Genomic DNA, 138,909 nt, shown 5'->3' on the forward strand with positions numbered 1-138,909 from the left:
TTACAGCCAGCATGACAAGGAAATGCACTAGAGGCTGTTGGAGACCTGCAATGGGACTAGTTCTTTCTGTTCTCAGTACTGATTGGCTTCATTTGTCCTTTTAAAAAGTTAATCAGGCCATTGGGTTTTCCATCTTCTCCCACCCCCACCTCCATTTCTTGCCTAGGTTCACTGGATTCTTGGGGGACAGAAAATTTGCAGTATTTTAGTCCAGCGATGGATGGAAATGAGATGATTCTATTTCTAGAGTTCTACATGAAGTCTTTGCCTTTGAGAAAGTAGCTAAAGGCTTCAGTTCTTCATAGGGACTTAACTTCAAAGAAACATGGATATTTTTTTTCTATTAGAGAAAGTGGAATAATGTTCCTCTGGGCAGATGTTCTGCATTATATTTTCTATTAGGAGTAACAGTGATCGGGAGGCAGAAGAAGGGGGATCAGAAGCGCTATCTCCAGACAAAACAAACAAACAAAAGAATCTGTGGATTTACTTCAGTGACATTTGGTAAATATGATCCTTCAGGGCTCCCTGGATGTGGGTGGCTCAATCCTGAAATCCTAGCTAATAGAGATTGCAGTCTGAAACCAGCCTCGGCAGGAAAGGCTCTGAGACTCTTAACTCCAATTAACCACCAGAAAATCAGAGGTGGAGCTGTGGATCAAAGTGGTAGAGTGCTAATCTTGAGCAAAACATCACAGAGACAATGCCCAGGCCCTACGTTCAAGCTCTGGGATTGATTTTTTTTTAAATCCTCCAAACGAAGCCATATTTGTTATGTTTGCTAATTTCCCAAGTACAAATAGCCAGGATAGATGTGGACCTACCTATACATTGAAAGTGGGTTTGTGAAGTCAAGAAGATAGGGAAACAATTGCGTGGCAGAGCTAGAGTGACTTGCTCTTCTGAATCACACACTGGTGGTTAATTATATGAAAACTACGGGCCGGGTGTGGTGTTAGGGATTTTTTTTTATTGATTGGCATTTTTGGAACGAACATAAAAAGGGATATAAAATGGGATCCTGATTCATTGTTGGGAGAGCAAATGTACCATAGATGCATGGCAGACTATGGCTCGAATTCAGAGGCATAATACATTTTATGCTGCAGTCTGAGACCAAAGAGGTCAAAAGAACCACCTATTTGTCACTCAAGATGTTGAAGTAGCCAATGAGAAGAGGCCAAGTCAACCTGTCTTGGTAGTCTTCAAACTCATACTTAGGTAGAGGCTAATGCAGAAGGACCTGGGAACAGGTGTCTCACACCTCCGATCCTAGCTACTCAGGAGGCTGAGATCTAAGGATCGTGTTTCAAAAACAGCTTGGGCAGAAAAGTCTCTGCGAGATTATTCTCTTCAATTAACCAATCAAAAAACAAAAGTGGTGCTTGTGGCTCAAGAAGGAGAGTGCTAGCCTTGAGCACAAAGATGCTCAGGGACAGCACCCAGGCACTGAGTTCAAGCCCTACAATCGACATAAAATATGCAGAAGAATGTATTATATTGGGCAGACAAGAGAAGGCATCTAAATGCCTATGAAAACAATCCATTCATATAAGCTATTTTCTATAGGTTTCTGTGGCTAACATAAGTTTGTATGCAGCCAGAGCTCTTCTCCTGATAGTTGCTAGGTAGGTTTTCTTTGATGATTTCTTAAGGGTTTGCTAATAATTGGTACTGGAGAAAAAATGCGGTTATAGGGGACAGGTGTGTTGGCACATATCCATGTTCACAGCTCCTTAGGAGATAGGGTAGAAGGAGGGTGATCTGAGACTCCCCCAATAAAAGCATGAGACCCCAACTGAAGAACAAACTAAAAGCAAAAGATTGAGAGTATGGTTCAACAAATGATAGAGTGCTTGCCTACTAAATCTGAGGTTCTAGTTCCATTTCTAGTATTGAAAGAAAAAAAGGAAAAATCAACTGTATATAAATTGGGGTTGATAGAGGTCAATGGCCTTTGAGGTGAACTGAGGTAGATATCTTCCCAGTACTGGATAATGACAAGTCTTTCCTTCCCTCCCTCCCTCCCTCCCTCCCTCCCTCCCTCCCTCCCTCCCTTCCTTCCTTTATTTCTTTTTGAATATATAAATGTAAGGGAAACAGAAAAGCTAAATCATGTCATTGGTGGGCTTTCTGTGACACATGGGGCAGAGATTTTGAGGCAAGTCAGGATTCTGCTGTGTCTCCTCACTTCAGCACAGGACAAGTGTATGTCTTCCTTCTGCTCTCAGAATGAAACAAGACCTGCACTCAAGGGAATTGTAATTTAGAAATATAAAAATTGTATAGTGGCAGACTGAAGTGTCCCAAATGGTCTCTGCTCAATGGCTCTGGAAGAAGAGGATGTGGTTTGAAGTTTACAGCTGGATGAAAGCTTGCCAAGGGTAAGCAAAGCACACCAAGTGAGCCTTGAGCAATTCACGGCTTGAAAACAGGTAGAGGGGACCAGAAGCACAGACTGTGTACTGGAGTCAACAAGACAAAAGTAAGAACTGGAGGAGGGAGGAAAGAGTCACTGAAGATAACATCAGAAAAAGAATAGTTCAGACTAGATCGTGGGAAAATGTATACATGATAGATGGAATGGCTAGATTTCATGACACAGATAATGAACTAATAAAATTTTCTCTCTAAGAGAATTTCTGGATAGCACGAAGGCAAAAACATGAAATAACTAAGATTCTACTTCCCTGATCCATCCAGATAAGTAATCCAGCACTGAGCTGACTCTTTCTCAGTCAGGATATTTGTATTAAAAGATAACAATGCCAGTGTCTGGCATTGATGAAAGGGATACATGAGACCTGCAGTGCCAGCCCTGAAGTAGAAATGGACACTCTGCCAGTCCTTGGGTGACTGCCATCAGAGAAAGATTATTTGTACTTAGGCTAAATGCACAGTGGTGTAAATGAGGTAGAAATGATCAAAGGAAACCAAGCTAATGGGATTCATTTGCTGGGTTCTTCATTATTATATTTTTCTGTATAAAATGTAGCCTCTATAGAGAAGATTCTACTTTCTGTTTATCTGCCCATGAATAAAAGCTAGAAACAAATGGGATAGATTCATCAGGTTGTTGCAGCCAAGTGAAATATCAAACCCTCTAGTGCCATGCCTAGCATGTAGGAACTGCTTTGTTCAGAGGATTATTAACTATTCTATTAATATGATTCACTTGACTTTGAAACTCTTCAGGACAAAGTCCCCTGAGGCCATATGCCTGTCATACCCAGAGGTAGAGGAGAACAGGTGTTGGAGTAAAGGATCTGGAACCAGACTGTCTAGATCTATTCTTTCAGGCTCTGTTCTTTCCTCTCCTGTCACCTTATGTAAGCCCTGGGCTATCCTGTGCCTCTGTTTCCTCTTTCATAAACTGAAGTTCATAGGGACTGATCATAGAATAATGCTAGCAACACTAGCTGAATTGACATATTCACTTACATTAAAATCTAACAGATGATAAGGACTCAGTAGATATTAATCTAGGAATATCCAGAAGAGCTTGGACTCTGAGCTTTGTGCTCTCACTCAGCTTGCTGCTGTTTGTGATAAATATTCTACTACTTGATCTAGGCCTTTAGTCCAACATCTTTTCTATGTATACAAGTCCTGGGGCTTAAATTCAGATCGTTGGTGGGTGGCAGTTCTTTTGTTGCTTTGCTTAAGGCTAGAGCTGTACTACTTGAGTCACAGTTCTACTTCTGGCATTTTGGTGCTTAATTGGAAATGCACAAACTTCCCAGGGTGGTTTTGAACTACTCTCCTCAGATCTCAGCATCTTGAGTAGTTAGGCTCATAGCTGTAAATCTCTGGCTCAGTCCAACATTTCGCTGGTTACTTGAAGATAGAGTCTCACACTTTTCTACCAAAGCTGGGAAACCGAGAATGAAATACTGAGACCCTTCAAGTATAATGCTTTCTGAATAGTTGGGATTATAGATTTGATCCAGGGACACCTGACTTACTCACTTCTCTTCAGTGGAAGTGTACCTTTCCTTCAGTGGATGGAAATTTAATGTCCATTCTGACATCCAGAATGGACCAGGATATTTTTTATGTCTCTGCAACCTACCTACAGCAACATGTTCCTTGATGAAGTCCCTCTGACACATAGGGTCAAGGAAGCTTACTTTCGTTGTGAACATTCTATCTGTGATCCTTTCATGACTTTCTGGAACTAGCATGTTCCTCTGAATTTCTCTTTCCCACTCTGCCCTTTTCTCCTTCATTATTGGCCAGGCCAACAATGTCAGGGAGGGAGAAATATGAAGATAGAATGAGAATGCATTCGGCAGTGCACTATTTAACATAAGCACTAAGAATTCTTTCCTCCTGGAAGGATTTTACTTTCTTGGTCCATTTTCTACTGCTTCAAGGGAACATCAGACTTTGCTTAGCTCTTGTTACCTCTTGGTTCATGCCATGTCCCAGAATAAACCATGAACTAAGATAAAAGGGAGCAGTTGAGGTTTTAGGGAGGAGGGAGGGATTACCTGTCACATGTGTGTGTGTGAATTGGTGGGCACTAGCATGCATCCTTGTGCTTGAACCTGGTTTATTGATGGCATCCTTTACTTCAGCAACAATATTAAAGAATGAGGCTCAGTTTCCTCTTTTAGATGCACAATGACAGATTTAATTAAATAGTGTATGGTTTCGTACAGATCCATCTTCAAGATGTGTTCACGCCAGGGTACCCAGTTGAAATGAAAGTTTAACATGTGGGAACACAAATGGAGAAATCTGAATATTGTGTGGCTTTCCTCGAAAGCCTTGTTAGTTGTTGGCATTTAGCTTCCTACCATCCATATGCCTTCCAGCTTGATAGCAAAGGTACATAGGTGGACACAGGCGAGCTTTGTGAGACAGACTTCCTAAAACTGGAGTGCAGTCTCCTAGGATAACACCTTCGATTTAAGTGCCAGCCAGGGAGAGCGATACGTGCATTTTGGGGAGTGACATAGCACAAACCACATAAGAGCTGGAAATCAACCATGAAGGATACACAGAAGACATTGCCACACATGTAGCAGGACGAGGATTTAGAATAGGAAGGATCATTGGTGAATTTCCAAAGTATATCTCCCACCATTTACGACACAGGTTCGTTGCTTCCAGTACTGGCTCACATACAAGGGAGAATGGACAAGATTTCACAATGTGTTTGATTTGGAGGATGCACTCAGCCCTCTTTACAGAGGGACCCTGAAAATTGGGATTCTTGAGTGATGCTTTTCAGGTTGCAAGGATGAACTTGAGGAATAAGCTTGGAGGTAAGGGGGCAGCATTTCAATAACAAATTAGCTCACACCCAACAACCTGACTTCGCCTTCTTTTCCTAAACCCATGTGTGGAACACTGCATGTGTCTCCATTGGTTCTTAGCCTACTTTCAACAACCCACTGTATCCTCACACCAGAGTGAGACTGGCACAGGAAGTTCCTCCAATCTCAACTCCTAAGTGCTACAACTTAAATTTGATCGAGCATAGGCTCTGGCTCTGTGGACTGGATGAAAATGACTCATGTCCTCATACCATGTGTGGCTTAGAACACAGCAGTCCCCTTTTATAAAGGTAAAAAATTTTATCCATGGTTTTCTAGATTTATCGCCAGAAAATATTTATGGAAAATATCAGAAATAATTTTTGAATTCTGAGTCACACAATGAAATCTCATGTCCTTCTTTTTCATCCCACCCAGTATGTGACTAATCTTTTGGTCCAGATTTTGCTAATGTTTATACTGCTATAATGTTTATTATTAGGCATTTTTTTTGCCAGGCCTGGGCTTGAGCTCAGGGCCTGGGCACTGTCCTCCGACTTTCTCAAGGCTAAAGCTCTACCACTTGAGTCTCAGCATAAGTTCTAGCTTTTTCTATGTATGTGGTACCGAGGAATCAAACCCAGGCCTTCATGAATGCTAGGCAAGCATTCTACCACTAGGCCAAACTCCTGGTCCTATTAGGCATTTTTAATCTCTTACTGTATCTAACTTGTCATCATAGGTGTCTATGAATAATAATAGAATAACGTGGGGCTTGGCTGTGGTTTCACTCAGCCACTTGGAGATTTGGAAATTGTCTCCTGAGGTTAAAGCTGGGTTGTTGAATATTGGATAAAGGACTCAATGCTGACCTTTAAGCTGAGTTCCATACCATACACAGCTTAACAGTATTTGCTTTTCCTCCCTTCCCCAGTCCCCAGTTACTGAATGAGATCACCCTGATGCTTTCCATTCCGGCCCACAGAGAAATCCTGAAAAAGTAAACTCAGAGCTGAGCAGACAACTTCAACATTCTGTGGAGGCTGTGTGTCAGAAAGCTGGCTATGGAGGGGAGGATGAGATCAGCCAGAATGGTGAGACCAAATGACAGTTCTAGGGCATATTATAGACTACAAAAAGTAGATTTAGATTGATACCTGTCCATCAAAGCCAAGGTGATGAAGGAATGAGTTTGTAAGTGGGGGTCATCAACTTCCAGTGCAAGCACTGTTTTCTCCCTTTTCCTCCCTTCTTGAAGTTCAGGGAAAAAGTTCTAAGTGTGCCATCAGACAAAGTTTGCATCTGTATGGATAAAAATAAACTCTCTGCTCTTGGTTTCTTGTGTATGGCCTGTTTAAGCTTTGTATTTTTAAGCAATTGGGATAATTAATAAGAAGAGTCTTAGGGAGTCTCTTCTCCTGTACCTTTGGAAGACCAAGGATGTCAAGATGTGATTGATTGAACAAAGGACCAATGGCTTCTGGGGCTTCAACAGCTATAACAGTAAGTCCAAAAATGACTTTCAAGTCTCTCACTAAATTCAATTAGAATGTAAAAAAATTTAAAAGATTTTATATACTACAGTTGATATTTCACTAATACTCGTGAGCCTTTGTGTATGGTCCTGGACACGAGCATTAAATTGTTGGATTTTGACTCTAGGAGTAGGGAGAAGATGAAATTGCTTTGTTCTCTTGAGTACTAAGATGTAAGTGGGTTACAATGGCTCAAACCTGTAATGCTAGCTACTCAGGAGGCTGAGATCTGGAGTTCAAAGCCAATCCAGGCCGAAAAGTATGTAAGATTTCATCTTTAACTAACAAATAAAATACACATAAACCTGGCTAAATGCATAGCATAAGTGGTAGAGCACAAGCCTTGAATAAAAAAGCTCAGAGACAGCATCAAGGCCTTGATTTCAAGCCCTAGAACACACGTGGGCACGCGCACGCGCACACACACACACACACACACACACACACACACACACGGTTCTAAATCCTTAGAAAACATTGAAAAATTAATGCATTCCTTATGTTTTTATGGATGCACAGGTAGTGGATATAATAATGATTGAGATAAGACATGTTTAAGAACAAAAATTGGCATCATTGGCTTCATTAGGAGATACTTTTCTCCCATTCTTTTCAAATATTTTCTACTTAGAGCAAAAATGAAAACACCCAGTGATTTGCTAAAAAGCTTTCATTTCATCCCGTTTCCCCTTTGACTATCCTGGGGAGGATAGAGAGAAGCTAGTGATGTGGGTGCCACATCTGGAATAGAACTTGAAATCTCCAAGCACTTAATCTGGAAGGGCTCCATCATGCCTGATGACCAAGCCTTGGTTTCCAGTCAGTGGATCAGATTGAGCCCTTTGTCTGTGTGGACCTCAGACATGAAGTATGACCCAAGTATAAAAAGAAGGCTCTTGAGAGCCAGCTGGCTCCAGCTCTTCACGGCTTTCTTTCAAAGCAGTCAGTGTGTTCATCCATTCTTTCTTATTTTTAGATTGGCAAAGAGAGATGGAAAGTGTGTGGGGGGGTAGAGATTATGAAGATGACTGTCACTAGTTCTGTTGTGAATGTAATTAGACGCCTCTAACCCTTTCCCACCATCAAGCCTACAGCACAGTCCATTATAACTGCATCCATAGCCAGGAGCTCAATGGAGCTTAATTACCTTCCCCCCTCCTTTTTCCTTTTATTATTATTATACATGTGATATACAGAGGGAGTATAACTACATAAGTCAGGTAAAGAGTATATTATCTTTTTGGATAATGTCACTTCTTCTCTCCCAGTTTTCCCCTCCTATCCCCACCCACATGTTGGATAGGTCATTTTCAACAGTGTCCAGTGTCTTAATTACTTTTAAATGTGATAAAGGCAGGTCACATACCCCCTGGTCCCATCAGAAGTGAGAGGATCAAGTCTTCCCTTGCAGTATGGTACTTCTGAACTAGCAATCAGTGCAGGATTTTTATCAGAACAGATGGCTATGGTAAAGGACACAGATGCAAGAACATTTCCCTGGAACTCGTAATCTTTGTACCTACCCGAGCTGTCCAGAGTGGCAGAACACATACATTCCCTGCCCAGCTTGCTGCACTTGGCTTCTATAACCAAAAAGGTCCCTGATGAAAAATTCCATCACTTTGCGAACCACATTTTCCATGAAGGTCTCTCCGAGGTGAAGGAAAAGTTACCACAAGACACAGCAAGGGGCCTGGGAGTTGGTTATGACTCACTATACGGCAAGCTTGCAGACAGGTCGCCTCTGCCACGGCATAGAGCCAGGCTAGAGAGTTTTCTAATTCCTTCACACAGCTGTTCCAGCAGAAGAGGCAGAATGAAGTCCAGCCCCTGCCAGAAATTCTAAGAGAGTGACAGATGTCATCTCTCCAGCCTCTCTGAGACTGTACATGCTTCAAAATCCTCATCAATTTTAATTACCAATGATCCTTAGATGTACCAAGCACTTGCCTGACCCAAGCATCACTCAGAGAATTTCACAGTTTTATCAACTTCCTCATGTTTCTATGATGTCTTTGCTACTTCATTTTACCAATGACCATGAAACCTGTTATGAATGCTGTCAGGTGTTGGGGGCTAACACTTGTCATCCTACCTACTCAGGAGGCGAAGATCTGAGGATTGCAGCTCAGGATGCCCAGGATGGAAAGTCTATATGATTCTTATCTGTCATTAGCCACCATAAAACTGGAAGTGGAATGGAGGCTTAAGTGGTAGGACACCAACCTTGAGTTAAAAAGGCTAAGCAGCAGCCCTCGGGTCCTGAGTTCAAGCCTCCAAACATATAATTCTATCATCTCCTACAAATCCGGGTGACTCATGGAGTATCTATTTGTATGGACCAAGAAGTGGAAATATGATCAAGGTAAAAACATATTGTACGGAGAGAAGGCTGGTCATTTGACATACAAGTCATCTTGCCTATTCTTCTTTCCAGCTTCTCTTGATTTTGTCTGGTTAGTCTCTGAACTCTAGAATAAAGATGATGAGGTCATACGACATGTCCTGGGTTCAGTCTCTGAGCAGTTACTTCCAAAGCATAGTGCCTTATGACAAACACAGGCCTGATATGTCAGACTCTGGGGATTGAATAACAAAACTTTCTGTAGGACACCCAAATCCTAAAATGAAGGGTAGCCTGGTAATGTGCACCCCTCCAGCCCCTCTGAGGTCTGGTGGCACGTGTGTTGGCACTCGCTGGGTTTTGGATCACCACATGTTGAAGAGTAATCAGATCATTAACAGGGAGGAATGATTTTTTTTTCCTCCAGGAAGTGAGTTCTTGCTCAGGACAAGAGCAGGCTATCATAAAGCAAGGTTGGTATCCTCAATTTGGTCTCCTGATATCTCCCTCCATTTGGGATTTTTTCCCATTCAGGCCTCTCCCCACTTTTGCACACTCTGCCTCTGCTATGGCGCTGCTATGCTGTAATGCACCAGGCTTCACTAGAGATCAGACAGACGGAGCTGCTGGTCCTAGATGTACAGCCTCTAAATGTCTAGGCTACATAAGCCTCTACTCTTTCTAAAAGAACCCACCTCCCACATTTTATTACAACAATGGGAAAATAGTCAGACAGTAGCTCAATAGTGATCTGGAACAACAACCGAATGGGCGGATTTATATATATTGTAGGAAGCGTCTTTGAGGTAGCACAGTGCTGGCTTTTAATCTCACACCTCCAGCCACTATCTTTGTCATATCTTCTTTGAAACCACAATCCCATACTACTGCCCTGGGCTTATATCACCAACCAGAAGATTCAGGGAGGAGTTTCAAAAGATATGTGCCCTTCTAAAACTGCTTTGTTTGAGTCTCAGTCCAACATGGATCAGTTTCTATTATGTTGTCATTCAGAATGGAGGATCCTTTCTTTGTCTCATCAAGGAGTCCAGACGTGAAGTTGAAATGAGGAGTGGGGTAGGGTGTAGAGGAAGCTAAGGAGAGTGCAGGAGGTGAGCGTGGTTATTGAGGGAGGATTAGCCCAGCAGGAAGCTTGGTGGAGATTTCTAACTTGTGAGCTGGTCTGCTCTGGGAATACCAGACTGGAATATGACTGGAAGCATCAGTATTGGGACAAAAAGGGGGGTCTGGTTCCAGGGAAGTGTGCTCAATGAAAGGCTGTTGGGTAGTTTTTGTAAGAAATAAGAACTGTGGACATAAAAGAGAAGTCACTTCTATTGAAAAACTAATATGAATTCTCTGAGGGAGAGACAAATTGAGAGACTGAAGATATTTTAAGGACTTGAAGCACATAAAGTCTACTTTTTTGATGACTCAGACATAAAAAATATTTTAGACAACTATTAAAGGGCTTTTTTTTAAATATTAATGATTACCAAGTAGGGCACCAAAACTTGGAACTTCAAATAGAGTACCTTCTTAATATAGCACATACAAAAATATAATTTCTACTTCAACAAACATGAAAAAATGATATCAAATGAACAATCACCATCAAAAATGGCCCTCTTTTCTTTCCCTTTCTGTTGGAGTGGGGAGATCATAAACAAAAATGCACAAAAAAAAGAATGAACTGAACTGAAGCACCAAGGAGCTATTAATCCACTTACTTATTATGAATCTTAATATATTTTCAAAATGCTCTAGGTAGCCAAAATTTTCCGTTGAAAAATTACAGCTTTCGATTTTAAATAAGGCAGTAAAGCTAGAAAATTGGGCAACCAATTTGATATAAAAATGCAAATAGTCCCAGTCTAGAAAGCCAGATTCTGAGGCTCTATTTCATAGCTTGTAAGTCCCATTTAATGGTAAACACTTTCCATTTTGTGGCACATTGCTAAAGACTAATTTCTTCAAGCTAAAATTGTACAGTGGTAAGCGTGAATTCATTCCATGAACCCCCCCAAATCTGCTAGTAAACAGATCCTCCTAATCTGCTTGAGCCAATTTTTGTAGTTGTTAGACAAGCATTCTTGCTAATAAATGAATCAGCCCTCATTTTTTTCTTACAGCTTATTAATTGAGACATCAATTTATTTTTTGATTGCTATACCTCACCCTTCTTCCTTCTTTAACACAATCCAAAATGTGAAAGTAATATATTTTTGCACCAGAAGAGTGCCAACATAGGATATGACATAAACTATAAATCTACCAGATCACTATACTCATAAGTGTGTCTTTTTTTAAAGAGGGTTGAGTGTAGTGACTGAAATCTCAGTTACACGGGAGGTAGAAAGCAGGATTATAGTCTCAGGCAAAAGCTTGAGACCCTATCTGAAAAACAAATGAAAACAGAGTTGGGGGCATGACTTAAGTATTTTAACACTTGTCTACCATGGGAGAGCCCCCAAGTTCAATCCCCCATACTATCAAAAGAAAAGACAATGTCCTGCCACTATGTTACAAAGGTATCATTACCACCTGACATTGATGTAATTAGTCCTGTTCAGTGGTGAAGATGAAAGTAGCTGCCTTTAGGAGCTGGTGTATGCTTACAGAAGACCTGTGCAAATCAACATGAATCAAGTCATCACAGAGCTCAGCACTGGCTGAACCATGCATTTCCACTTGTTTACAATTACTAGAGAAACCATTTCTCTATCCTTGATGGACAAACCAAATGTGCTGAGAATAATCAAGTGTTGATAAATATCACAAGACAGTGTTAGTCAAACTCAGACTCCAGGTCCTGAGGCTGCTGAGTGGGGTTTGCTGAGAAGAAAGCAGTTCCTCATAGATTTTCTCAGCCCTTCAGTGGGGAGAGCCCAGAACCTTCCACCCACAACTGCAGTGCAAGCTGCACTCCCTGTTGGGTGGGCCACAAGAAACCACGATGGATTCATCCTCACTCTTCACTTGTTTCTGCAGACTGTAACGAAATGGCAAAAGCAGACTCCTGCAATGCATGTACCACTCGGAATATGTGTTTCCTAAATCCCCAATCCATTTGATCAACCCTAATTCCCAGTGAGGTTCCATTAGGATGTGGGAACTATCTCTTGGGTGATTAGACCATGGAAGGCAAGATGTGGTGATCCAGATCAGTTGTCTCAACAAAGAGAGCATCCAGTGTTCCCTCATATTCTACCATGAGATTAAAGGGAGAAAGCGGTTCAGAACCAGAAAGCCAGCCCTCACCAGACAGCAAGTGCCAGTGACTGTGAGACAGAACTTATTCTTGTTGATAAGCTCTCAGACTACAGATTACATGATAGTAATGCAACTGAATGATGACAGTGGGCTTAGATCACTCTTTACACTCACACACACATGCACATATATATAGTTATTGTAAAGGTGACATACAGAGGGGTCATAATTTTATGAGCATATTTTTCATTGACTAACATCATCACTTCCCTTACTCTGACCCAGATTTTCCCTCCCAGCCCCCACCTCTACAAGTTGCACAGCTCATTTTTGACCCAGTGTCTAGTGAATACTACTGCTGCATCAGTTCACCTCTTGTCCCACCCCTTCTGTGTCCTCCACATCCTCCCAAAGGCAGATAAACAAACAAACACCAAATTAAAAAAAAAAACAGCAACAAAGGGGAATAAAACCTCTTATCAGACAAGGACCTAATATCTAAAATAGACTTAGAGCTCATAAAATTATACCCCACCAAAATAAACCCTCAAAGAAACAACCACCCAAGTACTAAATGAACGAAAGGCTTAAAGTGCGACTTCTCGGAAGCAATAAGAATGGTCAATAGACACATGAAGAAATGTTCACTATCTCTGGTCATAAAAGAAATCCATATCCAAACAACATTGAAGCCAAGCACGGTGGCTCACACCTGTAATCCTAGCTACTCAGGAGGCTGAGATCTGAGGATTGTGGTTCAAAGCCAGCCTGGGAACTAAAGAATCTGAGACTCTTATCTCCAATTAACCACTAAGAAACAAGAAATGGTGCCTGACCTGAGAAGCTCAGGGACAGCACATAGAGTTCAAGCCCCACTACTGACAAAATAACAATAACAACAAAAAGAAAATAAAAACAAAAAGATGACATTGAGATTCCACCTCACCCCAGTTAGAAGGGCCATTATCAAGAAAACAAACAATAACAAAGGCTGGTGGGGATGTGGCCAAAAGGGAACACTTTTTCACTGTTGGTGAGAATGTAAACTTGTTCAACCACTCTGGAAATCAGTATTTAAGTTCCTTAAAAAGCCAGGCACCAGGGCTGGGAGTGTCACCTAGTGATAGAGTGTTTGCCTATCATGCATAAAGGCCTGGGTTCTATTCCTCAGTACCACATACATAGAAAAAGCTTGGAGTGGTGCTGTGGCTCAAGTGGTAGAGTTGTAGCCTTGAGAAAGTCCAAGGACAGTGCTCAGGCCCTGAGCTCAAGCCCAGGACTGGCAAAAAAAAAAAAAAAGGCAGGCACCAGTGTTTTACTCCTGTAATCCTAGATACACATGAGGCTAAGATCTGAGGACTGTGGATGGAAGCCAGGTCAGGCAAGAAAGTCCCTGCAATTCTTATCTCAAATAAACTACTCTGAAAAAGTCAGAAGTGGTGCTGTGGTTCCAGTGATAGAATGCTTGTCTTGAGCACAGAGAAGGTCAGGGACAGAGCCCTGGCCCTGAGTTTAAGCCCCAAGACCTGCAAAAAGAAAAAAAAAGACTAAACAGAGAGCTTCTCTATGACCAAGCAATTCAACTCCTGGTCATAAATCATTTTTTCCCTTCCAATTACTTAGAAATTGTTAAAGAGCTTTAGGATTTGGAAACTTTCACATTAAGTGTGAGAAATCTTTGAATTTCAAAATAATCTGAAAAGATAATGCATTTTATACCCTCTGTCAAGGTCCTGGGAGAGAAAAGGAGAATAGGACGATACACACACATGCACGCACACACACACACACACACACACACACACACACACACACACACACACACACTTATTTCCCAGACCCAAGAGCATGAGGCAATATAATGGCACTAAACAACAGTTCCTGTGTGCAGGGCACTGATAGGAGCACATCATGCAATAACTTAATTCCCATCACAACACTCTATTATGAGTACAATCATCACACAGCCATCATCGCCTCTTTATTGGCTCTGAGCTGAGGCACAGAGAGACAAAGCGGTCTCCCCAGCATCACACAGCTAGCCATACATCAATTCAGAGTTCAACCCAAAAGCCCTACCCCTTAACTCATAGCCAACAGATTCTCTTTTTACAAAAGATTCTGGTAAATATAGGGTTGGGAAGGCTTAGGAAGGTTGCCAGGTGATTTGTGGGTTGATATTTAACATATCTGGTTTTCTTAGTCACAAGTGTTTTAGGCCTGTACTGAAATTACAGCAAGTCATTACCAGGCTGTCTAAATCAGGGCAGACAGCATGATGTCCCATCACAGAAGCCTTCATTCATTTCTTGTGCAGAACTGTGAACCTCCCTTTGTCAGGTGATGGTGAGCAGGTAGGTGTAAAAGATAAGGATGAGGGAAGAACCCCACTGAGGATGAGAAATGTGAGGTTAGGAGGGTTCCATCAAGAAGGGGTGAGGCGGGAAGAGAGCATCTCCTACAGGGGGTGGCAAACATATCTTCTTCAGGAGTCAAGTTCCTAGAAGCGAAAGAAGAAAAAGCCAGGCAACTATGGCTCGGCCTGTAATCCTAGCTTCACAAGAAGCTGACATCTGAAGAACTGCAGTTCAAACCCAACCCAGACAGAAAAGTCTGTGACACCCTGGTCTCCAATTAACCAGGAAAATGCCAGGTTTGACATGGTGGCTCCAGTGGTAGAGAATCAGCCATGAAACAAGCAAGTTGAGAGATAATTCAAGGTCATGAGTTCAGGCCCTGGTTACTGGCACAAAAACAACAACAAAAGAATATCAAAGTAAGGAAAAAGGGAAAAAAGCCCTGGAAGGAAAGCTGTGCCAGAGGTGGCCGTGGTAAGGGATGAGCACCTGACAAATTGAGGAGACAGTGTGAGATTTCACCAAAATAACATTAGATCTAAAACTTAACAAATTTCATATTTCTGGATTGTTCCACTTAATATTTTAAGACTATGATCAAGAAATAAATGAAATAAAAGAAAGCAAATGAGAAGGAAAGACAGTTTTATGTAGATGAGAGAGTTTGGATGCTTGGATAAATTCAAATAGAAGGCCACAATGGAAACTTCTGACTTGAAGTTGGGTTTGGTTGTTGATGTCAGAGAAGGGGCCAGGTATGCCTCCTCATCCTGGAGTAATGGGAGAAGTAGTGGAAAGACTAAAACCCAAGTGTGCAGATAGTAGATAACACTCATAACAAGGCACAATTGAGAGCATGGTTAAAGAATAATAAAATGAGTTGTTATAGCTCTTTAATCTCACTGGCTGTAGTGTTGTTTTCAGAGCTGTAGCTCCCAGTTAATAGAGCCTGAAGTTTCCATGGCAATCCCAGAAATAACTGATCAGGATATTTTCTGTTTTGTTTTTATTTGTCAGTCCTGGGGTTTGAACTCAGGGCTTGGGCACTGTCTCTAAGCTTTAACTGAAGGCACGGGCACTTGTCCTGAGCTTCTTTTAAGGCTTGAACTCTACCACTTGAATCACAATGCCACCTTCAGCCCCTTCTGTTTATGTGATAGTGAGGAATTAAACCCAGGGTTCTGTGAATGCTAGGCAAGCACTCTCCCACTAAGCCACCTTCCCAGCTCCTGAGCTTTTTACTCAAAGCTAGTGCTCTATCACTTTTAGCCATTGCACCACATCTGATATTCTAGTAGTTAATCAGAGATAAGAATCTCAAGGGGACTTTCGTGCCCAAGCTGGTTTCTAGCCACCATCTTCAGATCCCAGCTTCCTGAGTGGCTAGGATTATAAGTGTAAACCACCAATGCCCTGCTAACTGATCAGTTTTAATTGCATGCTGAATGACAAAAAATCTTCCACTGTCTGACTCTGACAAAAATGTGATCTGTCCCATTCTCTGGCATGTCAATGCAGTGTGTGCTATCAGCCCTTTTACTCACTTAATAGATATCTGAGTTTTGAGGTCAAGTGTCACAATACCCAACTGCGTGTTCAAGTAGCACTCACTGCTCTTGATAATTGTTCTGAAGCATAACATTACTGTGATAGCTATTTGAATATGCTGAACAGAAGCTACATTGTATTTTAAGGAAAAATATACAAATATAATAAAATACCATGTCCTTATCAAAATGAACTCCAAGAAACAGTAGTGAGGTTTTATTTTTCCCTTTGTTGCTGTTTTTATGTTCTGTACCTTTTGTCTTGTATGTAAGCTTATCTGTTTGGGGGAAGGTAAGAAGAACACAGAAATAATGGGACAAATGTTGAACAAATACATTCACTAGACACTAGGTTGAAAATGAACTATACAATTGAGGGTAGGGGCATCGGGAGGAAAAAATGGAAAGAGAGGGAAGGGGTGATACTCTTCAAAAGAAATGTACACATTACCTGACTTATGTAACTGAAATTCATCTGTACATCACTTTTGCTATAACACTAATAAAATAATAAAATAAACTACAATGGGAAATCTTTAAAAAGAAAGAAAATATTGCCAGGATCCTATCAAGTTACTACTAATTTCACTAAGTCTAGAGGGCTGTAATGCATTTTCAAATAAATTGCCAAAATAAAACTTCTTTTTTTTCCAAAAGGATATTATGGGATAGAAAAAGATAACATTCTCACAACTTTTACCATGGCATACTGTTATAATTGTTCCATAAAGCTATCATAGGTGTATGTATTAAGCAATGTTTATGAGATAGCTCCGGGAGCCATGAAGGACTTAGAATACATAATCTAGGGATGAGATAGGCATTGTTTCAGAATGTGTACCCAAAGTCAAGGCTCACAGGATCTCGGAGAGAGTAAACTGCCCATTGAAATAGAGGCCTCTGATGTGTCCATAGGAGAATCAGCTGGGTCTCTAAGTGCTGAAGTGGCTCTCATTTGTTCCTGGTAAATAGCATTTGTCTGATCTCCACAGCAGCAAGAATTTAGGAAGAGCTTTTGGTTCATGGTGACATATCTGTTTTATGAAATGAAGGCCATGCACCACAGCTGGATCTGTTTTTTATACATAGTGATGTTTTGAAGCAGACTCAAGTTCAAGGCTTCTTATCAGTGCAAGGCGGGGAGAATGATGGCTTAGTAAAGACTGTAAGCTACGTGTATAATTGTGGTGCCACTGGAGTTTGTATAGATGACATTTTTATGTGAAAGGGGGTACAGCATCAAGGAAATTATGTCTTTATGGACTTTTCTGAGGTTAAGACTGGTAGTCAAATGCCTAGACTCTTCATTCATTCCAGATCTGAGTAGGTCAGAGGTCACTTGATTGAAGCATTGCCAGCAGAGCTTGTCCCAATTAGCAAACAAGCATCCAGCAGTGCAGGAGGGTGGGATTGAATGTGGTCTTTCTGGAGGGCTGGGTGGGAATGCTGGATTTGGTGTGTGTAGGAGAAGGAGAGAATAGGAAAGGTGTTTTAAATCCATATTTCCTATTTAGGTTAATAAAATCATACTAGAACTAGATCAAGGTAATGGTTTTAGAGAAACATGTTGAATATGCTTATGTTATCTACATCTATTTATGTAAACAAAATAAAAAATTATTTTGGTACCCCAGGTTGTTTGAAGTCTGGGCTATGGTTGTTTACCTGATGCTCTACAACTTAAACCAGGCTAGCCCGGCTTTTAGCTAGTTTTTTTTTGCAAATTGAATCTCATGGATTTTTCTGTCCAGACTAACTTAAAACTACAGTCCTGCAATCTCAGCCTTTTGAGGGGGGCTTCCCTGACAGACGTGAGTCACCAGTACCTGGAAGAAAAGGTTCCTTTTTTTGGATTAAAGGGAATAAAATACCATAAATCCAAACCAACGGTGTTTCTGGTAAGGGCCACAAGAAGCCAAGTCACAAAACAGCAGGCATTGTCTATTCTGGCCCTTAACCATCTTTAATTATCTCAATAAGGTGGTATTTGTGTGTTCATCAAGGGACAAGAAATATTGTCTCTGCTTCTGATTGTGTGTGCATGCTGAGCTCCCTACAGAAAGGATTCAAAAGATAAGTTTTCTACGTCTGTAATTTGCAAAAGCAGGGGACTGGTGGAGGAGGCAGGGAAACCAGAGAACAAACACTCCCAGGAAATAGCATATGTCAAGGCAAACAGTCTGTCTGGACCAGATCAAAGTAAGGGCCAGAAGTAATGGTTAGCACAGGAAAACCCAGGAATGAACAAGTTCTTTAGGGTTATATTTTTACGATTCAAGGTAGGGGGTCGTCTGTAAATTAAAAGGCCACAAATGAATGGAGTAAGATAACCCCAATTTAGAAACTGCTATTAAGAACTTTTTTTTTTCTCAAAGGGCTATTTCAGAAAAAAGAAAAGGTATAGCCTCAGGAAAGAGAATGATGTCAGGGATTGTTGGGGAGAAAAGATACACCCTTGAGATGGACAGATGCAATCATAGTGTAGAGAAAAGGCAGGTCTGCTGGCCAGCTAGCAACAACCACTTTATTGTTTTGTGTGGACTTCAGTTTTGTCTGTGTCAGGATCTCACTAAGTAGCCCAGCCTAGCCTTAAACTCATGACCCTTTTTCCTCTCGGCTTCTGAGGACTACAATTAAAAATGTGCACAATCACCATACCTGGAATTGATAATGATTAGAAAGTAAACTTTAATCACAATTTTCAGTAGCAAAGGAAATCAAGTGATTAACTTAATGGTCATTCCCTTAAAGAGGCAGAAGGCAAATAGTTATGATGTACAGGCATGCTCGTAGGTATTAACGCCACCATTTGTCGGTCCTCTTTTATTTCTCTAATGGTTTAATAAGGGAAGAAACTCGGTGGTATTTGAGTGATTTGTATAAGATTTTATCATTTGCCAGAACATCAAAATAACTTACAAGATAGTCCAGAAAGTATGGAGTTTCGTTATCTGATGGCAAGTCACCACAATAGGGAAATATGCAAGGCACTGGTATACACCTGGAATCCTTATAAGGAGGCTGATATTAGGGGGATTTCTGTTGGAGGTCCACTTGGGCCTCCAAAAAGTTCACAAGGCCCCAACTCAGGAGGAAAAAAAATCCAGATGGACTAACTCACGTTTGTCATAGAAGCTACAGTGGGGAGCATAAAGAGGAAGATCAGTCCAGGCTAAGACAGGGAAAAAGTGAGACTCTACCTCAAAAACAATCTGAGCAAAAAGGAATGGAGGTATGCTGCCTGTAGCAAAGCATCTGCCTAGCTGTATATGTGGATTCCTAAGTTCAAATCCTAGTAAAGGGAGGTAGAGGAGAGAGGGACAGGGGAGAGGAAGGGAGGGGACAAGCGGGGGTGGGGGGGAGAGGAGAGGGAGGGAAGAGAAAAGAGGACAGATTAGTGAGAATCAAATGCACCTTGCTTCTTCTTTCAAGGCAGGTGAAAGTATTCAGTGCTGTATAAGTCTAATGAATACATACTTGTATTATCCACTAGTGTGTATACATCCCTCATCTCAAGCATCGGGTGGAGAGAAATGAAAGAGGGCTGTTCATGTGGAGGACAGAATGACAGACACAGACAGATGTAGCATAGTTCTAGATGACCAGAAAACAGAGTCCAGATGGCAACAAGAAAAAAAAAAGGATGGCCAGGAGCCTAGCCTAGTGGTAGAGTGCTCACCTAGCATGCATGAAGCCCTGGGTTCAATTCCGTGGTACCACATACTCAGAAAAAACCAGAAGTGGCACTGTGGCTCAAGTGGCAGAGTGCTAGCCTTGAGCAAAATGTGTCCAAGGACAGTGCCCAGGCCCTGAGTTCAAGCCCAAAGGCTTGCCAAAAAAAAAAAAAAAAAACAAAAAAAAAACGTACATGGCCATAAACTGAAGAAGAAGCTGGAGAGAATGGAACCCAACTCAAGGAAAATAATGAGCACATCATGGGAATGACTGGAAATGAATAAGCTGTGGCCAGGCTGGAAGAGACATTGAGGGAAGAGAAATAGAACATAGACATCTTCACTCGTCAGAGACTTGCAAGCTAAGTGAAAAGCAGAGGGAGCTGATCAAATTAGATCTGCCTCCAGATTTTCTCTGTGTTCTGTCAATCCGGCTTGAGTCAATAGAATTTATCATCCTGTGGATATATAAAACATATTATTACTGACCTCATCAAACCGTGAGGCTCAAAAGTTGAGGGAGGAAAAGCTCATTATTTACGTTACATATGTATCTAGCAGGAGAGCAAGATGTGTTAAATGTGGAATCTGAACAGCTGGAAGCCATGCTGTGGTATTTTTGTAGGCAGTGAGTGAGGCAGAGGGGATAGGAAAGTTACATCTCATTTGTGCACGTGCCTCACACCTGCAATCTAGTTACTCAGGAGATTGAGATTCAGAGAATCACAGTTCAAAGCCAGCCCAAAGTAAGTCTACAATAGATTGCATCTTCAATGAAAAACAAAAGTTTGGGCTAGAGATATGTCTCAAGTGGTAGAGTACAAGCTGTGAGCAATAAGGCTGACAAGAGTTTGAGGCCCTTAGTTCAACCCCTGGTAGGAAGGAAAGCAGGGATGAATACAAAACAAACATGTTTAATAATAATTTCTGTGTGTGTGTGTGTGTGTGTGTGTGTGTGTGTGTGTGTGTGTTGGTACCAAGGCACGAACTCCGAGCCTCATGCTCTGGGATAGCTTTTTTTATTCAAGGCTGACACTTCAGCATTTGAGCCACGCCTCTATTTCTATCTTTTTGGTAGTTTTTCTGCCTAGGCTGTCCTTGGTCCTGGATCCTTAGATCTCAAACACCTGTGCAGGTAAGATACCTATAAGCCACTGGTACCCAGAATTAGATAACTCTTTAGATAAAAAAATTGATAAAACACTAAAATGTGAAAGTGTATTCCAAAGAGAAAGAAGATGGGAGCAAGAAAGGGGGGATCATGCTGCTAAGGAGACTGTTGTAAATAATTTAGCAGGGAGAATTAATGGGGTTTTTATAGCAATGTAATGTACTAATCACATGAACTTTGTTTTTTAATCTAGAAAGAAAGGGAAAAAAGTTCAGATCTAAAGTAGGATGTAAAAATGCTTTGGGGGCATCTACCCTGAACATCACAAACTAGGACACTGGAAAGATGCTTGCACATCCATGTTCATTTCTGCACTATTCACAATAGCCAAGTTGTGGAAACAGCCCAGATGCCCTACAATAGATGAACGGATCAAAAAAATGTGATACCTATATATGATGGAATTTTATACACCCATTGGAGAGAATATTGTGTCATTTGCAGGAAAATGGATGGACCTAGGACCAATCAAATTGTAAGATAAGCCAAGCTCGGAGAGACAAATGAAATAGTCCATGTTTTCTTTCACATGAAGAAGCTAGCTCTAAAATACACTGGGGCATGATAAATTATTCGGGACTCTAGGCATTCATAGCAGTATAGCCAAAGGAGGATATTCTTAGGAGACCAAGGGAAAGTTGCAATGCCTATGTGAATCTGACCAAATATGGTATTTATTGAAATGAACTCTAGGAAAAGATACAAGAGGTTTTTCCTTTATTGTTGCTTTTGTTTTCTTTTTATCCTTGCTTTTTAATCTGTCTTTTGGAGTGCAGGATTTGGGTTGAGTGGTTCTCACTAGGCATTGTGTGGAAAAATGAATTATACAACTTGTGGATGATTAGGAGAGGGAAAAACTGGGAAAGAACAGGGAAGGTGTGACATTATCCAAAAAGAAATGTACTCTTTACCTGACTTTACATCATCTTTATAATAATAAAAGAACTGAAAAAAATAAAGTGCTCTATGAAGGTCAGGTAGAAGTGTTACAGAACATATAGTCAGAGTTTCTTTTTTCTTTTTAATGACAAAGAACAATGGATCAAGTATTTGGGATGGAATTGCCTGGAAGGAGACTGAGGTTACATTATGGGGGCTTCAGTTCGTGGTAATCAAGAATCCTTGATCCTTCTCAACCGGCCCAGGAAAGGACTCTAAGGTTTCCTGCATCCTACTATCCTCTGCTCCACCAGCTGTTACAGGCTTGAAATAAAGACATCCGAGTTTAGATAAGAGATAACAGGTGGCAGTGAAATATCAGTCAGAAATAGCAGCCCAGAGGCAGACAGCCTTTCAGAAGCAGAATGCCACTTTCTGCCCCCTGTCTGGTCTGGTCAGAGTGAGAAGCGAGACACAGGAAGGCAGGTATGTTTCTGCCCAGTGGCATTTCTGGTCTTGCTGTGAACATGCTTCATCTTTCATACATCTCCCTTCAGAGCCATTTTTCCCTTCGGAAAACACTCCTGGAGAAAAGTTAAGTCTATTTGATCTGTGTCAACATCATCCTGAGGTAAAAACACAGGATTCCAAGTGCTTGTCTTAGCGTTGTAAGCCCTTGTCCATGGAGTCTTCCACAGGAAGTAAGCATCATTAAGAATGGTGGATGAGAAGAGAGGGAAGCATTTTGGGGCAGTGGGTCATGGCATATTAGCAGTGAGTGGCGACAGAAAGTGCTAGAAAGTAGGGAGACAAAGGGATACAACACTCTATCTGCAATCTGGGCAATATCTCAGGGGAGTTGAATACTCTGGCTTTACAATGAACTGACATTCATAGAGACGGAGTTTGCTAGCCTATGAACTGCAGGACTACTTCAGGTTAGCACCAAGTTAGAAATCAAATCCATTCGTGTTTCACCCAGTAGAGCTAACAATGGACCGGTCACATCCTAATCTGATCCTTGAAATACATCCAAAATAGTTAACCTAGACATTGGAGGATGAAGGACTCACAAAAGATAATGTGTCTTCATTTATTGTCACCATTGAGTGTGACAATAACACTAAGAGCATAAGCTGTGAGGCACAGAGCTATCAACAGAATACTATATTGGAAATTAACTTTAACAAAATCAGCTTATAGCCTGAAATAGACCATCATCGTCTCATATCCCACAGTGGATCCGGATATTAGAAAGCAATTTCTATTTTCAGTTTTCTTCCCTCCTGGCATAACAAAATGCCATCCTTTTGAGACCGTGTATCATGCTATACTTGTTTCACCATTTCCTCAATTCAGCTTTTCTACGTTTGCTCTGTGAACAAACAGTTTTGTCATTTCCCTGTTCATATTCTTCTCCCATATCATGGAGACTATCGCTTATTTGCAAGCAGATGGAGATATTTCAGGGATCACAAATTCTCCAGTAACACTCATGCTTTTCTGGCTAGGCTGGAAGTGTGGGCTTTGAAAGCCCCAACTCCTCAGCAAGGACAACAGGGTTCTATTTTATTTTTACATCATGCTTTGCATTGGCTGGTGTTTCATTGCCTTTCCCTATACCTGGAAACTATTACCTTCTCTCTTCCCAGATTTGACAACACTTCTGCACAAAGTTCTGGGGCTTTTAGGCTATGAGGAAAGAGGAATTTGCTTTTCCTTGCTATTTCTTAGCAACCCAGAAACACTTGTAACTAGAGTGCATCTGTGTGAGTTTTGTCATTTTACAGAAAAGGAGATATTTACTTCTCAGCACTTCGAGGTTGTCAGGTGATAAGAAATATTGACATGACCCTGTCATTCCATCAAACTGAAACTACAAGACTTCAATTTGAGAGAGCTTTAAGAAATGTTTTATTGCAATGTTATTTTTTTCCTCCTAAAGCTGACGGATCTCACACCACAGAAATGCAATTATCGGTGTGTTACAAGTTGTTCCTCTTATCTTCATTGTGAGCACGTCATTTGGTTCAACTCCCTTAACGCCCCTCATGGCAAAGTATAACATTAAATGTTGAGCTCTTTATTATGATTACCAAGAGAAGAAGAATGGCCGCCAAGACTCTTTGTGAAGCTGCCTTTGCACACACATGCTGTGTGACTAATTTACTCCATTTCTAGCCAGGAACCTCAACAAAGTCTGACACTTTGGTTGAGATGATTCTTTGTTAAGGGGGTTCATGTGTGCATCAAGGGGTGTTTAGTAGTATTCCTGAGACACCAGTGCCAACTTCAAGGCAACTTTGGGAGGTGGGAAAGCTTTCCAAGACTGTCTTGGGTGAAAAATCACCATTAATTAAACAAAACAAAACAAAAAAAATGGTTTTTATCAGTTGCTAATGGCTCATACCTGTAATCCTTGCTGCGCCAGGGGCTAAGATGAAAGGATCTGGATTCTAACCCAGCCCCAGGCAGACAAATCCATGAGACTCTTCATTTTCAACTAACCAATAAAGAGGTGAAGTGGAGGTGTGCCTCAAGTGGTAGAGTATCGGCTAGAGTGAAAAAACCAAGTGAGAGTGCAAGGCCCTGAATTCAAGCCTATCAGCCAGTGTACAAAAAAGAACTGCAGTGTTAAACTTTGGTCTCTTCATCTATATACCCCCACTCCCCACGGTGAGAGTGGAGAGCCAATCAGCTACTGTTTTGCTTGTGGGGTTTTTTTTGGGGGGGGAGGGAGGTGTCAGTACTGGAGATGAAACTCAAGAGCGCTGTGCTTGCTACACAGGGCTCTGCCATCATTCCTCCAGGACATCCAGTCTTCTTTGCCTTGGTTATTTCCAAGATAGGGTTTCTCATTAGGCTCATTTGGGCCTAGAATATGATTAAGCTATTCGTGCTTCTCCTTGTTGGTAGGAGGACCAGAGGATAGCTCTATGCCCAGCCATTCTGCTTCTTCCATCACATGTACATCCCTGACCCAAACATAGAGTGTCATTAACACCCCTCATATCTCAGACTGTCCTGAACCTCAATCCCCTGATCTCCACTTTCCAAGTACCTACACGGCTTGAACTACCCTGTCTGCTAGAGCTATTGCTAGTTTCAGGTGAAATCATGCATCTGAAAGAGCGCTCATCTATGTGCACTATTATTCCACAGAGTTATTTATTCCCATAATGCACTGGGGAATCTCTTCATGGTACTTGGTAGGTTCTTAGCCAGCAGGACACACTGCTGATATTTAGCAGAAATTTATCTTGCTGGCATCTGAAATCCCAGAAGGTAAGAACTTCAAAACACATTTATATGTTTGTAAAAACCTGTGCTCAAGTGCCAAATGGGAAATCAATCCAATAATCCAGTGGTTTATTGCCTTTGAAGGTCCTCAGAAAAGAAGGCAGTGGGAGCGTGCTTAATTTTACGAGAATAATCAATATCCATTAATATACGACATCAGAATCAAGTTAATTTGCCTCAAAAGCACTTGTCTGGAGAAAGCATGTGCTGTAGGTGCAGTCTCAGAAGCGAAGCACTTCTGGGTATTTTCCTGCAAAGACATTCTGCAGAAAGTGAGCCTGCTTGGCAGTCAACTTTGGAGAAATCAGCTTAGAGAAAGGATGGTTAAGATGTTCTGTTTAATATAAAAACCTATTATTTGGTACAGCTCATTGAATTAAAAGTAGACAAGAGGCTAAGAGCCCACTGTAAGTGGCATACTGCAGACAGAACTGGAATGTTCCTGTTCTGGGTGAAACTGAGGGCAGACCAAGCCTAGATCTTTATGTACTCTGCTGAGATTGATAACTCCACATGCTGTTAGAGGCTGTTACAAGTATGAAAGTTTTCCTGGAGGGTTCTGTATTCATTCTTCAAATAAACAAGAACAAAAATGACTGTGTGCAAGAGATCTTTTGCACTCAATTTTGTTCTTTTATTATTTCTTCCACACAAAAAGAGGAAGGTTAACTGAATGCAATTGTTAGGTGCGATTGTTTCTTTGTGCCAGGCAACTTTTGCATAATGCAAACAACCAACTGTTTACAAAAAAGTCAGAAACACAAACAAAATGAGTTCCACAATGGGGAGAGTTAAAACGAGTATCTTGCTGCTGCTGGTGAATGAATCATGGAAGTGGAAGACGGTGTACAGAATGAGAAAATTGAGGGCACAGAAATAGAGGAGTGTAACAGGAAAAGGCCACCTGATTTGGAGTCTAACTGACTCCAACAAATGAATACTAGCAAGAAACTCACAGTTTTGCAGCAATAACAACACATCTAGGAACTCAAAAGCTTGTTTTTCCTCTCTTCATCATTTCAACCCTGTGTTAGTGTTTTTCAGAAATATTTACATCCCCGACATGGCATGCAATATAAATGTACAGTGACATGGCATATTTTAAACTGACTTTCATTTCTTTTGATTGACAACATTGGAAAAGAAGGAGAATGTTATTTTGATACAATAGAGGGTCTGGTCCTTTAAATTTTGGTAGATAAAGGTTTGTGGAATAAGAAGAGGAATTTTTCTTTTGGGTTTAAACCTGCAATAAAATGTTGCTGACAGACTAATTATAAATGTTTTATATATTTTGTGCAGATGGGCTCCTCGCTAAACCAATTTAATTCCCATTAATGCTAATCTTGTTAATACCCACTCAGAGAGCAAAGGAATACTCTTAATAAAGTATTGATTTATTCAGGCCATTGAAATGGGAGGATGTGTGGGAGCTGATAGAAGAGGGAAACCTACCATTTTACCACCACTGTATGTCTTAGAATATGTTCCAAATATTAATGAATATTCAGTAGTTGGTTTGAGTAAAGGAGGGGAGGAATAACGTGGCAAAGTGACCATGCTCCACCCATGAAAAATGAAGACATTTTAAGTGAGTTGTCATTTGATAAGGTTTTAGTCCTAGCTGCAAACAAGTGCAATGTTACAATCAATATGGACATTCTTCCTTCAAAAAGTAGTTAAAGAAAGGTAATGTGCACACTTAAAGACTAATTTATTGGGCTTCTCCTTACACTTGTTTATTTTTTGTGGCTATCTTGGGGCTTGAACTCAAGGCCTTGTACTCTCACTTGTCCTTTTCATTCAAGTCTGGTGCTTTACCCTTTGAGGCACACCTCCACTTCTGGCTTTTTGGTGCTTAGTTGGTGGTAAGAGTTTCACAGATTTCGGGGGGTGGAGGGAGGAACATGGGGACCAAGACATGAAAAAGTGTATGAATGTTTGTGAAATAATGCACCTTCTATCTGGTGAATATAATGTAACCCTTCTATTAATTACAATAAAAAATATATGGGAAAGGATAGAGTTTCACAGATTTTTCTGCCCTGGCTGGTGCTTGACCATAACCCTCAGCGATCTCAGCCTCCTGACGTGTTAGGATTACAGGTGGAAGCCACAATTACCCAGCTGTGTTTCTCCTTAAAACAAGAATAAAATAATCACATTAACAAATATGGGATATTCCTGCATTCTGAGCGTGGCTGTCTATTTTGCTCTTCATGAAAGAATTCAGTAATTTTCTATTAAACATAAATCAGTGATCAATCTGGCAAATTTCCCTTTGTGTGTACTTTAACTGACCAAAAACTAAGATAGGCTCTCACAAGATGCTATGTGTAGGTGTTAATAGTTGAACATAATTCTGGAATAAGCATCAGAGCTTGGACATCAGTCACCCCCCTGTCTCTTCTCAAGTTCTGGCTTCCAAAGCCTGCATCTAAAACAGCATGAAAGAAGAAAAGAGTGGAAGATGGGGGATTTTTGTCAGGAACGACATCCGACTTTAACATATGTTACTGAATCTCCCTGAGGCTGATTTTCCTTATCTGTGAAATGGGGATAATAATCTTGTGGTCCTCTGGTAACATGAATTAGCATGAGGATCAAAAACAGAACAGAAGTCAGTGTGAAAAACGGGTGTGCAAATGTAAGTACAGTAGCAACTGGAAAATGTTTAACTTAACAACCGTGATATGGGCCAAAGGGAAAGGTAGAATTGACATGGGGATTTGACACTTTGTCAAAGTTTTGTATGTAAATAGAAAGGGGAGAGAGCAATGTTCACCTTTAAGATTCTGTTCTTGTTTTTCTGCCTCTACGAGGGCTTGAACTCAGGGCTTGGGTGTGCTCCCTTAACTTTTTTTTTTTTTTTTTTTTTTTTTGCTCAAGGCTGGCACTCTTCCACTTGAGCCATGTCTCTAATTCTGCTTTTTTTGGGGGGTGGCTAGGAGGAGATAGGAATCTCATGGCTTTCCTGCCAGGGCTGGCTTGAAACCTCTACCCTCAAATCTCAGCCTAACTGAGTAGCTAGAATTCCAGGCAGGAGCCAGGGAACCTACCCGGCTCTCTAAACTTTTTAATGATATCCATACCGAATGAAGGGGCCTAAAATAAAATCTTGACAGGCGAAAGTATGTAATCGAGTGCAATTTTCCTTTTGTTGTTCACCCAAATGTTGTATGTGGGAGACACACGAAGGAAGGCGCAAACATTCATTCTCTGAAGGAAAGAAAATACCGAAACACGCATGTTCAGCTCAAATATTAAACTGCCCTTTTCTGTACCGACTGATAAAAAAATATATTATATTTTTCGATATTTTTTTTCTTCATCTTTTTAAATTATATTTGCTATCCATCCCAGCCAAAGTCATGGCCGGTCATCTGGTAGAACTTGCGGTTGAAGGGCCGGTAGAAGTCGCGCAGCCTCTGCACCACGCCGGGGTCGATGTCGGGGTGGGTCCGGCCTTTGGTCTTGCCCAGACAGTGCGGCTTGCTGCTGCCCTCGGCCTTCTTGAGGCAGGGGAAGCCCTTGGTCTTGTTGAAGTAGAAGTGCTTGTCAGTGATGATGCGCTTCAGGCCCAGGAAGTCCTGCACGCGGCCCAGCTCTCCGGCCGGGTCTCGGATGAGGCGCTCGCCGCTCACGAACAGCATCTGGCCCAGGGGGAAGTGGCGCAGCCAGTGCTCCAGGTGCTTGGCGTAGATGCCGATCTGGATGGCGCTCCACGACGTGTCGATGAGGCCCGCGCTGCGGTTGCGGAACGTCAGGCTCTCGAAGCTGGGGATGTCGGGCCGCTTGGACAGCGTCTGCGTGTAGTCGGAGATGGCTCTGGTCACCGGGTCGCGCACCACCACGATCAGCTTCGTGGCCTTGGACATGGCCGAGATGCGCGCGGGCGCCTCGCGCGTCACGAAGTAGCTGGGCGTCTTCTCCATGGTGATCTGTCCGTCCAGGGTCCGGGGCATCAGCTCCCTGCGGGGACAGGCAGGAAAAAGGAAAGGGGGGGGGGGAAACATGAAGAAAGGTTGTGAGATCCCCCTGGCACTGACCCACAGAGAGAGGCGCAGAAGAGCCAGGAAGGCGCCCTGCAGCGGCCTCATGATGATTCCTTACTATGAACTCAGTGGCTGGGAAAGGGGGCCTGCGTGTACCCAAGTGCTATGTGAATTTCAATTTCTTTTATTATTGTTATTTTTATTCTTATCACTCTGGACTACTGTAAGAAAATAACCTGAGCAAATTCCCTTTTACAAACGAACAAACAAACAAAATCAAGTAATTGCACAAAGGGACCTCAATTCATTCTATTCGTGTATGGCCCCTCTCCAGTTGTTTGCCTTGGTCAATTATTTTGGGGTGAATCCTAAAGTTGAGAGATGATATTTAAATATCTAAGAGTCCCATGGGTCTGGGAGTTTGGCCTAGTGGTAGAGTGCTTGTCTAGCATGCACAAAGACCTGGGTTCGATTCCTCAGTACCACATACATAGAAGAAAGCTGGAAGTGATGCTGAGGCTCAAGTGGTAGAGTTCTAGCCTTGAGAAAATCCAAGGACAGTGCTCAGGCCCTGAGCTTCAACCCAGGACTGGCATATATAAGTCCTTTCTCGTGTGATCATCTGTCTTGTTCTTAACACAAGAATCGTTTCTCTCAAAGAGGTTTTTATTTTTAAATAAAAGAAATAATATGTACTTTTCTTCTTTATTTTGTGTCTGTTGGGGGAGGGGGACTGGGGTTTAAATTCAAGGACTCTTTGCATGGCTCTCTGATGCTCATTCAGCTGGTTCTCCACCACTTGAACCCTGCTTCCAGTAATGTTTTCTTCTAGTTATTTTGGAGATGGAATCTCACAAATTTTGCTGTCCTGGCTGGCCTTAAACTATCACCTTTTCAGACTCAACCTCCCGAGTAACTAGAATGACAGGCATGAGCCCCCACCTTGGAGATTATATTTAAATGGAGATAATATTTAATATAGTATCATTGTGTCCAGCTGTCCTTCCTTATCTTTGGTTTGACTCTGCCTGGTTTTAGTTACCTACTTTCAGCCATGGTCCAAAAACATTAAGCAGAATATTCTGGAAGTCCATTTGTCACTCCAAAATTACATGACATTTTGAGTAGATGCTATTTATTTATTTATTGCCAGTCCAGGTGCTTGAACTCAGGACCTGAGCACTGTCCTTGGGCTTTCCATAGGAGAGTGCTCTGCCTCTTGAGCCACAGCACCACTTCTGGCTTTTCAATATATGTGCTACCCAGAAATTGAACCCAGGACTTTATGCATGCTAGGAAAGCATTATGCCATTAAGCCACTCTCTGGCCCTGAGTAGATGAATTTTTATACTACGCCAATTCTTCCTGTTCAATGTCAATCATTTTTCCTCCAATGCATTCATATGGTATATGCTACCCATCCTCTTCCCTCCAAGGAATCTACACTGAATACACTACCTGCCTGTTAGTAACTTGTCTTCATAATTTCTGAGGAAAGCTTTTTCATGTGATAAACAGAATATTAAATAATCTACCTTTTATCTGATTATTGCAAATGGCCACATTATCATATTCTTAATATTGTAGTTCCTTTCTCCATTGGCCTTCTTATAAATTATTACCACACTGCAATACACTATTTCTACATCTGATGATTGATTTGTTTCAATAAACTCTGCAGTTAGTTTTTCTTTTGTATTTGTAATAAAAGCCATATGTTGTTGCATGAAATTGCCTCTGTTGATATATTCAAGTTTTGTCATTCAAGTTTTGTTTACTTATATATATATATGTTATATAGTGTCAAACATGAGAGGAAAGATTGCAAAAATGAATCTTAAGTTCTCATATCCACTTAAAAAACTTATAGCTGGCCAGGAACTGGTACATCACACTTGTATTTCTAGCTTTTCAATAGGATGTGGTCTGAGGATCATGATTCAAAGCCAGCCTGGGCAGGAAAGTCCATAAGACTCTTATCTCTGATTAGCTACCAAAAAGCTAGAAGTGGAGGTGTTGCTCAAGTGGCAGGGTGCCAGTCTTGACCAAGAAAGCTAAGTAAGTGTGAGGTTCTGACTTCAAATCCTTATACCAGAATACAATCCATATCTGATGAACAATTTCATTCATAAATCCCCTTTTCTTTTTTGTTTTTTCCCATATGTTTATTATTGCAATTAATGGAAGGTTACATGATATTTGCCAGATAGATGGTGCATTAATTCCCATACATTGATACCCCTTTCACATGTCTTGGTCCCCATTTCCCTCCCCCTCACCCCCACCCCTCATCTTGTTTTCCCTCGTTCCCTATCCAATTTCAAATAACCAAATACAAATATATCCGCTATATCAGGTAACAAAGTGAGATACTGTAACAATATGAGATAACCAAGGGACAGCAAAAGAGATGAGAGATAACATAGTACATTAAGGACAACAATCATTCATTATATGGCTTATGTTTCTATATCCTAGAGGTCCTTTCATTTAGCGTCATATGGCCTTTTGCATCAAGGTTTTGCTCTATTGCAAATCTCTGCTAGGAGAGCCCAAGGTTTCTACTGATTATTACAAATGAGGGAAACCATTGAGCCTAAGTTCCTTTGAGGCTGGCTTACTTCACTTAATAGGATTTTTTCTAAGTCTTTCCATTTCCTAAAAAAAGGGGGGGATGTCCCTCTTTTCTTTTTTATCATATATTTTTATTGTAATTAATAGAAAGGTTACATTATATTAGCCAGATAGAACGTTCATTAATTCACATACATTGATACCCTTTCTCATGTCTTGGTCCCCATATCACTCCTCCCCACCCCCACCCCTCATCTTGTTTTCCCCCCTTTCCTATCCAATTTCAAATAACCAAATATAAATATATCCAATATATCAGATAACAAAGTGAGATACTGTAACATCCCCCCATGCCAACTGAATTAACTCAAAGTTAATCACAGGCATCTTGTGGACTAGTTGGCAGGTTAAATATTGGACATATATTCCCACCCAATGAGGTATTTTTGTGGTACTATTGTATTCTAATTTAATGATGGAGGTCTTACCCTAGTTTTGTTTTCTGTGATCATTTCAACCAGAGTCTTATTACTTCTGTTATTTTTAGAAGGGAGAATAAAAAATTATACATATGATTTCTGATGCTGTATTTTTTATTTTGAAAGAAATTTTGAATCTGTGTTTGAAAAAAATTTCTAATGTAACTCAGTAAAACTAAGCCTTTACATATATACCTTAGAGTTCCAGGTATAACCAACCAAGCAAAGACAAGGGCTCAATGAGATATCAAAGAGACGCATAGCCTTCTGCACAACTTCACAGTGTCAATTTCACAGAGCAACTCCCTTCAGAGAACTGAGAACAACAAGCTCTGAGAGCTCAAGTTAGTTATCCGTGTAGGAGATAAGCTGAGAGATCTACTGAGAGATGGTTCGAGTTTCTCAGTGAAAGAAATTTGATCAAATGTGTGAGAATGTTTTGGTCTGTAAAAGCAAACACCAAATGCACCACAGTGATAAGAAAAAAAAAAAGTATTTGTTGATTTAAATACAAAAGGTCAACATCCCTGTCTCCTTTCCTGTAATCTTTGGCTTTTAACTACTTTAGGTTTAGGCCCGCATCTCATGCACAGATATCAGACTTCACTGGGGAGCTCCTGGTTTGGCTTGCAGGGGCAGGAGAGACACCCAAGAGCCTTTCCATTAGACTGAAGCTGTAGATTGTGAAAACAATACTACGACAACTGAAAAAGAAACTGTGTCTTAAATTGCTTGAATAGAGTGAGGAAAAGAACCAGCCAAAAAAGGAGCTTAAGAAGGAAATTGCTGAAATAGGATTTCAAAAGAAAAAGACACATTAATTGCAGACGGTGGTCAGCAAAATCAAAACTGGGTGGCATGAAGGAAGGGCATCAGGCTTAACCATAGAAGCTCCTCTTTACTTGGCTTTCTTTGCAAAAAAGAAAAAAGTGATAGTCTACATAAATTGTAATTTAAGTTAGGATTGTAAAGAACAGTGATTTTGTGTTTTGTTTTTTGTTTTTTAAGGACTCACCTAGGACACTAACTTAAAATATCCTTTTTGATTTTTCAAGTCATTTTCCTCTTGCGGACTGGCCTTGAATATTCAAAATGGTGCTGACAGAAAGAGTGGGACAGGGGGAACCAATTCAGCAGTGAAACCCAGTGCACACTATGTTGGAAATAGACTATACTACTTTGAGGGGAGGAAAGTTGGGAGGGGAAAAGCTGGGAGAGAATGCAGGAAGGAGGGTGACACTGTTCAAAATGTACTCATTACCTGAATCATATAACTGTAACCCCTCTGTATATCACCTTTGCAATTAAAATTTAAACAAAAACATGATGCTGAGCTTTTTGTGAAATGAAATACACCTATAAGGCAGAATACTGAATTTTCAGGGTTTGAGAGAACCAGGGAAGTATCCTTTCTTACCCTTGTAAGACATGTGCTGGGACTTTACTCTATGTAAACAGTGAAATTCCCAACATCATGGAAGGTTTGAAGAAATTCCAGCCAGATTATGGGAAACCCAGGTGATTTCCCTAAAGATGGAGCCCAATGGTAGTTGATGGGAATATATTCAATTGAATGGTGGAAGGGGAAAGGTCCCAGATTTTATTGTCAGGCTATGCAGTGTGCACTGTTCCAATTTTTCTTTTTCTTTACCAGACCTGGGGCACTGTCCTTGGGCTTTCTCAAGGTTAGGGCTCTACCACTTAAGCCACAGCACCACTTCTGCCTTTTTCTATATGTGTGGTACAGAGAATTAAATCCTGGTCTTCATGCATGCGAGGCAAGCACTCTACCACTAGGCCAAACTCCCGGCCCACCCTGTTTCAATTTCATCTCTACATTGTGAATAAGATTTGAAAACTTTTCTAGTGGGTATGGAGAATAGAGCAGAGACCAAATGATAAGGAGAAATTAGACAGTCCTCAAGGATACAAAGGTAAGAAAGGATTTCAAGAGCCAATTATTAGTACCAGAGTGATATAAGCCTTTCATTCCTCCTCTAAAAGACTCAGTAAAAATTCACAACAACTAAAAAGTGGAGACAATTCATCTGATTACCAATAAAGGGGATGCAAAAAAGAAAAGAAATTCTCTCATGCGATACAGCAGGACATTATACTAAGTGATATAATCCAATCCCGAAAGACTACTGCTTGATCCCACTTTAGTGAGGTTATCTCAAATAGCCACATCATAAAGACAGAAAGCAGACTGGTTTCCTAGGGCTGGAGAGAGTGTATGCAGAGTTAGAGTTTTCCAAGATTTAGAGTTTTAGATGCTGATTTCATAGCCATGCATAACTGTCCTAAATCTATAGACAGGTAGGACGGTAAACTTGGTTACAACGATTCCTTTGTATAGAAGCACACAGGAGAGTACAAACGCATGAATGGTTGGGAAAGCATTTAGTTGGACAAAGTAGTCAGTTGGCTTTGCAATTAATTAAGTATTGAAGCCAAGTATTGAAAGAGCTGTGGTTTTGTTTTCCTCTTACTGGACCAAAGGGGAATGAAATAATTTATGACCTTCTGTGGAGCTGATCTGAAAGAAGGAAAATGATCTCTTCTCACTGCTGGCTGGCTGACCTCAAGCCAAGTCACTTAATTTCACTAAGCTCAGTTTCTTCATCTCACCAAGAAAAGCAGTCCAAACATTCAGGCAGTCTGGCCCAAAAATGAGTATCAGTCAGCGTGGCCATTGTATGCAGTGGCTACTACTTGTTTTATTTTCTTAGCCGTACTGCAATTTGAACTCAGGGCTTTGCACTTGCCAGGCAGGTGCTCTATTACTTGAGCTACAACTTTAGTCATGCTTGCTTTTGCCAAGTTTTAGATGGCGTCTTATACTTTTTTCCCTTAGGATAGCTCTAATAGTGATCTTTCTACTAACATGTCTAGTGTAGCTGGGATTACAGGGATTCTCTATCATGTCTGGCCCCCCAATTATTGATTTCAAGAAAGCAAAGCCCAGTGTTCTGACTTCCAAACTTCCAAGTGAACCTCATTCAATCCAGGTAAGAGGTATTCAGAGAAGACCAGAGATAGGCCTCTCTGTCATGCTTTTCCAACATCCAATCATCTGACCATTGGATGCTGAGACAGTGAAGATACATGCTTTGAAGACCATGAGAGAACTGCTGGCTTCCAAAGTACAGAAGCTGACAAGTTATGGTATGAGAATGGAACTTGGGGCTTAAGGGGATCCCCGCTTCTTCCATGGTATGTGAGGAATTATGACCAAAACAAAGAGCTTCTAGACAACCCTTCATCGCATCCAGACATTGTGCCAGCCCACAACTGTTGAGGGTGAATGTTTCCTGCTGTCACTCTGGCTGGGCCTTAGTGACAATCAGAGAAGCAGAGAACCCCTCTGAGAAAACAGCCTGCCATGACATTCTGTGTGCATGTAGTATGTGCAAGGAAAGGACAAATGAGGAATCACCTCTGTGCTCCACCTTTCTTCTCAGCTTAGGCCACTGCCTCCCAGCCTCACAGTCTTTTTTTTTTTTTTTTTTTTTTTGTAGTGCTGACTTCTTTTAGCCCTGATACTGGAAGTAGCTCTTCCTAATGAATCTGTAAATAGACTTGCCCCAGGATGTTCTGAATCATTCTTTGGTTAGTTATTCACAAGGAAAGCTTAATCTTGACTCTTGCCTCTGACTCTACCTAAAACCAATTACAGGTTGCTTGCAGATATAAACAAGAAGGGTAAAACAAATGAAGCATTTTAAAAGAACCTGAGGAGAGCATCCTAATGATTTTGAAGGAGGCCAAGATTTTGAAACTGTATTAAAGGAATGATGATAAGAAAATATTGAATTAAACTAAGCTAAAGAACAATAAGGAATGTTTTTCATCAAATGAGACCATTAAGTGAGTAAAATGTCAAACACCAGAATGGGAAAGAATACTTAAAATATATACATCTGATAAAGAAAAAAATTGTCCTATCTGTCATATATAAAAAGCCATTATGAATCAATAGATGGAAGAAAAAACTAACAGCCTAGGAGAAAATGAGCAAAAAAGCTTGGATCACCAAGATATACTTAAGACAGTATTTAAGTGTTTAATGTATTTATGGAAGTTATCAGAATTCTTTCGTCATCAGAAAAAAATCATTTAAACACAAAAGAGCTCATACCTGTAATTCTAACAAGTCAAGAGTTTGAAATCTAGAGGACTGAGGTTTGAAGCCAGCCCAGGCAGAGGAGACGCCAACAAGCCAGGGTATAGGTATAGTTCAAATGGAGTGCCAGCTGAGCAAACAAGCTGAGCAAGTAATAGGCTATGAGTTCAAAACCTGGTGCTAGCAAATAAAATTTAAAAAGAAGGAAAGGAAGGAAGGAAGAAATAGGGAAAGGAAGGGGGAGAAACAAGATGATTGGGGGGGTGGGAAACGGGGACAAAATCAATTGCAAGAAGTAATGCACCTACTACCTGGTGAATCTAACTGTGACCCCTCCACACATTATCCCGACAATAATATAAAAGAAAGGGAGGAAGGAAGGAAGGAAGGAAGGAAGGAAGGAAGGAAGGAAGGAAGGAAGGAAAGAAGGAAGGAAGGAAAAGGGAAAGGAAAAGGAGGAGAAGGGAAGGAAGAACAAAGGGTAGGGAGAAAAGGAGTGAAGAAGGAAGGAAAAAAAGGAAAAGAAAGGAAGGAAAAGAAAATATCAATCTCATGCTATGAAACATGTAATTGCTTCCCTGATGAGTGACTAGCCCATTCTAAGAACGTTCCATGAATTTATACACCAACTAGAATCAAAATCATTAAGAATTCTGGATGTGGGTGAGAATAAGGGATCTCTGGCATGCCCTAGGTTGGAAAGGATCCTGTACAATGAATCTAGGAACCTGCTTGGCACCCTCCACTAAAGCTGAGTGTGTGTGCACGCACGTGCGTGTGCACACACACACACACACACACACACACACACATTGTTCCCCTCCACTTCACAGGTGGTACTTCACTCAGTACACATCCCAGATATACTCCAGAATGCATGATTACCAAAGTTCATAGTCAACCATCATAGTCCTGAATTTAAAGTTCCCAATGTCACATAAAACAGAAGTGAACACCAATACACACACACACACACACACACACACACACACACACACACTATACCATGTAGCCATCAAAATGGAAGATTGCTGTCATTTATGCCTGTCAGTGTAGATTAAGCTTACAATGTTAAAACAGAGCTAATGTGCAGGAATAGTTATGCATTAGTTTATCAAAAGGTCAAAGATAGATAAATGCACCTGTTGACTATTGCATTCAATGACTAAAAGTGCTTTCCCTTCAGGGGAGTCAGTAACTGGGGAAGGGTATGAGAGGCTCTGGGAATGGGGGAGAAGATGGTCATTGCTTGTTATGTAAATACATGCTCTTTGTGAAAGCTCACTAGGCTATACCCTGAGTTATGTGTCCTTTATTTGTAGACTGAAGTTATGCACGAATAAATATTTTACTATGCTTTTAAAAAATAGATGGGCCAATTTTCCCTAAGATAACATGCATTTGGTAAAACCCGAACAAAATAAGACAGCTCCAAAAGGCATTTGCTAAACCAGTTGTATCTCCAGTCAGTAACAAAGCAATCACAAAAGCAGAAGCCTGGAACTGACACCCACACACTGGACTAAGGGAATCCTGTCTGTGCCCTCCCCAGGAGCTGCTAAAACACCTGGCCACCCATCCTTCCTGTACAGCGCACCACTGTATCACAGGGGATCTTAAAATGTGGCACAAATAGGTTACCTGACCAGCAAACTGTATTTGCAAACCTTTCAGCAACTACTTTTTAAGTTAATCTTCACAGGGCTGTAAGATAAATAAAGTAGGTAATAGGATTGCACCCAATTTTCTTTTTCTTCATGAAAATGCTGACATTCAAAGATGCCCAAGTATCAGTTTTTAAAACCTGAAGGAAATGGGGAGAAAAGTATGAAGTGGGGGGGGGGGACATCCTCCCGAAGTTACCATTTGATGAGTTCAAGTGAAAAAAAAAAAACATATTTACTCTCTAACTTCCCAGCCAACACACCAAAGAGTACCGAATGTTCAGAACAGCTAAACAACCTTTGTACTTCATCTGGCAAGAGAAACATTTAGGAATTGGGCTGGGAGTTTGGCCTAGTGGTAGAGTGCTTGCCTAGCATGCATGAAGACCCACATTCAATTCCTCGGTAGCACATACACAGAAGGCAGAAGCAGTACTGTGGTTCAAGTGGGAGAGCTCTAACCTTAAGAATGCCCAAGGACAGTACCCAGATCCTGAGCTCAAGATACGGGACTGGCAAAATAAAATCATTTAGGCATGACATGAACATAGGTAAAGATGACAGGCGAGTTCGTTAGAAGAAAAATATGACAGAGAAAGAGAGCAGGTGGCATAGGCCATGGGAACAGTAATATCTCGTTATCTCAACCATCTTGGGTCACCTTCCTCCTTATGGAGGTAGGCCCTCAGTTCAATAGGGAGAATTGAATGGCTTTCTGATTGGTGTGTCTCTTTTCTGTTTATTGTAATGTTGAAATAACAAAATTATTCTGTCCAGTCTTCATTTCTTTCTCATTCCTTTATCCTCTGTCTTTAGTGACTTCCGCAGTCTTTAGTGATCCTCTAGCCTCCCTATATAACTGTCAGGAAGGTTTTATGCTGAAGTTCCCTGACAGCTTTTTATCTAACATTTTAGCACACACCTGGTACACAGTGCCTTGCATGGTGGCAGATAAGAAGCAGCTTTGCCTCTAACCCTAGCTACTCAGGAGGCTGAGATCTGAGGATCTTGGTTCAAAGCCAAGAAAACTGCTGTGCTTCTTGTCTCCAATTAATGACCAAAATTTTAGGAAGCAGAGATGCAACTCAAGGGGCAGAACAGCAATGGCCTTAAACAACAACAACAAAAGTGGAAAGACAGTGCTCAGACCCTGAGTCCAAGCCTCAGAACCAGCACACTCACACCACATACACACCCTTACACACACATACGTACACACACACAGACTAATGAGATTAGAACAAAGACGGGGGTGGGGGGAGGGTAATGGGTACCAAGACATGTGAAAGGGTATCAATGTATGTGAATTAATGCACCTTCTATCTGGCAAATATCATGTAACCCTTTTATTAATTACAATAAAAAATTTTAAAAAAAGAATACATCAACATCAGCTTGGGTAGGCAAACTCAACAGATGTTAACTATGAAGATCTGAGCTATTCAGAAGGTACTTCGGAGATCTTAAAAGACAGGATTCAGAACTGAATGCTGTTAAGATAAAGGAATTGGTCTGCTGGAATTGGGAGCTGGGTCTAACCACACTGAAATATCACAGTATGATTGATGCCCTGCATGTAAGAAACGGAAGCCCGTGTGCCGGAAAACAATCCAAGTGTCTACAAACTCTGAAAGGCTCTTTGAACATAATCCAAATTAGAGAAAATAAAGCCCTTGATTAGGTGCTGATAGTGGAAAGCTGAAATGGGGGCTATATATTTAGGAGAGAGATGTATTTAGGGGAGAACCAAGGATACCAGACAGCTGTGTGTAAACTGCAGAGATTTCAGAGTTGTAAAGGTGGAGATATCAAGAGGATTGAGGTTCAAAAGCACCTTGGGAAGGAAAGCCTGTGAGGCTCTATCTCCAATTAGCAATGCTAGATGTGTAGCTCAAATTGGTACTTGGCACCAGCCAAATATAAGAGAGGACTTCAATTCAAACCCCAGTACCAAGAAAAATGAAACAAAAAGTGCTTTCTCCACTGCCGGTTAGAAATAAATATGTACTTTCCACTTGATTAAAGTTGAAACCACTTTTTTAAAGTTGGTCTGCTTCTTCACCCTAATAGAGACAGAAACTTCTTGGTCATATATTAAAAGAAGCTCCGATGAATCCCATACCTCATGAGGACAGGGTGGTTTTATGGAGAACTCAGAACTGGGAAAAGACATGTGATTTCAGAATTTCCTTGCTGTGAATAGGTTGTGAGATTTTAAGTGCATTGCTCCCATTTCCTGGGCTTCAGTCTCTTCACAAGTGAAGCAAAGTTATACTTTTCAACATCTTTATGGTGTTTTACGTCAGAAATTCCATTGCATGGCCTGGGTTCTTCAATTTATTATCAACTTGTTTTAATATAAAGCTCTGGTTCATTTATGACTCCGTACTGCAGTTTGACTTGGGCCACCAAATCAAGAGATTTGTGTAACAAATTAGCCAGAGAAATTCTGCATCAACAGGACTGATTTCAAAATCAACGAAGCCTCAAAGACTAAAAGTCAAGCAATTGATGCTCAGAGAAGATGCTGAGGTTGGAATGCTCGGGAAAGCTAAGCTTGTGTTTCTCTGGTGCTTTGGTACAGCAGAGAGACCTGAGACTTCATAAGCCAGTGGTCTTACTGCATTCAATAGGACTGGGACCAAAGGGCTCCATACCTGTCTCTTTCTTCCTTTGTGTCTGAAACATCAAACCAAAATATCTCAACCAGGAAATGATAGAAGTTCAGGAACTGAGCTACATTAAACTAACAGATCTGGGGCTGCGAGGATGGCAGTTAAGATATCTACGCAAGAACAAGACAAAAGAAAATGAACACTCAAGACAGATTTACCATAGTCCAAGTTCTGACACATTGTTCCCCAAGTCTTGCAACAAAGAAAAGCTAGAATTATTAGCCTAATTTCACAGATGAGAACATAGTCTCAGAGAGATAATGTGGCTTGTCCAAAGACAAATAGCTACGACTAAAAGGGACCGAATGAAATCCCAGCCTCTGTCTAGTTTTGAAGTATGTGTTCTTTCAGGTTTCCCAAACACAAGATCTGTCTCTGGCATCCTAAAAAAAAGTATGTGAATACAAATGCATTCCCTTTCTATTCATCTTGGAGTGCAACTCAAACCTTATCTAAGGAGAATATTCAGATACACTGAATCTTGCAAATAGGCAATACATAAGACATATTATTCAAAAGCCATCTTCTAGGATATTCTGCAAGGGGAAGCCTCGAGTTGTCAAGAAAAGGCGATTTACCTTGAGGAATAAATAAATCTAGCCCTTCTATGTTTTGTTTGTTTTAGGTCTGTATAATCAAATCGGATCTGTGTTTGCAAAGCTCCAGAAGCAGAAAATTCTAGAAAGAACATGTCATTTTCATGGCCACGGAGTGAGAATAGTTCTTCCAGGTCCCTTCTGGCGTGTGCCTGTGAGTACAGAAAACAGCTGTAAACGTGGAGCTTGTCAAGGGGCTGCCTCACAGGCCAATTCCAGATTACATTCATAATTCTTTCCCTGCTGCTGCTACAAGGAACCTTGCTCAAAACGTGACTTGTATGTCTGGAAAGGAGACTCCCTTTAGATAATGTTTGAGTTGGCTTCTGAGAGAGCAAGGCTGATGTTTCCGCTTTGCCTCCCCCACTGACCCAATCTGGATATGTAATTCTAAGCAATCAAACCATCAGTGAAATGTAGGAAATATCAGGCTTCGAAGCTGGGATAACGTTCTCATCTTTGTGAATCACAGCCTCCTTCCTCTAAACCTCAGAATGTTGAAGTCACAGAAGAGAGCACAAACCATTCCACTGCTTCTCGGGACTTATGATACAATGGGTCCCAACATTTATTTTGAAGCCAAATGCCATTCCTTGAACTTCAGGTGAGGACAGAAAAGTCCAGGATTCTCCATTGCTATTGTGGGGAATCTACCAAAAGGGCAGAAGATACATTTGTGGTCAGGACAGATGGATGAGCCATTCTTAAAGGGAAGGAGGCAGAGTTTTCTTGGATCACAGATGCAAGGTGTGTGTGTGTGTGTGTGTGTGTGTGTGTGTGTGTGTGTGTGCCTTTATATGCATCAAAGTTAGATTTGGTATGAAGTAGTATCAGAATGACATTTCCAGATATGCAACAGTTAGAAGAATAACACCTGTGTAAACTTTGGAGATGAACAAACATACTTGTATGTCCATTTTTAGCTACAAGGGAGTAAAAAAATGCAAAGTTCCAAGATGAAGGAAGTCTGTGTATTTTATAGCAAAGGAGAGGCCATGTAAAACCAGTAAGTACAGAGGTAAGACTTAAAGAATGATTCTCAGTGTAGCTAGGAAATGACAACCAACTATAGAAACAAAACCTAACTGCAATCTAGAATCCAAGGCTGATAGTGATAAGCTCTTAGAAGTGTGTGTGTGTGTGTGTGTGTGTGTGTGTGTGTGTGTGTGTGTGTGTGTGTGTGTGATTGAGGAGTGGGGAGAGGGAGAAGGAAAGGAAGAAAAAGAGGGAGATGAACAGAATGAGGTAGACAGAGACAGAGGAACTGAGCAATCACAGGCAGATAGTAAAGAGATCAAGAGGCAGGACTAAAAAGAGAAGAATGAGAGGCAGAAAAGCTTGCAAACTGTAAGCAGCTGCCCTGGATGTAACAACTGGAAAGGAACCTTAGCCACGCCCTCCACCAGCCCAGGCATTCATTCACAAGTTCTTAACTCATACAGCCAGACAGAAGGCTGGGCTTATAGTCTGTGCTTCCTGGCCCTTGGGTAGTGCTTCTTTCTATAGTACCTCCTCATTCTGTCTTAATTCTAAAAATATAATGCACCACAACCTTTACCATCATCAGTCTCTGTGACAAGGGAAATGTGCATGTGTGTGCCTATGTGCAGAAGTGTGGCATAATGCTTCTAAACCCAGACAGTTTGATTACACAGGGGTGTAATGGGTTTTCTTCAGCCGATCTGGTACCTTCAAACACCAACCTTATAGTCAGTCATCTAGAAGAGGAATGTAGAATTCGTAATGAGTGTGCAGAGACTCCAGACCAGTGGGGAGGGGTGTGGGTGTTCCTGCAATGGCTGCCACACCACTCCCCCCTCCCCCCCACTTTCTAGGCTCATCATGGCTCCCTGACAGGAGTTTATAAATGATGAGTTTGAGAGCCCTGCTATCAGCTTTTCCCGTTACTGTGGACAGCTGCTTCAGAACAGCACTCTCTCATCAGCCCGGAATTATCAGGTCTTTGCATATGGGTGGTTGCAGATAAGAGGGGAGACGTGCTTGCTTGGCTTGGCTTAGAAATCAACAATCAAAGGACACTGGGGTTGGAAGGCTGAGAGAGGAGGCATATGAGGACCCCAGGAGGATAAATATGCACTTTCAAAAACGTTCTTTGTTATACTTTGGCAATGGGGCTGGGGAGGGGGAGTGGGGATGGCTGAGGAGTGGCTTTGGTTTGTTCACACCTCCTCTACCTTCTTTTCTTTTTCCTGTTTGTTTTAGAGTCTAATTATTAAGTTCTGGATAAACAGCAGAGAGTAAATACATAGATCTTTTCCATTTAGAATGGGAAAAGTAGCAGAGGCTCAGATGTTGGCAACTACCAAAAGCTGAGAGACTGCCTGAATATTCTGTCTAAAGTAAGTCATCAGCACATTGAATGAATGAGTATCTTGCTTCCTTGATTTTATATATGTCCAATGAAAAGGGACATATATTTTGTCACAATGGATCAGAGCAGAAGCATCATCTCACACACACAATATAAAAGGCACTTGCAAAATAATGCTATCGTTGTGTCAGAAAAGGTAAGCTGACCAAATAATCTGTTCTGAAGCCAGTGAGGGCTTGTCATGTATTGACAGTGTGGGAACCATCCCAGAAGCCACCAGAAAACTTCACAGCATTTAAACACACACAAAAAGACAGACTCTGGCTTTGAAAGATGTTCCCCACTCCACACATACACACACACAATAGTCACAAGTATGTGACAGAAACTGTCTTAGAAAAAATTTGTGTGTGTGTGTGTGTGTGTGTGTGTGTGTGTGTGTGTGTGTGTGTGTGTGCTGGTATTTGGACTTGAACTCAGGGATTGGTCATTGCCATTAGCTTTTTTTCCACTCAAAGCTAGAATTGTATCCCTGGAGCCACAGCTCCACTTCTGGCTTTCAGGTGGTTAACTGGAGATAAGAGTCTCACAGACTTTCTGGCCTGACCTGTCTCTGAACCAGGATCTTCAGATGTCAGCTTCCTAAGCAGCTTAGATTACAGACATGAGCCAGAATCTGTCACACAAGCATTGGCACCTCTGAATTTGTACCTCTGAATCTCAGGCGCACACTGGGGGGGGTCTCTGTTCTATAACAGTTAACTCTATTTTTCTTTCATTTTCTGGCTCTACTTACATGAAATATTTGGCATAAGCAAGCCCCTACTGACACTCTTGCCAGAGTGAGAAGAAAAGAGGGATTAGGGAAGAGATGCTTAACTCCTTTCTTTGGAAATGATAAGAACATTTTAACATTAGGTAATGTTGATGATATGTTTATCAATAAAGTTTTATTGAAACAAAGTCATACTTGTTTGTTTACATTCTATGTGGCTTTGGAACAGCAGTTGGAGCAGCAGCAGCAGCAGGGCTAAGGGGTTGTGACAGAAAACATACTGCCGCCAGAGTCTAAAATATTTATTTTCTGAATCTATGCAGAAAAGAATTCTCCACCCCTCATGTAGATCATTACTGTCAAGCTTAAAATGAACATGAACGTCTTGACTGTCACATCATCAGTTATTTTGCTGAAACTAAGAAATGAAAAATAAATTGCATTGTGTAAGTATATTATAGATGATGATTTGTGTACATCTTTATGACTCATCCAAACAACCCTAGCCCATCAGCAGATTCCCCAAATGACCAATAATAATTAAATTGAGTCATCTTTGGGATTTTTGCCAACTTCTAGACATATAAGAACAATAGACTTAAACTTTTTTTTTCTGTTTTGTGGTTACAAAAGAGTATATGTCAAAAGAGGAGACTGGAACATATTTCACTTAATAGTTTATTAGCTTGATTTATAACTTTTTAAATGTTTAGACATATGGTATGCAAGCCCTCATTTGTATTCTTGTCTAGGGACTTGGAAATACTCAGGGTATGTCTGAAAAAAGTGCACCAGGATTCAGCAACATCATTATAAAGAAAAGCAAGGCAGGCAGGCAGGCAGGCAGGCAGGCGGGACTCTTGGTTCTAAATAAGCCTGGGGGCTGTTAGCATCTGAACCTTCCATAAAAGCAATTCTCATGTACTACATGTTTCCCCCACAGTGGAGATCCACTGCCTTCTCACATCTGTGTAACTGAACAAGGTTCTCCTTTCAACACAAGAAAATAAGGCATTCTAGGTTCTAGGTGACTCTATTTGGTGTATAAAACTGCTTTCCTGATGGGCTGGCTATATTATCTATCTGTCTGTCTATCTATCATCTATCTGTTATTCTATCTGTCTCTCTATGGACCTATATATCTGTCTGTCTATCTGAGGATCTATGAATCTCTTTACTTATCCATCCATTCATCCATCCATCCATCCATCCATCTATCCATCTAATTCACAGTACTGGGGATTGAACTCAGGTTTGCTACTAGCTGATGCTCTGCCATTAGAAATATGCCTCTAGCCCAGATTTTACCTGGTTCATTAGCAACAGAGTCTTATAGTCTTTTCTGTCCAGGCTAGCTTTGAACTTTGATCTTCCAGATCTCAATATCTTGAATAACTAGGATTACAGGCATGGACCATTAGTACGTAGCTAATTATTGAAAAAAAATAAAGCAAAAAATATTAGTTGTTGTAATATAAGAGAATGTGGAAATCCTCTTGTTCCCTCCTGGTCAGTCTGTGGTAATAAAGTCTGAACAAACCTTTTGGAGAGTGAAAGATGAAGCAAAAGTGTCTCACCACTGTGTCATCCCAGCAAAAGCAGACCTGCTTTCAGTAGCAGATTCCCCAGACAATCAAGCAACTCAGCCAAGATGAACAGACAACTGGTTGATCCATAGCTGTGTACATAACTCAGAGCAGCCTATCGAGTTCAACCCTGCAGACTTACAAAACAAGTCACTGTTGAAAGTCTGTGAGGTTTTCTGATAATGTTATAAAGCATTCTTTAAGGGAGGAGGTGAGGGGAGGAAAATGGGGATAAAAACATGAGAAGGGGTACCAATGTGTGAGAAGTAATGCACCTACTATCTAGCAAATGTAACCATAACCCCTCTATACAATAAAAAATTCAAAAATAAAGCCTTCCTTTAGTCATCAATAATGGATGCCTGTATGATATCCATATGATGTAGACAGCTGAAGACGTAGACAGCTGAATGCCAGGCTATTAACAATGGTTATCTATAGGGAATAACATTGCTACCCAACATAACATGCATAAGGAGAGAATTGATGTACTCCAAGAAAGAGAACCATTACTTCTGATTGATTCATTTTCTTTCCTTAACTTATTTTAAAATGCCAAAAAAGATAGATTTGATAAGATAAGAAAGCCATTATCTTGGTAGCTCCCTAGGGCTTTAAGAACATTTGAATGAACAGAGTTCTGACATTGTCCAATGTTTTAGAATAATCACCTTTTGTTTCTGTTTACAACGTGCATAGATGGAATGGCAGTGAGTGAGCCCCATAGACTCTCTTTTAGCCCATTTGTCCTTACAGGGAGGAGGAGGAAAAGAAGAAGGAGGAAGAGGAGGAGGAGGAGGAGGAGGAGGAGGAGGAGGAGGAGGAGGAGGAGGAGGAGGAAGGGAAAAACAACAACAACAACTATAACGAAGTTACAAAGCATTATTGACTTGCCTGGGTTGTTCACCTACATTAAATTTCAACAAATACTGTTAACTACCTAAAAGGCATGGAAAATAATGGTAGATGCTAAAATACTGGAGAATCATCTCCTTGTGTGAATTACGGCATCCAAGAGACAGGGCCGGGGGGAGGACAGAAAGAGAGAGAGACAGAAGGGAATGTGAAGGAGAGAGAATGCAGAATGTGAAGGAAAATGGCATAAAAGTAGCTCTGGTTGACCAACATGGGATAGTCAGAGTGTTGAAAAAACTGATGGCTGAAAGTCACAGATTGGATGTTGATAAAGAATCCCTCTGGACTGTGCCACACAATGAGTCTTGCTGGTCACAGTCCCTGGTGCCCACAGAAAATAATAGCCCCAGTCTGATCATCTAATACCAAAAACTCTCCCTACCTGACCTGTGCCCAAGAGTTATGACACATCGCAAAAGCTCTGGAAGCTAATAACACATGACCCAGTTTTCTGGGACTACGCATCACTATGCACGTAGGCCCCAATAAAAGCTTGAGCTATTAGAGCCTCCAGTACAGTGTTACCCCTGGAATATGCCATTCTCCTATCCAGAGGGTTTGTTTTCCTTTGTATTATTCAACATGTTCCTCCTATAGTCTTCTCTGTGTCTGGTCTTAAATTCTTTCTCCTACAGAAATAAAAAAATAAATATTTACTGGTCTTGACACCTAGAAATCATATCCAGCTCTTACATTTTTTTTGTCAAGACAAACCAAGAAACCTGAGGAGGCAACTACTCAGCTATAGGTGACTGGCTCTCTCTGGCTCTGATAAGCCTACTGAGCCCTTAGGAAGAAAAGGGGGACATTTTTAGTATTGCTATCTCATTCTGGATTTTGATGCTGAAAAATGTGCACAGTAGAACAAATTAATTCTTCCACTTTCCTACGTCTAAAGAGACCCAACAATTTCCCCCTCATATTGCCTTTTGAGTCTTACATTGTAACTACAGGGTTAACATGCAAAGATTGCGAGCTCTCTGTATTTCCTCTCCCTTACACTGAGACAGTGTCACTGTTCAAGGTCATTTGGCAAAATGATATAGTAGCCAGCCCTACAATGTAACATTTAGTAACTCTAAAGTCTCAGGTAAGAACAAGAGGGATGAGGAAGAGTGTTTTAAAGGATATTTTAGAAACTTTGCATAGACTGTGCAGCCACTGTGCAGTCAGTGGGTAGGACAAAAGAGATCTAGTACACAGGAGATAAAAGATGTTAAGAAAAGAAAAATGTGAAGAGAGTGTTTTTGGAATAAAAAATTAATTTTTACATATAAATTCATTTTTTGTCTACAAGCAAAGGATTATTCCAAAAGAACAATAAGCAGGTAAGAGCAGAACTCGAAGGCTCACAGTGAATCACAGAATGATAAAATTGTGGGGCCGGGAGTTTGGTCTAGTGGTAAAGTGCCTGCCTAGCATTCCCAAAGACCTGGGATCGAATCCACAGTACCACCTATACAAAAAAGCAGGAAGTTGTGATGTGGCTCAAGTGGTAGAGCTCTAACCTTGAGAAAGCCCAAGGACGATGCTCGGGCCGAGTTCAATGCCAGGACTGGCAATAAAAAGAATAAAATTGCTACTACTCAATGCTGTCTTGATAAACTGATGAAAAACTTTCTCTCAAAACTCCCTTACTCCCCCCCCCATTCAAGTTGTAGCATTCTTAGTCTTAATAAACTTTGCTGCTGCTTTTATTATAATTCACATCTTGCTTTAAATCTCTCCAAGGAATAAAAGGACTGGGGATCCTAACCAAAACTTCTAGTCACAAGTTTTAGGGATCACAAATATCTCACATAATAGCTCTATGGCCCATAGTGTCTTAGTTTCTCTGTGTCTAACTGTCCTTAGTTATTTAATGGACATAAAGAAAATACTTTTGCTATAGAAATCGAATTCAGTCACATTCCCCCTTCTTCCTAGTGCTTCACACAAGTTAGTTAATAATCTGGCAACAGACATTTGCTGTGAATACTGTTGACCCAGAAATTATGACTCACTATTAATTTCCTTCTCCCAAACTCACTTTTGTTCTTTCCTGAAATCTACCCAAGTGGTGATATAAAATGAGATTTACTTTATTTGGAAATTCCATTACCAGCCAGTCTTCTTTAATCTGTAATACGTTTGAGGGCAAATGAACTTTTAGCAATTATATCAGACCTACCACAAATATATTAAAAAACAAAACAAAACCTTGTCTAGGAAAAGTGAAGTAACTTACCCTTGATGACACCAATCAAATAGGAACAACAACAACAAAACTAAGACCTTTCCTTCTAGGACAATTCAATGTCTAAAGTTTTCCCCAACCAGTATATGACAGAAGAGTAAAGTCATCCATGGTGATTTTTTGAGACAATGCCGAAAAAATGTGCAGATATTTCTATTTAGATTCTAAAGACATAAACACTGCCTTCCCATAAGAAAACTAGAATAGCATCCCATCCTATTAAATTTGGTTTGCACTTTCTAGGGCAACCGCACATCTTCCAACTTCATCTACACCATATCCCAAGTTCCTCTTCCTTTATGAGGGTTTTCTATTGGGTATCCTGGACTCTCTGTGGGCTTTCCGTCCTGAATGGCACAGCTGTCTCTTATGGCCCACATCCTGGGCTCCTGTTTCTCTGCTTTGGTCATCACTTGTCTCTTGGCCGGGCTTATTGCCTCTTGGTCACATGTGAAGTCCCTTCACTCTGTGTTCTGCTTGTAGACTTTATTTTTGCCAACAACCCATTTCTTTTAAGGGACACAAAAACTGCCTGAACTTTGCTGCCCCAATAAGCAGGATGTTCTTTTCAGATGTCTCAGCCCTTCCCAATATAGTCTTGATCTTGGGAAAAGAAGTAATTAGCCTGATGGGGAATAAATGGCCATTTCAGGAGTTTTCTCACCACTGGGTTTTGAAGTCACAGAGGCCCACGAGGTCAGAAAGAAGTTGAGTGCTCTCAAGTCTCAATGCCCCACTAAGCTCAAATACCAAATACTGGCGCTGGGAGCTCATTAGCTCTAACCCGGCACAGCTAATCATCCAAGTGATAAATCAGCTTTCATGGACATTTAGAGAAGCATTCACTGATGTTTTAACCTCCAACTGCCCCGGATGGCCTGAAAGACCTCAGCCTCACACGTTGGCATAATCTTGAAGAAAGTATAACAAACACTGGGATAAAGGAAAATGGGCTACCTGGTGAGGTCCTCAGAAAGAAAGACAGAAAGAAATAATAATGATTTACCTTGGAAGAACCTTGACCTTGACATGCTCTGATGGACAGGCAGTGTCTTTCTTCTTGGTAATGCTAGGCATTGAGGGAACCATTGAGGTCCATGCAATCCATCCTTTAGATCTAAGATTCTCAATCTTAACTCTGCTGGCCTTGTTGGATGGCTATGAGATTGTCCTGGGCACTATAGGATTTGAGCATGCCTGGATTTGCTAAATAGATGCCAACCCCCAACCATCCCCCACGTTCCCTCTATGGAAAAAAGAAGAACCAGAAATGTCTCCAGTCATGGCAGAATGCCTCCCAGGGGGAGGGGAAATTGTGCCTTTAGTTGACAAGCACCACTTTAAAAGGTTGCAACAAGCTGGGCATTAGTAGCCCATGCCTGTAATCCTAGCTACTCAGGAGGATGAGATCTGAGGATCGTGGTTCAAAGCCAGCCTGGGCACAAAAGTCTCTGAGACTCTTATCTTCACTTAACTATCAGAAAACCAGAGGCTGTGTTGTGGCTCAAGGGGTAGGGTGTTAGCCTTTAGCTGAAGAGCCCAGGCCCAGAATTCAAACCCCACGAATGACAAAAAACTAAACTAAAATACAACAAACAAACAAAAGCACAAAAGATTGCAACAAACATGAAACATAGCATAAAACTGCTAGGAATCCGGTGGCTCACAGCTAGCTGTAACCTAATTACTCAGGGGCTGAGATCTGAGAACTGCCATCCTTGGCAGGAAAGTTCCTGAGACTCTTATCTCCCATTAATTGATGAAGGGGAGAATTGGATCAAGTGGTAAAATGCTATCTTTGATTGGAAAAAACTCAGGGATAGCACCTAGGCCCTAATTTCAAGCCTCAGGACTGGTACAGAAGGAAAAATAGGATAAAACAAAATATGATAAGATAAAACATACTAGATATATTATAAAAGAAAAGAAAACAATCCGGGGCTGGGAGTTTGGCCTAGTGGTAGGGTGCTTGCCTAGCATGCACAAAGACCCAGGTTCGATTCCTTGGTACCCCACATACATAGGAAAAAGCCGGAAGTGGTGCTGAGGTTCAAGTGATAGAGTGCTAGCCTTGAGAAAGTCCAAGGACAGTGCTCAAGCTCTGAGCTCAAGCCCAGCACTGGCAAAAAAAAAAAGAAAGAAAGAAAGAAAGAAAACAATCCTTCCTAAACATAAACTTTGTATCTATCTGAATATACTTTCATAGAAGTAATATGGATCATAGAAGAAAAAAAAACAAAGATCAGAGTGCTGATGAGAGTATCTTGAGTTCCCAAAAGCCAACTATTTATCTGTGCTATTTTCTAAGAGTTAGGTTTGTTTCTTTTCCTTTCTTTTCTCTTGTTTTTCTCATCCTAGAGCTTGAATTCTGGGTCTGAATGGTGTGCCTGAACTTTTTTGTGTGCTTCCAGGTTAGTGATCTGTCCATTGCGTGATAATGCCACTTCTGGCTGTCTCTGAGTAGTTTATTGGAGATAAAAGTCTCATGGACTTTCCTACAAAGGCTGACTTCAAACTTCATTTCTCAGAACTTAGCTTCCTGAGTAGCTATGATTGCAGGTGTCAGCCATCAGTACCCCACTTTGGTGGTAGATTTGATATTCCACTTAGAAATTTCACTTTGCCCTCAGTAATAATGTATGAGAATTTATTTCCTGGTTGTTTATAATTACATGTAGTTTTCTTTTAATACATTCAGCAAATGAACACTTTGGTTTTTTTAATCTTAGTAAGACAAGTTTAGGATTTATTTCTATTTCAATAATAATCATCATCATAATTATCATCATCATCATCAAGCAAAGCATTATAAGTCACGCAGGAGACTGTTGAGTGATTACTACATGATGAGAAAAAGAACAGAAATGTGTGAAGCTACCCTACCTTACCATCCCAGGACTTCCTATCTACTAGACATTAAGAGTCCACTAGACAATGTCTACTGACATTTTATTTTGTGGGCCAAAGACACGGGTCAGTTGAATATCAAGTCTAATTACATGAGAGATGGCATCTATAATCCACTGAGAACATATGACATGAGCTCGGAAAAACTCAACCAGATAACTACAAACAAGTGAGTTAGCTTTCTATCACTGTGACAAATGACTTAGGACAGTAAAAATTCAGGGGAGAAAAGCTTCTTTTATAAAGCTTACCATCTCGGAGGTGTCAAGCGCTCATCTCTCACCCTATCCCTTTGGGGTCAAGGTCTAGATGGACCAACCATGATGGTGCAGCCACACCATCAGTCTCGTGGTGGCCAGGAAGTGAGAACAAAAGCATGGAAAGACTGGATTCCAATCTCTCCTGAATATTCCCACCCCTAATAAACTAACTTCCTCCCTCGGGGCCTACTTCCTGAAGGTTCTACTACCTCCCCCATCGCCTTAGCACCGTGTTAAATAATAACCAAAGTCATTTCAGACCACACTTTATAAACAAGCCCAGACAACAACGAAGAGGCAAGTACAGGAGAAGAGAAGGCTCTTAGTTTGGGTCTACACTACCCTAAGTTTTGGGTTATACATCTACTGCATGGTGGCTGGTAATCTTGGCACCACAATGTAAGTTCGTACGGTGTGACAGAGCAGATACACAAGCTAACATAGACAACCACAGTGATTCAGGCATGCTACAAAATGGGTTAAGATCAGACCCAACAGCAGGGGGTATAATCAAGAGCAAGAAGCCATAGAAGCCAGAAAATTCACGAGAGAGAGAAAAGAAAACAGATCTCAAGAGTTCACTATCCAAGGTTCAAAAATCCATCAAAAGATCAGGGGAGGTTGTGTTCACTATCTTCTTACCTATTTCCTTTCTAGAAATAATGTAAAGGTGAGCTGTCTTCTCATGTGATCTAGTGGAACACGGGTGAAAGTGAAAAGTAGACAGAGAATGTGATGGGTGAAGCTCATTTCTTCTGAAAGAAATTGGATCAGTTAAGAAATGCAAATGACACAACACTAGGAGTGGGGGGAAAGCCATAGCTTTGGGGACTCTCACTGGAGAAAATCTTAGAAAGAAAAGGCAGGGAAGAAATAGAAATACTGTGGCAATAACCAAATGCATTCGAGGAATGATTTTAAGAAATGCTAGAATTACAGGCATGAACCACTATCGCCTGATCATATTCCTTCTTTTCATTCATTCATGGTTGGACACCTAGCAGCTAATTGCCAGGATTGAAAATTTTTCTTTTCTTTTTTTTTTTTTAAATGCTACTGGATTTTTTTTTATTGTAATTAGTAAAAGGGTTACATGATATTTGCCAGATAGAAGGTGCATTAATTCACATACATTGATACCCTTTCACATGTCTTGGTACCCGTTTCCCTCCCCCCCCACACCCCCCACCCGTCTTGGTTTTCCCCCCTTCCCTATCAAATTTCGAATATCCAAATACAAATAAATTCAATATATCAGATAACAAAGTGAGATACTATACCAATATGAGATAACCAAGGGACAGCAAAGGAGATGAGAGACAACATAGTACATTAAGGACAACAATCATTCATTATATGGCTTTTGTTTCAGTCAGGATTGAGAATTTTTCTTGTTTGGGGATTTTTTTTGTTAATGTACATACACACACATACATAGACATACACATATGTTTATGAAATAAGGATACTTTCAGGGTATTTGCATCATTTTTTTCCATGAGACTCGTTGAACCTTTTAAAACTTTAGGCTGAAATCTTGATGAAAACAATGTATTTCTTCAAATTTTCTCCCATTTTACGCTGGAGCTGCATATTACAGAGGATGGGGAAGGAGGACATTCACTCTGCTTCGCTCATTTGGCTCTGTGTTCTCTTAACTAACTCAGATTTGTGCTTGACCATGTTTCTCCCTGACAACCTGAGATACAACACCAGAGGTGAATTTTTATCTGTCCATATTTACGCCTGAAACAAATTTTTTAATTCATGTGGAAATCTATCAGGAATAGGAAAGAGAAAAGAGAAGTGTGACCTCTTTTTCCCCCCACCTACTATGATTTCCTTTGTCAAATTAAAAGTCAAATAAATAGCCATAGAAGGGGAAAGTAGAAGATGTACAGAGGGACCTTACACCCAAGTGAAGATGAGACAGACTGTCCTCTGTCCCTCACATGACCTCTGATGGCATGGGGGAGGGTTGGGGGAAGATGCTCAAGGTCAGGTCATAGGCCCTGACCTTGCCATCTATGGGCTGGACTAACCTCATCCTGGCTCTCCAGGGAGGCCTCCGGCCTTGATGTCTGAGTTTCTGCTGGGCCCTTCACCATCCTCCCCAAGATTCTCCCTTCCTGATGGCTGGCTCAAGAGCTCACCCCTTCACTCATACCTCCCTTGCGTGCTATCTTAGAGAAACCTATGGCTTTTCGAGCAAAGTGCTTGCTGGCATTCTATGACTATGTCTTTGACAGCATTCACAAAAATTCACATGATCAGATGGATCTATGATGTACCTTGAAATTTCTTATTTCTCTCTTATTTCTCTTCTTTCTCGGTTGGCCTGTGCTTGGTTTGGAGGGAGTTTGCTCCAAGAGTGTAGGAGCTGGAGGCTTGGACCTGCAGGTGGTGGGCTCTGTAAGAGGTGTGGTGTGGTGACAGGTTGTAAAGCCAGTGGACTAGCCCTGGTCTCATGGAATAGGCTAGCTCTGGCAGGAGTGAATTAATTGTCCTAATAGAAGTTAACATAAAGCAAAGCCACATCACATACTAGGTTCCTCCAACATGGGACAATTTCTCTTCCTCCTCCCCTGCCATTCTGTAAAGAAGCCAGGCTGCCATGGTGCTTGGATCATTGGACCACTAGAATCTTCTGTTTACATCCAGTCTGGGGAATTTGGTTAGAGCAACACAAAAGCAGGCAACCTAGCCTACACGATCGATTTCTCTAGTTCATTCCCTAGGGCATAAAAAGAACATTATGTTCTTCCCCATCTAAAAGTACCACACAGATGATTAGGGAAACACACACACACCAACAAAAATGCGGGAGAATCTTGCAGCAGACATTTGCCTTGGGAAGTGAACTATACAAACACTGCAGCCTGGATTCGTTCTGGGAGTGGAAACCTTGTACCAGAGACCCTAAGGCTAATGATCTCCCCTCAACTGCAGGCCCAGCCTCAAATAACCTCCATCCTGCCCCCTCCAAGCCTGGGAGTTGACACAATCAGAATATCAGAAACAGCAAGCCCCAGGATGGAGGCCAGACAGGCTGAGTCTGCGCTTACCTTCTACTCAAGTTCATCCTTTCAAATTGACTCCCCTGCACACCGCCCCCCCCCCCTTCCTGCTTAGGCTTTAAAGAAACAGAACAGAGGCCTGCTGTAGCCACCAAATGATACTTTAGGGAAAGAGGAGGGAGGACATGGAGCATAAAGAAGAAAAAGAGATAGAAAGCTCAAGGGACACAGAGTTGATTCTGTCTAATTATACTTTTCAAATTCCCCTAATTGCTCTGTTTAATTATTGATGTGGAAAGTGTTTCCTTTTAGGGAGGGAGTGGAGTGATCAAGAGCCCTCAGGACCAAGCAGACAGACATCACCTGCTTTAGGTTTGGTAATTAGGGCAATATCAGTGCTAGCTGCAATGGTACAGACTCCTGAGGGAGGGGAGTTCGGGGAGTGGAGCCTATACCCATCCACCCATCCGAGCCCTGCCTGCCCCACCCCACACCCTGCCACAACACACACCAGGCGGCATCCAGAGACAATGGCTCAAGTCTTCAGAAAGGCATCTAAGATGAGGGCACAGCAATGCTCCCTCTGTGTAGAAGAGTTGATCCAGATAAACACACACAGATTCCGCCACAATTTACTTCCATTCTGCTTACTGACTTTCTTCCTTTTATTAAAAAAAAAGATTGTTTTTTGGATCACTCTTGCTGCAGCTGATCTAGCTTGGTGGGTTTCAATTGCCTTACACTATCTGTAATTGTTTGGGGACTTCAAATCACAAAAGCCTAATATTTAGTGTCAATAAATACTGTGGGTTTTTTCTTAATGTATAACTTGAACTACAATGGCATGTGCAGATGCCATTAAGAATTTTCTTAACCTACATGTATCAGCACTTATTGCTCTTAGTACCTTGGTGACAAATACCTGTGTGCAGGTACCTGGTCTTGCAGAGAGAGTGGTAGAAATAAGTTTCTAGATTCTGACTTGAGATCTACTCCACACTGACTGCACAATCAAGATAATCATTCTCCAGCAGCCACAATAAATGTCAGCTTCCTCATCTATAAAATATGGAGCCTGGGCTTTATGATACTCCAAGTCCTTCTACATCTAATATTTGGGATCTGTTAGGTGAAAAAATAGAAACTTCTGTCAGACCACTGAAAGGAAATGTGACATACACCGAGACAATGCCTCCTTAAGGAAGAGCTTCCTAACTTGCTCTGTGAAAAGTCACTGGCTGTCAGAATCCAGCTGTTATTAGAACCACTCATTTCCATCACAACTTATGCACCACTCCAAGTGGATCTTAGAAAGTGAAGGAGGAAAGTGGTGACACATAGGCTTAATACAGAACTGGAACTTTAAGAATGAACTATCTAAAGACTTTCAGGTTGACCAGACCAGGGATTTGCCCTGCAAAACTGTTCTGTTTCTCCCTTATTGAGATGCTTCCCCAAGTTACTAGCTGTCCTTCTAGCTCCTGAGAGTCTCCCTAATTCTCCTGGAGAACTCAAACGGTGACAGATGAGAACATGCAAATGAAAGTTCCCTGGGGAACTGAGAAATGCCAAGTTACCGAAGAAGTGTATGCTGAGTAAAACAAGAGAACATGGATATTTCAAGCAAGTGGGTGAACACGTGAGGACAGAAACAATGATGTAATGGGGCACGATGTTGACCCTGGGTAGAGGGTAGAAACGGAGTGTAGATATAAGCAGGACAAGGTGGACTGGGAAGGAGAGCTGGGCAGTAGGGATCCAAAGTAAACAGTTGTAATAAATGGCTGATATGTACACACCTATAGGTTTGGAAAGCCTGAGCAAGGAAATTGGTAATCCTGGGAGACTGATGATCTACCCAAAACAATAAAATACAGAGCATTCCACAGCATCTTACTACTTTTGACAGCCCTTAAAAAAAAGATATTTTACTTCTATGTAGGTGGTTTCCTTGAACAAATAGCACCTACTATTTGTTAGGGAGAGAATGAATTGCTTGTCCCATGGTTCAGTAAAATCAATCATATCATAATATCGATCTATCATGTAGCGATTCACTTTCCAGGCTCACATTTTCAAAAAGAAAAAAGGAGAGAAAGAGAAAGAAATGGGCAAACTAGTTTTTCTGAATAAGAAAAGGTCTGCTCTTGAGGTCCAAAAGCTGATTACCTTAAAACCAAATCACGATAATAAAGACCATCTATCCTAGATGAGATTTCATTTTATAAAAAAAAAACATTACTTCAAGCTCTACCATCATCAACAACAACAAAAAGTTGCTTTCTTAAGCAAATAAGGGCATCCTTTCCCAAACTGTGTGCCAAGGAACACAGAGACCTACGAGGTTTTAATGATACATGCTCTCTGGTCATTGCAATGTGAGAAACACTACCTATGACAAATCCCACTCCACTTCTCAGAGTGAACCCTAGAAATATGGCCCACAAAAGACCACTGCAAAAGAAAATCCATTGACGATGGATGAATTCATTTCCTCTTCATATTTAACCACAGTATTCTCCTACTTTCCCCACTGCCATTTCTTATAGAAATAACAATACAAGGAATGCAATTTGTGGGATGATTTTGAGAAAGCATTTCCTTCCCCATAAAGGTATATGAATGGTCCTTTCAAACCAGTCCCTCAGTGGAAATTCTAATGAATACTGGGATCCAAGAATATATGACATCTGTTGGTGAAGAGAACATACTTTTGAATGCATAAGTAAGAATTTCAAGGTTTATGATTTTCTGGCTTCCCAATCAATCTGCATAGAAGAGCTTCCTTTTAGAACTGAAAGAAATATCAATAGAAAATTGCCTTACTGTTCATGATCATAAGGTGACATTCTTGTGCTCCTTTTACATTTTAGTGATGAGATGAAAGTTTGTATTACTAAATCAGTGATTCAACCCCATTCAATATAATTAGAGTAAATACAGTCAAATGGCATTTGCATTCAAACTAGGATAAACACAGCCTAAAGATCTCCTCTGGAAAGAGTTGAGGGTCACCTCCCAAGCTGAGAGGGTGGCTAATCAGGTATATCCCACCCATCTTTTTTCATCATGGATTATGTTATATGTCAAGAGTTAATAATATGCTTTTTTATTTAAAGAGGATCAATTCTAGTGGCACAAACATTTGAAACTAACTGTTATCTATCTGACTCTGTCTTCTGCTGTTCATCCATCATCCATCTATCTACTATCAAAATGTCTACTCATTGATATACAATCCATCTATCCATCATTATCTCACTGGAAGCACCATGGACTCATTCACAGAGGAAGGTCAATCGACCATCAGCAAAAACAATATGCCCAGGGGCTTGATCACATACAATAAATACTATTCTTTCCGTTGTTCAGAATGGATAGAACATCCAGTTCCCTAAAGATTTAGACATACAAAATCCTATCTCACCTCTAATTTTTTAATTTCAGCTTTGTAGGAATAGAGAAGAAGGCATGGAGCTCAATGTCGCCAGATATTTTTTTAAGGCGTGCAAGTCATAGATCCAAAAAGATAGGACATCTGGTCAAGAATTGATAAAAGTGATAAAAAAATCACAACAAGAAGATAGCTCATGTAATTTGTAATGCTCACAAAAGTCAGACAAGGTAAGCATTATTATTGCTACTTTGCAGATGACAAAAGTATTTCGTCCAAAATTACCTAGGTTATAAGTAAAAATACTGGAATTTGAATCCAAAATATTTAGGTTGAACAAAGGCCACCCCGTGGGTCATATTAACTTTTAAGAACCATTCACAAACAAACCTTTGGATTAGGTGACAAAACAGATTATTCTCAATGCTTCTCGGAGTTAGGTATCTGTAACAATTGAGAGGACCTGTCAGCACCTATTATTTAAGTCAAATTGTATTAAGTACTTAATGAAGCCATTCTCTGTTTCATTCTCCTGGGGGCCCCAGTCAGAACAACATCAATTAGAAAAAAGTGCAAACAACTCAGTATTTCCATTTCTGTATGTGGCTTTTCATTCTGTATAAGAATGAAGCTGGTACTTCCTCTTCCACCCAGTGGTTCAAGGACACTGACTCACCTCTCTCTTTCCCTTGACACCTATTTGGGCTGGTCCATTACGGCCTCTGATTGCTCTAGAAATGAAGACAATGGTTTTTCCCATTCTGACAACTAAATAAACATGTTATGAACTATTTCCACCTGATCAAGGTCATCTTAATATACTCTAGAATTAAGAGAATTCATCTAATAAACTTGATCCATTCAACCCAACAATCAAGAGACTAAAATACAATAAAGATGGCTACAAAAATATATCACAAAGCTCCTGCAATTAAATTCACTGCAAAGCATGCATTCATTTTTTGTTTTTGTTTTTTTTTCAGAGAGTAGCCAGCTCTTTGGACATGCTTCTTCATAAAGAGCTCTCTCTTCAATATCAAGAATCCAGGGTCAGAGTTTCACACAATTTTATACATATACAATTCCAGAATGACTGTATCACCTCCCCTCTCTTCAACATAGAGGTTGTAATGGCAGTTTTATCTGCTAGGGGTGTTTGGAAACAGATCCAAACCACATCCCAGCATCTGAGAATGGAAAACTAAGTAGGTTTTGTCCCTTTTAAAAGTGTCTCAGACAGGAAAGACCTCACTGAATGTTATAAAGTTGAATAGGAAAAAATGTTCATTCCCCCCCCTCCTTCCCCAACCCCCACCTCGTTCCCAGCATCTTTGTTTGAACCGAGTCTCAAAAACCATGTAAATCTTGGCCCAGACTAAGCAAATCACCTTAAAAAGGAAGGTTAGAGAACTGTTTATTATTTGAAATGTCTCTCCCCAGACCTTATTTTTGATAAATTGGCTTCAGCTTCATTACTTCATGATATATCTCCCTTGACATTTAATTATACTTACTCCAAACACATTAAGCGAATCAGTCTGAACAGCTTCTTATTAATATGCAAATTTCTCCTTTGAAAACCCATGAATCTGTGAAAAATCTCTTTAGGCTTCCCATTAAACCCACTCAGGAAGTTGTATACCTCACACAGACTTCGCCTCATTCACAGACTCAATGATTCAGCATTTACTAATTGTTCCAGTTGCTCATGCTGACCACATCAAGGGGAGGAGGTGGGGGAAGAGAAGGAGGACAGGGTGGGTAGCAAATGGAATTCAGCAGCCCAACACTTAGAAGATGAATGATCAGAAGGCCAGGCTTGAATTAGTGGCTGGTAATTAGAGTTGAAAATCAAGCTGCTTGAGAAACACAATCACCGAGATGAGTTAAAGCAACCTACTCCAAGGTAGAAAAGCTGAGGACCAGTGACTTCTGGACTAATTACTAGCACAGATGCAAAAGGGGCTGCTTAACTCAGACTTCAAGCCTCCAGTACACAGAGATCATTTACTCATTTACGTTCCTAACATTTCACTGGAGAGAATGCTGACTGGCTCCAGCCAGCAAAGGAAGACTAGGAAATACCCAGGAAGAAATTTCCAAATCATGCTTGCAGAGAAGCAAGCCTTGAGAAGGCAAAAGACAAGTTCTAAAGGGGATGTCAAAGTTCTGGAACTATACAACCAAGCTTTTAACATTTCAGGAGCAACTGAACACTTAAGTCACAACAGGAGATGAACTTTGTGGGCTGAGGAGCTGAGCTTTCCCAGAGCATTCAAGGTCTGAAGGGGTCAGCAAGAAAACAAATCAAAGCAGTCTGTTAGTACCTGTTGACAGGGTGTCAGAGGTGAGAAAGGATCAGCTCAACCCTGCAAGATGCCAATCTGAACCCCAGGACAGCAGGAGAGGCAACCAAAAGCATCATACAGTAGCCAGGCCCTGATATTTTAGGTTTACTGTGTGTTTTAGTCATCTCTGCTAAATATTTGCCAGAAATATTTGTAACCAGATGGTGTTTTGTATGCATGTACACACACACAGCATACGCATGATACAGTATACAATTTTTACATGCTCTTCTGTCGCTGAAAATAGCCTGCTATATTTCTTTCATTTTGGTCATTTTTCAATTCAACACTCATAAGTATCAATTTTGTGATAAAATGGCAGCACAGAAATGTCCTCCTTTGCGACCTAAATAGAAGATTATGATATAGGTAGTGGATGAACCCAGTTCAGATTCTACCGTGCTATTTACTAGTTGTGTGAAAGTGAGACTTTGTATCTGTTAAGTGGGGTAGAATTTAGAGACTTGGAACAGATAGACTCTTTGAAGTTCCTAGAATAACTTCAACAGTGTCAAGTACTGACATTAAGGTTTTGATGATAGGTTACATTGTATTCTTCTTTATATCCTTCAAGGTAGTTTGAGAAATGGGGCTCTCCACATTTACAATCAGGGCTTGTTATCCTAAGTAGTTAAAGCTCTCTAAAGCTGTTGCAAATATTTACTTATTGAACATTGAACTACTAGTTGTTCCTGGGAGAAATACAGGGTTAGGTCCCTGACAAATCCTGCTCATACATGTTTGTTAACTGTTCGCTTTGTAACTTCACTGATGGGTTATCAAGGAATTTATAGGCAATATCACTGTAACACATGTCTTCAAGTTATTTACTGAACACATATTTTCTCCATAAGTACACATTATGACTTTCTAGTGCCTGGACACCAGCCAGAATTTCAGGACCATAACTGGGTCTGTTTTGGACAATGAACGCAACCCAAAATATAAAAATGTGAAGAGCAGTTTAACTACGTAAAGTCTCATAAGGGGACAGACTGTAGTGTAAGATCTTCTACAAGAGAAGGCAGAACTTCCAACTTTGTTCAGTTGTGGCTGTGAATCCCAAGTTTTTCACAGCTCTGTGGATGTTCACGTATGACTGGGAAAACACAGCTGTGTATTGATTCTGGAATTGCAATGGCACTTCAGTGTTTAGACAAATTTGCAAGTCTGTGAATAACAAGAATAGACTGTATATATTAAATGCATGAATAAAAAAGGTGAAATGTGAAACTCATAAACACTGGCCAAATGCCAATGGGGTATTTGTGCCTGTAGTCCCCAAATCAGTTTTCTCCCACTTACAAAGACAGTGAAGTATCTGCAAATCAAAAGCACACCTGGTTCAATGAAGCATGGTGAGTTGATATCAGATTGGTTTTTCTCTATTAATAGATGGGTTCTGAAATTTTCTTGACATTACATAAAAAAGGGGGGTGGAGTAAGAGGGGACATATACCAGATTTGCACCAAACACTGAGGGATTAATTTGACAGAGCAAACTGTAAGCATGTAGGGACATATCACAGTAAAAACAATCCTTGATGAGTTACTATTTACTTAACAAAAATAATAGCAATAACAAAGCCAGGAAGCGAAATATCAGCAATTTTCTGCCAATTCCAAGAACTTTTCCTGAGTGAGTGAGGGAAGCATTTTTCAGCATCTAAGCAGAGTGAAATTTGTCAGGACTCACAAGGTCTTAGTGATAGGATTCAGTGGTATGCTTATGGTTCCCACGAGCCAAGTTAGACTCACTGCATTTCTCACAGGTTCTCCCAAAAGTTCAACTTTAAAGCCCAGTGTTAACACGGGCATTTAACTTGGAAGATCTCGCTTCAAGTGTATATAGCTGCCAGCTCTGCCTGCACTGCTAGGTGGAAAATACATGAGCTTACGCCATTAAACAAAAGGAAGTATTCATAGTTTTAGAAGTACTCTTGTTTGCAGACTTGGGTGTAGCCTCAGGGCTTTGAAGCTCACTATACTTGGTTGCTTGGCTGGTGTCCTACCACCTCAGTCATGCTTCCAGCCTCTTTTTAAGATGAAGTTTATTTTGGACCTTTTTTCCCTTAGGCTGACTTCAAATTGTGATCTTCTGAGTAGCCAAGATTATAGGTATGAGCTATCAACTCCCAGACAAGGATTAATTTTAAATGCACATTTTAAAAGAAATATACTCTCTAGGTTAGAATAAACTTTCTCTTTTGTTCCATGAAACAATGCCCACCAGTTTTCTGCTCCTCACATCCTCGATCCAAAAGAAGGTCTTTGGCCCCTTCTACACAGATGTGTAGTTAAGACTCATCCAAATGTATCAATTATATTCTTTACTGGACCCACTTATGTATTGGACTGATCTCTTTGCCTGATTTTTACCACATGGGGAATTTTTGGTTATGCAATGGTTAAGTCAAAGGGCTATGAGCACAAATGTGTTTGGTCAGACCGTCCCTGGTCAGAAGGGTCCCATGCTTAGAAGAGCTCAACCTTGGTTTAATGTTAACTCTCTCAATCATTTCTTAACAAAAATCCCTGTGTTTTCTTTCTGAAAAAAAGAAAATAAAATATTTCATTAGTATATTTTAGTTGCTCAAGGGGTTTCACTGCGATGTTTCCATTGGATTTCATTGCTTGCATAGGGGATACTTTGATTTAACTCACTCCTTCTACCACTCTCCCTCATCCTCTTTCCCCCAGCTTAAAACAATTTCAACAGGTTTCCTTGTTCTATTTTCAAGTATGCAAATATAGTACTTGAACCAAATCCACCCTCATTCACCCTCTCTGATATTCCTCTAACAGAGTCTGTCTTACCTTCCTGTCATTTTTAAAGTGTGTATTAATTATACAAAGGTGTTTCATTATGGTTTTTTGTGAATTGCATGCTATATGGTACAGTAGATTTATATATAATAGTAGATATAGTAATACATGTAACATATATGTTATATAGACATACGTATAGTAGATTAATATCCTCCATTGATCTTTCCTCCTCCATCATCCCCTCCTTATCAAGAGCTTCCTTAAGCCATGTTGGGAAACAGGCAAAATGTATTTTGATATAATTCATCCTCCATCTCTCTTCCCAATCCCTCCACATTCTCCCAGACCCACCAAAAACAAAACAGCATATATATGTGAATGCATGTATATGCAAACATATATATGTATATTGTTTAAGTCTATAGTTTACCAATGAGTATAAACTTGTATTTGGCTTCTTGGCCTTGGCTTATCTCCATTTGACATGATGATCTCTAGTTCCATCCATGTTCTAAAAAATGGCATAATTTCATTTTTTTCTCTATGACAGAATAATATTGCATGATAGACACATGCTACATTTTCTTTAAGCATTGGTCAGGGGTTGGGCTTTGGCTATTGCGATAGGGACCACTGCAGTTAAGTAGTATGCTGGTATCTCTCTTGTATACCAGTTTATTCTTCTTGGAATGCATGCCCAATGTCCGTGTGCCAGAGACATAAGGTAGGTCCAGTTTTAGTTTCTTGAGAACCCTCAGTACTGAGACTGCCACTGTCTTGCACTAGTTTCCACGTCCACGAACAGTATATGAAGGTTCCTCTTCCCCTATATCCTCACTAGCATGTGTTGTTGGCTGTAATTTTGATGGTTATTCCTTTCTAACTACGTTAGGAAAGAATCTCAGTCCTTTTTTAAAAAAAATATTTATTTCCTTTGTGGCAAAGAAAGTGAAATGTCTCTCCAAGTATCTATTTGCCATTTATACTTCTTTGGAGAACTGATTGTTTAATTCATTTGTCCATTCATTGAGTAACTGGTTCTTTTACTGTTTGAATTTTTGAGTTCTTTATATATTCCAGACATCAATTCTTTACCTCACCAAGAGTTGGCAAAGTTTTGTCTCCCATTCTATGGACTGCTTCTTGGTTCTGCTACTGTTTCATTTGCTTGCTGGGCAGGAACTTTTTAATTTGATGCAGTCACACTTGTGAATTCCTGCGCTTGTTTTCTGGGCAAGTGGGCTTTTATTCATGCCATTACCTATGCCTGTTATCTGCCAGGGTTTTTCCTTATGTTCCCCTGTAGCAGTTTCAAAGTTTCAGATCTTACGTTAAGACCTTCAGGAAATTGATTTTTATATAAGGTAAAAGATAGGGATCTAGTTTCAGTGTCCAGCATGTAAACAGCCAGTTTTCCAAACATCATTTGCTGAAGAGCTGCTCCTTTTCCCACTGTGTGTTTTTAAAGTGTCCCATATGTTCATGTTGTACTAGGACTTAGAAACTATGACCTTGGTCCTGCAAGGAGCTCATTAATGATTGTCTGAGAGGAGGCTACACAATTTGTTGGTCTTCTGCTTTTCCCACGCACACTAACTGATCTGACAGCAGGTCTATAAGAGACAGGACCTCCCTCGGCACTAAGACAACCCCCACACAGAGACTTCTGTATGGCACAAACACTGTGCTTCTGGACTCATCCTTCTGTGTAGGTGGGCTGCGAGCCAATCTCTCACGCACTTCCAGAACCAAACACACTGAGATCATAGCTCCACTCCACCATGCATAGGCTCAGTTTATCAAAAAAATAAGGAAAGAGCTAACAGACAAGCCGGTTACAAAGACAAACTGCTCCTACACAAACAGAACAGAGGTCTTCACAAACTCCAGCTGTGTCACTGGACAGACTTTATGTATATGTATTTTTATAAAGTGGCTAGAGAAATAGAGCAATCCTATATCATCTAAGAACAACAATCTGACTTTGCATCTGGCAAGCAGCCCCGAGATCCTTCCTTCCTTCCACGGCTCTCCATCGCTCTTCCAGGCTCCTGAGGCAGTCTCCCTGCTGTCTTGGATACTTAACACAAAGGTGAATAAATCAACAAGAAGTGCTTATTATCTTATTTTTCCCTCTGCTCCCTCCTATTCTGTCCTCCCAATCTTGAGTGGTTTGAGAGAAATTAATGAGTGTGTCTCTGGCAAATGGATTGCACCTATAATTCAGTTTTCAAACAAGCACACCAAAGGTGGCCAAATGTAGGGTCGGAGGTTCATTTTTCACATGAGTAATTGAGTCCTTCCATTCAATTTTCTTTCAGGTATTAGAAACAACTGATGTCTCACTGGGAGCTCTTAGAAGTTATTTGTCAATGGAGGGTAAAGCTACTCCTGGAATGGGGTTGGGAGAGGGGTTAGGTAGTGGCAAGATTCCCAGTGGTTCACAGGTAGAAGTCTATGCCAAAGTAGCAGAAATATTCACCCCATTCACCCATGTTTAGTGCCATCAAATGGGTATAGAGTAAAACTCTGGGTTTTGATGAATTTACGTGAGCTTTCTACTCACTCAATAGCCCCAGGCAGATTACTGCATTTTGCCAGTGTTTCAAAAGGAGGTTTATTATTATCATTATTATTACAAACCATCTAAGCCTATCATTGGTGGCTTACCCTTGTAATCCTATTCAGTAGAGTGAGATTTGAGGATCATGACTCGAAGCCAGCCTGGGTAGAAAATTCGGTGAGGCTTTTTATGTCCAATGAACCAGCAAAAAGCCAGAAGAGGAGATGTGACTCAAGAGGTAGAATGGCAGCTTTGACAGTCAAAAAGCAAGCTAGTGCAGGAGGCCCTGAGTTCCAACCCCTGTACATGGTACAAAAAGAAAGAGAAAAGAAAGATGGAAGGAGGGGAGGGAGGAAACAGGGAGGAAGGGATGGAATAAGAAGGAAGAATAGCTCAAAACCTAGATACATAAGGCCTATAGGATGAAGCTAAATGAAAGGATCTTCAGAATGTGGGAACAAGAGCTTTGTATTATGTGATTGTTGTTCTTAATGTACTATGTTATTCCTCTTCTCTTTTGTTGTCCTTTGGTTAATCTCATATTGTTACAGCATCTGACTTTGTCACCTGGTATATTGTACATATGTTTATTTGTTTATTTGAAATAGGAAAGGGAAGGGGAGGAAACAAGATGATTGGGAGGGGTGGGGGAAGGAAAATGGGGACAAAATCATGAGAGGGGGTGTCAATGTGTGAGAAGTGATGTACCCTTTGTCTGGTGAATGTAAATGTGACCCCTCTGTACATTACAATTTTAAAAAAAGAAAAGAGGGAAAGTATTTTCTTGCATGAATGCTATATTGCATTATAAATAATAAGAGTAAATCATAATTTTAAATACTCACAGCTTAACACAGCCACTCCATTTCAAGGAATGAATGTCATAAAGGTACTGTATGGATAAGATGCTCTTTGTGTTTCTACATGGTTATTTGAATTTTTTCCAGAGAAATTTATTCTGCAACTTGTAGAAAACTCAGTTAAATTCAATGCCTGAAATGGCTCAATGGCTGACTGGCTGCATACCCAAATCTGCTTAAGCAATGGCCTCACGTAGAAACTGCATCTTGCTATTTTCTCATCTAGCATTTTCTTTTCCCAGATTAACCTATAATTGCCTCATTTCCCACTTCAGGTCTTTATCACTAGCCATTCTCTCAGCAATTTTGAATCCTTTTGAATGTAATGCCACCTGTCACTGTCTTCTTTATGATGAATCCAAGGCTGGAGCATCAGTAAATTAATCAAAATATGAAATTTATGAATCTACCCCTTGCATCAGTGACCACTCAGACAAAGCCAAGAACCACACCAAGCACTCTGGGCTGGATCCTAGGGCCCCATCATCTGTTTGGGCTCAAGGGAAGTCTATAAAAGTTTCACCCCTAAGAAAATCTCTCCTGTTTTATTTTTAATTACTTTCTCCACCAAGATACTACACAATAGCAAGGAATTCCAAAGCACAAAAACCTATCTGCAAGGAAGGAAGGAAGGAAAGAAGGAAGGAAGGAAGGAGAAAAGAGTATAAAACAAAATTAATCAGACTTTTGTGGTCAATTGTATGTCAATTATCTCTATATAACAAGTAGTGGCCTAAAGTTAACTGCTCAAATAATGCAAAGTATTCCTTGACTCCTGGTTCCGAAATGCAGGGACAAGTTGGCTCATTGTTCCTGTCCTTTCTGTCATGGGAGATGGCTGAGAATTATGACAAGGCTTCACTCACATGCTAGATTCCTGTGTAGTGGCAGAGGAGCTGGGAACTAGATGGGCCTCTCCCCTGCTGTCTTTACTCAGAGGCCAAGGGTTCCAAGCAAGCCTAAGAAGAAGCTGTCAGGCTCCTGAAAGACTAGATCTGGAATGGCCACAGGGTCACTCAGCCACCTGCTGCTGGTCAGTGAGAATCATCAGATCATCTTGCAGGGAAGTAATCAGGTCCTGAATCTTGATAGAAGAAGAGGGATGAACAATCGTGGATGAGAGGAACTACTGGTAGATCTCGAAAGACCATCCCTCAAAACACCCCTCCACTGTTCCTCTAAACTCAGATTCCAGACTATTTTGTCTTTAAATCTCATGTCAAATTTATTTGAGTCTCAAATCCCATTGGTGGATAAGCTGGAATGAGATACCTGATGACATGCAATTCCTCAACAGAGCCAACCAACTAAACTCAAAAGAAGACAACTTGACAACCCCTCCTTTGTTTATGTACCTTCCCTGGATTCAATCGAGGCCCTGGTTTCTAATATGACAGGAAACGGAAGATGTCAGCTAAATTTCCATAGGGGACAAATATATATATACACACTATTCTTCACTGAGCTTCTACAAATCTAAAGGCTTCTCAGGGAAATTCTGATTTTGTAGTCTTTAGCTTCTACCATGAATATACAAGCTTATTATTCCAGACTCTCGTGGCTCACACCTCTGATCCTAGCTAATGGAGGAGCCAGAGATCTGATCCTAGCTAATGAGGAGCCAGATATCTTGATTCAAATTCAGTGCAGGCAGGAAAGTCTGCAATACTTTTCTCTCTCCAATTAACTACCAAAAATAGAGAACAAGGCAGAAGTGCAGCTGTGGTTTGGGAGATAGAGCACTAGCCTTGAACAACAACAACAACAAAAAAGCTCAAGGAATATCAGCCAGGCCCGAGTTCAAGTCCCAGGACTGGAAACAACAACAGCAAAACGTGACCAATCTTGTATGATAGGATTCTATTCTGCAATGTTCCAAATTTTCCAGTGTTGAATAATAAAGACAGAAGGCACTGCTTCATAGTACAAGCTAGGTAATTAAACCAAAACTCTCTCCATTTTCATGAGTAGTTCATGAGATGAAACTTAAGGTATATCAGAAATATGCTGTTAGACAGGGGAAAGTAGGTATTTCTTCTTTGATTCTAATTGACTGGTGATTACAACCTCCTCAAGCAACAAACTCTAATGTTCTCGTGTGATATGGGTTACAAACTCATGGCTTGACACTGAGCGGGATAGTTTTTACTTTTTTCTTTTTGCCAGTCCTGGGGCTTGAGCTCAGGGCCTGAACACTGTCCCTGGGATTTCTCAAGGTTAGGGCTCTGTCACTTGAGCCACAGCACCACTTCCGGGTTTTTCTTTGTATGTGGTACCCTGGAATCGAACCCAGGGCTTCGTGGTTGCTAGGCAAACACTCTACGACTAGACCACGCTCCTGGGCCTGGTATTCCCGTTCTTATTTCCCATCGATGGGTTTCAGGTTGACCAAAAGATGCAAATTAAGAAGCAGCTGAATATTGACACCGTCAACAGTTATCCTTACAAAAAGTTTCGTAAGTTGGGAAGTGCTTTTTAGGTAATTATCTCCCTCGATGACAAAAGTGTCTTTACATCTTTCACATTTTTGGGCTTGATGGATTAATTAGTTCAAAAAAAACACCTTTTGGAGGTAACTTCCTTCACACAGTTATAGAATTTTGAATGTTCCTGCTGGTGGATAAATATCTATATTTACATTAGAAAACAGCCCAGCAGTTTCAAAATACCCTTCAAAACTCAATTTTCCTTCATATATTTTATAGGGTTCATGGAGAGAAGGTCACTTTTTCACTATATGTTATTATAGAGAAAAAGCATATTAGCATGTTATATTATAGAGAAAAAGCATCATATTATAGAGAAAAAGCATCCAGTGCATGGTCTTAGAAAATTCTAGCATTCACACCCTCAGTAGCTTCTCAAAGAGTCAAAGGGACCCCGCATTCATATTTAACCAAAGAAAAACAGTAGTTTTTTTTTCCCCTAAATCAATCAACTTTTCTCATTTTCTCTTGGTGTAAGACTTGAATTGATCCAATAGTTCTAAGGACTTCAAATATTTGAAATCTATTACTGAAGGGACCGCATGAGGACTTAGAAATCTTGATAAATCAATTTGTATATTATCTCCCAAAAGCATTTTTAAAAAACTGAAAGCTATGATAAAAGCTATTCACATGTGACCCCTTCAATCCCTAAAGGATGGCTGCAAGGACCTATTCTGTGGTTTCAATGAGTTTTGAATGGCTGCCAAAGATTTCCTATCTCCTCAGCTAAAAGATGCTATGAAGCCTAGCCAGGGAAATGGAAAATCCCAGCCATAAAGTTACAAAGACTTCTCAGATGTTAATTCTGACCCAGGTGCCAGAATGATTCACTAGAGGTAGTGCTGAGTAATTTTACTCCGGACTTCTTAATCCATGTTCTATTAATGGATTTTAGCCTCAGCTCCAAAGGTTAGGAATTAAAGACCCCATTTCCACCTCCTTCTTTTATTAAATTATTCTAACCTCATCTTGGGTAATTCATCACTGTCTCACTCACTCTCAGTACACAGGTTGGGAATCGAAGGGCCAGTTTATATAATCACCCACTCCACCTTCCCCATATAGCCAAAGGAAACAAGCTCCAGTCCAGTTGCTCTGAGATGTGAAAGAGCAGTTAGTTATTCAGACCATACATCTCAGCCCTTGTGTCCATCTTGAACATTTGCCATGTTGTTTGGGATTTTGAGTCTTTGGGCCTCTTGGGCAGAAGATCATCTCCTGGCCATGTAAACAGCATTCGTCCTGTGCACATAAATCCTGATGGGACACTTGGAGAAAGGAAATGAAGGGTCAGGCAGCTCACAGAGTCCCCGTCTCCCCATCAGTAACCTTCTATGCCTGTGAATGCACCTGGTTTTCATTGGTTTCTGTACAAATGTAAATACGGAAATTTGGCCAAGTATATCCAAGAAATGAAAAACTTTGTTCCACTGGTATCATTCGGGGTCTCCACTGTATCCCCTATAGTGTAATATACTTAAACCCAAATTACAATGTGAGTTACCTGATATAAACCTTAAAAGGAAGTGAGTAGGTAAATGAAAGTCTAAGAATGAGGTTTCAATTCCAACAAATCTGATAACCTTACAGAAGAGGAGGAGCTACCAGGAGCATGCCTACAAAGGGGAAAGCCGCTGGGGTGGCAGAGTACTAAGAGGGCCTTCTGTACCCCCAAGCAGAAAAGTGGGGAGCTATTAGGATAGGACTGTATTTACTTTCCAGAAACACCGGCGACTCCAATATCATAGAACCAACAGAGCCATTTATCATATAAACTAGAGAGAAGGCTTGTTAGCTTCCGCAGTAAGGATGAGCCTGGCCCTGAGAGCTCATGCCTGTAATCGTAGCTAATCAGGAGGCTGAGATCTAAGGATCAAGGTTCAAAGCCTGCCCAGGCACAAAAAAAAACCTTTATCTCTTATCTCCAATTAACCTCTAGAAAACAGGAAGTAGGGCTTGGCTCAAGGGTAGGGAGGAAGCCTTGAGCTGAAGAGCTCAGCAACAGCGCCCAGGTCTAGTTCAAGTCCCATGACCTCCCCAAGAAAAAGAATAAAAAAGAAAAGAGTGCTCAGGAGAGACTGACCCTCCCAATCTCTATCTGGTACCTCCATATTCAGAACAGTGACACTATTAATTCTTGTTATTTAAGCCATCCAGCCTGTGATATTCTATTATCAAAACACCTATATGGTCTTCTTCCTGGAAGACACTTCTTAAAACAATGAGCATCTATTAAACGGTGTGTCTTTTTTCTAATGACAGATGGCTAGAGCTTCTAGACAGCCTCTGGATGAGACTGATGGATAATCAGGAGAGCCAATCACGGGATCCCAGGGCTGGAATTTCTGTCCTCTTACCCCCACCAAGAAGGGGAGAAGTATTGACCTGATCTTCACCGGTCAATGTTGTAACCAATAGTGCCCAATTGATGAGGCCTCTATCAAAACCCTGAAAAACTGGGTTTGGGAAACTTTGAGAAAACTGAGCACATGGAGGAGGTGCCTAGAAAAGGGATGGCAGCTTCATGTCCCTTCCCACCGGCTGTGGCTCATGCATCTCTTCATTGGACTGTTTGCTTTGTCCTGTGGAATATCGTTTGTAATAATGGGTCAAGGGTAGGGTCGTGGGAATCTGTACAAGCCATTTGGTCAGTAGTATAAGAGCCAACCTGCTAAGGAGACTGGCATTTGGAACAGGTGGTAGTTTATAGGACTGACCCCTTGACCTGTGCCCTCTAAATTCTCCACGTAGACAGTGTCAGAATTGAATTAGGTAAGAGGACATTAGGTAAGAGGTACAGGTACAGTGTGGTAGAGAGCCTACTGCAGGAAATGCTCTGATGAATTGTGTATCTATGAATAGATGGAAAACACCATTTTGTCCCACCCCTATCTTGGTTGGTATCACTGAAATTAGCTTCCAAGAAACATAATGGTTTGTCTTTAACTACCCAAAGATAGGGGTTACCACATGGAGAAGAGAATTTGTTCTCTATGTGCTAGGATGGTTTTTGGAAATGATCATGATCTGGGAGGGGGCTGGTCAATGACAAAACCAGAATTCATAACTGTTGAAGTTACTTACTAGGAGAATAAGGATGAACTATATTAGCCAAAGGAAACAACTGTCAAAGCTTCCACCGGCTCATGGAATGCTAGACTATTATGGCTTGATGGTGATTTCAGGTGGGAAAAGTAAGATCCAGGAGACAACTCTTCAAAGGGTGCCACAAACCAGCTCCTGATCTTGAGCAACTCTCACAGAGTCTTTTACTCTCTCAAGTCTTTTCAAATAAAAGCTCGTATAGATCTTGTGAAAATAAACAATGCGTAGAATAGAGATTTCTATGAATTAGAAGTATATTTATCACCATGACCAACAGTAGCGTTATTACCAATACCATCATCATTGACACCCCTACACCATCATCACCTCACCATCACTGCCATCACCACCTTCATTCCCATCATTCCCATCATCATCATGATCCCTCTCTCCATCACCATTATCATCCTCCTCCTCCTCCTCCTCACAATCACCATTACCATTACACTGTATGTGCCGTCCAATGAAAGTATTTCAGGAAAAGAAATCAAAAGTATAATGCTTTCCAGCCATACAATTAAAATACATAAACAATACTTGCCTTACTTATATTTGATTTTTAAAAAAAATATCAAAGTACAACCTGGACCCATTGAAAAGTCAATTGTACAGGATTCGTTTTTTTTTTTTTTAAATAACAAACTATTGGAGTTTGCATTACATCAGAAACACATGAACAACAACAAAAAAAAGACAAGTGAAGATGCACAGAAAAGTGACTTTTCCAAAGTGGGAGAGATGGTGACAGCAAAACACAAACTAGTCCTATACTTAGAAGGTCCTGAGATGCCCTTGACAACTAAGGTACAACTTCCTCATCTGTGAGTCGCCATGTGGAGAGAGGGCTGTGTGTGGTACGGCCCTGTGTCTTTATGCACTCCATTTGGTTCATGCAGCCGCAAAAATATAACATCAGAGAGGAGGCTGAGCCTCAGGTGAGCAATGAGGAGCAGATGGTGCTTCTGCCAATGCAAAGCTGCTGCCACTCTCTGCTCGTTGGCACCGGAGTAATCATTATAAATGGATCGGATGATGGAATAAGCCAAGACCCAGGTTTTCTGAAGGGAGCTGCAAAGAAATATTCTATAGAAAGAAGCGGCCATAGCCACCGACAACACAAAGCCATCTGATAGGTTCTTGTTTATGAACATGGCGCTCGCTCCATGGGTCATTGTCCTGGTCTGATTAATGAAACAATGATGCTTGCAGGAGTGTTCAGCTTGCTGCATCCTGTGACCCATCAGACCTGGGCAACTCCCCCTAGGACATCAATTCTCAGTGCCCTTGTCACATGATTGTTTATGGAAAGACAAATGCATGTGGCAATCTTGAGCGAAAGAGGCTGATGTATGTGTTCTTAATGATCGAAATAATCAGGTTCGGAATAACAGGCATGTGCGCTTGGTCGCCTGCTGGCTGGGAAGCATTAGCATTCTTTAGGCGCTGTGCCTTCCCCTCCAGGCTGGTGTCTGACAACTACCAAAGATCACCCATGAATAAATACCAAGCCTTACCCAGACATAATTAAATGGCAATGCAGATATCCTTAAGTGAAATTGATATCTTAATGGCACCAGATACTGTGCAAGTAATGAGCCTTGTGAGAGAACAGGCATCATGCAGGGACACTGGCATGGGCTCCAGAGGGAGCACCTTCCCCAGACAATTGTAGAATTTGCCTCTCATCACTGTAGAGCTTTGATTTTTTGTGTCCTCTTCTGTTCAGGGGCCCTAGCCATCTGGGAAGACTCTTGTTTCTCCCCAGCTATCCATTCTCTGAGTGGAAGAGGTTTCGGTTTAGTTATCTTTTGTCCAACTCCAAGGAATTCCACAACCTAGGTTCTGATCCTGTGATCTCTTAAAATAACTCTCTTGCGTTTGGAGAAATGAATGATGCAGGTGCTGCAGCTTAGATGGTGTCAACTCCTCTAGTGAGGGTATAAAGACCTACCATTACCTGGAGCAGCCAGCCCAAAATTCATGGCTAGTAGGTGTAACAATCTGTCCGGCATCTTACTCGCTTCAGGGCTTGCTTGACTATGGGAGATGCATGTTAATTTCTCTGCTTCATCTCAATCAATCTTAGCTCTCCAACTTCTCTGAATTAAGGAGAGACACTTCATCACGCATTAGGTGTGTACATGTGCATCTTGTCTAGACTTTGATCTTTACATGACTCTCCTAAAAGAAGTACGTGTGTTATTACAACCAGCTCTATCCAGCTTTTCACCTCCATCCACCCATAGTGAGATTTTCCCAACTGATCTGTCTGAGAAGATGGTGCCTCCTTTATAAATTCTTTCCTCAGCTGCCACTTTATACCAAAATCTCATTGACTCATAAGCTTCATTTTGTCACCTGCAAAGAGAAGTTAAAAAAGGCCAGGATTTCACAAAATATGTTCCCTAGAATACCAACTTTTCTTCTCACATGTGCCCAAGAGTGAATATCCAGTGAATGTGTATGTTGAATGAGCCAGGCACTCACATCTGAAATCCTGGCTACTTGGGAGGCTAAGACTTCAAGGACTGTGGTTCAAAGCCAACCCAGGCTGAAAATCTGTGAAACTCCATCTCCAATGATCCAAGAAAATATTGGATAGGAGGCATAGCTCAGATGGTAGTGCAGCAGCCACAAACAAGAAAGGTGAGCACAGCACAGGCCAGAGTTCAAGCCCCCAGAACTAGCCCATACACACACATACACTCTCTCTCCTTCCCTCCCCCCCTCACACACACACACACACACACACACATGCATGTGCACACACACACACACACACACGCACACACACACACACGATACCACCGAGAGAGAGACAGAGAGATTTGTTGAATTCATGAAAATATATGAATCATAAAAATGGATTTTGTAGACAAGTAACTTTGGGAGAGTTGAGACAAGTGAGCTTAGTCTTTTCTCTGGGACTCTGATCTTCTAATGTGCTAATAAGCACTATGAAGCTCCAAGACGATAAGGCATGAGACACTGACCAACTCATTTAACCACAGAATGTATGTTTTGCAGGTTGCCTAGGAACCTCCGCGGGACATACATTAGACATTATGATTTTCAAATTTCCTCCCGGTTATTAAATTCTATGACGGCATTGCATACGCAGAGGCTTACCCACCTCACTCCTATTCATGTCAGAGAGAGAAAAGAAATATGCACTTTGATATCAATCCCCAATGTCTAACACTGTGGCTTGCCTTTTAAAGTATGATGACAGTGAAAGAAAGAAAAGAAAAGAGGAAGGAAGGAACGAAGGAATGACGGAAAGAAAGAAGATATGTCTTTGTGCCCTTGTTCTTGGCATATGGCTACTGAAACCTTTGGAATTTCTGACGTAACAGAGTATATTTTCTGCACTCAGGAGTTGAATGAGGGCTGTGACCTCCTGGATGACTTCAGAATAACAGGAGGACTAGAGAAGGTAGGGCTTGACTGACAGGCTAAATCAGGATTAGAGGGTTGAAGCAGTCATTCCACCCTCCAACCACTGTGTGGGAGAGCAGGAATGCTAAAGAGCTAAACACCAGCTGAGCTAGACACCAATGCCTAGATAATGCAACTTCCATTAATAAAAAGATCAGCGGGGCACCAGTGACTCATATCTACAATCCTAGCTACTCCAGAAGCCAGGATCTGAGGACATCAGTTTAAAGCCAGTCCTGAGTCCCTGACATTCTTATCTTCAATTAACTGCCAGAAAACTGGAACTAGAGCTGTGACTCAAAGTGGTAGGGCACTAAACTGGAGCAAAATAGCTCAGGGACAGTGCCCTGGCCGAGAGTTCAAGCCCCACGACCAATTAAAATTAGAAAAAGATAAACCCTAGGCCAGGGTCCCAGAGCTGGGTAGTACACCCCCAAAAAGTACAGCACCCCCTCTCCTTTAATAACTTATTGGAAGCATCTTTTCTATTTGGTGGCTGTTCCCGAGTCACACCCTTTCAAATAACATGGTCTCCATCAACAGGAGGCTTTCCTGAACTCTGGGAGCTCTTCTGTCACAGGCCATCACTGGATACTATAGTGATAAACACCATCCATCCCACTCAGCAGCACAGGAAAGCACAGAAGGAGGATGGCAGTCCAGGCTGCTCAGGTCCTAAGCAAGACTTTTCCTCAAAATAAGCAATGGACTGGACTCATATTTCAAGCTGTCCAATGTTTGCCTAGCAAGCATGCAGCTCTGAGTTCAACCCTCAGCAACACACACACACACACACACACACACACACACACACACACACACACACACACAGTAAGTAGGATAATAGCTGAACTATGCATCTCTTTTTGTAAAAATCAAACTTTCCCTCAAATAGTATACAGAAAGAATTCCCTGCATTTTGATAACCCTTGCAGGGGCTTTAGGGAAATGGATGATGTACTAATATTACTATATAAATTCTGGTAAATTTAGACATTAAGATAAGGAAACAGGACCATCACTCTTGCCAGAATTCATGGAAGTTCAAACCAATGTTACAGATAGCAAAGGTAAAAGGACGTTGTTCATTAGATTGCAAGGTTGGGGTTTTTTTGGTAGTTATATTTTTCCTCCTGAGTTGTCAGCCACTGCTCCTCAGTTCAATCAATTCCATGGCAAAGCCTAAAGCCAGTCTGGCAGCTCTGAGCCTTCCATCCATTCCAGAAAAGTAGCAGGAAAAAAATCAGAGCACTCAGGGGGTAATTGTGGGTTACTGCTCTACTGGTTCCAATTTTAGTAGCAAATGAGCAATGTATAACATATCAAGCTTATTAAAAATTCTGAAAAAAAAAGTAAGAGTGCTCGCCAGGGAGACTGGAAAAAAAACGTGTGAGGTTTCACAACATACCGTCATTACCAAAGCTGCCATCTGACAGCCACTAGCCACTGTGTGATGCTGGGATGTCTGGGACATCATTGTGAAGCCCGGAATGGGTGCAGGGCAGCGGGGAAGGAGTGGAAGAGGTGCTTTAGGGCTGTCCTTGAACCTTTCAGAGCATTCTACTTTAAAGCAAACCAAGACTTCCCCTGAAATAGAGATAAGGTTTTTTTCTCTGTTTTTGCCTTTTTTTTTTTTTTGGCTTTGAATGCAGGAAAAAACTCATCCAGATGTTCACAACCTGCTGGAATGAGATAAGATGCCACCTCTGAACTTCTTTTCTTTCTCCTCCTTCCCCCCCCCCACCCAGTCGTGGGGCTTGAACTCTAGGCCTGGGTGCTATCCCTAAGTTCTTCAGCTCAAGGCTAGTGCTCTACCACTTTGAGCCCTCTTCCCACTTCTGGTTTTCTGGAGGTTAATTGTAGATAAAAGTCTCATATGGGCTGGGAGTGTGGCCTAGTAGTAGAGTACTTGTCTAACACTCACAAAGCCCTAGGTTCAATTCCTCGGTATCACAGAGGAAAAGCTAGAAGTGATGCTGTGGCTCAAGTGGTAGAGTGCTAACCTTGAGAAAGCCCACCACAGTGCCCAGCCCCTCAGTTCAATCCCCTCCTATTCCCCCAACCAAAAAGAAATAGTTTCACAGACTTTTGTGCCTGGGCTGACTTTGAACCACAACCCTCAGATCTCAGCTTCCTGAGTAGCTAGGATTACAGGCATAAGCCACTGGCACCTCTGAACTTCTTTTTTTTTTTTTTTAAGTCACTTCCTTCCTGCTATCCAGCCCTTTGACTACCATTTCTATACTTCCTTGTCTTAGAACTTCCTTTCTTTCTTTATGTAGTACAGGGGTCTTAACTCAGGAGCTATGTTTGCTAGGAAGTATTTTACTACTTGAACTGTGCTTCCAAGCCCATTTTGCCTTGTTTTATTTTTCAGATGAGCTCTTGTGTGTGCTTTGTGCTTGGGGCTAACTTCCAGTTATCATCCTCTTACCTCTACCTTCCACCTAATTAGTATTACAAGTATGCCCTGCTGTACCTAGCCCAGCTTCTAGTCTCTATAAATGATCTAGCCTCAGATACATAGTTATAGCTACAGAAAATGGACTAAGTCATAGAATCTGAGACTTAACACCTAAAGAAGGCATGATTTCCCTACATATATGGGTGCTTTTCCATGAAAAAACGAAAACTAGAAAGATATTTAGACCTTTGGCAGAAAAATGCCAGGTCAAGTCACATCTAAAAGTCAATTCCAGGTGACTAAGTGTTCATCCAAATACGGGATACACCATGTTAGAACGTAAAGATGTAGATAAATGCACAGCCATTCCTGGAGAAGTAGAAGATTCCTTTGGTTTGTTAGACTTCCTGCTTCTCAGGTCCTCTGATATTCTCATGCAAAATGACTGAGGGAGGATGCACATCGGAGAAGAATTGCTTAGGACTGAGCCCAAGTTGACAGGAGCACTCACAGTCCTGGTACAGGTGGAGGAAAGGATGATAACTATGGGCCTGGGCCCAGGCACAGTGAAATAAAAAGTGAACAGGAGCTGAATCAGAAAAAAAAAAGTGGAAATCTCTTCTGATGCAGGGAGGGTTGTAAAAGAAACACTTAGAAACAAAATGGAAGCCATGCTTGAACCCAGCAGGAAACCCCTGGGCCAGACAGAAAATACTCTTAGAGAAATTGCAGGTCACAGCATGGACCTTCTATCAGATGATATGCCCAGACAGGGCATGGTTTGCCCCAAATGAAAAAGAAACCAAAGCAGTAAACTCCCATCAAACAAACCCACCTGTCAGAAAGCCCCCACCCAGTCCAGGAGACTGGCCAGTGTGAGCTGGGGCAGGAGGCAGCCCTGCAGGGCCTCTCACCCCCATCCCTGGCTGGCAGTTAATTAGAATGGATTTTTCATTAGCTGGATCTCCTGTTTGTCCGAAGTGAATCATGCACTCTATTTTTGGAACAAATTAAAAGGTGGAATAAAACCTTGACTCTTCAAGCATGAGTCAGCAGGTAACAACGCACATCAGGTCTAAAGTCAGAAGCCACAAAATTAGAGAAAGGGACCTACCTCTAAGAAAGAGATCACAAAGGAGAATAAAAAGGACAAACAAAACCCTAGGAATTTTTTAAGTCATACTTGTCCATTACTCTCACAAAACCAACTACGAAGCATAGATAGATAGCTAGATAGATAGATAGATAGATAGATAGATAGATAGATAGATAGACAGACAGACAGACAAACAGATGGACACATGAATGGAACTGGAAATACTACTAATAAGAGTAGGAAATCAGTCTATAGAGAAAAGCTGGCAAGGAACAAAGACAAGGAAGTAGGCAAAAAATCAACATTTGTATTCTGGCAAAAGATTTCAAGGGTGGGAGGGAGGGAGGAAGGGAGAGAGAGAGGAAGGGAGGAGGGAGAGAGGAAAGAAAATTCTTTCAGGACCCTCAGTATCTCTTGTCCCTAAGCCCTTGGCTGGACATGGCTAGCAAGACAAATTCCAGCATGCCAGACACTTTCCACTAAAGAATATCACCTCCTCAAGTTATATACTGTACAAATTTAAGTTCTTGACCACAAAACTAAGGATCATATTTTAGGACTCATACATAGAATTTTATTATACATTTAATTGCATACATTTGTATTATATGTAATATATGTAAATATATAAATAACTTTTAGTTATTGTGTATAATTTATTCATTATTAAGGTTATAAGCAGAAGCTAGCTGAACATCTCCAAAGTGTCTGCTCACAAAATTCTAGAAATTATCTAGGCACCTGTGATTCATACCTGTAACCCTCGATACTCAGGAGGCTGAGATCTGAAGATTGCTGTTCGAAGCCAGCCCAGGCAGAAAATTCTCCATGAGATTCTTAATTAACCACTCAAAAACTAGAAGTGGAGCTGTGGCTAAAGTGGTAGAGTGCTAGCCTGGAGCAAAAGAGCTTCGGGACAGTGCCCAGGCCCTGAGTTCAAGCCCCATGACCAAAACAAAAGCGAAACAATCTAGAAATGAACACACTGTAGAAACTTCAGCGAAGAGCTCATAGCTGCTCGCTAGCGCTTTCTTCCCTAAACCCGCACGCTTCTCTTAAAGTAACTAAAGAGATTGAACATCAATATGCAAGTATGCATTCTTCTTTTTAATTTCATTTTTATGTTACATAATTAAGAATACTATTTTTAATACTTAATTTAGTTTTTGTTCCTGTTGATTTCAATTTTTACAGCTAGGCCATTAAGTTTTTTTGCTGAAAAAGTCTGAGTTCATGCACTTTTATTTTGAGGTTTTTCAATTGCAGGGAAGTTGCACTGGTAACAAAGTCTTCACCCAGAATCATCCAGAAGACTTTTGCTGGGCAGGTTCCTCTCTGCTTTTGAATGAATACCTCCCTCCTCTGGCTGAATGTAATAATGTGGGGGAGGGGAATCATCATATTTCACACTAGACACTTCCACATGTGTTTCTTGAGGACAAACACACTCTCCTAAGTAGTCATTCTGCCATTATCACACTCAGGGCATTTCTCATTGAGATTGTTTTTTGTCCTTTTTTTTTTTTTTTTTTTTTTTACAACCTGTGTCTGGATTTTTGTTTGGAGCCCAGGACTTCCCTTCGTCTGCCTGCTCTCCCTGCACATGGCCACGATAAACTGAGCTTGCAACTTTCCAGGCAAAGCCATAACACTCCATCACCAAAAATACTGCCTATGTGTCACCACAGTATCCAGAACTAGAATTCTTTTACTCACAATACAAATGCAATAAGAAGGCCTTAATACAGAATCTAGTTTCACACACATACAAAAAATTTTCTTTGAAGTATCTCAGCCAAGTGCCTGAAATCCTAGCTACTTAGGAGGCTGAGATCTGAGGACCACAGTGTGAAACCAGTCAGGAAAGAAAAATCCATGAGATCTTTTATCTCCAATTAATCATAGAAAAAAAAAAGCCTGAAATAAACTCTATGGCACAAGTGGTAAAGCACTAGCCTTGAGCAAAATAATTTTAGGCTAGGGCCAGGAGTTTGGCCTAGTGGTAGAGTGCTTGCCTAGCAAGACCCAGGTTCAATTCCTCGGTACCACATACATAGAAAAAAGCTGGAAGTGGTGCTGAGGCTCAAGTGATAGAGATCTAGCCTTGAGAAAGTCCAAGGACAGTGCTTAGACCCTGAGCTCAAGCCCAGGACTGGCAAAAAAAAAGGAGTTCAGATACAATGTCGAGACCCAGAGTTCAATCCAGGACCAGGAAAAAAAGTTATTAAACAAGATGAGGGGTGGGAGTGGGGGGGAAAGGAAAAGGGGACCAAGACATGTGGAAGGGTATCAATGTATGGGAATTAATGCACTATCTATCTGGCAAATATCATGTAACCCTTCTATTAATTACAATAAAAATATATGGAAAAAATTAAAAAAATAAATAAAAATAAATAAAAAGGTGCAGAAGTCAAAAGGAATAAAAGGGCGAGAAATGAAATCAAAGCGGCCTTCCTCAAGCTCCTACACTGAGGAAAAGTTGGAGGAATTGAAAGTTCAGCTCCAGCCACACAGCCCAATGAAATCACAAAACCTTAAAATGTTTAATGCCTGGGAATGTATTTTTTAAAAAGTCCAGAGAGAAAGACTAGAAGTCAATAGCCTCCCTCCCCTTGGTTCTGTCTATAACACATCTTGGGCAAAGGTCTTGGGTCCTCTAGGAACCATGCAATCATCTTGGGAGCTTTTAAATAATGCACAGATGCCTTGAAGCCCACCTTAGGCCAATAAAATCCAAAGGCTCTCAGGACCAATCTAAGACGATGGTATTTACGAGCTTCCCAGGGGATTCTAGTAAGCAGCAAGCAACTGGGACCCTCAGCTCTTAAGCAAAGGACACTCCAGTGTCCTTTGCAGCTGTGCATTTTTTTTCCCCTGCCATCCTGTGAGTTTTAGTCTTGGGAAGCGACAGAAGCTTACATCCTCTCTCTTTGGTGATACACTGTCACACCAGAGCCATTCATAAACACATTGCCCAATATAGTCACCCCCAAATAGCAGACATTTGGGGGCATCAAAAAGACAGTTGTGATTTTGCTTTTGTTTTGGTTTTGCCAGTGCCACTGTCCTAGCTCAAAGGCACTAAGATCTGCTTTCCCTGGCCTAACAGGGTCCCCAAGACAGCTTCCTGAAAAATACCCAGGACAGAATGGTTCTGTGCCAAGAAGCTCAGCTGCAAGACAGACCCCAACAAACTGTCACTCTGCAAATGTCCCCTGCACACTCCCTAACAAGAGCCTAGCATTTGAGCCCTTACAGATGGCAGATTTGTTTATATTCTTTCTTTCTTTTCATCTCCCGTTCTTCCTACTCTGTATTTTTTGGGGTAGAAGGAGAGAGACTCTGCTAGATGTAACTTTATCTGTGCCTCAAAAGTTGCTAGGGCAGCCTGCAAGAGTTTATGAAGTGCCTACCACATGCCAGGAGTTGAGAAAGATACAATAGCCTTGGCTGCGACCAGCCAAGAGAGGTAGGAACAAAAAAAAATGTATCAGCAGGGATACACATTTCATATCCTGTCACCAGTGTGGCTGGTCAGGGCACACAGGAGAGATGGGCCCTAGCTGGTGCAGGAAGACCTCGATCCTATCCAATTCCTGACATGGCAGGCCTTTCCCTCCCAGCTCTGATCTCTATTACATCCTGGGATTGAATGGCCCTATAAAAATGTCCAGCGTGAAAGACAGATTCAAAAACTGAAGAAACATTATCCTGATGGAAGCCCCTTTAACATCCTCTACCTTCTGTCTTCTGACCCTTCCCTCCCCCTCCCTCAACCCAGCCCTCACTCCCCCACACACACCCCTGGCCAGGCAGAGAATTTATGGGCTGTAAGTCCTGTTTTTCTACACTGATGGAAAACCACTGGCAAACATTTCCACCAGGCCAAGAGTCAAATAACCAGGCACCCAGCAGAGCTCTAGCAGCCTGCATTTATGAAGTCAGTGGAACTGCACTGTGACTGTAAACCATCTTATATTTACTACGACAGAACCGTATTTGAGTTCATAAAAAAAGATTTTTGCTTAACTTCCCTTGCTTGCAAGATCCTAGATCTTTCTTTGTTTTTAAACAAGGGGATCGTGTATCAAGTGCACAAGACACTGAGCCTGAAACGCTGTCATCCAGCTGTTGTTAGATCACTATTTGCCGATAAAGGAATTAAGTTAGGGGGCCAGGAGTTTGGCCTAGTGGTAGAGGGCTTGCCGAGCATGCATGAAGACCTGGGTTTGATTCCTCAGTACCACATATACATAGAAAAAGCTGGAAGTGGATCTGTGGCTCAAGTGGTAGAGCTCTATCCTTGAGAAAGCCCAAGGACAGTGCTCAGGTCCTGAGTTCAATCCAGGACTGACAAAAAAAAAAAAGACATTAAGTTAGACTTATAGGGATGTTAAGCAGGATTCCATAAGCCCTCAATGGTACACTATCAGCTGGAAAAATGCATACCTGTTGGATCCAGTGTCACAGACAGAAGCAGGAAAGAAAGAAGTCCTGTATCTAACTGCCCCATCTTGGAACCTTTGGGGATAAATGAATCCCATGGTTTATTTTGGGACATGTACATGTGTGATGGTATTGGGGTCAAACTCACTCCTGAATGCTGCTCTGTTGTCTTCTGTTGCTCAAGGCTGGTGTTTACCATGTGAGCCACCACTTTACTTCCAGTTTTGTGCTAGTGTATTGAAGATAAGAGCCTCACAGATTTTTGCTTCTCCAAACTGGCTTAGATAGAACCCCTATCCTCCCATCTCAGCCTCTTGAGTGGCTAGGATTACAGGTATGAGCAACCACCACCTGGCTGTGGATCTCATCAGAAAGGAGGGGAAAGTGTTGGGTCTCACACACATTCCAGAAGAACCTTGGGGAAGGACAGGATGGCATCATTTTCATAGCTTGAAGTTGGGAGTGCCAGAGGCCTACCATTCACAAAGTCAAGGGGCAGAGACAGGCTTCTGTTCTTCCAAGTATTAGGAAAATCCCCTAGGTGGGTTGGTATCCAAGTTTCCTTTCATTCAAATAGTCCTGCACATAGACCTTTAGTCCATTGGGACAAGAGGCAATAGGCCTGGAACTTCCTTCCTTTCTTTCTTTTTTAGTTAATCTAAGAGTAGGACTATTATAAAAATTTAAAAATCTGAGCCACATCCAGCTGCTGTGAAATGCTGACACCCTCCCCCCTTCCCCTGCCAGCTGTGTCTGGAACATTTAAGTGGTCTCATGTCATCTCTATAGCAATTTTATGGGTTGGGAATCCAGCTGATTCTTTCAGTTCTAAATCTCTTTGATTCCAGGAATCTCTAAAAGAATGGAGTGCAGAAAATAGAGAAAAGCCCAGCAGAACACCACACAACCTGCCTTCGGCACACTGGTCCTCCATTGCTGGACCAAAGGCTGCTGTATCTTCCATTTCTGGCTGTGGGGATTTGTCCTTGGAGTGGAATGTGGCTGCAGCTCCTCCCTTTCTTGAATATATTCATGAAAATTTTTTCTTGAGGTACGGTCTTGCTGTGTATTAACCTTCCCAAGCTAGCACTGATCTTCTAGGCTGGATCTTCTAGAGTGTTGAGTCCAGCAGCATTCTTTTCAGTGCTGGACTGTGAGAGGGTATGTTAAAAACATCACAAAATTGCTACTAATATAAAGTATATGGGTTTTTTCCTTTCTCTTCTTTTTCTCTTTCTTTCCCTCTCTTTCCTTCTCCCTTCCCTCCCTCTCCCTCTTTGCTCCCCTCCCTCCCTCCCTCCCTCCCTCCCTCCCTCCCTTCCTCCCTCCCTTCCTTTCTTCCTTCCTTCCTTCCTTTCTGTGCCAATACTGGGACTTGAAGTCTCAGGTACAGAGCACTGTGGCTTTGCATTTTTGCTCAAGGCTAGCACTCTACCACTAGAGCCATGGCCTCACTTCTGGTGTTCATTGGCGATAAGAGTCAGGCATCTCTACCTACACTGGCTAATGATGACAGTCTTCAAATCTCCATCTCCTGAGTAACTAGGATTATAGGCATGAGCTACTGGCAACCAGCTTAGTGTTCTTTCACTAGTTATTAGTGAATAAAATAGACCTAATTTCTATTTCAAAGTATCTCGATTTGTCCCATGGACTGCAGAACTCAATTATTACCATTGCTCTTGAGGAAGCTAAAGATATTACATCATTTATAGGGAGCTTGTACTCCAAATCCAAAAAAAAAAAAAAAAACCAATGCTGTTTCTATAAATAGGATTTAGGACTTCATGACAGCTGTTCAAATATATAAACATATGTTTATTTGTGTATATATATGAATATGTATATATAGCTTTTCTGGTATGGGGGCTTGAACTCAGGGCTAGTTCATTGCTCTGTTTGCTCTATAGCATTCTGCCATTTAAGACATACCTCCAGCCTGGATTTTTATTGGTTAACTGGAGATGGAACCTCATGAACTTTTCTCCCAGGGCTGGCTCTGGGCCATGATCCTCTAGTTCTCAGCTTCCTGAGTAACTAGGATTACAGGTATGAGCCTCCAGCAGCCAGAATACTAATGATACTTTTATCTATTTTTAAATGAATTCTTTTTATTGTAAACATATGTCTAAATTAATTTCTCCACCTACTTTCTTTAGAAAAAAGAAATCCGCAGGCTAACATGATACACACGCAATAACATACATGGTTAGAAATTAAGATATAAACGGGTGACTCACAATTTCATTAGACTATAAGGACGGTGGAGGTAACTACCACAAGTACACTCGCTATATGGTAGTTTGTGAGAGAAGGGCATACAGACATAGCTAACTTCTTCTAGATCCCATTAGACAACTGGATTTACATGACATTTTTAAAAATAAGAAATGGGCAAAGCCAGCTTTCTTTCCGAATCAAAATGCAGAACAAATGGAAGAAACTATGACATTTAACCTTCCCAGATTTGAGCCTCTAGAAGTAATGCAACCACGTTTTTTTTTACCTTGTTTAATAGCCTTTCTTCACTTCATCTTCTTCACTTTGCTTCCAATTTTCACCTTCAACCCAATTACACCCATTCCATTGTTATTTAAACAGAAAACACCTTCCCTGTTTCTATCAGAATGTTTTCGCTTACTCTCTTCACTACTGCCCAGAAAACAAGAGAGAGGGGAAAGTGGAATATGATGATCATTACAGTGTCTTATGAAATTCACAGGGCCAAGTAATGCTAACATTTCTATTATGTACTAAATTTTCTTCTGCCTGGTGATAGCCCTCATATAGAAGATACCAGAACTCAATTGTCCTGAAGCGATTTGAAAGCAGGTTCTCGAAATATTCAAGATCTTTGGGACAGAGATTTATTTATTTTCAGAGGAATGTATCCATCAGAGGATTCTTCAATATTTTATTTTAATCCATTTATGTTTTTTTTAATAACTTACAATTTTGGACGTGCTTTCTTTCATCTCACTCATTGCTTCCTATTTATGTTTCTTTCTTTCTCTTGGAATGTTTAAAACATTTTTTTTTCATTTCAAGCTATGTTCTCCTCTAGTTTAGAAATTACTCTATCCATACTAACATTTACATTTCTTTTGCAAAGTAATTAATTTGAACAAGTCAAATGTAATGTCGCAATCCTTCTATTAATGTAAAGGTTAAAATATTTCAACCTTGCCCTCTGTTTCACCTTTCTCTCCTGATTTTCACTACCAGTAAAACTGGTGTTAATCCAGCTAATGTACTACTCTTATTAATTTGATAGTCATTGCTCATTGAGAAGTCTGACTGTATTTACCCCTTGCTTGGCTCAACATGCACATATATATATATGGTGCTTTTCTTCTGGATCATCTCTCCTATTCCAGCATGACATGTTATAGCTGTTTCAGCAAAGGTCTGTTCACACTTAATGATTTGTTTTTCTGAAATAACTTCCCATTCTGTCCTCCAAAAGTCTAATTAAATATATCTGTGTCACCAAACCTTACTTTTAGTGTCCATCTCTTTTAAGTTTTTCAGTTTTATCCATAATGAATATTTTCTGTTGTCTGAGAAGTTCACCTTCAGGTCTTTTTCTAGTTTTACCTGTGGTTTACTATAGCTATCCAGGTGTTTTTGTTTTTGTTTTTGTTTTTTATTAAAGAACATTCTGTTTTGTGCTTTCTTAAACTTCTTATGCTGTCCTGCACTTCGTGACTTTTGTATTTTAGCCCTGTAATAATTTGAAACATGCATAGAGGCCCTTTCACAGCATTCTATATCTGGGGTCTGTAGTGGTGTTGGCTGGGAATCCCGATTCTATCGATGGATGCCTTCTTTCTTCACATGCCTGCGGTTTCTAACTGGACAATTCATGGCCCACGATGGTGCATGGTTCTGAGAAAGTCTCCTAAGAACCAAGCTGAGACAATCATCTCCTGTACTTGCTGTTATCCTTCCACCAGCCACCAAGAACTTCAGTGGTGCCGAGACCAGTCCCTTGCTCAGCTCCTGGTTCTCACACTCCCGAGGAAGCAAGAACGCAAGGCTCACACCTGTGATTTTAAGTCCTTCTGAGAGATTTCTGTTTTGTTTTGCTCAAAAACCCCACAGAAAAAGGCAGGATTCTTTGCAATTTTTTTTGTCTGTTTTTTGGGGGGGGTTGTACTGGTATTTGAATTCTGGGCTTTGCGCTTACTATACACTATACCACGTGAGCAGGCCTACAAACTTTTGTGTTCTGGTTATTTCTCACATACAATCATGGTTTTGTTATTTTTTTTCCCAATCTGACCTAGCTTATCATCTGTTTATGTTTACCACACAGCTGAGGTGAGAGGCACTACCCCCATGCCTAGCTGCTGCTGCTGCTGCTGCTGCTGCTGCTGCTGCTGCTTCTTCTTCTTCTTCTTCTTCTTCTTCTTCTTCTTCTTCTTCTTCTTCTTCTTCTTCTTCTTCTTCTCCTCCTCCTCCTCCTCCTCCTCCTCCTCCTCCTCCTCCTCCTTTTTTAAACTAAAATGAACTTTTTTGCTTGGACTAACCAGAACAGAGATCAAAATCTCAGTCAATATGCATAGCTGGGAACTGAGGCCTGAGCCACTGCACCAACCTGTTGAAATTTTATTTTTCTGAAACAAGAAAGGGGACTTTTCTAATATACAAAGATCAAGATGTAGGGAGCTTATCAAAGTGCCTGGGCTTGTGTAGGGGCCCAGTTTTGTCTCTTTAGCTAAGTTCACTCTATTGATAAATCCTGCCTTTTCCCCCAGGTACTCTAGGCTACTACTCATCAACTGAGCTTCTGCAGCCTCTACCAAAAGCCCTAACACCTCTTCTTTTTTATTTAGTCTAGGTGTGTTTGTTTTGGTTGTGGAAGTTGCTTTATTTTACACAGCATTCCCACGTGCTTATTGTGGGTGGGGAGGGTAGACGTAGATCTCATCCTCCCTTAGCTTAGTCTATCTCCTTGCTGTAGGAGTTCCCAGGAAATTCTGCTGTTTTAATTAGGAGGCTTGACTTGTGTCACAGCCCCATGTGCACAGAAAGTAACCATCCAACATCCTCATGCAATACTGTGAGACATGGCAGATAGCATGAGAGCATGTTATCTGGTAGGACTGTGGAACAAATCCTGACAAATCAGAGAATTTTACTCCCTGCCAGCTCCCTTCTATGTCTATCTCTCCATGCAACCAGTGAGGATTTATTTTTAAGATACTCATTTTCCACAATAATCAACCTCTGAAACTTTAATGTAAGAGCCCAGAAATCCGATTCTGATGTAAACTTCATGAGAAAGGGCATGTGTCTGTGTGTGGCGGGGGGGAAGGGGGGCGTGGATGGGAACTGAGGGACAAATGGTAGTATATGTGTGTATTAGGAACAACTAACACAGCCAAATAGTCTCAACGTTATGTCCTCTCTGGAGCTGGCTTGTCATCCACACTAGCTGTAACCTCTGCCACATTCCCATTCATCTCCATCTAAAACGGGTCTCCAGTCATTCCACGTGCCGCCCACCTTCCTGCTCCCAGAAGCTATGTCCTAGATGTGTAAATGGTGTAGTTCTATTCTGGGCGTCACCATTAATCCCACTTGGAGAGTGTGTCACCATGTGGAAGACTAGAGTCACAGGTTAACCCTTATCTTCATCCCTCCCTCCGCCCCTCGAAGGCAAAATCCTCTCACAGCTCCAACGTGATAAGATCTTCAAGAACCACTGACATTCAGATGTTCTCACCCCATCTGAGAAATTCCAGCTGTTACCCGGGTTGCAAAGGAAAGGAAGGCTGTGAGCTGTGGAAGGAATGAATCAGCTAGCAGGGCTACCGGTACGCACCACGTCTCCTCTTTATGATTGTTCAGTTTCTCTTCCAAGTGGCTGGCTATGTCCTTCTGGCTTTTTATTCTAAGATGGTAAGAATGCTAAGGTGTCCTAGGATGTTTGGGTTGAATTCTGGCTGATTTCTTTATTCATAACAAGGATTATCTTGTTCCAATGACTTTAGAAACAAGAAAAAGAAATAAGCACTCATCTATAGTGTTATCATGCTAAATTCCTATACATTTATTTCAGCTTCCATTCTTGCCTTATACACATTCATAACAGAATTTGTATTTCATATTTTCTAGGGGATTCTAGTATCCTAAGTATCGTGTATGTGTGTGTGTGTGTGTGTGTATGTGTTCCAGTCCTGGGGCTTGAACTCAGGGCCTGGACACTATCCCACAGTTTCTTTAACTCAAGGTTAGTGCTCTACCACTGGAGCCACAGTGCCACTTCTGGCTTTTTCCGAGTAGCTTATTGAAGATAAGAGTCTCAGACTTTCCTGCCCATGAAAGCTTCATACTGCAATTTCATATCTTACCCTCCTGAATAGCTAGGATTATAGCTGTGACCTACCAGTACCTGGATTCTTTCTTTTCTTTCTTTTGGTGATACTGGAGTTTGAACTGTATTCCTACCTGGGCTGAGCCATGCCTCTAGCCCAGCTCTTAGCTGGTTATTTTGGAGATAGAGTTCCTCAGACTTTTCTCCTCAACCTGGCTTCAAATCTCATTCCTCTGCATCTCAGTCCACCAAGAAGCTAGAAGTAGAGCTGTTAGCATCAGACAGAGTATCACTACAAAAAAAACCCCAAAAAACAAAAAACAACCCTAACAAAAGCAAGGTGAAATGCGTGGCCATACTTTACAGAAGAGGAAATCGAGTCACCTGATTTGAGGGTGAGATGCCCCATACCACACTGAGACAGCAAAAAGCTTCTTGTTACTCACACTTCCTTCTTAGATGTCTCTGGAGCCAGGGAATCTGCACCTGCTACTCCAGCCCACACAAGCCCCGGGGTGTTGAAATTAGACCACAGATGGAGCTCAAGGCAGAAGGGGTCTAGGGTGGCTTGGAGAAGTAGTGATTATAAGGTCCATACTGTCAAAAGGTATTAAGTCAAACTCTATTTTTCCCTGACAGGGCTGGCTTCAAACTGGAATTCTCAAATCTCAGCCTCACAGGTCTGACTCACAGGTCTGTATTATTTCATTCCTAGTTCCAGCGAGGACATTTTGCTCTTCCAATTCTAGTGACTGTGTCAGAGAGGAAACAAACAGCAGGAAAAGCTTCAAATTATATCTCTTACATGACAGCTCATTCACAAATTCTAGTTTCCCCACCCTGTGTCTAAAAGGTTCACAGACAGTATGAGACCACGTCAAGGGATTAGCCAGGATTCCATGGATGGGAGTAAAGGAAAGGATGGAAATTGTGCAGGGAAAGAATGTGAAGGAAAAGGACTAGTTGCTGAGAGGGTAATGTAGAAAGAGCCCAACAGGCTTAGAAGCCACCAGGTATCCAGTGTCAGCATTAGAATCCATTCGCCTCAGACCTGGGGTGCAGGTGGAAACTCCATGTGGATTGGACAACTTGGAAACTTTCTCAGAAAAGCATGTGGGGGAGGTCTATCCCGTGAAGCATACCATACAACAAGGCTTTCTAGGAGACAAATAGAGGCCTTGCTGGATTCCAGGAGGGTCTCCAAACTAGCAGCTTCAGCATCACTTGAGCCTTTTTAGGGATGTCTCCCCTTCAGTCTACTGTTGTGTGAAGCATCTCCCATCCCGAAACCCAGGAACTTCAGTTTTAAGGAATCCTCCAGTCAAAGTCATACCCAACAATGATGATGACGTTCTAGCATTTGATGCCCAGTAGGGAATCCTAGGCTTTCCGTAACTTAAAACAATAAACATTGATTTTCTCACCTCATTTACAAAGTCGGGGATCCTGCAACTGCATCTGGAAGTAATGTTAGCTCTGGATATCTCTTGAGATTCCAGTTGTCAATGGAAGCTGAGTCATATGGAACTCAGCTAGTGTAGGAGATCTCCACCCCAGCTCACACACATGGCTTTGGAGGGCATGAGACTCATTCCACCACAGGGTAGTTCACACAATAAGGTAGCTGCACCCCTCCCCCTCCACCCTTGCCAACTTCAATCATCAAACACAGAAACATACACAAACCCCAAAGCACAGTCCTACAGAGCCCAGGCTAGGAACAAACTTTCCTTCACTTCTGCTATATTCTGTTGGTTGTAAGTATGTCACTAGCTCCAGGCCACACGTAAAAGGAGGACACAGAAGCTCCATCTCTTGAAGCAAGGAATATCAGGGAATTTATAGGTACACCATGAAAACCCCAGAGCAGTGCCACGTACAGCACCCAGCGCCAAAATCATTCCGTGTGAATTAACATCTCCTCCAAGGGAAATGCAAAGACATTGCAAGAAGTTCACTGTTCCCAGACTAGGAAACTCCTCTGCATGATTCCCTCCCCCACTAGGAAATTGACTGGTGCAATTAATGGCATTTTTTCCTGTGTAGCTGGTAGTGTAGCAGGTGTTGGCTTTGTGGTATGACTCATCCAGCATATTTCTCATTCATAAACTGTGATTCTGCCTGGAAAGGGTCAGGGAAAGACCTCACTAGTTCCCAGTCCTCCTAACCTGCCCATGGCCTGTCTTCCTCCTCTTCTCCCTCACTGCCTTGGGTCTGGAGAGGAAACCAGCAACACTAACTGTCCCTGCTGGGAAGAGGAAGAATGAGAGATAGGGAACTCAGAATTCCTCCCACAATGCCAAGTCCATGCTTGGAAAGAACCAGAAGGAATCCTAAGAAGATAAAAAATGCCCTTCCCTGAGAAATCAAGTCATTTCAGGGATCTATGGGGAAGCCAGGCCAGAATGTACTTTATCACCATCAATGCAACTGTCATTTGGGTCATATTCAGGCGTGTCTCATCTTTTATGTCTAATGACCAGCCTGAGGAAGGGGCTTGAACTCAGGACTTCACATCCTCCTTTATTTTCCTCATACCTGGTGTTGTGCCACTTGAGTGGTGCCTCCAGGGCCACATTTGACTAGTTAGTTGGAGATAAAAGAATCTCACAGAGTTTATAACACAGGCTGTCCTTGAATTTCTGTCCTCTTAAGTTTCAGCCACTTGACAGAGAAGAGATTCCATCTCCAAATTAACCAGCAAAAATCCAGTTGGAGGCATGTCTCAAGAGGTAAATTACCAATCATGAGGAAGAAGGCTGTTGAAGAAGAGCTCAGGGCTCTGAGTTTAAGGCCTGGTACCAACACACACACACACACACACACACACACACACACATGCACACGCATACATACACACATGTTCATATGTATATACAAATTCATATATACATACATAATGCATATTACACACACATGCATATTACACACACACACACACACACACACACACACACACACAAACTTCATCTTATGATCCAATAGTTCCTTAACATACTAATCTCAATGGAACAAATTAACAATTTCCAAGCAAGCGTTATAGGAGATTTGTCTTACTTTCCTCCTAATAAATAAATAGAGTCTAATATGAGCTAATAAAATAACACGTCTAAAGTTGTCTACACATGCTACACTATCAAAGCCACTAGTCACATGAGTAAAAAAATATCTGCTTGACAAGAATCAGGTAAGACAAGCAAAGAACTAACTAAATATTTTACTCTCCAAAAAATTACATTATATCAGTATTTTGACAACTTATCTCAAAAACTTTATCGATGGCTGGAGTAGCTGCAGAACTGTTTTAATAAACTCAGGTCCATCAGATAAATATGGGACAAAAGGACCCCAAGGTCATTTTGAATGCAAATAGCAAGATTTAATCATAGTGTGCTTTTTTCTTAATAACAAGGCATTTTATTTTTAGATAAGGATAAATGGGCTTAGTTCCCAAAGGGTCAAGGTTTAGTATAAACTATAGGATTTTAAAATAAGAATTGACTTGAAATCCAATCACACTCTTCTGAGCCTACATAGTCTAATTCACATGAAAAAGTTCAAATACTCTTTACAGTTCACTATAGTTTTAAAATAATCTGAGTATATGAAATATCTCTCATTTCTATTATTTTTGATGAGAATAAAATAGTAGTATACTTACTCTTTTGGATATGAAACACACTTCTCTCTTTTTAAAATCTTTTCAAAATTTGCTAGCTTCAAATAGTTGGAAAGGGGATTTCAATTTCACATTCCCATTTGTGACACCTACTCTCTTGAACTTTTGTCTTGGCATGATTGTGCTACAAAACACAGCCAGCCCACAGGTCCTGTGCTTTGCTGTGGTCTCAATGTTACCTGAGAACAGTGTGAAATTTTCTTCCCATTTAAAAAATTATCTTGCCTTAAAATAAACAAATACTCAAAGGACCTTCTCTGGGAAACAGTTTGTCCAACTAAACACTTCCTTTTTTTTCCTGATGGATGTTATAAAGGGGATACAACTCGCTTGGCAAAGAATCATACATCATTGCTCAAATCTGAGTTCAATAGTTCACATAGCTTAGAGCCCTTGGGGAGGAAGAAAAAGAACTTTCTGTTTTCAAGGAAAATGATTTTGCCTGAGCTTTCAAAACTGAGCCGGCCTGTTCTATAAAAATCCTGATAATAGGCATATATAAAAGTCAGATGTCTGAATCAATATATTGAAGTTGCTTAAACAGCCAACTGTTAATTTGTTTTTTACAACTTCCTGCCTTGAAGGGCAATGATTTTTACTTGAACCTTTAATAAAATTCTGTGAGTATATTATGGTCATAAGTATATTTTATATCTTCTTTTCTATATTTTTATACAAGATACCTAACTTAAGGTGCAAATAATGCTCTCTAGATGAACTATTGTTTATATGCTCATTTTGTCCCCTGGTACCAGGGTTTCAACTCAGGGCTTCTCACCTGCTTATCTTGCTTGCTCAGTCAGCACCATTTGGGCCAGGCTTCCAGTCCAGCATTTTGCTGGTTAATTAGAAATGGAATTCCTCTGTCTCTGGTGCCCAGGCTGCCTTTGACTCTTGATCCTCTAGTTCACAACCTCCTGAGTAGTTAGAATTACAGGCATATTTCTTTTTTTACTATTTAAAAAACATTTACTTATTAAAATACAGAGGAAACATACCTGCAAGAAAGTCAATGTCTATCCACTGATATACATGGATAAAGAACTAAAGAGAAAATAGGACATTTCCTATACAATGGGTTCCTAAGCCTTTCATAATAACCATTTTACACTTGCATAGCAATGTTTTATCCTTCCATAGAATATGCAATTCATGTTGCTCATGTTTCCTCCCCTTAACAAAGCAACTATTAGGAACTGTATTTGAATACACAGGCTCATGTCCTCAGCGTTCAGTTTCGATGTACCACAGAATCACACTTGCACTTTGATAGTGTATAAGGAGCCTACCCAGTTCATGGGATTCAATCACTTGTTTCTTGGATAGAAAAGAAGATTCTTAGAGCATACTTGGTTTTCTTTTCACATCTGCAGTGGAGTGGTTAGCTCAGGCTGGTACCTGGCTGCTCTGGAAAAAACTCCACCCTTCTACCAAAATATTCAAGAAAATGGAATATGCAGGCTCAGTGATGCTGAAAAAGCCATACACATCAATGCAAAGATCACAGCACTTACAATCCTCTGATAAAGAAAACATCTATGATGTCATCATTTATAAGTTAATTATAATGGGGCAGGAAGCAGCACATAAACAATAGATATATCTCAGTTATTTTTAAAGTGTAACACAAAATTCATACTACATTTGATTCAATAAGCTGACATACTATTTGGTTTGGAAAACAGGGTTCTAAGTGTCTAAGTGTTCCAAATGTACGTGGAAACGCAATGAGGCCCATGTTTGGATTTAGTTGAATATGAACATGTGACCAAAGTAGATCTCATCCTGAATCTGTTTGTGCCATTGGTCTGTAAGTAGGCAGCCTGGAACAAGTAGAATAATCTTATATATCATTTACCCTCTTGCACCATGGGAAAGTTGTTTACATGAAGTATTAGCTGAAGTAATTAACAACAAACTCAAGTGTAGAGGGGAGGCAGGGAGAGATGTCTCAGAGGGGAGACATATAGGCAGGTGAAATTCATCCCATCCTCTGTCTCTTCCAGTGAACTCTTACTCAACTCAGTACTGTCTGGCTCTCATACACCACCAAAGCTTACATGGTCTCGATGTCACAAATGTCTCTCTGTCCCAAGACAAACACTCACAAACATCTACTCAGTTTTTCCAGAGCATCTGCTGCTGAGGAACTTGAAACTATCTCTCCTCCAGCCATCCACATTTTACGAAATATGTAAATGGAGCAAACATTGGAGACAACAGCACAACAGCACTTGTCTATCCACCAAATCAATTCCAAACACATATTCTTGTATTGAAATATAGCTATCATCCTTCGTATCAAAATTTTTCAGAAATCCATCATCCATCCATCAACCCACATCATAAAATAGGCTTCAAAGTTTTCAAGTTTGACCTAACTTTTTAGCACCAAGGTACCTGCAGTATTTTCCATACTGCATGCCTAAATAAAACTGTTCATTCCTGCTAGGACCTGCTATTCCTCCAATATGGTTACTATCACAATTCCAGTAACAAATGCATATACCCAGGCTAAAAATCTTCCAATACTCTCCATTTCTCCTTTTGCCCTCCTTGCAAAGTTTTGCAATTTCTGCTAGTGAAACATTCAGAAGATCTTTCTCCTTTTCCTGTCCCTATGGAATGGCTCTATACTATACCTCCATTTCCAATGTTCTACATTCCCCAACAGCCACCTACCTGACCTCCTATATACTTATACCACCTTTCGAGAATCAGACTTCCACAGCAGAGCCAGAGGTGGCTGCAAAATCAATCCTCTGCCTCTTCAGCCCCCCTCCTCCTTGGAAAGGCAGCCTTCAGCTCTCCCTCTCCCAGTCCTGGCTCTACTATGGTAAGTACCCAACAGGGCGGCCACCAGCTTTCTGATGCTGCTGAACTCCAGGGATGTAGCTAAGTAGAATGAAATGAGCTGCAATTATCCGATGCATACTGGTTCTCTCCTGAACTGTGTTTTATCTAGATTGAATGTTGAATTAGATGTTAGCCACATGGGGAGAAGGAAGGGAGGGAGGGAGGGAGGAAAGAAGGAAGGGAGGAAGGGAAGGTCTTCTTACTTAGCTGTGGCCTTCAAAGACAGGGAAATGAATCTACTTTTCTACATAGCAACAGTCAGCAGGGGATTTGAAGTGTTTCCTCCACATTGGCAATACTACACATTCGCTATGGCCACCCTTCACTATGGGGCAAGCATTAGTTCATAACAAATATTGGCTCCCCTTGGCCTTCTCACATACAAACAGAAAACACATCCAATTTATTTTCTTTCCATCATTAAACTACCACAGGCCATTCTAGCAGACCCTCTGCCTTCGCAGAAACCTTTTCAACAGATACTGTTGGAATTTCAAGGCCTCCTACACCAAAAATACTCAAGGCCCCATTAGAAAAGAAAAATAAATTGCTTTTTTCTTAAAAAAAAAAAAGGCAAACCCACAACCTATGATGAAAGAAACTACAAGAATAATTAGTCTACCCTCAACCAGGAAATTGAAAGGGAGGGAAGGGAAGGAAGGAGAGAAAGAGAGGGGAGGAGGGGGAGGAAGGGAGGGAGAATGAGAGGGGGAGGGGGAGAATGGAAAGGAAAGGAGAAAGAAAGATGAAAAACGCAAGTTTTTGTTCTTTAAAAGTTTTATTAGTTGCATAAAACCATTTCCCTGTCTCCCACAAGCAGTTTTCTAAACACCAAGTTCCAGCAAACAGGCCTTCAATGGAGAAAGGAGATAAAGAGTATGGTTAGCTGTGGGAATGTAACTCTAGTAGCAGTTTATTCTGCATCCCTTTGTTAAATACCTGAACCTAATGAGAATCTGCAAACATTTATGACCGTGACAAACATATCATTTTGACTTTGCCATTCAACCCAGCCTGGCAACTTTGATATTTTCTAGTCAAAGGATAGATCTAAATCCAAGTAAGAATTCTTAAAAGGAGAGACGGAAATTTTATTCCCACCGTTTGATTGATTACTTCCTACTCTGAACACTCATGAGAGGAAAAAGCAATCTTTTTTTTTTTCCTGTCTGTGCTCCACTCACTTTTTCAAAACCAGGCAACAACCATACAACACAAATTACTTAGCGAAGACTCAAAGGCCACTGGTGCTAACTGAATATCAAAACCTGCATGTATCAAAATATTGAACAAAACGCCTGGGAGGAAGCCAGAAGACGTCAAAGTCAAATAGACCACCAGACTCAACTGAATTGATTCAATCTAATATTCCAGGAAAACAGCTCTGGAAGATAACACTGTAACTGGTCCAATGCATGGAAGTTTATTGCATTCTATACATTCTCTTAGTAGAAAGTGCGTGTGCCCATGCACGCACATGTGTGTGTGTGTGTGTGTGTGTGTGCTCATGAGCGTGCTCGAGCTCACGCGTCCATCAGTATTGGAGCTTGAACTCAGGGCCTTGGTGCTGTCCCTTAACACATTTGCCCAAGGCTGTCACTCTACTAACTTGAGCCACAGCTCCACTTCTGGGTTTTTGATGGTTAATTGGAGGTAAGAGTCTCACTGATGTTCCTGCCAATGCTGGCTTCAAGCTGTGATCCTCAAATCTCTGCCTCCCAAGTGCACCAGGACCAAGGGAATGAGCCACTGAGGTCTGTGCAGTTGGGCTTTGAGCCCAGGATGAGACACCTCTGTTTCTTCATATATGAAACTCACTCTTTATCTGGAAGATACTTATTCCTTTCAATATCATATCTGTTCATATTTCTGCTTCACCAGACTTAAAGAAAGCTCAAACCAATAGCTATGTGTTCTTGGCCCTAAGCATTTCTCCTAAAGGTTTAATATTGATAATGACCAGCTAGAAGAAAAATCACTTAGATAAACCTTTTTTTTTCTTCATGTCTTACTTCTTTTTATTACCTTACGTTAGATATACAGAGGGGACGTTCACTGTTACATTTCAGCCCATTTGCAGTATCTTCCAATCAGTCTCACCCTTTCCATCACTCTCCATTTTTCCTTCCCCAAACACTTCCCTGTTCTATTTTTTACAGTTCAATCTACTTTGTGCCTATCCTCTTTCAAATGCATTTTAAAATTATTCACCCTCTAGTTTTCTGTTTCCTGTCCTTCTTCCACTCCTAAGTAGCTAGTCTCTTTGTTAGATCTGTGTTTACTCACATATACATATTAAATACATAGTTACAGGCAGGTATGTACACATGGATATATATGTCTTTAAAATCAAGCTTCCACAAATGAGCAATGTTTTGGGGTTTTGTGCTTGGCCTCTCTTACTTGGTTACATTCATTCTCCTATGAGTGACATTTCATTTTTCTTTAAGGCTGTGTAATATTCCATTGTGTGTGTGCATGTGCATATCACATTTGCATCACATGGTGTTGGTTATTCATCTGTTGCTGGGCTCCTTAGTGACCTGTCACTTAGCTCTTGTGAACAGCATTACAATAAACATGGATCCATGATGTCTTTCTCCTATATCAGTTTTCTCGCCTTCGGCTACATAATCAATAATGATAATGACATGGTCATAACAAAACTCTATTTCTGATTTTTCTTGAGGAACCTCCATACTAATTTCCATAGTGTCTGCAAAAGCTTACGTTACCACCAGCTGTATAAGAGGGTCCTCTCCCCCGTTCCTCACCAGCATTTATTGTTATTTTCTTAACAGCCCACACTCTAAATAGAGTGAGCTAGATTCTTTCTGTGGCTTTGATTTGCATTTCCTTTGTGGCTGAAGACATTGGAGTGTTCTTCATCCATCTACAACCGTTTGTACTTCTTGTGAGCTCTGTCTGTTCCATTCATCTGTCTACTAATTAACTAAGTTATTGCATCTCTTGCTGATTTTTTTTGAGTTCTTGGTATTATTCCTTTATCTGCTGAACAGACTTCCCATTCTGTAGGAAGTCTCTTGTTTTGTTTCCTTTCCTGTCCATAAATATTTTCTCAAATTTGATCAAGTCCTGTATGTCAATTCATTTGATGAGTCCTTTTTTTTGGCCAGTCCTGGGCCTTGAGCTCAGGGCCTGAGCACTGTCTTGGGTTTTCTCAAGGCTAGAACTCTACCAATTGAGCCTCAACACCACTTCTGGCTTTTTTCTATGCATGTGGTACCGAGGAATTGAACCCGGGTCTTCGTGCTTGCTAGGCAAGCACTCTACGACTAAGCCAAACTCCCGGCCCCCTGATAAGTCTTATTAGCAAAAATAAAGAAGATAAAACAGTGCCTGGCTACACAATTAGGCTTATGCTTTCACTGGTGGTACTAACATAACTGGAGAATGAAAGATTAGCGTGGCCATACAAGGTGGAAGTACAGAAGAGCAAGGAACGCATGGTGAACACTGATTCAGCAATGTGCTTGCGAAGTACTTGGCTGGAGTCCACAGGACCGCCTGGTCATCCCAGCCACTAGGCCACAGGCCACCAACAGACCTGCCTGCCCTTAACCGCAGGAGCCCAGAGCCAGGCTTTCCCAGGAAGTGATTTAGAAGTCATTCACTTGATCCACTTAAGAATTGTTCTTAAATGGTCACTGTTATTTGTTGTTGTTGTTGTTGTTGTTGTTAACAAAAAAAAGGGAAGGGGGGAAATCAGTTAAGTGGCTCAGACTTCTGACATGCCCAGGAAGATCAATTTTTTGGTCATATTCCAGACAGAAAATGAGAGGGGGAGCAAAAGAAAGAAGAGATAAAGAAAAGAGGAGCAAGCGAGAGAGAGAGAGAGAGAGAGAGAGAGAGAGAGAGAGAGAGAGAGAGAGAGAGAGAGAGAGAGAGAAAGGAGAGGTAGATAGTAATATAATGATAGGCCAACACAAATACACTAACCTGATTATTTGATTTTACTTCATTTTTTTCAACTAGATTCTAATTTTCTCACTAAAGATCCAACACCAGAACCAACTAGATCCAAGTTATTTCCCTAGGTGCCATCTCAGGAACTACAAGTGGGCTTACTGGGTCAGAAAGTATCATTGTTACTTTAAAGGGAAGCACTCTTGTGCTAGACCTGGTTGAGTCTGGGACCAGTACTGTATCATATCTACTATTTGCTTAGTTCTATGACAGGTGATATGCATGTTCTTTCACATTTCCAAGCCTCTGTTTTCTGATACGTACAATCTAGGAAATAGCAGGATCTATGTTAAATAATAGGGCCAACCTTATGGATAACACCACGAGCCCTGGGTCATTGAACATCAGAGTTTTCAGCAAAGGCTCAACACATTACTTATTGTCACTTTATGTCTAAAATGATGGCTTGCATTATTTCAAATAGTTCAAATAGTCTCCCATTTTACCATGGTTCAAAAGACACATGGTAAAGTGCACTAAATACGTACCACTAAAATGGATATGACAGCAACAAGTGGAGAATGTTTATTTAATGACATTATATTTTTGTCTACGTAAGTATGCATAGCCTATCTATGCCTTGCAGGAAGAAGGGTTTTTTACACAGATTCCACAAATACAAATTAGCAAATAAAAGGAAATACAGTTTGCTCCAAGGAATCTTAGGATGGAGTGGGTGTTGTGTTGTTTTGTTCAAGTACAAGTGATATAGGGATAAATCTATTTTTATGGTTGCTATAAATATCAAAGTGGAAGTATTTTCATTATCTTTAAGTAGTTGTAACAAAGGAGTTGCCATTCCACAAAGCAGATTATGAATACAATGTGACCTGATCCATGTCACCTCTTTTAACCTTCCCATCTGTCCTTCCCACCCCACCCCTTCCTTCCCTTTTCTCCATTTTGTAGGATGTCCTGAATTCTTGACTGCACTCTCAAAGGGGAAATACTTTTATTTTACTTTATTTTTATTTTTCTACTTTTTTAAAATTAATTGTATTAATTTTTTTGTGTATGTAGTACTGGGGAATCAAACCCAGGGCCTCATGCATTCTCGGCAAGCACTCTACCACTAAGCCACATTCCCAGCCCTCAAAAGGGAAATATTTTTGAAGGCGTTTTTTCACTATTCTGTTCAGCTAGAAGTCCAGATACACAATTATATGTTTAAAAGCAGAGGTAGAAAATGCCAGCACACTGGAACTTGGACTCTGCTAATACTGATGGGGAGGTCTCAGTAGATACTAAAATCTTAACCACTAGGAGTTTGAACATGTACCTGTCGAGGTCTCTGGGACTCTGGAAATTGAGCATTCTCTCTTCTTTCTTCCACATCTGTTTCACTTCCATAAACCATCATCTATACCATATGTCTCCAATAAGTAGATAAAACATTGAAATTGTCCTGGAAAAATCCTGATCATGTCAGTCTAGCCATAAGAAAGAATCGACAGTGTGGCCCTTTTCTTCACTCCATGGCTAGCTTCCCACGTTCTGACCCCTGCTGCTCCTGCTGTGGGAAAGCCATTCGATGGAGATACTTAAATCTCCTTTTCCTCTGACCCATCACTTCTGCCCTTCCAGTCCTTAACATCCTGGATCCCAATATCTGAAATATAAAGTATGTGACAAGAAGGGTTCATCCTGGGATGGAAGTGGTTCACACCTCGTTTATTTTACATTTGCCAGCTATCAAGAGAAAAATGGAAGAATAGAATTCTCTCTCTATTTGTCTGGGGGACTGAGGGCGCAGGCCAGGGAACAGAAATCATTTGTACTACGGAGCAAGTGAAGGGGAATCCACCCATGTCTTGGAACAGTGTGTGTGTGTGTGTGTGTGTGTGTGTGTGTGTGTGTGTGTGTGTGTGTGTGTGTGTACTATAGGAGAGAGAAGCTGGCAGGCCCAGCATGGGCTGCCTGAAGAAACACATGCCATGAAGAAAAGAAAAGAAAAGCCATGAGAAAGGAGGATGGTACCAACAGAACATTTTAGCAACAATCCTCTTTCTTTGACTCCTGTTAAGGCTCTTCCTGCCTGCTTACCTGTTTTCACTTCTGGTTTAAGAAGACTTTTAGATATTCAAAATTTAAAAATATCGAAACAGAGAAATCCCTATTCATGCTTCACCTAGATTCCTCTAATGTTACCATCTTACATGGCTGTTGGACACTGCAATGATGGAAACAAAGAATTTGGCCTTGGCAAAGTGGTTCACGCTGTTCTATCATGAACATCCCAGCTCCAACACACCCCACTGGATGCCTGAGTAACCCTAACTATACTGCCTACACATGTACACAGGTTTAGTGTTTTTTCCATCTCAACTAACCCTTATCAAACACTGAAGCTATATATGTGTATTTTTTACTGAGGTTTGAACTTGAGGGCTTCATGTTCATTCAGCTTGCTTGTGCAGCTGGGTGCTCTACCATTTGAGCTATGCCTACAGCCTGACTTATTGTTGGAAGTTTGGGCTGGCCTTGAACTACCATCCTAGTCACTAGTACCTGGCTTTCACAGTTTGAGGTACAGCAGCAAAATTGGCAAAACTTCCGCCTTCATCCTGACCACAGGACTTGGTAACTTCCCCATGGGATCTCTTCTCTTTGCTTCTTAGGTTGTGAATTTTTGCCTTCTCACCAAAAGGAAGTCTTGGGATTTCTTTCCGCAGGTCCAAATTTCTAGTGTCATGACTCTTGTGCTTCTGGGGGCCATGATTAACTAGAATTATAATGACTTGAAGGCAGGAACTAGTGGCTCATGCCTAGAATCCTAATTACCCAGAAGGCTGAGATCTGAGGATTGCAGTTCAAAGCCAGTTCAGGCAGGAAAGTCCATGAGACTCTTTATCTCCAATGAACCACCAAAAACCCAAAAGTGACACCGTGCCTCAAAGTAGTAGAGCATTAGCCTTGAGCAAAAGAGTACAAGGACAGCATCCAGGCCCTGAGTTCAAGCCCTAAAACCAAAAGGAGAAAAAGAAAGAAAGAATGAAAGAAAGAAAGAAAGGAAGGAAGGAAGGAAGGAAGGAAGGAAGGAAGGAAGGAAGGAAGGAAGGGCAAACATAAGCACTGGGCACTGGGACACTGAGGTGATGGATCCAAGAAGCAAGCCGAGTGATTGCCAAGTGTCTGGGGGCCCACTTTGGTGCATGGAGCATTCAGGGGTGTGTCCTGCACAAGCTGAAGGTGTCACTGGCACCATGGTTCTGCATGCTGCTCAGAAAGATGTGGGATTCAACACTTAGCAACTGTTTACCGCTGAACCTCTCTCCCTCTTAATACTTTCAGACTTTGTCTGCAGTAGCAGGAAGCTTAGAAAGTCAAGCCTCAGCTGAGCAGAGACTGCCCTACAATGCTATTCACTAAATGGCACAGCACACAGTCTTCTCATTTCCCCCGTCTTCCCACAGATGCCTTTTCTTTGGTTCCAGTGGAGGCCACGCCCCATATTTATTCCCTCGTTAGCAAGGAGTCATCATTGTCCTTGCTTTGCAGAATTGATCCATCTCTCTGTGATCTACATAATCTTGGTGCTGATGCATCCGGCTCTTGACGCTGCACAATGCCTCTCAGTCCTAGACTGTCTCCTACCTGAATCACCCCCGCCAGACTGGCCAGTGGACAGGATTGCCCCACAAAAGGCCATTTTCACTGTCACAAGTCAGGGGAACAAGAGCTCAACACAACAAGGGACGCTGGTGCTGGTCAATTGGTAAAAGTGCTTAGGGCAGGGTCTCCCCAATGGAATGCCCTGTCCTTTCCTCTCGTGTTTCTTTTCACTTTTTTGAACCACCTAGCCCCCTGCACTGCTATCTCTGGGCTGTAATATGAGCCCCCAGATTCCTGGGCTGCAGATACAGAAACCCCCATATCCTAGGAATCCTAGACTGTGGGCTGCAGACACAGGAGCCCTCAGACTCTGGGATGAAGACACAGAAGGGCTCCACCAGCAAAGTGTTCAGTGCTTTGCTGGTGTGATCCTGCATACACAAAGGGGTACTACTCCACAGGACAACTCTTGTGTGCAAAGGGTTAAAACAGGCTTCTGTGGGGTGCTTGTTAAGGACACAGGTCCCTCCTCCACAGCCTGTGCCACACAGGGAACTCGAAAGACTGCACTGCTCATGCAGGAATAAAATCATCTGGAAGTATTTTCATCTGAAGCCAGCTCTCAGACACAGAGGCAAAACACACTTAACAAAAGTAATCCGGGGCATATGGCATTCCTTTCAGCCATACACATTTCTAATACAAATCCTCTGATCGTTTATAGCCGGCTCTTCAGGTTTATTGTCAGATCTCTCTCTCTCTCTCTTGTTTCTCTTCACAAAGCCAATTCCTCCTGCACAGAAGTGACCTATTCTTTATCTAAGAGAAGGGACTGGAAATTCAGCTGTGGTAGGCAGATAGCATTGGTTGTCAGAGCTGCTTAAATAGTTTGTTGTTCCTGTATTCTCTCTTCTCTCTCCCTCTCTCTCCCTCTCCATCCTCCTCTCTCTCTCATTTTTTTTTAAATGATACTATAGTCTTTAGTTGATAATGACCAGTTTTTTCTCAGTTTGACTTGGGGAAGCAGTTTCTTTGCTGCCACTTCTGCCAGTAGGTGGCGCTGCATGTTGCATTCAGAGTGGGCTGCTCTAAGGTTCAGTGCACAGAATTTTTGCCCATTACATCTCTCTTGCAAGTTCTTTCAACTGCATTCTTAACATCCCCCCACCAGTGGCAACTTGAGAAAAAAAAACATTTACTGCTACCAGACACCTTCTAAAACAGTTCAAATGTGAAATCTGGATTGTAGTACTCAAGTGACCTTAAAGGAATTGTAGCAGTTCAGATTCATGAATAGTCATTAAAAAATGAAAATGCAAAAAAAAAAAGATCAAAAAAAACCTCAAGGACTGCATAATGGGAAGAGAGAATGAAAAGCAATTTTTTTTAAGTTTACTGAATTCAGCATTGCATTAATTGTTAAATTCTGGGTTTACCTAGGCTTGCTTATTGGCTATGTTAACATTCCCCACATTCAAATTGTTATCAACTAGTAGAGATTTTAAAGTACTCTAAACTGAGGAGGTAAGGTATTATTTTGGCCTAAATTCCTCTGATTAGCTATAAAAGGCATGTTTAATAATAAACTTTAATCTCCTTATGGTAACTCATGATTGAGCAGAAACAAATATTCTAAAGGCTCTTAAAATTATTAGGAAACACAGACCAAGAAATGGGCATCTCTTATAAGGTAAGTTTCTGCTACTTGGTGGAGAAAGATCATTCCTTAAGGAAATGAACTCGGCATTATCAAGTTCCTGACTGGATCCAACAATTTGGCTGATTGTAACTGCAATTTTCAATGTTTCAAATGGTTGTTCCCATGGGAATAGGAGGCTCATTTTTTTGTTGTTTGTTCATATCGAGGAAGTTTGTTTGTTCTAAGACCAACACACTTCTCTGGGTGATGGGAGCAGCTGGCCTATGTAAAGTCAACCCGCTTTGTCATTAATTGCACAGGCGTTATTTTATTCCCATGACCCAAGCAAAATACAGAGCTGACACTCTTCCCTGGACAATCAACAGATTATTTATTTACATGAGACACATTTTGGCAAGGGTGTTCATTTTCTCTTCTTTCTCTCCCTCCCTCTCTCCCTTATGTCTCCCTTCCTTCCTTTCCTATCCTCTGTTTCCTTTTTCCTTTCTTCTTCCCTCCTTTGCCCCTCTCTTTCTTCCTTGTGACTGGGATTTAAAAGCCTGTACCTTTGCTAGGCTCATGCTGTATTACTTGAGCCATGCCGCCATCCCAGCGTTGTACAGGCCATTTTGGAAAAGAATCTCATGGAATTTTCTTCCTGACCTGGCTTTGAACTCTGATCCTCAGCACTCGGACTCCTGAGAGGGTTATTTATTAAGAAGTGGACAGGAAGTTACAAACCTATGGTGGAATCCCTTCCTGTCGATGCCTCTGCATCAAGGTCTACCCACACATTGCAATCTACATTACTGGGAAAGAGTGAGTGCTCACTTACCCAAGGATTTACCAATTCCAGGATTTACCAAAATGCTGCTCTTTAATGCCAGCCTGCTTCATATCTAGCATGTCCAAAATTGCTTAGATGTTTCCTCTACCCATTGATAACGTTCCTCTTATAAATTTCACCATTTCCCCCATACATGTGTATAAGGACACACAACACACACAGACACACACATACACGAACTAGATTGAGTGATTGATTGATTGATCGATTTGCATTGCTGATGTGTTCTACTGAGGACAAACCCAGAATTCAGACATTGAGCAAACAAAATGACAGCATATTGGCTCCTCAAGCTCTCCTGGGTGGGGAACTCAGTCATTCAGATTCCCTGGGAACTAGATACACGGGGACAATTACTCTCTCCCTCCCCAGATTCCCACCTAGATGTCCAGGTCCTAGAAACTTCTTCCCACTGCCCCAGCCCCTTCATCCCTTCCCCGTGTCCTCCCCGCACTGTGAAAACACAGCCTTGAACTATATCTGCCTTGAGCATGTACAACGTATTGGACTGCAGTCCCTATGACCTTCCATGGGTGGCTAGACTCTGCATCTCTCTTGGCTCAAATTTCATGTCAAACGTCAAATGCTTCATGCAGAATTGGCTCTCAGAGCAGGAGGGTGGGAAAACTGTTCGTGAAGGTTCTGCGCAGCTGCTCCCAGCTGCTACAGAATCCTCCTCTCAGGAACCGAAAGTACCTCTCTCTGCACAATTCGCCTCTCCAGTGGCCTCGAACTGAGAAGGCCCCCATCGTTAGAGAACACGGCATTTCAAATATTAATGGGAGGAAGAGAACTGCGAACTCCAAGCTGAGTGACCTCTGCTGTCACTTTGTACAGCAAAACAAGGCTAGGGAGGGTCTCCTCTGCTGACACTTCCCGGACTTTACTTAAAGCCAAGGAAGTAAAACACAGGAAGGAGGTGTGCTAAGCACAGAGACTGGGGTAATGTGTGTTTGCTGCCCTGTGCCAAATAAGACTGCAGGCTTCAGTGTACATGTGGATAGACAGACGGACTTGTAGTGGGGCCTCTGTATCCACCACATTTGCATTCATGGAATCAACCAAGTATAGGTCTAAAAGAGCTAGAAAAAAATCTATCTGTATTAAACATGTGCAAACTTCCTTCTCTGATTATTATTCCTAAATGAGTCTGCATAACAAGTACATACATAGGAGTAGATACTTAATGAATTCTGGATATGATGCAAAGTACACAGAAGGATGTATGTAAGTTATATATGGTTCAATATAAATATTATACGCATTTGATATGAGCGACTTGAGCATCTACGGAGGTAGGAATGTACAGGGGGGACAATTCTCCAAATATTTTCCAGAGGTTATATAACATATAATAATATAGGCATATAATATATAATAAAATAACATATGCTATATAATACGTTATATATTATATTTATATACTATATTATATATGTTATATTATATATTCCTTCTAAAATGAGACAGCTATTGCTACATCTTTAAGGATATTAAATACTTTACAGATTGGTGCTGTTCTCTCTTGGAAGTGAAAATAGGGCATATCTTTTGGTTAGTGAAGATACAATAAATGCTGGGCTCACCTGCTGGTGAACCCCAATGGAGACAATTTGGTCTCGGCTTCCAGTAAAGATCTCCACATTCTGAAGAGACCACAATAACTTCCCCGCTTCCTTTCTGAACTCACCACATGCACAATGGAGACAGACTATGTATCACAGCAGATTGCTTTCCCAGGGCAAGCAAGCCGCAGGCATTTGTTGCGCTGATATCATTGTCTGCTAAATTAAGTAAGGAGGAATGTTTTTGAAACCCAGCAGGGTGAAGTTTCCTACCCAGGAAACTCCACAAACCTGTCCTCCATTATTAAGAACAATCTACACACCTAGAGAAATTTGCCAGGGAGATTCATTGAGGACGTTAAAACACATTAAATCAAGAGGAGCAACATTCTTTCACCAAAAGAGTTTCTGAAGAACACATTTATTTCTTATCTTTTACTTCACATTTTCTCTGATCAGGGGTTTATGACTCTATTCTATGTCTACTAAAGACATTTCAGTTTCTTTTAAGTGAAAAAAAAAGGAATAGAAATATCTTGATCTTAGCAGCAAGCTTTTCTCTGAAACCAAAGAGATTTTCTTCAAACTTCACAGCAACTTTTCTCCCTTTGTGAGGACAGTAGGGGGCACTGCCACAGCAAATTATTACACATTATGGGAAATAGATTCCACTGAGAGTAGAAACAAGGAGAAAAAACCCGAAAAAGAAAACGGAGAAAAAATAGAAAAAGAAAACAAGACTAGACATTTTGGGGCTCTTCCCGTGTCAACACAACTACAAATATTAAGACTGATTTTGTAATCCACATTGGGGCATGAATATTTGTGTGTGTGTGTGTGTGTGTGTGTGTGTGTGTGTGTGTGTGTGTGTGTGTAAATTTGGGGCAACTCAAGAAGATCTAATTAAATCCTCTATTCTAGAATATTAATTAAATATAAGTAGCTAAAATGTACTTAGTAGTTAAGAGGTATTCTGTGTAAGATTTATATACACATACATCATTAAATCTTGTCTATTTTACAAACATCAAACTCTGACTTCAGAGCCAAGATAGAAGAAAAACGTGGGAAAATCTCATTAAATAATCATATAATCCAGACCCCATAGATGAGAGTTTTAAAATAAGAATTCTCTCTGTAATTGAGTTCAGCTTAAATTTATGCATTCAATTAAAAAAAAAACCAAAACATTGGAAATGGTAAAACAAAGACATTTTCTCCAACACTTGGAAAATTAGATTCAGCAAACCATGAAGTCTACTGTGCAGTTATTTTTGTAACCATCATAAATTGCTTTATAGAACTCCTCTGCCCGAGTAAACAATCTAAGCAGAGATTTACTTTATAGCATGCATTCAGTTTCCAAAGGACAGAGTGGCCTCAAGGTTTATGACTCCTTTTCTTTCCTTTTTTTTTTCCCCCTCCCAAACCACTTGTGTTTCTAGTTACCTTGAAACCTTTCTGCCCTTAGAGGCCTTTATAAAGTTGTACAGAATGTATAACCCAGGTCTGCAGATACACCATAGACTCAGATAGAAACAATTGTTTTTTTCAGAAGAAGAAACAATTCTACCCTGTGGAAATAGAAGTTTATATGACAAAGAGAAAATAATGAGTTTTAGTACTAAGTATTTCACCCTATTTAATGGCACCTCAAAACCCTGTTTGGGCTGTGATGGTTCAACCAGTCCAGTTTGTTTAATATATGTTCACTCCTAGTCCAATATAAGGCCAAATCTGAAGGAGGCCTCTGTAGATAAAAGTTTTAGGGGTGTTTAAACACTTCTTTCTTGTATCGCTGATGAAAAAAAAAAAAAAACAGAGCTGTCTTTGTGCTAAAAAGAAGGACCTGTTGTTTCCAAATTCAACAGGTCATTTTTATAAGACCTTCCCAGAGGATATAACCTAAATGACAGAAACACAAGGGGATATTTTAAGTGGCTGATGATTTTAAATGATATATAATCTGTATTAAGAGCAGGTTGTTTGCTTTTCTTTCTAGCAAATGGAAAGTTAACTGTTTTAGAAGTGTTTAATGTTAGAATTGGATTTTTTTAAGAGACTAAACTTTTTCTCATGAGTTGAATTACTATAATTTCAGCTCCTGAAATCAATCTGAGGAGTGTGCTTGACCTCTGGAGTCAATAAACTTGTCCAAACGTGTCCTTTGCTGTTTGGAGGATGAATGGTTAATTTAGTGGGCTCTTGAAGTGTGTATCTAAATCGTGTGTAACTATTCTAATACTGTTTCAGTTGAAATAAGGAAAAAGAATATTTTATGAACAAGCTTAACTTTATAAAACGGAAAATTCTCGCCACGTGGCATTCCTTGAACTTGGAGGAAATTGAAACAAACAAATAACAACAAAAAAACCCTCCCCAAACTTCTATATGGTGGCGGCAAAAAAAAATCTAAATAATAATAGAACTAATGAGTTCAGCCCAGCCTGGCATGTATTGAAGGTGGCCTGATTTTTGAGAAGCTTGGCAAATTTAAGATTTAAGATCTTATAAATAAGATTTACTGCCTCAACTTTATCCAAAGAGGTTTTTTTGACATTTTATTCTTCACTACTTCCTTAAAGAAATAAACAAGTAGCTACTTTATTTGTTAAGTTAGATTGTTTGAAGATCTTTAGAAAAGTCTCTGTCCAGAGACAAAGTCATTTCTCCTTAGAAGGAGTAAATTCATTCCTTACCCGCAGCAAAAGTTGTTACTGGCTGAGACAACTGATTATCAAAACTACTTGGGCTCTCAGGCGCCGGACACATTTCCTAAGTCTCTATAGTACACTTCACCTAGGGCAACTATCTGGCAAATAAAATTCGTGATGCAAATCCCATGTGGACCACAGGGGATTGCTCCAGAGATAAAGAGGGGGAGCATACACATACACACACACACACACACACACACACACACACACACATACACACGTATACATATATATATGTATAGAATATATAGAGAGAATATATATTCTATATTCTAGCTGGCTTTCTGCAGAGAGGTAACTTGGTAAACAGGAATCGATTTTTACAAAAAAAAAAAAACTTAAAAAACAAAAGTCCCCTTTAGTGGGTACTTTCTCACGGGGCAGGAAAAATGGACGGGACTGACTGAAGAAAAGGGACTTTGAAGAATTAAAATGACTTTCCTTCCGCCCCCTCTCTTCCTCTCTCCCACCTCTTATCCTCCGCCGCCCTCCCCAAAAAAGGATGGCAGTCTCAACTTGGGGACAGTTTGTGACCCTCGGTCTTCCGCATGAAGTGTGATGGGAGGCATACTGGAGGGGTCCCCAGGGTCTCTCCCAAATGCTCCCCCCCACCCCCACCACCACGCCTCCCTCCTGCGCCTCGGCTCGGCGCGCGCTCCGCTCGCTCACCGGTACCAAGCGAGGCCCTTGTCGTAGCTGCGATCGAAGAAGTGGGGTTCGGCGCCCACGGCGCGCACGTCGGGGTGCACGCGCAGGAACTCCAGCAGCGCCCGCGTGCCGCCCTTCTTCACGCCGATGATGATGGCCTGCGGCAGCTGCTTACTGCCTTCATCCAAAAGTAAGGCCAGGGTTCCGGGCGGGGCCTCGGCCACGCTGCTTCCAGCCCCTGACCCTCCCGGACCCACCGCCAGCCCAGGGGTCTCCTCTTCCCAGGGCGTCCGGTCTCTGTCGTCGTCGCGCGGGGTCGGAGGCCGGCCCCTCCGCCGCCGCCGCCGCTGCTGCAGTTGCAGGAGGCGTTTTCTGTGCGTCGCCGCGGGCCACACTGCCAGCTCCCGCGGGCCTCCGGCCAGGACCCCGCCGCGATCCGGGTCCCCCGCCTCCTCGCCGCCGCCGCCGCCGGACAAGCCCACGATGGGGCCGGCCAGGGTCTGGCCTCGCTCGGCCAGGCAGTAGAAGACGTAGAGGGACGTGAGCAGGGAGCAGAGCATGAGCAAGAACTTGCGGAAGATGCGGCGGGACAGCGGCTCGGCCGAGTTGGGGTGCGCGCCGGCGGGGCCCGGAGGGGCCATCCTAGCCGGAGGCGACGGCGGGCACCACGCGGGCCATGCTAGGCCGGGACTCCGCCAGGTGCCATCGCATCCCCGCGGCGGGCCCGATCGCCGGACCGAGACCGTCCGAGGACGCCCGTGCGTCCCTGTAGCAGAGTCAGTTGCCCCGGGAGGCAGCAGCCAGGCGCCTCCGGGGAACCGAGTCCGGAGTGGGGAGTGGTCACGGGAAAGGAGGTTGGTGGGGAGGGGGGGTTAGTGCTTAGGAAACCATCGTCTTAGGTTCAGATCCGGCGCCTAAGGGCCGTGCTGGGCGCCCGGTTCCCGGTTGCGATCTCGGCGGCGGTGGCGCACGGCTCGGGCCGGACCTGCGCAGCCTCAGCGTGCGGATCCCTCCCCACCCAGCTCAACGATCGCGCATCCCCGGCTCCGTCCCGGTGGAGGGGGTCACACGGCTCCCCACGCTGCGTGCGCTCCGGACAGAGGCAAACGAGAGACCGTGTTTCCCCAGCTGCTGTTGGTTCTGTCTCCTTGCCCGCCGGGACGCGCGCCTTCTCCGTCCGGGGTTCAGATCTTCTTCTCCACCCAATGCAAGCTCCCCGGCTCTTCTCCTCTCTCACGGCGTGTGTCCCAGAGGGACTCAGAAGGCCTGCACCTCCACTCTCCCTCCCCTCTTCCTGAGCACCCGGAGACTCCAAACTGCACTCGGGGTGTGTGTGGGGGGGCACCTGTGAGTGGCGGCGCGGCGGAGCTCGGCTGTCTGGGGTGGAGCCGGTCGGCGTTCCGGGACGCCGCCCCCACTCGCGGGGCGCCTAGGGCAGCAAAGTTGGCGGTGACGTCAGCGGCCCGGGTCTGACCAGTCCCGGGACGCTGGCCGCGGGGCGCGGACCCGGGGAGCAGGGGAGGAGCGGGCGGGGTGGGATGGAGAGAAGGTGGCGCGAGAGTCGACCGCGTCCGCCCAATGGCACTGGGAAGGCGGGGGCGACTGGGGCGACGCCCCTTCCCCTGTGTTTCCCCCCTACGCCTCCCTCCTCCCTCCGGATCGCTGCGCCCCTTTGGAGCTAAGTGGTGCTGCGCAGTGGCTGCGAGCTCCTCTGACTGACAGTTCAAACCGGCTGGACCCCGGGAGCCCCTCGCTAGATTAGAGGTTACCAAAGCTCTCCAACTCAGTGCAGCACTAAAGCAGGCCGTGACCACCTTTCTAGCACCCCAAGGCTCTGCCTTCCTCCCCTTGTCTCTTCCACAATCCTCTCATTCCTTTTTCCTTTTCCTACCCACGCGCCCCAGCCTCCTCCACGGGGTCCCGAACCTTCGCAAGTTTTGTTCCCAAAGTTTTTCAGCCTTGTCTTGAACCCCCCCCCCCCCGCCACGAGCCCATCAGTACTGGGGAAGCTGGGAGAGGGGAATGAAGGCAACGTCTCCTAATCACCAACTTTGCTTCTACCTACTGTGCGCTCTTGAGCAAAACTCTTCGGTTTTGTTTTGTGTGTGCCTGTGGGGTTTCCCCCCTTTGCTTCTTTTGATTTTTTTTCCCCCTTGGATTTATTGAAACTGAGCGAAGGGTCCCCCGGGACCTCGAAAGGAACAACTTCTTAGGAAATAAGTCAATAAATCAAGGCAGGAATTAATGGTGTTTTTTTTTTCTTTTCCTCTTAAATCAGCTCCAATTCCAAAATACACCGGCTATTTCTTTTATTTCTTTATTTTTTGGCGAAGTGCACTGGCATATTGTTTGGGTGGGCATCTGTGTGTATGGTGTGTGTGTGCAGGGCACGCGTGTGTACAGGCGCACGTGTATGTGCCCGCACGCTCGCCTTCAATCAGGGGTTAAATGCCTTTTCCATAACCAAGGGTTTCCTTTTTCTCTGGCCTTCTATGACCCTATATCCTCTTCTGGTGCTCCCCGGAGAGCAGGTCAGGAAAGGATGCAAACTGCCTTGTTGGTTAATGGAGGGAGGCGGCCCGTGGAGCCTGCAGGAGGTGGTTTTTGTTGCAGTCCTATTTGTTCCTTATTGCTGGGCTCACTTGCTTTCCCCAGGATGCCTGGCAATGTGGGTGGTGGCCTGGCAGCTGCTTCATACCAATGCTGGTACCACAAGCCATGGAGTCTCTTTTCTAGGCTCACTATTGGTATAGCAGAAAACACACTATTTCTCCTCTCCTCACCTCCCCTTGGTATCTTTTGTCTTCACCTTGTGTCTATCTAGCCAAGGTAGTCAGGGAGGTCTTTTATTTTTCTTCTCCATTTTAGTTACCAAAGCGGAGTTCATGGTTCCAGCCATCTGTCTGAATAGAGTCCCTGTTACTTGTGTTGTGTTGGATGCTTATTGGCTATTGGAATTGGTTTATGTTTTACACTCCATGCAGCCCCATCTACAACCAGTGATGGACTGTTTTGTTTCTGATCCTGAAAACCTCAGGGTGTTTTTGTTTGTTTGTCTGTTTGTTATTTTGTTTTGATGTTTACCAGAGTGAGCAGCAAGCGCTTCCTAAAATGGAACATTGACAAACCCGTGGAAGTTTAATGCTGACTTAAAGTAGCTACTCAGGAGGCTGAGTTTTGAAGATGGAGGTTTGAAGCCAACTCAGACAGAAATGTTGGCACGGAGTCTTACTTCCAGTTAAACATGAATATACCTAATGTGCAGGTGAGGGTCAGGTGAGATAGAAAACCAAAAAACAAAACAAAACAAAACTAAGGGACAGTGCCCGGGCTTTGAGTTCAAGCTGCAGTGCACTTTGGAGCAAACAGACACACACACACACACACACACACACACACACACACACACACACACACCTCTTACATCTCCTTGTGACACTATGAAGACCCAGTGGGACCTTTAAGGGATGTTTAGCTCGTGTAGGCTCTGTTTTCCCGAGCAAATTAAGAAGGTCATTTATGACATAGGCTAGTCATAGAAGGGAAAGGTTTAGCTCCTCTTCCTCTCTGTCCCCAGTCCTCACTTGCCCTTGCACCATGGAGAATGGGATGATGCATTGGAACACTTACCATCTGTACGTCTGCAGCATTGAGAACAAGGAGAGGAAGCAATGGCATAGATGAGGCCCTCGGGAGATGTCAGACAATTCAGTGGCAAGACTCCTGGACCAAGTCCACCTCCACTTCAAATCAGCTGAGATGTGGGAAACAAGGAAATAGCCACGAGGCCATAGTTAGGTTGGCCTTGTATAATTAGGTTCAAATTCATTCATTGCAAGGATAATCCTACTAAGTATAGTCTATTTTCTCTTGCTATTAGTAAACATCTGGGCCTGGGTAATTTATACAGACAGGTAATTTACTTCTTACAGATCTGGAAGCTGGGAGACCCAATATGCAAGGACCGTCGGGTGAGGGCCTTCCTTCTGCTGAGGAATTCCTGCTGCCTACTGAAGCTGCCCCGGAAGGCCAACACGGAGGGAACTCAGGAGAGAAGACCAACATGGCTTTTATGATAGGCTGACTCTTGATGGTTCACCTACACTGTCACGAACTCATCTCAATAGAGTCTTCAAGACTTCTGCCAAATGTCCTACCTTGAAAAACCTGATATTGGAGGCTATGTTTCTACAGCATGAGTTCCAGGAAGCGTTCAGAGCATTGTGTTACAGATGGTATTGCAGGAAGACAGTGTTCTGACGTCACATTGCTGAAGGACATCACATTTACCTGTCAGGTGTGGCACATGAATTCCAGCATGTAGTCAAGCCACAAACCCTCAAATTCCAACTAAAGCTAACCCTTACCCCTCAGCTTTAAGAGAGAAATTAGTTCTCCTTTGCACCCAATGGGTTTGGTTTAGAAAATGCAAATGTATCAAAGGAAGGCCCAGTGGTTACTCTTAGGACTTTGCTGGAATTACTGAGAAAGATGTGTCCATTTCCTTTCACTTGCCAGGTTAGCAGGATATTAGATGTATAGATGTGAGTCACTGGAGTTTTCTGCTGTGGTGAAGCCCACACAAGGATGCACAGGAGGTGAGGAGCCCACACGAGGATATATGGAGCTGAGCCACCAGAAGGTGAGAAGTCAGGGAAGGGGGAATCCCAGCAAACTTTGGGACTCTGAATCCCAATCTCTACCCAACAGCTTGTACTTACAAACCCTATTGTCTGTTGTTTTCAGCATCTACTGGAATATTCCAGCATCACATATCTATCAGTTGTATCCAGTTTGGTTTCCTCTCCACTTTATCAGGTTTCCTCAGTTCCTTTGACAGGCATTCCCAGCAGTGAGTGATCTTATTTTTTAAATCTTCTTTTCATTGAGATTTTAAAGGTGATATACAGAGGAGTAACAGTTGCATAAGTCAGGGAAAGAGGACTTTTCTTTTTGGATAATATCACCTCTTGCCTGGCTCTTCCTAGTTTTCCCTCGCATCTCACAGGCCAGTTGTATAGTTCATTTTCAACCTAATCAGTGACCTTGTTAATAACTCCTGCCATACTGCTTATACTTGCACTTGAGACCCACCAAAAAACACCTGATCTCACCCCCTGTCTGAAAGAACTTGTCCTTCTGTCCCCAGCCTAACCTGAATTGAACTATAGCCACTTAGTCTAACTCGAGCAACCCTAACACAAGTAAGTAAATCTAGCTGTGGGAGCCTTGGCTTGTGAATCTAGTTAATTATGTTTCAATACAGTTTGTAAAAAAGCTTTATCATTGGTGAAGAGAAACCAGCCAGTTGCTTCTTTGAATTCATGTTAGACACCAGAATGTTGAGTTATCAGAAGGTGGATTCAGCTACTCATGAGACAGAAGGCGACTTGGTCTTTAAAAAAATCTCAGAAGTGCCAGGCTTTGGGTGATTCACATTTGTGATCCTGGCTATTCAGGAGGCTGAGATCAGAGGACTGTGGTTCAAAGACAACCTGGGCAGAAAAATCCCTATTTCTTTTAATGTTTTGTCAGTCATGGGACTTGAACTCAGATCCTGGTTTCTGTCCCTGAGCTATTTTGCTTAAGAATCTCACAAACTTCCCTGCCAAGGGTGGCTTGGATCCGCATATTTCAAACTCCTGAGTAGCTAGGGTTACAGGCATGAGCTACCAGTGCCAGGCCACTGAGAATCTTATCTCCAAGTAGCTATCAATAAGCTGGACATGGAGCTATGGCTCAAGTGGTAGAGGACTAGACTTGAGCACAAAAGCTCAGGTACAGCAGAACCCCAGTACCAGTATCAAAAACAAAAACAAAACAAACCTCAGCTATATTTAGAGTTAAAAAGAAACAAAGAGAAAATTAAGGTACAAGTTATCTGTAGACCTCAACCTCCAAGAGTCTGATTTCTTCAGTTCTCTGACCTAGAATTGACTAACAATGGAGCATTTAAAGAAAATTTACTTCGGGACCATATGCTAGATATAGTTTGGAAAAGTTTCAAATAGACCACCCAGTGTTGAAGCTATAGTCAGAGGCCAGCCATGGAAGCATATAATTCAAAACAACAACAACAACAACAGTAAGAGATAGTACACAGAGAAAATTCAAAACTACCTTACAAAGGAAGGCATGTAATACCTTGGAATAGGGTAGATTTAGCAGGTACATGAAAGCAAACACCACATTGGTTCTTTGACAGTTGGTCTCATATGTGTGCTGGTTAGTTTTGGCATCAGTCTTGATGCTCTCGCCTGCTGGTTTTCTGCTTTAAATTGCCTTGGGGATGTGCCAGTGGAACTGGACAGGTGGATTGAGTGGGCAGGAGACAAGTGGACATGTAAGAATAGTGTCTGGGCCAAGTCACTCTCAGATGTGAGCCTGTGCCCTTGGTTACAAGTTCCTTCTTCCCAAAGGACAAAGCAATTTTAGACCAAAGTCCCTGTGACTGTTTCAACCACTGTCTAAATCACGAACAATTCTGACCTAATTCATGTGTGTGTGGGGGGGTGTCAAAATTGTGTTGTGAGTGTGAGACAGATAGTGTTTAAACATGCATTCATTGTTAAACTACGACTCATAGAAACTGAGCTCACATAGCACAGACTGATCTCCAGGAAATCCCTGAGCTCAGTGCCATATCAGAAAGACCTCGGAGGAGTAAGATTTTTGTTCAAGGAGAAGCGTAGGTGGTTGTGCCAGATTGAGAAGCCAACAACAGAGTCTATGACATGATAATTGTGAAAAGTGTTCTTATCGTTTTTAGTGAGAAAACTTTTCTTGGGTTTGGACTGGAAAAGAGGGCAAGGATTGGTATTCATCGAAAGCCCAGCCTGAGCTGTCCACCGAGCGCTCTTTCTTTCCCAGCGCTGGAAGAGGCTGAAGTGCCTACAAACAGAACTCTGATTGTGGAACTCATTCGATTGAAGCATTCTGAAAAGATTCCATATCAAGAATTGTGAAGCATTCTAATAGTTGAGGAGATTTTTTAAAATTTTTTTCTTTATTAACGTTGATTTTTACATCATATTTTAAATGACAGGTTTAACAAATGAGTTTTCAAGAAGGGAATCTCTATTTACAATCACTGGGACTTAGTATTTAGAACTTAATCAAAATTAGGCTAAGGGTTTGTATGTCATAGAAACATATTAATTTTAGAAAATAAAACATTATGTCTATAGAGTCGTAGGTTTTTATATCTATATAGTTATGTTTATATTTCCATTACCATGGCCATAGCTTTGGGTATGCAGTTATTGAATCCTTGCTCTTGTATTCTTTGGATTTAATAGCCATATATTAAGGATACCAAGCACCTTTTGCTCCTTAGGTCTTCACTTGTCTCACTCAACATGATTCGCTCTAGATTCATCCACTTCCCTGCAAATGCCATTATTTTATCTTGTCTGTTGGCTATGTAGAATTCCATTGTGTATATATACCACATTTTCTGTATCCATTCATCTGCAGTAGGGCATCTGGATTGTTTCCATCTCCTGGCTATTATGAATAATGCAGAGATGAACATAGCTGAGCAGGTGTCCTTATCATATCTTGGGTCATGATGTTCAAGGTAGATGCCCAGAAGTGGTATGGCAGGATAATAGGGAAGGTCTATTTTCAGTTCTTTAAGGAACCTCCACACTGCTTTCCAGAGTGGCTGAACTAGTTTACATTCCCACCACCAGTGTAGTAGGGTTCCTTTTTCTCTACAACCCTGCCAGCAACTGTCATTGTCTGAGTTCAAAATCTTGGCCATTCTTGTTGGGGTAAGGTGGTATCTTAGCGTTGTTTTTATTTGCATTTCCTTTATGACCACAGATGATGAACATTTTCTCATATGCTTTTCTGCCATTTTAATCTCTTCTTCTGATAAGTCTCTCTTTAGTTCCCTTGCCCATTTAGTGAATGGTTTATTGCGTTTAGGGGGAGATTTATTTCTTGAGTTCCCTGTAGATACTGGATATTAAACATTTGTCAGATGCATTATTGGTAAATATCTTTTCCCAGTTGGTTGGCTGTCTCTCTACTTTTGTGACTATGTTTTTATCTGTACAGAAACTTTTTATTTTTAGGTAATCCCATTTATTGAGTCTCTCTCCTATCTGTTGTGACCCTGGGATTCTGTTCAGGAATCTTTTGCCTGTGCCTATGAGTTCCAGTGTCGGTTGGGGAGACGTTTTAAACAGGTTTTCAAAATTGCTGGAAATAAAACTTAAGCATCAAAAGATGTAAGAAGTCTTGATTGGGAAAGGAGACATATTCAAATAAGTCACGTGGTGCTAAAATTGGGCCAATGAGAATGAATTAGTCATTCTGAAAGCTGTTTGTCCTAAAGTAAATTTGGCTTTCTCCATGCTTCCTTTCTAATATGTGATGGCTCTCTCTGTCTCTCTGTCTCTGTCTCTGTCTCTCTGCCTCTGCCTCTGCCTCTCTCTGTCTGTCTCTCTCTGCGTCTCTCTCTCTATATCTTTCTCTTTCTCTCTCTGCCTCTCTCTCTCTCTCTCTCTCTCTCTCTCTCTCTCTCTCTCTCTCTCTCTCTCATGCATTCAAATGCACACAGACACTCACACCAATTTCTTAGAATGTAATGCTCTGGCCTATCTTTGGGTCCTGTCAACAAGGAGACTATAACCAAACACACCCCTTTCAATGGTCCAAAGCTATAAAACTCATTACTTCATAATTCACCCTGATCTACAGGATTGTATTATTAGCCACATAGCCTTCATAGTAGAAAATTCAAATCAGTTTCCAAAAAAGTATTAGGCAATTATCCCAGTTATCTTTTTATACAGCTCACTGTCTGGCCTGAGATTTTTGTGTTTGCAGCACTCTTAGAATCAGTTAGTGAATGTGTTTACTCCTGATAACACATGTCTAACACATGTGTAAAAAAACTATCATGCTTCCTCTCTCTACAAATGGTTTAAAAATCGCAGTAATCTTTTTCTCTATACAACAGAATACAGTTTTTAGTCTTATTATTAAACATTCAATGAATTAATGTTGATTTTTTCATACACATTGCCTTGGTTAACAAATTGCAGTTTTGAAGTTTGTATGGCTTAATCCCCTCAAGATCTAAATAGTTTTTACTTGATTAAATTGTTAAATGTTCTGGAGGCTTTAAAGAATTGAGGAACTTCCAACACAAGAATCTTTCTACTTCTTTGACCAAAATAATTTAATTTCCATTGTTCTCTAAAATACTTAGAGAAGGCAAAAAAGAAAAAAAAACAGCATCCTAAGAATACAAGCCCACAGGAACACAAATCTTTGTATTTTCTGCAAGAGATTAAACAGACTATACCCTTAGAACACATTTTGTAAATCCTCTGATGATTGACTTTAAAAAATAAATGACTAGAACTCCCTGAGTTAGGCCCAATGGCACATGCCTATAATCCCAGCTACTCAAGAGGCTGAGATTGGAAGAGCTGAACTTTGAGTCTAGTCAAAAAGTTTGTGAGACCCCCCCCATCTGTACTCAAAGCTGGTGTTAACAGTATATGCAATTTTTCTCAACTACATAAGAAACATAAATAGTAAGATTGTAGTTTTGATCAACCTAGGGAAGAAGAATGACATTTTTTTAAACTAGGAGAAAAACTATTTAAAAATATTAAAAATAGCAGCAGATGGCACTGCTGGCTCATGCCTAAATCACTAGCTACTCAGGAGGCTGAGATCTGAGAATTACAATTCAAAACCAGCCTGGGCAGAAAAGTCTGCGAGACTCTTATTTCTGATTAACTATGAAAACTGGAATGCAGCTGTGGTTCAAAGTGGTAGAACAATAGCCTTGAGAAGAAAAGCTAAGGGACAGTGCCCAGGCCCTGAGTTCAAGCCCCATGACTGACAAACAAAAACCCAAACCAAAAACCAAAAAGAGCTAGAGCCATAGCTTAAGTGATAGAGTACCTGCCTAGCAACCACACGGCGATATTAATGGCTTATTTACCACCTTGTACAAATACTAAGACACTTCCCTTTTTGTTTACTTTCTGTGATACAGTAACACTTTATGTAACATCAATTTGTTTTAAGGTTGATATACCCTTAATTCATCTACCTGGAAATTATTATTTTCTTTTACTAGTGTATGAGTTTTTCTAAGTTTTTTTGGGTGGGTGGCTTGTATCTGTAGAAATGCTTAATTCAAAGACAAGCTTTTTGTTGTATTCTCTTTTCATAAAGTTTGTTATTATGTTTAAAGCCAGGATTCTGAAATGATATAAAAATGGTTTACGTTTTAAATTTTGTTTACTTTTTGTGGTTGATTTTTATATTTTTCTTTCCTCTGGAAGAGCAGATTATACATTTCTTGAGAAAATATTTAAAGGGTTATCCAGAAGTAATTCAAATATGGCATAGCTTTACTGAAGAAGGGTACATAATTACTGGTAATGAAAAATTGCTGTTCATGTTTGTTAACTTCTCATTTTCTATCATTTGTTAGAATGGTAATAATTTATTTGTAATTTAAATATTTTCAGAGCCCTGGGATCTCACATAGCTTGTTTGGTGCTCTTCTGCTTAACCCATGCCTCTATTCTGGTTTATGCTATTTAATTAAGAGTCTCAAGTACGTTTTTGCCCTAACTGAATTCAAACTGCAGTCCTCCACGTCTCAGCCTCCTGAGTAACTAAGACTCTAGCTCCAAGACACTGAAGCCTGGCTCATAGCAATTGTTTCTTAAAACTACTCATGAGGAGTCAGAGTATGCCCTACCATCACATGCTTTCTTATCCAAAATAAACCCCCATGAATTTAAGGGAGTTAAAAGTAAGCTACAGAAGTGGGTAGAACAAGAATGATGCAAGATGAACGTGGTCAAGAAAGGAGAATAAACTTTATAAATGGACACGTCTGAATTGAGTACGGAGCAGGAAACCACCGCAGAGTTGTGTGCACACAAATGTTTCTGAAGACATAGCCACCAAAAGGAACCGCTGAAGAAGCAAAGGGGCAGCTCTTCTGGGTGACACCATAGGAAACTGTCTTGCCGCCTCTTTTGCCTGCACCACTTGGGTATAAAGAAGGTCAGTCACATTTTCAGTCCACAGAGGCCAGCATGATAACCCTTCCCAGGGACCAAATTCCATGGAAAAAATAGTAGCAGAGATATGGAGACTCATACGAGACTTGCCAGACTTGGAATGGCTTGGGATTTTTGTTAGTTACAAAATGCCAGCCATGACAATTGGTTCCACTTAATTGGAAACATCAGAAAACGGAAATAGTTAAGAGAAAAAAGAACCCTGGAAGATAAAATAGCTAACAGGGGAAGCAGCAGCAAAATCCTTTTCAAGGAGTAAAATTAGCATCAGTGAAGATCAAGAAAATATTGTGTTCTTCCAAAAGATTAGACTTCGGCCACACAATTACAATTCCTGCATTGAAAATATCTTTCCTGGTATAATAAGATGAGTGAAAATTATAAAGTGATCTACCCCATGTTGTTCCAAAATTCATCTATGTAAATAAAAAAAAGTAGGGCTGGAAGTTTGGCCTAGAGGTAGAATGCTTGCCTAGCATGCACAAAGACCTGGGTTCGATTCCTCAGCACTACATACATAGAAAAAGCCGGAAGTGGTGCTGGGGCTCAAGTGATAGAAAGCTAGCCTTGAGGAAAGTGTCCAAGGACAGTGCCCAGGCCCTGAGTTCAAGGTCCAGGACTGGCATAAAAACAAAAACAAAAACAAAAAAAGAACCCAAAGAAACAAAAAAAAGTAAAAGACTAGAAAGTGAATCAGGTTTGATTGAGCTCCAACATCTCCCTTCAGCCACCAAAAGTCTTCTAGAATAATTTTTAAGAAATCATTGTCATTGAGTTAAGAGAAGAGAAAATAGGGTGAGGGATCGAGTATGTTTATTTTGATGCTTTAGGCCACTGAGTTATAGAATTTGCTGCAGAGCACAAGTGAACATTAGAAATGAATTCCTTGATGCCTCCCCAAACTGCAGAACACAAACATTAAAGAGAAGAAATATTTTCCAAAATCAAAAAGAAAAAATAAAAAGTCAAAGACTTATCACGTAAAGAATTGTCTTGACTTTTAGAGAGGCAAGCTGCTGTTTTCCATCCAAATAGAAGTTAAAATCCTTCCAGGAATTGATGCCAAGGAAATATTTGTGAACTCATGCCTCAAAACGTGTATGCAGAATTGTTTGATTCCCAAGCTGCTTGCAAATAACGAAATGTCCATCAATACCGTAATTAAATAGTTAGGAAGCTAACCTCCCCAGGGCATACTCTGAAGCCATAAAATTGGATGGAAGACAGCATATATCACTTCTAGCTTTATCACTCCCTTAATTGTTTAACTGGTAAAGCTCATTCCAGTGCAGTGTGAGCAAAAATGATGTCACATGCAGATTTTCCCAGGTAACAGAGAAGATAGAATTATACGCTCGGGTAAAGGGATCAATAATAACTTTTTTATTCAGTGGTGAGGATCAATCTTCGTGTATACTAGGTAAAATATCTATCAGTGATACTTAGTCCCCAGATCTTGACAAGTGCAAGGGAAGCAAGACAGAAAAGGAAACATAATTTGTTTTGTCATAATTGGTTGTTTTCCTTCTATGATAATATGCTTGTTCCGTGTGTCTGATAATTATTAAATAGACATTAACAGCAAGCTAAAATCACTATACTTATCAAATAATGTACATACTTCAAGTATAATTCTAAAAAGATTACCTTTATGAAACGATCCTAATATTTATTTAATGCACTTTCTTTAACATTTGTATTTGGGCATTTTTATGGTTATTGTAAAGGTGATGTATGGAGGGGTTACAGTCACGTAAGTCAGATAAAGAGTACATTTCTTTTTAATAATGTCACCCCTTGCTTTGCTTTCTCCCATTTTCCCCTCACGCTTACAAGCTGAAAAGTTCATTTTCAACATGGTGTCTAGTGAGTATCAAAGCTGTATTTGTTCACCTTTTTTTTGTCCCTTCATTTCTATATCACCCTTAGGCTTCAAAGACAGATAACTGAACAAACAAGACAAAAGTTACAGAAAACAATAACAGTAATAAAAGAGAAAATATGAGAACACAAGTGGCACATGGCTGTAGAGCCTTTGTGATGGTCTGTCCTAAGAGTATCTTCCTTATCCTATCCAAAGATGTGAAGAACCTCTATTATGAAAACTTTAAAAATCTGAAGAAAGAAATTAAAGCAGATGAAAGGAAATGGAGAAACTTCCTATGCTCCTGGATTGGAAGGATTAACATTGTGAAAATGCAATATTGCCCAAAGCAATTGCAAATTCAATGCAAAACCCATCAAAATCTTAACATTCTTCAATGATATTGATATAGAATAATAGAAAACCTCATCTAGCAAAAATAATCCTTAACAGGAAGACCAGCACTGGCAGAATATCAATAACAACTTTCAAACTGTATTACAAAGCTACAGCAATAAAAACAACATAGTACTGGCACAAGAATAGGCCCGAGGACCTATGGTACAGAACAGAACAGAAGACCCACAGTGACATATAGCATATATATATATATATATATATATATATATATATATATATCCACCTGATGTTTGATAAGGGAGCCAAGAACACAGCTTGGAAGAAAAGCAGCCTCTTCAAATGGTGCTGGCGGAATTGACTATACACATGCAGAAAACTGAAGCTAGATCTTTATTTATAAATCACCCTGCTCTGGAATCAATTCTAAATAGATAAAAAAAAACCTCAATATAAGGCTAGGTACCACGAAAGAGGGCAGGGGAAACACCAGGGCTCCTGAACATGGCTTGAATTTTTCTAAGATTCAGAATCTCAACAAATCAAAGAAAGGCTGGATACATGGGATTGCATCAAACTGAACAGTTTCTGCATGGCAAAGGACTAGCTAGCAAGATAAATAGAAAGCCCACAGAATGGGAGAAGATTTTCACTAGCTGTACATTGGACAATGGCCTCCTATCTAAAATAGAGAGTTCAAAAACCTGAAGAAAACTATGTTCATTTTAGTATTGTTTTCCATAGCGAAGATATGTAATCAACCCAGACAGATAAATGGAAGTGTGTGCGTGCATGCGCGCGCGCGCGCGCGTGTGTGTGTGTGTGTGTGTGTGTGTGTGTGTGTGTGTGTACAGTAGAATTCTGTGCTTCCATCAGAAAGGATGATATTGCACAATTTGTAAGGAAATGGGAAGACTTGGGAGAAATTATATTAAGACAAGTAAGCCAGAGCCAAAGAAATATAGGTTGCATGCTTTCCTTCATTTGTAGTAATTAGAATGTGCCTATAAACCCACAAGCAAAAACATAGGATTGTAAAAGACAAGAAAAAAATACACTTGGGAATGATAAATTATATAGGACTCGAGACATTCACACAGTGTAACCTTCTTTTTTAAAGCTTGCCGATATCATGCCCCATTTATTTTGTTCAGAAGAGCCACTGAGAGGTGCAGTTACCATTTCCTGTTTTCCAATTTGTTGATTTTTTTTCTTGTGACTTTCTTGGATCCTTTATCCTTCTTTCTTCAGATACATTTTGTTGTGCAGTTCTAGGATCTTGAGCAAGAATGGAAAATATTTTTATTTTCCTATCTTTTTTTTTAAATTTGGTGATGGAAGTGTTTAGGGTTTTACATTTTTTTAAAAAATCTAAGTAGAATAGTGTCCACCTACAAAAGTAATTTTTGTATTGCTTGTACCAGTTAACATAAGTGAATGACCTGTATGCTATCTAATATCTACTATCTAATAAACCATTCTGGCATTGCAACTGCCCTAAGAGATCTTATCTAAGAGATACTTGTATCATTTTACAAATGACGGGACTGAGGTTCCTCTTTGAGGAGCCAGCACACCTCCATGAGAATCATAGGTCAGGTGTGTCAATACAGGCAAGTGGACACATGGCCCAGGTGTAGTTGTGTCACAATTCAAAACAAAGCAATTGACCCCAAACCAGTCAGCTGGAGTGCTCTAGGAGCATTTTACTGGAAGTTGCAGGAAGAAAACAAACAAAACTTTTTTTTTTCCCATGGACTCTTTATCTCTTTGCCTCAATATGGGTACAGTTATTCTGAGATCAAAGACAAGCACAGGGTTACCTGTGGTGATCTGTAAGAAAAAGGAGACAAGATTTTAATGAGGCCCTCCAAATACCAATGACCAAATGAACTTAAAGCCAGAAGCATCACTTGGATATCCTGGTTGCATAATGTTCTCTTTCTGGGTCTGGAAAATGGAAGTGATTTCCATTTGTTAGAGAGTTAACTCCGTGGATCCCATGACTATTAGTATTGAAAATACATCCACAGGCAATCTATTACCCGAACTTCTACTCACAAATATCAAGCACTATGGCCTTTATTCATTATTAATTTATTCATTAATTCATTGAGCATAGAACACATGGGAAAGATAAAGTATAGATGGCTTAGATCTCAAAGGTTAGAAAATGGTATATGATGATACTTTAGCTATGATGAAATTGGAAATGAGAGTAATGTGACATGCCTTACTTTTATGAATGGCTGCTGCAGGTTGCATGCTGAAAATAGTCAATGGAGCAGCAGAAGGAGCAGGAATACCAGTACAACAATTGGAGAAGTATTCCCGGAGGAAAAAAAAATCTTGTTCTCTTGCACAGGATGTTACTGTTGAGGGTCTGATTAGTAGGGGATTCTCAAGATGGATTATGGAAGAAAAGACAATGGATCTGCTGACAGATCCATGTGAGGAATAAAGGTAAGGGGAGTTGTCAAGGGTGGCAACTCAGAAAATGCGAGGAAATGAAGATGGCTTACAATGACCAATGAATGAATGACCTGGAGAAGAGTAGCTCCAGCAAAGGAGCGAACAGTTACGAGTTTTAATCTTACTAAGTTGGAGATGCTTAGCAGACTCTGTGGAGATGTCAGATAAAGATATACATCTGGAGATGGGCAGAGAAATTGGTGTAAATGTAGAAACACCATAGTTATTGAATATGTTTAAAACCTTGGTAATAAATTTACCCTTGTCTTAGGGAAACAGTATAAGATAGTGTAATACAAGACTGAATAGGATCAAGCTCTGAGATGGAAGACCAGAGCAAGAACTGCCTTGTTAGATTAGTGAGATATTGAAATATATGTATATATATTAATCACATAATATATCAAATGGGATATATTATATGTTGCATAGATAGATAGATAGATAGATAGATAGATAGATAGATAGATAGGATATATTGCTTATATATGGTACATTTTGTTTCCTGATAGAAATAATAGTGAGGAAGGCAAATACAGGTACCCGCTGAGGAGGCTCAGTAAAAACAGAGAGCAGAACAATGGACTAGGAATTGGAGGAAGATGGGAAATACTTTTAAAAGGAGAGATTTGCTATATTCTATATTGATGAGAGTGAGGGTATAAAGGAGAAAGACCTGCGGGAATTTTGCTCCCAGGTGGAGAAAATAGACAGGTGCAGATGTTCAGGCAGAGTATCTAGGTCTCGATATTCTCTGGGAGAAGTAGTGCACGTTTGGTGGTAGGAGAATGAAGCCTGGAATATTTCCAGATGGGACCGCCCACCTCTTCCTGTTGTTACAGCTGGTTTACTCAGGTAATCTCATTTTAGCCTCCTAGGGAGTTCCCATTGCACTCTTCACTTATCCTTTTTATGTTGTTCCTTTCTGTTTCCCCAGGACAGAGCTAGGAAGTTGGTGGAGGAGAAGAGGGGGAGGTGGTGTGAAATCATGTTTCCTAAGGGCAGGAGGATAAATTCACCAGGAACCTCGGGGCAGACAGTTTGCTTGGCATTAGTGGTCATGAACTCAAAATACAAGTCAGCACAGGTGCATTTTCCTGAGCTCTTCTGAGATATCTGCGTGCATGCTGAAATATATCAAGATGAGGACTCCATCAGAGAGGAATTAAAAAAAATATTAGGCAGCGAAAGAAGAAAAGGAATTTAAGAAGGATGGATACAAAATGGAAATGGTATGAAAGCAAAAAATGGGAAATGAAATGTATACATGGTACATAACATCAACAAAAAATAGGAAGTGAAGGTCCCATGATGTTGGAATTGGTATGATTCCAGGTAATGAGAAAATCTAAGACAATAGTTTATGGGTATCTGACCTTGACCTACAGTTTGAAGTAGTGCAACTCAGTACACATGTACATGCATGTATTTCTATTATATATTGAACATAGGGAAAGTTTTGCAAACCATAGCATTGAAATATACTCAGGGGATACTGGAAATTCTGCTGTTTTATTAGAAGTTGTGGCTGCATCTCCCTCAATTCATTCAAGGCACAAGCATGGTTTATAGTTTGGGAAGCTGTGGTGCTGGGTGTGACTGTGAAAGTAGGTGGCAGAGATGGTGTGAAGGAAAAGATGTTGGGAATGAGAATCTTGAGCAACTGGGAAACTAGGATTTAGAATGAATCATCGACATGGATGTGGAGGTCAACCACAACTGATGATAGATCATCTTTTCATTTTTGTGCCAGGCACAGGACTTGAACTCAGGGTCTGGGCACTGTCCCTGAGCATTTCTGCTCAAGTCTAATGCTGTATTACTTGAGCCACAGCTCTACTTCATGCTCTTTGGTGGTTAGTTGGAGATAAGAATATGGGGACCATGTCATGAGAAAGGGGATCAATGTTTGTGAAGTTATGCACCTTCTATCTGGTGAATATAATGTAAACCTTCTATTAATCACAATAAAAAATTTACAAATATCGTGGCCTTTCCTACCTGGACTAGCTTCAAACATGATTCTCAGAGCTCACGTCTTGAGTAGGTAGGATTATAGAGGTGAACTATTGGTACCTGACAGGTCACTGTTTTATAATCTAGGTTGTAGCCCTAGTTACACTCACACTTCATTTAAATGGAAAAAATCTGTTAGAGCATTATTGAGACATCATTAATGCACATATTCAGATTACAAATTTGTCTACAATGATTTGTCATATGCTCATCATACTTAAAATCAAGATACTAAACATACTCATTTACCCACTTCTCCCACCTTCTAGAATTTTCTGCCAATAGGATACTCTATTATGTGTCCTCGATCTGTAGTCTTAACTTCTTTCAACAGAGTGACTTTGAGAGTGACCTTCATTTATGTTCTCATATATGTCAATTGCTTGATGTTTTATTATTAAGTAACACTCTACTGTGTAGGTATACTGCAATCTGTTGTTGTTTTATTTTTACCCACTCACACGTTCTAGACCTATGTTAATTATTTCTAGTTGTTAAAAATAAGATGTTATTCTGGCACCAGTGAGTCACACCTGTAATTCCAGTCTGTGGAGGCTGAGGGATGAGGAACAAGGTCACCATCCCAGGCAGACAAACTCTGAAGAATCTTACCTCCGAGTAACCAGTACAAAGCTGGAAGTGGATGTGTGGCTCAAGTAGCAGAGCATCAACCTTGAGTGGGAAAAGCTAGGGAAGAGCCCGAGGCCTAGAGTTCAAGTCCCAGGGCTAGCATAACCTGGACACACCAAGAAATGTTGCTGAGAACATTTATACACATGAATTTTTTTTTCTGGTCCTAGGACTTGAACTATGAGCATGGCATTGGCACGGTCTCAGCTTCTCTTGCTCAAGGCAAGAGTTCTACCACTTGAGCCATAGCACCACTTCCTGATTGTGTAAATAGTTTATTGGTGATAAGAGCCTCATGGAGTTTCCTGCGTGGGCTGGCTTCGAACCTCAAGCCTCAGATCTCCTGACTAGCTAAGATTGCAGGCATGAGCCAATGACAACATAGATTTTTTTTTTTGCCAGTCAGTCCTGGAGCTTGAACTCAGGGCCTGAGCACTGTCTTGGGCTTTCCCCAAGTCTACCACTTGAGCCACAGCACTATTTCTGGCTTTTTTCCTCTGTATATGGTATTGAGGAATTGAACCCAAGCTTTCATGCATGCCAGGAAAGCACTCTACCACTACGCAAAACTTCTGGCCCAAACAACATAAATTTTTGATGGCTATGTGCTTACATGTCTCCTGATAACTACTAAAGATTTCTTGTGATTGTTTTTGCTTAACTTATATTATCTATTTCAAACAAATAAACATCCAAAGAAGAACCAGTACACACATAAGCTGATTTTCTTCCAAGATTGTGTTTCCCAATGTTGGAATCTTCCTATTTGAATCTGTGACTATTTGCATCTATAAATGAGAGTTTAATATGCCACTTTCCAATCCCACAGATAGCTATTTGCCCAGGATCTGCAATTTAAATCCACACAATTCCAAATGGAATATCTTCTTAGGAATTCTATTTAAAAACCCCAACCACCTCTACTTTTCTTTCTGCACATTTGTAATAATACTTTAGTGCTTTATTTCTTGCTGTGATAATCTCTATGATTTATACTTGCTGGGCTGACTTTGATCCAAGTGTGAACTCTGATTTGAGAAGAGAGAGAAAATCAAGTTATTAGTTAATACTTACCCAGGGTCCATTTTAATTGCATGCATTTCCAGGGAAGCACAGCATAGCAAATGTTCTCAAATATTACTTTGGTTTAGGAATGAGTAGAATCGAGATGCTGGCCTGACTCTCTGGGTTGCTAACTTGTAAATCCAAGGTGAACTAGAACTCCCTGTGACAGCAGGCCCATCTGTGTTCAAATCACAGTGCAGTTATACAGCACCACAGGATTCCAACCCTCCACACCTCCACCACAGACATGATAACACGAATATCACAGAAGGTTGCAGCCCATGAAAATAATTTACCTTGAGGACTTCAAGCAGAGAACACACACAGTTCAAATAAGAATTTCTTTTGCATGTTTTCCAGCATCACTGTCTCCTTTTCCCTCTCCTCTTGGTGAAGCATAGTGGAGATAGGAGAAATGAAGGGACTTTTAGGAATCCTTTTATTTAACTCTTTTGGTACCTATGACAATCCCCTGAAAGCAATGTTGGATATTTGTGCTTAGTTTGGAGTCTGTCTGAGACTGTCACTAACTACATTTGTATAGGTCTGCTCTCACCAGTGCTCAGAAATTGGAGCGTAGAGAAGGTCAAGAAAAATCAAAGCCTATGTATGCTCCCAAGACCCATTTATAGCCTACTTTGTAATTTGCAATGGTTGAACATAAGAGAAAAGGGTAGGGAGTGTTTGGTTACTGTGAGAAACATTCAGGACAGCAATCCTCATGAAAGAGTTGGAAAAATCCTCTTAATGCAGAACATTAAAGTACTTGAAAAAACTGGGGAGTATCCTTTGATTCAATCATCAGCAGCATGGTAATTCTTTTTGTTCATTAAACAAACCTTTTTTCTTAGCTAGTCTTGGCCTTGAACTCAGGGCCTGGGCACTGTCTTTGATTATTCTCAAGGCTAATGCTCTACCAATTAAGCCACAGCATAATTTCCAGCTTTTTCTGTGTATCTGGCACCAAGGATTTGAACCCAGAGCTTTATGCATGCAAGGCAAACACTCTATCACTAAGCCACACTTCTGGCCCTTTAACAAACATTAAAAAAAAACACATGACCTTACTATATAGTCCTGGCTATTCTTCAACTCTCCATCCTCATGACCCAGCTGCTGGAATGCTGGAATTACAATTATGAAGCACTAAGTTCATCCTAAAAAGTATGAATTCTGTGTCTTACAAGTGGAAAGTGTTAAGGACAGAGTTAAGAACACAGGGAACAATTGAACAATTCTCTCTCACTAAAGAAGGAATCTATAGGAAGAATATGAAATCTGACAAGAAGTAAATAACTCCAAACATCAAATAAGTGCTATGATAAAGAAAATAAACCAATATGGATGAGTAATATGAGCAAGCAAGAAATAGAAAAGAAGAAAACATTTAAGGTAGAGAGATAAAGGAAGAATGTTCTATTAAATATGTACTGTGTCATATACTGAGTCAATGACACTACCCATATTATCTCTTTTTTGTATACAACTTCTTATAATATTACCCCCAACTCTTAGAATGTAAATTGAAGATTGTACATTTAAAATTCTTTATGCAATGTCATCCACTTAGAAAATGGCAGAAATAGATCATTTCTAGTATTGCATAGCTCCAAAGCTATATTTGCACAATTCTTTCCCTGTACTGTTATTTATCATTTTTCACCTTTCCACATAAAGTTTCAGCTACTCACTGCGTTTTGAACTTGTGGTACATAGTATCTCAAAGCTGGATGGTTAGCTCTTTTAACTCTAAACCTTATAACCCTCCTTTAATATCTTAGAAATGCTGGGCCACGTTCAGAAGGTTGAGCAGGTGTGGGCTGAATACATCTTAGATCTGTCTATCTGGAATCTCCCTATTAATGGGCACTTGTGTTTGTCCAAGGGCCAAAGATCTGCTGAAGAACACACTTTAGGACTGGGAAGGTGGCTTAGTGGTAGAGTGCTTGCCTCACATGCATGAAGCCCTGGGTTCGATTCCTCAGTACCACAAAAACAGAAAAAGCCAGAAGTGGTGCTGTGGCTCAAGTGGTAGAGTGCTAACTTTGAGCAAAAGAAGCTCAAAGACGGTGCCAAGACCTTGAGTTCAAGCCCAAGGACTGGCAAAAAAAAAAAGACTCTTCAGAGCCAGCTAAGGGGATTCATACTTGTCATCTTAGTACTCAGGAGGCAGAAATAGGAGGATCTCAAGTTGGAGGCCAGCCTGGGCTTCATAGTAAAACCTTATCTCAAGAAACAATTTTTTTTAAATGCAGGCAAGGTATTTTTCTCAAGGTGGGCAGGCCATCAGCAAGCCTTCTAGGGGCAACCAGCCCTTGCCTCCCGTAGCCCAGGCCTGCCAGAGCATTGCTTGCCAGGCACTCTTTTGGAATGCTTGGATCAAGTAGCAATTAGAATCAAGGCACAATGTCATCATTTATACGCTTCCGAGCGGCTGAGGTTTAATGCTGTTCAATTTACATCACCAGACCGACATAATGAAGGATTACCAACAGAAGGAAAATGGGGATAAATTACACTTTTATGTACACTTGAATCACGGTTGAGTCATAATCTAACACTTAATCACTAACAGAAGACACCCAATCCAATAAAATGATCAATTTTTTGAAAGAAGAAAAAAAAAGAATGCTTGGAACTTTTCGCAGATGTCGTTCTCCTCATATGTTCCTCGTAGACATAAATGTGGGCATGGAGATGCTCCTGAGCTGATGACAATGGGTGATGTCCCAAGGAGCTACCCCAAGTGCAAATGCGTACGACAAACTTGACCGTCTTGACAATCCAAGTCGGGAACAGAGTCCCCGTAAAACGTTGAATTCAAGGCTTATCCTATAGAATTAAGAAGAGTAATGGAAGAGGTGGGTAGGGTAGGAATGGATAAGAACATTGAAAGCATGGAAATTGCTCAAGAGGCATTGCACTGGTAAACTGCTTGGTTAAATGCTTCGCACAAGTACTTTAAGACAACAACAACAATAATATTTTTTGTCAGAAAATAATGCCACTTTTCCAGCTAAGTGAAGGAGGGGAAACAGAAGCTTACAGATGAGGAGACCTACTGTCTCTAAAGAATTGGGGGCTACTTACTATTAATCTGAAAATAAGACCGAAGTACAGCATCTACTGAAGATTTATTGCTTTTTTTTTAATCATAGCAAAGTAAGAATAGTGACAAACCATGGTAGATCAGGGGTTGTCTTTATCTAACTTATTATTGTTTAACAAATAAGGAACGAAGGGATTAAGAACAGCTAGGACCTACAGATGGATGTAGTATGTAAAACCTTCCTTCCTTCCTTCCTTCCTTCCTTCCTTCCTTCCTTCCTTCCTTCCTTCCTCCCTCCCTCCCTCCCTCCCTCCCTCCCTCCCTCCCTCTCTCTCTCTCCCTCCCTCCCTCCCTCCCTCCCTCCCTCCCTCTCTCTCTCTCTCTCTCTCTCTCTCTCTCTCTCTCTCTCTCTCTCTCTCTTTCTTTCTTTCTTTCCTTTGTACTGGGATTTTGAACTCAGGCCCTTTCCCCTTATAGGTAAGCTCTCTCCTCCCTGAGCCAGCTCCCCATATGAATGTAGTATTTATATATACAGTAACTCTTTGAACCTTCATAAACAGCTCTACAAGGTAATGAATCCCATATTAAGATGAAAGAACTGAGGTGCAAGGAGATTGAGGGCTGTGGATGGAAGTGGCCAGGATTTGAACCCCTCTGGAAGGTTGATGCCCTGAACACTGCGGAATGTTGTGTGCTACTGTGAACAAACCTGCAAAGTGGAAGGAATCATTAATGCTGGAGATTCTCAGCTTGGGGAGCTGTCTCCCCACTTTTCCTCTTCAGCCATTCATTCTAGACTTCCTCGTATGTGCCCCTCTTCAAATGAGGAAGAGAAGAAGAAGGAAGATATTGTCATGTTGCAAATGAACAATCGCCTTTCAAATTTAGGCACCTTTATTATATTATGCCTGTCCTGAGGCTTGAACTCAGGGCCTGCGTACTGTCCTTGGACTTTCTTCAAGGCTAGAGCTCTACCACTTGACCCACATCACCACTTCTGGCTTTTTCTACATATGTGGTACCAAGGAATTGATCCCAGGTCTTCGTGCATGCTAGGCAAGCACTTTACCACTAGGCCAAACTCCCAGCCTAGCGTATTTTGTCTCTTGCAGTTCCTTTCCCTGTATTTGTTGGAGGGAAAAGACACTTCTAAACTATTGCATCAAACACTTCCAAAAAAGAGTAGGACAGTTGAATGCCAGGGGCTCACAACTGTCACCCTAGCTACTCAGTAAACTGAGATCCAAGGATTGTAGTTTGAAGTCAGCACAGACAGGGAAAGTTCCTGAAACTCTTATCTCCAATTATCCACCAAAACATTGGAAGTCAAACTATGGCTCAAGTAGTAGAGTGCTAGTCTTAAGTACAAAATCTCAGGAACAACACTTAGGCCCCAGGAGACATGTACGTACACACACACACACACACACACACACACACACACACACACACAAATTCTCATGAGAAAAATATAAAGAAGACTTTTACAGCTGTCAATTTGAGAAAAGCCACAAAGTCCTAAAGTATTGATTGAACAAGAGAAAAAGAGGGAAAGGTTTATTATCGTATCCCTGTGAACATTTCTTGGAAACAGATATTTAAAGGTGTGAAATGTTAAATACCATGAAAACACTGAAATGTATGAATTTAATTAGCCCAGTGATACAATCTAGGACAAGACTCCCAGAGGGTTCCCGGAACTTCAGATGAGACAATATCCACAAACACTGTTTCTCCTTCTACATTCATACCTCGAAGTCTTAATTTATGAAGTAACACAGATGTACATATTTATTAGAAACTAATAGGAAAATAGAACAATCAAACTTATTCTCAAATCATAAAGTTATATAACTGGAAATAACTTCTCATTGTACTATATCTATCTGCTTTTCTTGTAAGGATGGATCAGGCTTCTCTTTGGGATACATATGGCCAGCATTCAAGTAAGTCTGGCCCATTGGATACAATACTCCAGTGCTGTGACAGCCTAATAAACTAGATGGCTACAAAGTGACTTATGGGTGAGTAGCATTAACTGCCTGGGTACACTGAGTCCTAGAGGAATGAGTTGTGTCCTGTGGATAAGGATCAACATGGTACAAGATTTAGACAGAACAGTTACACACACACACACACACACACACACACACACACACACACTTCATTTCTAGAATTTTCCATGTAATAGTTTCAAACTGAGGTTGGTAGCTAAACATCTTGAGAAGGTAAGCCGCATGTAAAGAAAACTACTGGAGTCTATGCTACATAAAAATGATTGGGATGTGGAAAATAGATTGACAGGGCAACTAGTGAAAAATGGTGAAATTGACTTGGCAAGACAAATGTGGAGATGAAGCTACCTAACTTTAATTGAATCAGCACCATTCCAGAGTGTACTGTTTACAGAGACTTGGGAGTTGTTTAAGGGAGGAATCAACAGGTAGGTTGTGCAGACTCTTTTAAAACGAAAACACACAGCTCCTGGCTGTGTTTGCCATTGTACATCCACAAGAACTGAGATGTATCCACAAATGCCATTTTTTACATATCCAAAACCTTGACATATGAATAATCTTCCCATACCACTTGAATATTCCAGATAATAAGTAGATTCCCCAATTAATACTAACAACAATATTATTTGATAAATATTTCCCAGTGGGATCTCAGACAAGGCAGCTCAATTACTCTTTCAACATTCCAGGTGACTAATAGGTTAATATATCCTTTAAATACATGGAAAAATAGAATTCAAACATGTTTTTCCCACTCAGTTATTCTTTATGTGACAGAAGAGTTTTTTTATAGTTCCTGTATTCATCATTTATGAGGTCACTGAGGTTGTAATTAAGCATACAGATAAAGTTAAAAGAAAAATAAACTCAACTGGAAAGCAAATAAAATTTTTAGGTCTGACTGAGTAGAGGGAAGAAATTCAAGGATGTCAGACTTCAAGATAGCACTCTTTGTTTTAGCGTGGATTTGCTTAATTCTCAATAACATAAAGAAGTATAATAAAATGCACATTGGCTCTTTGAAATGAGACAAGAATGGGATAGAAATAGAGGGTGAAGGACTGTCAGATAAAACAAGTCAAAAGAAAAGGCTGATGATATCACAATAAGTGCTAAGAATAGCAAATTTTTAGCAGAGTATGAACAAAATTTATCCTCCAAAAGATAAAATTAGGACATGCAGAGTAAGTTACAAAGCTATTCGTTATTTTAGGATGGCAGGAATGAGAAAGATTAGTTAAAATTTTTAAGGACAGAAATGGATAACAAAAAATATCAATCATGAAAATGAACATTTGATGTTCATGAATTCTGTTCCAGAATCATTGTAACAAAAACAAAACAAAACTAAAAACAATTTAAAATCCAAGAAAACTTCCTTGAGTTGAACAGACCAAAATGAACACAACAAATCTTCACATTACAGGACATAGACAGACAGCAGACAATGTTAGTAAGAAGGTACTGGATACAGCAAGTAGAAAGGGAAGGCTGTCTAAATATGATGAAAAGTCAGTTTCATTATTTTTCAGATTTGATATTGCACTGTTTGCTCAGGCTGGTTTTGGAGTCTTACAACTAACAAGGATTACAAGCATGTGCTACCACACCTAACTTGTTTTTGAGAAGTCTTGCTAAATCGTCTCCAGGCTAGCCACAAGCCAAAATTCTCTGGGTAGTTGGTATTACAGGTTAGTGCTATCATGTCTAGCCACAAAAGACTGAATGAACTGTTGCTAGAAATGGTGCATTACCCTGTATTACTAGCTGGTTGGAAAGTAGAGATGAGAAGATTGCAGTTGGAAGTCAGCCTGGAAAAGTTAGTGCAAAGACTTGAGTTCAAACTCCAATATCACACTGGAAAAAAAAGAAGAAAAAAGAGAAAGAAAGAAAGAAAGAAAGAAATCACCAGAGAACACACATTAAAAGTTAAATCAACCATACCAGTTATATCTTAAGATAAAAGAAGCATACTCATCTATTTAACTCATAAAGTATGTTCAAAAGAGAAAATAATCTATCATTGAACTATATCGTATTTCTATCCTATGCCTTATCAATCACTATACATTTATAGAAATGAGCAAATTAAGTTTAAAAACCTCAATTATTTTTAAAAAAGCATAAATCTGATAAATCATAATTTTCTGGCTTCAATGCAATAAGACAGTGAAAACTAAAAATTCTTAACTTCATAGTGAATATTTGGACAAAGACAAAG

General features: G+C 41.1%; 1 protein-coding gene across 1 annotated transcript; it reads right to left on the reverse strand.

The window, feature by feature from the left end:
* Positions 1 to 25,894: 25,894 nt before the first annotated feature.
* Positions 25,895 to 113,475, reverse strand: Hs3st3a1 (heparan sulfate-glucosamine 3-sulfotransferase 3A1). The gene is made up of 2 exons (XM_090349561.1): positions 112,170 to 113,475; positions 25,895 to 29,256 (listed from the first exon to the last, which is right to left on the reverse strand). The coding sequence occupies exons 1-2, from the start codon at positions 112,787 to 112,789 to the stop codon at positions 28,635 to 28,637; spliced, it is 1,242 nt and encodes a 413-aa protein (XP_090205687.1). The 5' UTR covers positions 112,790 to 113,475; the 3' UTR covers positions 25,895 to 28,634.
* Positions 113,476 to 138,909: the final 25,434 nt, after the last annotated feature.

The sequence above is a fragment of the Megascapheus bottae genome, chromosome 17 (assembly GCF_031878675.1).
Source record: "Megascapheus bottae isolate mThoBot1 chromosome 17, mThoBot2.hap1, whole genome shotgun sequence".
Classification (NCBI taxonomy): Eukaryota; Metazoa; Chordata; class Mammalia; order Rodentia; family Geomyidae; genus Megascapheus; species Megascapheus bottae.

Excerpts from the sequence above, each read along its gene's own strand:
- Hs3st3a1 (XM_090349561.1), bottom strand. The coding sequence starts at position 112,789 with ATGGCCCCTCCGGGCCCCGCCGGCGCGCACCCCAACTCGGCCGAGCCG. Across the intron at positions 29,257-112,169 it reads AAGGGCCTCGCTTGGTACCG|GGAGCTGATGCCCCGGACCC; the intron begins GTGAGCGAGCGG and ends CTGTCCCCGCAG.